At 53.3% G+C, this 122,253-nt stretch overlaps 7 protein-coding genes, 1 long non-coding RNA gene and 1 other non-coding gene across 25 annotated transcripts; 4 read left to right on the top strand and 5 right to left on the bottom strand.

The window, feature by feature from the left end:
- The first annotated feature begins 4,511 nt into the window (after positions 1-4,511).
- Positions 4,512-18,728, top strand: DBN1 (drebrin 1). Of its 2 annotated transcripts, XM_005209174.3 has the most exons (15): positions 4,518-4,732; positions 9,293-9,348; positions 9,937-10,049; positions 10,205-10,279; positions 10,361-10,507; positions 10,658-10,735; positions 10,970-11,121; positions 11,205-11,268; positions 14,583-14,642; positions 14,731-14,854; positions 15,591-15,728; positions 16,064-16,234; positions 16,589-17,271; positions 17,574-17,676; positions 17,846-18,728. In XM_005209174.3, exons 1-15 carry the CDS (start codon positions 4,647-4,649, stop codon positions 17,914-17,916), a joined length of 2,121 nt encoding a protein of 706 aa, XP_005209231.1. In that variant the 5' UTR covers positions 4,518-4,646; the 3' UTR covers positions 17,917-18,728.
- A 444-nt stretch (positions 18,729-19,172) lies between these two features.
- Positions 19,173-20,200, bottom strand: PRR7 (proline rich 7, synaptic). The gene is made up of 2 exons (NM_001192059.1): positions 19,789-20,200; positions 19,173-19,570 (listed from the first exon to the last, which is right to left on the bottom strand). The coding sequence occupies exons 1-2, from the start codon at positions 20,198-20,200 to the stop codon at positions 19,173-19,175; spliced, it is 810 nt and encodes a 269-aa protein (NP_001178988.1).
- Positions 20,201-29,855: 9,655 nt separating this feature from the next.
- LOC112447400 (uncharacterized) lies at positions 29,856-32,039 on the top strand. The gene is made up of 4 exons (XR_003035580.2): positions 29,856-30,044; positions 30,831-30,961; positions 31,171-31,249; positions 31,545-32,039. It is a non-coding gene; the product is annotated as an uncharacterized lncRNA (long non-coding RNA).
- Positions 32,040-32,136: 97 nt separating this feature from the next.
- On the bottom strand, positions 32,137-46,871 carry GRK6 (G protein-coupled receptor kinase 6). 5 transcript variants are annotated; one of them, XM_059888187.1, is made up of 17 exons: positions 46,673-46,871; positions 42,762-42,857; positions 41,699-41,811; positions 41,494-41,571; positions 41,081-41,181; positions 40,654-40,746; positions 40,485-40,548; positions 40,206-40,346; positions 39,729-39,919; positions 39,015-39,052; positions 38,835-38,924; positions 37,628-37,836; positions 37,399-37,536; positions 34,173-34,310; positions 33,946-34,080; positions 33,831-33,832; positions 33,165-33,273 (listed from the first exon to the last, which is right to left on the bottom strand). In XM_059888187.1, exons 1-17 carry the CDS (start codon positions 46,722-46,724, stop codon positions 33,165-33,167), a joined length of 1,788 nt encoding a protein of 595 aa, XP_059744170.1. In that variant the 5' UTR covers positions 46,725-46,871. The 5 variants fall into 5 exon arrangements, with proteins under 5 accessions (NP_001178459.1, NP_001192319.1, XP_024850019.1 ...); NM_001191530.1 differs by lacking the exon at positions 33,831-33,832 and having other exon boundaries at positions 32,137-33,275; positions 46,673-46,824; NM_001205390.1 differs by lacking the exon at positions 33,831-33,832 and having other exon boundaries at positions 32,137-33,273; positions 46,673-46,824.
- A 15,897-nt stretch (positions 46,872-62,768) lies between these two features.
- Positions 62,769-75,065, top strand: F12 (coagulation factor XII). 5 transcript variants are annotated; one of them, NM_001075119.2, is given in 14 exon segments: positions 62,769-62,848; positions 63,215-63,272; positions 66,533-66,632; positions 67,406-67,476; positions 67,761-67,871; positions 67,994-68,125; positions 68,275-68,379; positions 68,539-68,710; positions 68,785-68,996; positions 69,095-69,314; positions 69,565-69,701; positions 69,797-69,946; positions 70,503-70,648; positions 70,740-71,063. In NM_001075119.2, coding segments are annotated over 14 exon segments (1,839 nt in total). In that variant the 5' UTR covers positions 62,769-62,791; the 3' UTR covers positions 70,908-71,063.
- LOC112447651 (U6 spliceosomal RNA) lies at positions 65,938-66,044 on the bottom strand. The gene has a single exon (XR_003035831.1). It is a non-coding gene; the product is annotated as a U6 spliceosomal RNA (small nuclear RNA).
- PFN3 (profilin 3) lies at positions 74,531-75,078 on the top strand. The gene has a single exon (NM_001077945.2). It carries the CDS (start codon positions 74,613-74,615, stop codon positions 75,024-75,026), a length of 414 nt encoding a protein of 137 aa, NP_001071413.1. The 5' UTR covers positions 74,531-74,612; the 3' UTR covers positions 75,027-75,078.
- Positions 75,079-76,286: 1,208 nt separating this feature from the next.
- SLC34A1 (solute carrier family 34 member 1) lies at positions 76,287-89,720 on the bottom strand. Of its 6 annotated transcripts, NM_001103223.1 has the most exons (13): positions 89,623-89,677; positions 88,550-88,678; positions 88,252-88,401; positions 88,039-88,167; positions 87,824-87,967; positions 86,787-86,898; positions 86,470-86,665; positions 86,293-86,388; positions 79,928-79,997; positions 79,504-79,671; positions 78,196-78,312; positions 77,971-78,095; positions 76,287-77,271 (listed from the first exon to the last, which is right to left on the bottom strand). In NM_001103223.1, the coding sequence occupies exons 2-13, from the start codon at positions 88,656-88,658 to the stop codon at positions 76,768-76,770; spliced, it is 1,920 nt and encodes a 639-aa protein (NP_001096693.1). In that variant the 5' UTR covers positions 88,659-88,678; positions 89,623-89,677; the 3' UTR covers positions 76,287-76,767. The 6 variants fall into 6 exon arrangements, 1 of the variants encoding a protein (NP_001096693.1); XR_807778.4 differs by lacking the exon at positions 76,287-77,271 and having other exon boundaries at positions 78,007-78,095; positions 78,196-78,323; positions 89,623-89,720; XR_009495051.1 differs by lacking the exons at positions 76,287-77,271; positions 77,971-78,095; positions 78,196-78,312; positions 79,504-79,671; positions 79,928-79,997 and adding exons at positions 81,589-81,703; positions 83,117-83,505; positions 84,059-84,771 and having other exon boundaries at positions 89,623-89,720.
- Positions 89,721-100,070: 10,350 nt separating this feature from the next.
- RGS14 (regulator of G protein signaling 14) lies at positions 100,071-115,008 on the bottom strand. 3 transcript variants are annotated; one of them, XM_005209198.5, is made up of 15 exons: positions 114,814-114,959; positions 107,769-107,790; positions 107,400-107,578; positions 106,966-107,058; positions 106,737-106,880; positions 106,211-106,354; positions 105,992-106,094; positions 105,537-105,649; positions 104,879-105,082; positions 103,109-103,185; positions 102,728-102,854; positions 102,569-102,650; positions 102,416-102,462; positions 102,223-102,337; positions 100,071-101,942 (listed from the first exon to the last, which is right to left on the bottom strand). In XM_005209198.5, exons 1-15 carry the CDS (start codon positions 114,856-114,858, stop codon positions 101,740-101,742), a joined length of 1,698 nt encoding a protein of 565 aa, XP_005209255.1. In that variant the 5' UTR covers positions 114,859-114,959; the 3' UTR covers positions 100,071-101,739. The 3 variants fall into 3 exon arrangements, with proteins under 3 accessions (XP_005209255.1, XP_059744230.1, NP_001179660.1); NM_001192731.1 differs by having other exon boundaries at positions 101,234-101,942; positions 103,109-103,182; positions 114,814-115,008; XM_059888247.1 differs by lacking the exon at positions 107,400-107,578.
- Positions 115,009-122,253: the final 7,245 nt, after the last annotated feature.

Raw genomic sequence — 122,253 nt, 5'->3', positions numbered from 1 at the left:
GCTTAAAAGAGATGTCATTCAAGGCATGTTTCAGAGGAGGGACCTGAGGCTCAGAAAGGGAAAGTGACCTCTCCGGAGCTACCCAGCAGCCCAGGTCTAGTCCGAGCTTCCCAGATTAAAGGCGGAGCTGCTTCCCACTGCACCTCCCAGCTCCCCACCCCTCTCCAGCACAGAGCTGCAGGGATCACTGTGTTCTCAAGTTTCAGGTGCAAGGCTATACAGGTGGAGGCCAAGGGTACTGGGAAATGGCTTTGTACCAGTCACGGGAGGCCATTAGCGCCCTGGGAGTGTGCAGTCCCCCCAACCGAGGGGGCAGAGCCCTTGGCAGGGGGCTGAGTGGGCAACTGGAGAGACAGCAGGCCAGGGAGGGGCTTTTTCCAGTTCTGAGCGGCTTGCACTCATTTGAAATCAGCAGGGAGACAGGCGGTGGAGAATAGGGTATACAGGCAAGGACTGACGAGTCTCGATTCTGGTGCTGCTTCTCTGTGCTGGGCCCCACGTGGGCCTTGGAACACACACAAGGCACACAAGGTCCTGCTACAGGAAGGGAGCTGAGGGGAGGGACTAGGGGGCCTAGCCCCATGGAGCAGCCACGGAGGCTAGGATTCAGGCCTGAGTTGGCCTGAATCCAAAGCCAAACCTGAGACTGGGGGAAGAGTTCTTCCCCAGCTGGGAAAGTGGGGCAAGGTAGGGGGTTCCGGGGGCTTCTGGTGGGGCAAGAGGCAGCTTTCTGGGAACCTGCAGAGAACTCAGGAGGCTGGGACCAGCCCTGAATAGCCAAGGAAGGTCCCAGGACCAGGACCTGGGGGCACTAGAAGGTCAACTTTGTTTTCACCCTTGTCTCTTGCCACTGACAAAAATGACTATTACTTGGAGATGGGTCAACTAGGAAGGACTCTCAGCTGCAATTCAAACTAGTTTAAGAAAAAACAGGGATAATTTATCTCATTTAACTGAAAAGGTCAATGGCTTCAGACACAGCAGGATCCAGTACCCATGGACGTCAGGATGTTTTCAGGAGTCTGAGTCCCTGCCCTCCTCCTTTTCTCAGTTCTGGCTTTAGTCTCAAGCAGCTCATCCCATTATCAGCAAAAATGCCCCTCAGCCAGCGCTAGTCCCACATCCTGCCAGCTCAGCAGCCCACCAGAGACTCTTGATGGTTCCAGCAAAAAGTCCCAGGGCTGATACCCATTGGACTTAATGGGATCATGTGTCCACTTCTGAAGCAGCCACTGGTTCTGACCCACTGGCCTGAATCACATGCTGTTCTCTGGAGCCTGCATTGGAAAAATCAACTGGAAGGTAGGCAGGGATGGCTGACCATGGATGTCCACTGCGCTGGGCAGACATCTCGCTCTGCACACTCAGGATCCCTGCGCCCCAGACTCCTTCCCTTGGCCCCACAGCTGTAGCCTTAGGAACTACTTCTGACCAAATTCCAGGCCAGGCTAGCCCCTGGATGTATAAATAGGGGTGCTAGGAGGAGAAGCAGGGAGAGTGCGTGCTGTGCTGAAGGGATGCAGGACAGACAGGTTTCGGTAAGGACTTTGTCACTCTGTGCCTCACAGGGCGAGTCGCTGCCCCTCTTTGAGCCTTGGTTCTCCCATTTGTGAAATAGTAATGATAGCCAACATGTCAATAGCACCTACTATGTGCAGCTGCCGTTTTAAATGCTTTCAGATACTCTTTTCTTAAATCCTCAACAAACCCTATGATGTGGATACCATCATTATCATCCCCATTTTACAGCGAGACAAGAAAGGTCAAGCAGAACAGTCTAAACTCACACTGAAGCAAGGTCTGTGCAACTCAGGAGCAGAGCTAAGTGGTGAAAGTGGCTGGGCCCATGCCAGAGGCAAGATCTGAAAAGTGATGGGAGCATTGTAATGATTAGGGCAAAACTTCTGAAGGTATGCTTGGTAGGAATCTGCAGAGGCAGGGTGAGGGCAGAGAAGGCTCCAGATGCTGAAAAAGTCCTGAAACCTACATGTCAGTCTTGAAGCCTTATCTGAGAGGTGTGGGGGAGCACAGAGCAGGAAGATGGGCGTGGGAGGGTGGGGCTGCACGAAGGTGGGTGTGGGAGGGTAGGGCTGCAAGGAGGAAGGGGAAGGGGTTTTTGCTTTCTAAGCCTTCACTCTCACATTTTATCCTCACAACACGTTATCAAAGAGGAAATTTAGGGAAAGCATTTTACTCAAGGTCACACAGCAAATGACCAGCTTCGGGATGTGAATCCTCCTTCTTTCTTAGCTTTCCACTCTGGGGACTTGAGAAGCCATTGGACAAGCCTCCCAATGCTGGAGGGGGCAGCGGGAGCAGCTGGGAGAGGGGACAAGCTCAGGATCTTGGGGAGGGAGACTTGAAGGGTGATCAGTGCTGGGAGTGGCAGACATAAAAGCCTGGTGGGAGAGCTTCCAAGGAGGCACCCAGCACCCACCCACCATGGCTGAGCATGTGGGTTTCAGGGCTTTGCAGAGGAGGGAGTGATCATTAGTCACCCTGTTCCCACTGGTTGAGGAAACTGAGGACTACAACGGGGCCACTGAATTTGGCAATTTAGGGGTCCCTGGTGACCTCAGCCAGAGCAGTGCCAGAGACCATGCGGGAAGGAGGCAGAGTACAGGTAAATTATAGGATATGATGATGCGAAGGGGTGAAGGGTGGGCTCCAGGGAATATGAGCAGGGAACCTCGTTGCTCCTCTGAAAATAGAGAAAACTGGGCATGGGGCATATGGGGACTCTCTGTACTATCTTTGTAATTTTTCTGTGAATTTCAAGCTGTTCTAAAATTAAAAGTTTATTTAAAAATATAGATGGCAAAGAGGTAAGAGTGGGTGTGGCTAGAATTTGTAGGTGGCTGGGGGAGGCAGGAATTTGAGAAAGAGAGCCCGCAGGTGCAGGCAGGGCTTCTGTGTTTTGGATGTGAAACTGAGCAGGAGGCTGGCATGGGGGCTTTGGGATGGGGAAATGAAAGCTGGGAAAAGTCAAAGGAAGCAGGAAGGGGCTGAGGCCTGAGATCCCTCGACCTACCCTTCCCAGGCACCCTTCAGTCCCGCTGTGGAGTCTTCCTCTCTCCCTAGAATCCCACGGATTCTGCTGGGGACTTGCTCCAAGTAGGGGCCCTGGAGAAACTGACAGGACCAGGGGTCCAGGGGCATAGTGCTGAGAATTCCCTAGGCGGGGGCCTGTGGAATCTTTTGAGTTTTAAGGGGTTCTTCGTACTCTAAAGTGCTGGGATCCACTGCTGGAGATCAGTGTGCACACTTCTTTCCTCTTCTTGGTCCAGCTGGTTGGTTACCCAGCTCAGAATTTGGAGGCCCAGCCCCACCACCTCCCAGATTGGACCAGAAAAAGTCTGCTCAGGTTCTGCCACCGCCTCTGGGAAGACAGGGGTGGGAGGTTTTGCAGGTGGTGATCAAGGCTTCTGAGAGCTGCAGAGGGTTTCAGGAGCTCAGCTTAGACAGGAGCAGAGTTGCTCCAGGAGGCCCTGGCAGTGGTACCACTTCCCTGCAAGAGACTCCTCTGAGGCCCCAGTGTTTTCTGGGTTCAGAGCTTTGGGAACTAAAGGTGCCAGGGGACTGGCCCCAGAGCGTCCTTGGAGAAGTCCTGCCCTGGGAGTCTGGGGTTAGATGCTGCTTCCGGAACTCTACTTGGGATTCCTCTGGGAGACCTGAGGCTTGGGAGAGAAGGCAAAGGATTTCCTAGGCTGGCCTCACTTAAGAGGGCTCAGGGGGCAGCTGGTGGGGGAGGGGTGCTCAGTATACAGTGGGGCGGAGATGAGTTAGAGGTTGGGAATGTCGGAGTAGGAAGCCGAGAGTGATCTAGGAGGCAGGGGTGGAGGGGTGTGGTTGAAACAAAGATCAGAATAAGACCAGCACAGGCTGGAATAAGGAAGGTGCAGCTAGGGATGGGGTCTGACGAATGGCTAGGGGTTTGCGCCAAGCGTACGGTTGGGAGTGGGGCTGCTGCTGGGAGGAGAAAGAAATGAGGATGGAAAAAAAAAGAAATGAGGATGGGCTACAGATGGGCCAGGGGTTGGGGATGGAGGTTGGGATGGACCAGGGATGGGGGTGAGGCTGGGGTGGAGGGAGATCAATGAAGGACAGAGTGGGGCTGGGCCGGATTGGAATGGAATGGATTTTCGATTGGGACAGGGAGTTGGAAAGAAGAGGGCTGAAGTTGGGCCTGGATAGGGCTTGGTGAGGTGGGGATGGGGAGAGGGGGATCAAGGCGGGGGGCGGGAACGGAGGTCCTAAGGTTTGTGGCTGGGGACCCCACAGGGGAGAACTGGGACGTGGGAAGAACGGCCCCCGGGTGCCGAGTGGTAGACCCGCCTGGGCGCGGCGCGCAGGGGCTGGGGGCGAGGGCGTGAGGGCGCCCCGGGGCAGGCCGGGAAGGGGGGCGGGCCTCCCCCTGGGCCGGGCCGGGGCGGCGCTAGGACCGAGCGCGCGGAGGGAGCGAGCCGGGCGGAGCCAGCGCCCCCCGCCCCCCGCCGGCCGGCTCCCCTCCCCCGGCCGCTGGCTCGCTCGGCTCGCAACGCTGCAGAGGCTCCGAGGCGGCGGCGCGGCGACTCGGTCTTTCCCTCCCTCCTTCTCCGTCCGTCCGTCCGTGCGTCTGTCCGTTCGGCCTCGGTCCGGCCCGCAGCATGGCCGGCGTGAGCTTCAGTGGCCACCGCCTGGAGCTGCTGGCGGCGTACGAAGAAGTGATTCGGGAGGAGAGCGCGGCCGACTGGTGAGCCCCCCGCCCCCGCCTCTCAGCCCCTTTGTCCCCGCGCCGCCGCCGCCGCCGCCGCGCCTTTGTTTCCACCCGGCCCCGCCGCCCCGTAGCCGGGAGGGAGGAGGAGACCCCGAAATGCTGCAGCGGCCCGGGAGGGCCAGGGAGGAGCTGCCTTTGTGCGCGCCGGGGGAGGGGCCGGGCCGGGCCAGGCGGGGCACCCGCGGTCCCCGAGCACCCGGAGGCGGCCCCAGCCGCGCGGTGGGAACGCTGGTGGCTGGACGCAGGCTTGAGAGACGCAGGGTCCAGATGTGTGGCCTGGGGCTTCCTGGCCTTGCAGAACTGCTCCTCCACCCCCTCCTCTTCGCCTTGGGCCCCGCCGGGGGACAGGTGTGCACCGGGAGGCCAAGGGCACCTTCGACACCTTCGAGCGGGCGGGGACCGAACCGGCAGAGCCAGAGCTGTCTACCCGGCCCAGCCCAGCCGGCCACCGCACAAAGGAAAAGCTAGGGCGGGGGAGGAGCGGAGCGGAGCGGGCTGGGGGCCGGGGCGCCCCGCCCACCGGGGGGCCTCTTGGAGTTGGGGTGTGATGGAAAGACGTTCACTGCCACACGGCCACCGCCGCCAAGTGCCTCCTGTTCCCCTCGGGGGTCGAGGAGGCAGGGCTAAGTCTTCTCCCCAAGGCGAAGAGGGTTGCAGGGACTAGGCACCCAGGCTGGGACGTGCCAGAGGAACTGAACTGCCTGCCTAGAGTGCCAAGTGGGGTCCCTGGGAGGGATCCCCCAGGCGGACCATTGTGGAAAGAGTGGAGGGAGTTTTCTGAGAAGAATGAGGTGGGGGAGGAGATCCACGGAGCCCCTGGCCTGGTGGCCCAGTGGCAAGGGGCTCTCAGCTACTGCGGGGTTGGAGGAGCTGGGCTGCCCTCTCTCCCCTCCCCAGCTGTTGTCTCCCCCTAGGTGGTGGGTGGGGACAGACCACCTGCTCTGGGGCTGGAGTCCCCAGAGTGGCGGAAAAGCCAAGGGGTTCCACACTGCCCCATTCAGGAACCATCATCTCCCCGGAATACTCTTCTCCTGGGGCAAGTGCCCATTCTCTTCCCTAGGCCTTTTCTCCCCTTGGCAAGCAGGAAACACAAAGTGAAGGAAGATCTGAGGGACCACACTTGGGCTGGCCTCACCCTCATGCTGGGAAGACACTGACCTGGGGGCTGGAGGAGGGGACAAGATGGCCAGGCATCCATGCCACAGTACTGCAGCACTGGCGGGCGGCCAGGCCTGGAGGGATGGACGAGGGAGACAAGCAAGCTCTCGTGTCCTGCGGGTCAGTCACAGGCGAGGCCAAGATGGGCTAAGCAGGCAGGCAGCCCACCCTCTGTCCCAGCCCTGTCCCAGGGGGGCTGAGATCATGGGATGAGTTGAGGGCAAGTGGCTGGCTTGGCCTGGTGGAGGAGCTGGCCTTGGGATCTGGGCCGTGCCTGGAGAGAGGCACAACCCACCTCAGAATGCTCTTCAGTCTGGGGTTGCTGCCTATCACCACCCCATTTCCCCCCACCTTCCAAAAAGCAGAGCTCCCACAACCACTGCTGGCCCGCATCCTGCTCAGCGGAGGCCTGGGCTCCCACCACCCAGCAGCATCCATGTGGCTCAAGCGAGTTATTATTCATCACTGGCGTGCATCACCCCCCACCCCCCGCCCCGATCTGGGTTGTGTGTGGGACACTCACAGATGTACACACGCACCCTCGCACATACACACATTTGCTCACTCCCAAGGGCCCAGATAAACATTTGGTAGAAAGAATGTGAGAATCATCAAGGACATGAGGGCCCCTAGCACCCAGCACAGAGCCAGGGTACAGTGGGGTCTCCAGACTCAGGAGCAGACCCTGCACTGAGGCTGGAGGAGGGTGTCTTGGATAAAATCACCATCTGGGCAAAGGGGGCTTGGCACTGCCCTTCTCTGAGTAGGGAGTAAGGGTCGGGGAGGTCACACCCAGGTGACTTACTCTGGAATAGACTGCTGCCTGATGCTGGGAGCAGGGGACCATGGAAGTCAGATTGTGTAGTGAGAAGAACTGGTGTTACCCTGGACGTGACCTGACTCACTGTATCACCACACGAGTCCCTGCTCCTGTTGACAAGCAGGAGAGGGAGTTGGGCTCAACCATACCCCGATGCTCAAGGCCCTTCCAGTTCTAATATCCTGAGAGTGTAATTGTCCTGAGGAATCCACCTGCCCTGCAGCCCCCATCCTCAGCTCAACCCAGAATCTTCCTGGATCTGCTACATTCCATCTCCCACTCACCCCAGTCTACTTTCTCTGGCTGAGATGGTTGCTAGATGGCAAATACCAACTAGAGCTGCTCTGTGCTGTCTTGAAAGTCTGAGTTAAGTGTCCCATCTTCATGAAGCTTACGGTTTGGAACGGTGTCTATCTCCAGGGGTTGGAGGTGTAGAGTCCTGCCCCCCACCCCCTTTCGGTTTCATCAGCTCCAACCCCCCCAAAGTTCAGGTCACCTCAAATGAGTTTGAGAAGCACAGATCTAGTGAGATCCCAGGCAGCTTTAGGTGCCTCTTCCCATCCTTGCTGGGGTGTGGTAAGCATCCTGGGGAGGGAGGTGCAGTGCAGGGCAAGGCTTCCTGGGGAGCTGGCATTGGGTCCCTGAGGGATTTCAGTCAAGGGTGGGCATGGGATGGAGAAGCAGGTCTGGCCTTCCTGTGAAGGGAGACTCATGCAAAGGCTCCAGGGTGGGAAATGCCCAGAACTGTGCTGGACATCAGGGACCCATCGAGTGTGATCCAAGTGTATGGTATGGATATGGAGGTCTGGCTGGAAAGGCAGGTGGGGTGGAGCTCAGGGATGAAGGCCTGCTGAAATCTTTGAACTTAGCTATGGTTTTCACCAGGTAAGGGCCAGGGCTGCAGCACAGAAAGGTGACTGAAGGTGGGTAGACAAGGAGTAAAGAATGGAAGGGGTGTTCTTGGGAAGAGCCACAGAGAGCCTGGGAGAGTCTGACAAGTCAGGCCGGGGAAGTGTGACTTGATGGCTAGTGCAGTGTCTGGGAACGAGTCGTGGAGTCCTGCCTCAGTTTCCCAGCTGCGGGATGCAAAGGGGCAGATCCTCCTTCTCTGAGGGCCTTTTGTTCGCAGTGGCAGCTTAGGGCAGCCAGACAGGTGGTGGGACAGCTGTGTGGAGAAGGCAGCTGCCAGGGTTGGGGCCCAGGCAACAGTTGGATGGGGAGTTTCTGGCCCCACAGCCCACCTGTGTCCCTTTTAAGAGGGAAGAGATCCTGAGAAGCTGGGAGGGGCTGGGGCCCATTTGGCAGTGACTTGTGCTGACCTCATGGGGCTGGGCCTGGACCAGGCGCTCCTTCCGCCCTCCTCCACCTCCCACCTCCCTCCCCCTCTCTTCTCTCCTCCCTCTTTCCTTCCCACCCCTTTCCCTCCCCGCGCCTTCATTTTCTCTCCATCCCTTCACGTCCCTCCCTTCCCTTGTCTTCCGTTTTTGCCTGTCTCCTAGCTCTTCTCTTCTGCATCTTGCTGGTCTCCTCCCCCCCCTCCTCCTAGCACCCTGCCTTGGCAGTCAGGGAAAGGGAGCTTGAGGGAGGGGCTGAGCCTCCTTGCCCCTCCGGCCTTTCTTCTTGGCCCCAAGCCGGTCTTCCTCCAAGTGAGTCCTCGGAAGGAGACATTTCTCTCTTCCCTTGTGTAAAATGGATGTTGAGCCACTCCTACCTGTGGAGAAAAAGCTAGGGAGGAGGAAGGCTGCTGGGTCAGCTCTCTGCCGGAGCTGAGAGGGAAGGAAAGGCCAGCAGTCCCCGGAGACCAGAACCTCAGCTAGGGCAGAGGCAGCCTAGGGCTGGAAGGCCAAAAAAGCGCCGCCGCCCAAAGGCCAGAGTCCAGGCTAGAGTGGCCATGGTGACCTCATCCCCATTTCAGAGAGTCTGAGATTGAGGATGAGGGTGTGTCCCTGGGGTCCTTTGTGTTCCGGAGAATGCAGCTGGGTGGGCCAGTCGCGTGCCAATTGCTGGGTTGCCGTGGTTACCAGGGGGATGCCCAGAGCTGAACAGCACCAGGTTCTCTCTCCCCGCCCCTCCCCCCTTGCTGTGGGGGGAGGGGCAGTGGGTACCGAGGCACGCGCCAGGTAGGTTCCTGGCAACCACCAATGGGGGATGAGGAGCTGTAGCCAGGGAACGGTAACCAAGGAACCCAAGGAACCCGTCGCCTTGGAATCTCCATCTCACACCACTGGCTGGGTTGCAGGCTGCTAGGGCCAGGGCTCCGAGGACGCAACACACTGACTTACTGGAAGCTAGCCACTGGCCAGCAATTCCTTCCCCATTGCCTGCTTTCCACCTGATCCAAGCCTCCCTCCATCAAGTCCCAAACTGTCCCCCACTGAGTTCCAGCCTGAAATGGTGCTTAGCTCTGTTGTCATGGTGATAAGGCTTAAGTGCTAGGCTGGAATCCCCCCTCCTGTCCTGCCCCTTCTGTGTCCCTCCTACCCCCCCAGAGCCATCTCCACCCAAAATTGGCTGCCTGGGCCCTGACAGTTCTCCGAGCCACCCCTCCCTCTCCCCAGGGCTCTGTACACTTATGAGGATGGCTCAGATGACCTCAAGCTTGCAGCATCAGGAGGTAAGAATTCCAGCCATTCCTTTGTCTTCCTCCCGCCCCCTCCTCCGGTTGGGTTGTTTTCTTCCCCATCCGTCTGGCTCCAGGCCACTTCGATGCTTGCTTGCCTGCGTCCAGCAGACCATTATTTGTCTGGCAAGTGTCCTTCCTCCGATCATCCCTAAGATCCCTAGGGTGGGGAGGGAGGGAGACTGGTTTCCTGTTTGATTATGAAAAGACAAAGCCTCAGAGAAGGAGTGTGACTTCCCCAAAGTCACACAGCTAGGTGGGAAGGGGCCTGACAGGGATGGCCTGGATCACCCCACTTTATTCAGAGCCTAAAAAGGTTTTAATTTACCTCAGTGGGTGCTAGCACCGCGTGAGACTTGATGTGTGAAGAACACATCCTAAGCTCTCCAAGGTCCTGGGGAATTAAAAGGCAAAACTCGCACCTGCCTGCTGCCTCTTTCACACCAGCACAGAACTCTGGGGCTTGTAGATCTCTCGAGGTGTCTGCAGAGCCCACGAGAGGAGTGCTTGCTTTGGATTCCAGGCCCTTTGTGGGGGAGGGGTTCAGGAGACTGGGCCTGACAACCCTCCTGATTCCCCCAGATGGCGGCTTGCAGGAGCTCTCCGGCCACTTTGAGAACCAGAGGGTGATGTATGGCTTCTGCAGTGTCAAGGACTCCCAGGCTGCTCTGCCAAAATACGTGCTCATCAACTGGGTATGCACTGGTGGGCTGGGGAGGGGAGCTGAGGGCCCCAGAACGGTTCTACTTCATCCCACTCCACTAACTGATGCTGCGGGAAGAGAGCTCCAGGCCTCAGCCTGCCCCTAACTCTTGTCCTTTCCCTGTTCCCCTTTGCTGCGACTTTGCAGGTTGGTGAGGATGTACCTGATGCCCGCAAATGTGCTTGTGCCAGCCACGTGGCTAAGGTGGCCGAGTTCTTCCAGGTGTGTGTGGGGTCAGGGCTTGCGGGGATTGGCGACAGGCGCGGGGACTGGCTGCCTGAACCTGCCTTCTTCCTGCGGCAGGGCGTTGACGTGATCGTGAATGCCAGTAGCGTGGAAGACATCGACGCGGGCGCCATCGGGCAGCGGCTCTCTAATGGGCTGGCGCGGCTCTCCAGCCCTGTGCTGCACCGACTACGGCTCCGTGAGGACGAGAATGCCGAGCCGGTGGTCAGTGTGCGCCCCTGGTGGGCTGGCCCTGCCTGGTGCTCCACTGGCCAGTCCCCTCTCGGTCCTCACTGTTTTGTGGGGGTGCAGAGGGGTGCTCCCGAGCACTTGGCCTGTGGGCTGCACTCACACCGGGCCCCTTGAACTCTGCAGGGCACCACCTATCAGAAGACTGATGCGGCTGTGGAGATGAAGCGGATTAACCGCGAGCAGTTCTGGGAGCAGGCCAAGGTGCAGACCCCGACCCTGGCCTGCTGGCTGGGCGGCTCCTCCCTGTCTTGACCCCACGGGGCTGCTCTGGCTCCTCTCCTAAAGTCCCTCCCTTCAACAGCAGGGCCCGTCCCATGTGCTTCCCACACTGAAAGCCCCTGAATTCACAGAAGCCTGGGTCAGGGATGGGGGTGGAGTGGGGTGGGGTGGGCCACAAGCTCAGGGCCTGCACTGCCTTGGCACGAGGGGCTGTAGAAGGAGGAAGAACTGAGGAAAGAGGAGGAGCGGAAGAAGGCCCTGGATGAGAGACTCAGATTTGAGCAAGAGCGGATGGAGCAGGAGCGGCAGGAGCAGGAGGAGCGGGAGCGCCGATATCGGGAGCGCGAGCAGCAGATTGAGGAACACAGGTGTGCCCCCTGCTCCACCCCCACCTTGGGCCGCGGCCCTACGGCGGCCAGTCCTAAGGGTTCGCCTGCACCTTTCATTCCAGGAGGAAACAACAGACTTTAGAGGCTGAGGAGGCCAAGAGGCGGTTGAAGGAGCAATCTATCTTTGTAAGTTCTTAGCCCACGGTTTCTCTTTCCTGGTCTGGGAAGTGGGGATGGTCCCTGAATTACTGGGCCCCTTGGGGGATAGTCAGAGTCTTGGGGACAGTGCTGGGCATTCAGGGTACCCCTGCATCAGCATGGGATGTCCTGCCATGTCGGGCCTGACCCCTGATCATGTGGGGTTCTGTCCCCTGGCTGTGGGAAGAGACCTCTTTGGAGAAGTTTAGACTGAAAGAGAAAATCTACGTTGACCCAAACCCTCACTGACCAGGCTTCTCTTGCCCACTTCCAGCAGGACTTGAGGGGCTCAAGGTAGATTAGCCATGCTTCCTGTATTTAATGGGACTTGAGGCCTGGTCCCCATTGTAGTAATGCTGTAGAGCCACTGAAAGAATCTGGGCTGATGCTCTGAACATCTGTATACACGTATGTGTAGTGTCTCCTTTAGGGCAGGCACTTATTCCAGGGGTACTTGGCTGAACTTCCAAACATTGGGATGGCCCTAGGATCATCGTGGATTGACCCTTTCACAACCACAGTGGAGACAGATCTTCACGCTTTGAATTGAATTTTAACATTTGAGAAATAGCGAAGATCATTCAGTGCTGAGCGTGGTACAGTTTGGGACAGGAAGTAGGCAGTAGTTGTCTGGACTGAGACTGTGGTGGGTAGCTGTTGGGCCGTGGGGACTCAAGCAGACTCCAAGGTCACACCCACAGGAGGCTGGAGGGAGGTGGGAGGACAGTCCTGCAGCACTGGCATTAATGGCTGTCATAGATCATTCCACTCACATAGCCCCTAGAGGGTGGAAAGAATGTGTGGGTAGTAAGCTCCAAAGTCATTCATTCAACAAACCCTTGCCACCTGCCACGTGCTGGTGTTGGAAATATGGTGGAGAGCAAGATGAGCAAGGCCCTTTTACAATTAACTGATGAATTAACTGCAGCAAAAGGTACATAACATAAAAGGTACCATCTTTACCATTTTTAAATGTATCGTTCCAGGGCGTTAAGTGTATTTATTTTGTACAGCTGTCACCACTGTTTATCTGCAGAATTTTCTTCATCTTCCCATACTGAACCTCGTATCCATTAAACACTAACTGCCCATTGTCACCTTTCTCAGCCCCTGGCACCTGCTTTCTGTGTCTGTGATGTGACTACGTACCTCGTATGAGGGGACCATTTATGACTGGCTTATTTCACTTAGCATAGCATCTTCAGGCTTCATCTCTGTGTCAGAATGTCTTTCCTTTTGAAAACTATTAGTATTCCGTAGTGTATGTATACCAGATTTTGTTTATCCATTCAGAGCAAGGTCTTTTGGAAAAAAAAACTTCCGGAAAATTTCACATACACGTGCACACAAAAGTAGAAACAATAGTTTAGTGAGCCTTTGACTTGATCACTTATCTTCACCAATTACCAATGTTTCAGGCAAAGATTTACAGTGTTACACCATTATTTTATAGTCTCATCTGGCCCTTCAAGTATGGCTCATGTGACAATGACAGTTGGTATTTTAACAGGTCACTGTGGTGACCCTGCAGCTTCAGGTCCCCTGAGGAAGGTCTCACACAAGAAACTTTGGAATTTACAACCGTAAAATGCTTTCTTTTGACTTGAGGTACTCCGCTTTCTCCCTTCTGATAAGAATTGCCTTCCTTATGTGAGTTCCCTTTTTGCCTGGGATACTAAGAGTTCATTTATCTGAAGATGCTGAAGCACAGCAGCCCCGTTGACCTTTCCGGTTACTGTGTTGGTGTCTCTCTGACCCCCAGCTCTGCTTTGTTTCCGTGCTTCTCACATTGTTGGTAGTTAAGGTTTTTGTGGTAAGCTGCCTCTGGTCCTTTTTTTGAATGAGGCAGAGGAACCTCATCCTGTGGCACTAGGCAGGGGTGGCATAGCAGCAGAGGCTGGTGGGATGTATGTTTTGAGGGAAGGCAAAGAGCTTGACTGGAGTCCCTTGGAAATTTGGGAGGAGAGAGTGAGGTCAGAGGAGGAGTTTAGACTTCATTCTGGGAGACAAGAAGTGGTGGTTAGGGTGACAACCCTCTTGAGGCTTTTGGTGTGGTTAGGTCAACTGAGGAAACAAATACCACTGAACGTCAGGCTGACCACTCACACACATAAGTTCTCAGAGGGTGGGGAGATGATCCAGAAACAGGAAATTATGACACAGTGTAATCAGTATATGGCTGGAACACCTCATGGGGGCCCAGGGAAGGAAATGACCTGAATGGGCCAAGGGCCCCTTCCCCAGGAGGCTGTGCCAAAGCTGAGGCCGGAAGCAGGAAGAGCTGGACCCAGGGTGGGGGTCAGGCACGTGGGGAGAGAGATTCATTTCCTCTGCCAAGGCACAGAGTTGGGAAGTTGTACGCCTGTTACAGGACCTACAGCTCCATTGTGCTGAGGACTTGATGTCTGCATTTCACAGGGTGTGCGCGAGTCAGGGCAGGAGGGGAGTGTTGGGAGAGATGATGGGCTGGATCAGGCAGGGAGAGGGGAGGCCCAACCAAGGACCCCCACACCTATCTTTACTCCTGGGGCTGTAGCCCCAAAACAGCAAGTGAAGGGTAGCAGGGAGTGGTGGGGACTGTGGCAAACTGAGGCTGCTGCACTGCAATTCTAGTTGAAAGCTGCTTTGGGGCACACAGGCCTGTGTTGCCAGGGCTGCTGGCATTTTCAAAAGAAGCTGAACACCCTGATTTCAGTAAGAAACTTGGTTTTTGAGTGAGTGAGTGAGTAACAGTTACTCAGTCGTGTCCGACTGTTGGCTTCCCCGCGGACTGAAGCCGGCCAGGCTCCTTTGTTCGTGAAATTCTCCAGGCCAGACTCCTGGAGGGGGTTGCCATTTCCTTCTCCAGGGGATCTTCCCGACCTAGGGATTGAACAGAGGTCTCCTGCATTGCAGGCAGATTCATGATTTTTAAGTGATGGCAATTAATTAATGTTTTGGAAAGATCCTTTCAGAGTCTATAGAGAAAGAAATAGAGGGAAAGAGCAAGGAGGCAGGGGACTAGTGAAGCCTCAGTCATGATACCAAGATTCAGGCTGCATGGATGGGGCTGTGGTTGGCCAGACACTGGGTTAAGAGGTTCGAGAAAAGTTAGCTACAAAGCTGGGAGTGTTCCTGGATGGCCCTGGGTGCCCAGGGGCCTGACTGGACTGGAGATGAGGCAGCTGAGGACCTTGCAGATAGAAGGTGCTGTGGGACTGGGTCATGAAAGTGGTTTCTGGTAGTGAAAGAAGTGGGCTGTAAGAAAGCCCAGAGCTCCTGTGGGGGTGGGGTGCTCAGAACACCATCCCTTTGGTTTCCAGGGTGACCAGCGGGATGAGGAGGAAGAGACCCAGATGAAGAAGTCAGAATCAGAGGTAGAGGTGAGCACTGTGGGGGCACCAGGCATCTAAGTTTGGCCCGGCTGCCTCAATCAGGTCCCGCCTGGCCTGACTATCCGTGTGCCCCCAGGAGGCAGCAGCCATTATTGCCCAGCGACCTGATAATCCACGGGAGTTCTTTAAGCAGCAGGAAAGAGTCGCATCGGCCTCTGCAGGCAGCTGCGATGTGCCCTCACCCTTCAACCACCGACCAGGTAGTCCCAGCTCCCACACCCTTACCCAACCCCTATTCCTCAGGTTTTGGTCTTGAGCCTCTTTGGGACCTTCCTTGCCCAAGGACCCCCTGGAGAAGCCAAGGCCGAGCATCACATGTGCTTCCACCCACCGCCTCCAGGTGGCAGGGCTGAGAAGGGCTCCAGCAGGGCCTGGTCTGAGCAATGGGTGGTACTAGAGGCCATCTGGGGCTGAGGGATCCCCCTGGCTGCAGTGAGTGGCCCTGCTGGGATTGAACTTGTCTTATCTGAAGAACTGTAGGTGCATGGGGAGTGGGGCCTCATCCTGTCCTGAGATTGAGCAGCCTGGAGCTGTACTCCGGGTTCCCTGTCTGGGTTCTCCCTGTGTGGCTTCCACTACTCCTTGAAGCACCTTTCTGCTCCCTGTCTGCTGGCCTGCTTGCCCCTTCCGTGTGCTTGGCTCAAGTGCTAGGGCTCTAGGGGTGGGACAGGCTGTTCCTGGGCATGCGCTGCCCAGATGCTGGGAGGCTGGCCACATCATGATGTGTCAGGCTTTTTGCTATGTGTGGCTGGTGCTGGTGGCAGTGGTCTGATGGCTTGAGGCTCTGGTCCAGCTTGGCTGAATGTGCACCCTGGCTGAAGGCAGCTTGGACAACCAGGGCTGGCCTGTGGGTGGGTGAGGCCTCAGGATGGGGGTGGGGGAGACTGACCCTCTCTTGTCCTCTGTCTCTCTCTCTCTGTCTGTCTCTCTTGGCAGGTCGTCCGTACTGCCCTTTCATAAAGGCATCGGACAGTGGGCCTTCCTCCTCCTCCTCTTCCTCTTCCTCCCCTCCACGGACTCCCTTTCCCTATATCACCTGTCACCGCACCCCAAACCTCTCTTCCTCCCTCCCATGTAGGTAGCAGTCCCAGGCCTCTGCGGGAGGGGGTAAGGAGGGCCCCGCTTCCCAGCAGCCCCCTTGCCTCTCCCCCTGATCGCTGATCTCTGGTGTTTATCCCCAGAGCAGGTACTGCCTGCTTCTTTCCCCTGGCCCTGAAGGGGTACTGGCCCTCCGGGGGCCTGGCTTGCAGGGTCTGGAGCTGTGGTCTAGCCCCTGGGGGGCCTGGGGAGCTCCCAGCCCCCACCCAGCCTCGAGAAAGGAGGGGCTGGCCAGGCCCCAAGTTGGACAGTCCTATTTCTAGCTGGCTCCTTGGCCCTCACTGATCAGCCTGGGGTTTTCTGTCCTACAGGCAGCCACCTGGACAGCCACCGGAGGATGATACCTACCCCTCTCCCTGCCCGGAGCCCCTCTGACTCCAGCACGGCCTCCACCCCTGTTGCTGAGCAGATTGAGCGGGCCCTGGATGAGGTCACGTCCTCACAGCCTCCACCACTGCCGCCGCCACCCCCAGCAGCCCAAGGTATGTGAGGGGGCCCTAGCCCCTGGACTGGGAACTCCAAGTGGCTGCTCTATGGCCCTGAAAGTGGCTGGGGCAGGGACGAGCCCTGGTCAGACCTGCCTTCTCTGGACCTCAGGGTCTCCCTGGAGTGGGGACTGGGCCTTCCTCCCAGGGCTGCTGAGCAGTTTAAAGACTGCGGGTAAAGGGGCAGCAGGGGCCAGTGGGCGTTAGAAGGCACTCTTCATGGAAGTCTTAGTGGAGTTCTTCTTTCCTGAGCTCTTCAGTGGGTAAGCAGGGTACTCTCTTGTGGCTGCCCAGGGCCCGCATCCTTTCCTGGGAGCTGATCACACGTCTCCTCTGTCTTTGTTTCAACAGAGACCCAGGAGCCCAGCCTCAGCCTGGATAGTGAAGAGACCAGCAAGGAAGCCAGAGCAGCAGCCCCTCAGGCCAGGGCTGGCCCCCTGGAGGAGTCCCCTCAGGCCTCGGAGCCTCCCGAGGGCCAAGGCAGCCCCATGGAGGAGGACTTGATGTTCGTGGCATCTACAGAGCAGGCAGACCTGGCTGCCTCTCTAGAGCCTGCCATGGCTGGAGCCTCTGCAGCCGACAGCCCAGTAGCTGATGCCATTGAAACCGACACTGCCGTGGCTGACACTGCTGTAGCTAACACCGTCACCCCTGCCGCTGCCAGCCTCATTGACCTTTGGCCAGGCAATGGGGAAGGGGCCTCTGCACCCCAGGCTGAGCCTCGGGCCCCCACACCACCTTCAGGTGCCGAAGTCATGCTGGCGGAGGTGCCCCTGCTGGATGAGGTGGCTCAGGAGCCACTGCTGCCAGCAGGAGAAGGCAGTGCCAATCTTCTCAGTTTTGATGAGCTGCCTGAGCCGCCAGCCACCTTCTGTGACCCAGGGGAGGAAGTAGGAGGGGAGCCCCTGGCTGCCCCCCAGGCTCCAACTCTGCCCTCAGCTCTAGAAGAGCTAGATCAGAAGCTGGAGCCAGAGCTGGAACCAGAGCCCCACCTGCTGACCAATGGCGAGACCACCCAGAAGGAGGGGACCCAGGTGGGGCTGAGGCTACCTGATGGGAGGGAAAGTAGTCAGGGCTGGAGCAGAGGGCTGACCCTTGGTTCCTCAGGCTTGCAGCAGTACCCTGCCCCCTTTCTCTGTGACCCACATTGTTGGGGGGAAGCTATTTCATTTCCCCTCCATGGGCCAGCTCTGCTTTTATTCCCAGGGTAGGCATCTGTGTTTCCCTGGCAACCACTGATGGACTCACTGGTTGCTGGGGAAACGAGCTCAGGCCTGGTAGGTCAGCCCTAGTCCTGCTGGGTGGGGCCCAGTGACTTGGAGCTTTTCTCCTGCAGGCCAGTGAGGGGTACTTCAGCCAATCACAGGAGGAGGAGTTTGTCCAATCAGAAGAGCTATGTGCAAAGGCTCCGCCTCCTGTGTTCTACAACAAGCCTCCAGGTAGTGCTGGGATGGATGATGGAGAGGAATTTGGGTGGGGGTGCTGCGTTCAAGTGTGGCCAGGCAGCCCTTCCGCCATACACAGCTGGGACAGCTCGCTGGGTTTGGGATGGACACAGACATGGATCTGCTGAGCCATCCTAACTCCCTTCCCTTCCCCACATCATAGAAATCGACATCACCTGCTGGGATGCAGACCCAGTACCGGAAGAGGAGGAGGGCTTCGAGGGTGGTGACTAGCAGTGGTGCCTGCCCTTAGGCTGCCCTCGCCAGGGCCGCCCACCTGCCCCGTCTCTGGCCAGATGGTCCACAGTGCCTGCACTCGCAGCAGCTCCGCCTGGCACCTACTCTGGATTCTGGCCCTGGCTGGGGACTTGGCCGCATCCCTACCCACAGGGCCCTACTTTTACAGCTTTTCTCTCTTTTTTTTTTTAAAGTTGATAGGAGACTTGTACAGTTGACTGGTTTTCCTCCCGTTGGTAGTTGAGACGCTGTTGCAAATTCCACCCCCTTACCACCCGGTCCAGATTGTAGCTCTTAGTCCTCCCTGCTCACTCACCTGGCCGGGGTGGAGGCCTCACCTTGCTTGGGGCCTGGCGTGGGGGGGAAGTTTTGGTGGGAAAATGTTCCCCCCACCTCTTTTCCTAGTTTTCTGTTTCTTGGAAAAAATATCACTTTGTATTCTCTGTCCAGGGCTTCAGATATTTTGCACGAATTTTAAAACATGGCAATAAATGGCTCGTGGGCTCTGGCTCCCTGGGACACCCCTCCCTACCCTTCTCTTGACCCTTCCCCACCTGGCCCAAAGGAAGAGAAGCAGGCCTAGCTGGGGCCTCTCAGCTTCCCAGCCCTTTCCTGCCCCCTCCTGCTGGGCAGGTCCCAGGCTGGAGGCCCTAGGCGTGATTCAGGTCAGGGCTATGGGTGGCCCCTCTCCATCTCCTCCCTCTTTGCTTGGGTTCCTTTTTCACGTTCAGTAACTGTTTTTTGGAAAGCACAAACTTCTGTAACAGGTCGTGCTCATGTCTGTTAATAAAGAAATCCAGATCCCTTCAGGCCTGCTGCTCCGGGCCTCCAGGGGCTGATCCGTGGTGGGCCGCCTGCCCCGACCCCATTCCCAACTCTTGCTACCTTCAAAGCTGCGAGGGCGCCCTCACCAAGGCCCCAAGGAAAGTGGGGTATGAGGCTCTTGGGGGAACCAACCAAAGGTTTGGAGCAGGCTGACCTCAGCTTTAGCTCTACAGCTTGTTAGTTTTGGGCCGATGAGGCCGGCCACACCTGGCCACCAGAACCTTGGCCGCAAGCAGTGGGTGCCCCCTCCGCTTGTACTAAACCAGATCACACACCTTTATTATCCTCAAAATGTAACAAACGGGGTAAGAAATCCCTCCCTCTCCACCCCACCCCCCCCCCCCCCCCCGCAGTCCAAGGGAAGCATTTAAAAAGCCCCGCAATCAGGCCAGGAGTCCGCGGGTGGGGCTCGGGACGCCGGGCGCCCTCTATACGGCTGTAGTCCTCCCGAACAAGGGGATGGAGACCGGCAGGCGCCAAGCTCCGTGCTCCAGTGGCTCTCGGCTGCTGAGCTCTGAGTCGGTCCAGCTGGGGAAGACCCTGCGGCCGCGGTCCGACTGCAGACAGAGCGCAGGGCAGGGCGGCGCAGGCCGTGGGGCACTGGGCAGGTGCAGAGCCGACGTGTAACCCCGGTCCAAGAAGAGCGGCTTGTAGCTGGGTGGCGGCTGCTCCTGTTTCTCCGCGCTGTCGCGGCGGCTCAGAAAGGGCGTAACGATCTTGCGGTAGAGGCCGCGTGTGTCCGTGAGCACCTCGCTGTAGGGCGGCGGCGGCTCGGCCATCATCACCGCCTCTTCGTAGCACGGAGGCTTGGACATGTCCGATTCCGCTGTGGAGTAGGAAATAATCCACGGGTGTGAGGCCAACTCAGCCTCCTGCAGAAACCTCGGCCAGCCGCCAACCCCAGACCCAGCCCGCTCCCTCTTCCTAGGTTCGCTGGAGAGGCTGTCCCGTGGAAGCCCCGCGGGACGGCAGCGAGCCCTCCCCCTGCCGAGGCCTCGACCACCCTAGTGAGCCCGGCCGCCCCCTGGCGCACGCGGTACTCACCTTGGCGGGGGTAGCTCCAAGGCCGGGGCGGCACGGATAGGTGCGGCGGCGGCGGGTGCGGCAGCGCGTGGTGGTGTGCGTGCGGGTGCGCGTGTGGCTGCGCGGGCCCGTGGTGCAGCAGCGGGTGCACGTGCACGTGCTGGTGGGCGTGCGCCGGCGCCTCAAGACGGCCGCGGTGAGGGGGTGGCGGGGGCGCCAGGCCCGGGGGGCTCCCTGCCAGGCTGCCCTCAAGCTCAAGGGGCTCCAGCTCAAGGGCGCGCAGGTTCTGCTCACGCAGCCGCTCCTCCTGGCGCCGTTTGAGGCGGCGGCGCAGGAAGCTGCAAAAGCAGCAGAGTAGGACGATCAGACCCCAGATGAGCCAGAAACCGGCAAAGCACGTGAGGAACGTGTAGGTGCCCTGGGACATAACCATGGCGGCGGCGCGGGCGGCGGGTCCTCGGCTGCTTCACTGGACAATGGGTTCCTCGACGTGGCCCCGGGCCCGCGCCAAGCTCCCAGACGCCGCCAGCGTCACTCGAGGACCCGCGGCCGGGGGCTGCCCGCAGCTGGGCTCAAGTCGTGCGCGCGCAGGCGGGGAGCAGCAGCAGCAGCGGCGCCCGTTCCTTCCCATGGCGCCGGCAGGCGCGCTGGCAGGCCTCACCCGGGACCGCGTGGAACCTGTAGGACAGACACGGGACGCGGTGAAGGCGCGCTGCAGCCCCCGACGACTTCCCTGCCCGCGCGGGTGCCCTGCGCAATCCCGGGGAAGCCTCTGCGGAACCCCCGCACTCCGCGGGGGCCCGGTGATGTCACCAGGGATGACGTCACGCCCGAGGTTTCCCCGGTAGGGCTTTCCCGTATCTGAGACCCGGCTGCCACCGCCGCAGCCTCCCATCCGAGGTGATTCCAGGCCGGCCAGCAGGAGGCGCGCGAAGGCCAGGTTCGGCTTCAGTGTTCCTGAGAGATTCGCCATCCGCATCTCGCGGGTGCAGGGTACCCCAGCCCCGAAAGGGCTTCAGTCTAACCATAGGCAGACACCCAGGCCGCTGAAGGGGAGCCACTGCGCGGTTGCTTTGCGGCGGGGAAAAGGTGGTTCACCTCCTAGGCCCCACAAGCAACCCGCCGGGGCCCAGCTTCAGCCTGTGCATACGCACCTGGCAACGTCTGGCGTCCTAGACCTTGTTCGTGCTCCCAAACCTGGCTGCCCAGAGCTTGGAACATTCCGGCCCGCACCGCGGCCTCCTGGTTGTCTCAGCTGTTGTAGGGGGGATCAGGCGGACGGTTCTTAGTGGCTACTGCGTGCTACCAGCTTGTCTTTGTCTGAGCCGAACATGCCGCCGAGCGTGGGCCGTTCCCTCTTTTCCTTTCCTTTAAGCGCCTCCGCTCGCTGAATCCCATCTCGGTCTCCGCTTCCCGAGCCTCCTACCCATGCGCAGCCCGACTTGGCCCTGCCCTTCTAGCTCCAGGCCGCCATGTCCCTTCCCCCAATTCCTTTCCCTCTCTGCAGAGGGTAGGAAAACTAGCTCAAGTAATCGGTACCGCCTGGGCCCACATCACTCCAGATGGGCACTTCCAGGTCCACCTCCTCTCCACAGCCAGGGTTGAGAGGGGAACCTTGCATTGTAAGAGGTATGTAGGAGGGGAGCCCTGACTTTGGAGGGACAGTGGCAGGCAACTGTTCACCACCCCCTCAGAACAGGAATGAGCTCTTCTTGAATGCCTCACATCCAAGGCGTTTCACATACAGTAACCTTTTGGGGTAATGAATTATTCCTGTTTCACAGATTTTACACAGTTAGCAGCTGTGTGGATGGCAGGTGACGTTTCCATAATTTGAATCCAACCCTGGCCACAAAACCCTAGCCTGGGGTGTTAAGAGTGCTGCCTCCTGAGCTATTTTGTGGGTCTCTTTGGACTCCCCGCCCCCCATCCTCAGCATGCCCAGCCAAGGCACACATGTATTCAGCTCTGGGTGTCACAGTGAGCCTGAGCCCAAGCTGAGGACCCCACATTAAACTTAGACTGGTCTGAGAGCAAGTGGTGGGGGGTGGGGGGGAGCCAGGCCGCCCAGTATATCCCACCCTTCTCCCCAGATGGCTCCTGTCTGACTCCCTGGCTGCTTTGTGCCATGTGCCCCTTAGTGCCCGTGCCAGTCCCTTTCTCCTGGGCCTCCATTTCAGAACAGATAACGGCAGGAACAATAGCTTCACCCGCCCCCTTCACAACCCCACCATGAGGCTGCCATGGCGACGCAGCCCAGATAAAAACACGATGCTGCCAGTCATTGGGGTTAATTAAATCTGTTCTCCTTTTCCTGAGCCCACAGGAATTTTCAGGAGTGCTCTGATGAAGCTGGCACTAACTAGGTACCTCCTTGGCTTGCAGGGCAGGAACAGCTCTGGGTCACAGAAGCACTTCTGGGGCTGGAGGTGATGGAGTTTAGCTGAATTAGAAATACATGCCAAGGACTGTCTGCTGTGTGAAGCCTCGTTTTAGACTCCTTCCATGCAGAATAATCTTATGTAATCAATACCACCTTCCTACTGTGGGGGTCATGCCCATCTGATGGATGAGACAGGCTTAGAAAAGGAAATGACTTGCCCGAGGTCACACAGCTAATAAGGGGAAGAGCTAGGATTTAGCCTGACTCTGAATCCAAAGTCTGTGTTGAAAACTCTCTCCTAAATGATGAGTGAGACGTAAATAAGTATGTGTGAACACTCAGTACAGGAGATTTGGTACCTGTGGGGGGACACTGGCCACACTGGCCAGCCTATAGTCAAAATGCACCTTTCTGTACCTTCTCACCAAAACTTGGTAGTTCTGCTGACCAGCCCTCTGTTCAAGAGTGGGAAAAGGCTACAGGGTGAAAGAGAGGTGGAATGGCAGCTCTAGGGTTAATAAGGAACAAAGGACAGGGACTGCCCTGAGGGGTCTAGTTCAGCTCGTTGGCATTAGAGGCACAGACAGGCCAAACCCAAGATCCGCTAGGTGCCACTGTCGCCTCTCTAGTCTATCAAATGGATATGACCCCCAGCGAGAAGTGGTGCTGAAGATCATGTAAGACGTGATCATCACATATGATCATGTAAGATCATAGAAGAGGCATAGAACAAGCCCTGACATGCAGTAGACAGGCCTTGGAGGGTAGTTTTACTTCTATTTAGCTAAATACCAGCCAAGTGACAGAACTATCGCTGAATTTTACAGACTTGGCCACCGTGGTTCTGAGAGAGAAAGTCTGCATACAGTCTCAGCCGAGTTGGCCCTCTGACCTCACACTGACTCCAGTGCCCAGTGTGGAGGGGAGCAATGACAAATGCTTCTGGGGCTGCTGCTTCATCCTGGTGGTCCAGCAGGCCCAGACGGCAGGAATCCTGCCTGAGCTTCCCTCCTGGTCTAGAGGGAGTTGCTCAGTAACATCTCATCTAATTCACAGTAGGTGCCCACTATATAAATGTCAAAGGATTCATTCAGACTTTTCCAAGGGCTTTTCCTAAGCCAAGTTTCTCAAAGCCTTTCCAAAGGGTTATTCCTTTATCCCTTCACGCCTCATGCATACTCCTGGTGGGTCTCGGAAGCCCTTCAGATGCAGACCCTCTGCCTGCTGCTCACAGCAGCTCACCTTCTCCATCCCCTGCAGACACATGCCTGGTCCTTAGTAAATACCAACTCCGACTGTGTGCTGGGAGCAGAGCCTTCAGCCAGGCTCATCCTTCAGTCTGCTGTTTTATGATTTGCTTTCAGTTTGTTTCCTCCTCATTCTCTTTACTTACCTTCTTGTGGGTTATTTAGACATTTTTCAGGATTCCATCTTGATTTCTTTGTGGAGTTTCTGAGTATATTGCATTGTAGGGTTTTCTTAGGCCATACTCTCACTGGGAGCACAGCGGGGGGATGGGAGTGAGCCTGGGGGGCGGGGGAGTGCCACGTTGTGTCAGTTTCCTCATCAGTGGAGAAGAGTGGGCTAATCCAGGCAAAGGGCTTAGAGACACCCCAAAACATGAGCACTGCTGCCCACAGCTTCAGAGCTGAGGGTACAGAGGTGTGCGCCCCAGGGCTGGATGCTGCAGAGTTTTCTCTCAGTTACCTTATAAACTAGGGGAGCATTCTGCCCATTTGACAGATGAGAACACTTTGCTCAGACAGATTAATGGTCTCTGGGGCCTGGTACACTGCTGTGCATACCTCCCACACTGTTCCTCTGCATAAAGAATTCCAGCACCCTAACCTTAGACCCCAAAGATCTGCTGCTGGCTCTTTTATCTCCACAAAGAGCCCTCCATTTACACCATCTGCCAAATCCTGTTGTTTTTAACCCTCACTGTTGTGTGTCTTCATCTGTCCACCTCCTTTTGTCCCCCTGTCACTGCTGGCTTGGCCAAGCCACTGTTCTCTCTCACCTGGGCTTCCATTACCATCGCCACCAGTTTCTCTGCACACGGTGCTCCTGCTTGGCCTGCCGTTCTCCACACTGCCTGTTTCCCCCAGGCCTTCTATGAACCCAGCTGCAACACGGCCGCACTGCTCTCGCCCCAGCTCTTGCTCCTCAGCCTCTTGGTCTCACCTGTCACCACCCTGGACGTGTCAGCGTCCAGCTCCCTCACGCCCCAGGGATGGCTGAGAAGCCCAGCGATACTGATCACAATGTTCTGTAGTCGCCTGCGTGCATCACAAGGGCTACATCTGTCTTCATCATCTGGCATATGGTAGCTCAAAAACCACTTGTTGAAGGAGTAACTGGAGGTGTTCAGTTACCTGTTTGGTCTTTTACCTGTCTGACAAGGAACATCTCAAGAGCTAGGTCTGCATCCAGTTCATTCCTGGGACATGCTGCCCATTCACCAAAACATCACTGATAACCAAGCTATCACCAGCTCTCAGCCCTCACAGGGAGGTTTATAAACAAGCTGAGGATACATACATCTACATGAATAAATGGAAAAGTCTATGTGGAGATTAAGATGTGTACCAAGGGCTCTGAGGTAGAAAGAGGCAAGGGGCTCTGGGTCACAAGGGGAAGCCCTGGACATGAGGCCAGAGCTGCTAGTCCTGTGAAGGAATAGGAATTCAGGCCAGGGGACAGAGGAGAGAGGGAGGAGAGTGTGGTGCATAGAATGAGGGTGGGGTAGGAAAGGTGACCACTCACCTGTCCTGCATGCCCTCCCTGCATATGCCAAGTCCCCTGCTAACCTCTTTATATTCATTGCCTCAGGCAGGAGGGTGCTCACTCATTCGTGTCTGACTCTTTCCAACTCCATGGACTGCAGCCTCTGTCCATTGAACTTTCCTCTGTCCATAGAATTTTCCTGGCAAGAATACTAAAGTGGGTTGCCATTTCCCACTCCAGGGGATCTTTCCTGGCCCAGGGATCAAATCCGAGTCTCCTGCATTGGCAGGCAGATTCTTTACCACTGTACCACCTTGGGAAGTAAAGGTAGCATGTGTGCATGCTAAGTCGCTTCAGTCCTGTCTGACTCTGTGTGACCGACCCCATGGACTGTAGCCCGCCAGGCTCCTCTGTCCATGGGATTTTCCAGGCAAGAATACTGGAGTCGGTTGCCATTTCCTTCTCCAAGGCAGGAGGGAGTTGCTGTCATCCCCACTCTACAGGCAGGAAGCTGGGGCCACTTCAGGCCCACGTAGCCTATGGGCTTATGAAATCCAGGGAACTGTAGAACCTGGCAGGAAGGTCATTTTAGGGAAGCACTGGTGACATTTTTACACTCCTTTCACACCAAGACAAATGAACTGAAACCAGAAAGAAGTGACAGGAACTGTCCCAGCTGCCACCATTGGCCAGGCATGGAGCTGGCCAGAACCTTATTCCCAGCGAGGCCAAGGTACTGGCTTGACACCTTCACCTGCAGGCAGCGTCTCTGTGATCCAACCTCGGCACCAGGCCAGGAACCCGGGGCTTGGGAAACTGCAAATGGGACAAGAGATGGGAGCCCTAGTGGGTTGGTGTCTTCTCAGATCTGCCCCTCCAAGGGACGTGGCTACAGCTCGGAGTAGGGGAGTAGAGGGAAAGCAGAGGGGATTATACCCTCCTTTGAGGGGCTACCTGGTGAACACACAGAGCACTGAGCAGGGAGCCCTGGGTTCAAATCCTCCTTCTACCCAGCTGTGTAAACCCATCCCAGCTATTCCCATGCCTGAACTGAATTTTCTTCACCTATAAGACAGAAATGATGAGACCAGCCTGGCAGTGCCAAGGGAGGAGCAGAATTGATGTGGGATGTGAAAATACTTCAAGACCAGCATACACAGCTACACTTGATAAACGAAACTGCCAGCACCTTGCAGCCTTAAGAGGTTCAAATGTGTTAACTGGCCATGGTGCCACATGTACACAAGCCTGGAGGTAGTCCAGCAAAAACTGCCATCACCTTCCCATGCGTCAGAGGTCTCAGCCTTGTGACTTAGGCTGGACACTGTTCATGGACATGGTTTGTTGACCCATAATCATTTTTTTGAAAAATATTATGATTAGTTATCAACATTTAAAAACCAGGAGACTTTTACATAAATGTCTGGATTTCTGGTTCACCTTGAAAATTGGACAACTTGGTCATACCAAATCCACATTCTCACATGGTGACGTAGACTGCAGCTGATTAGTGCCCTAGTCCACCTGGGCCCTGGAGCCATTTGGGTTTCCAACTCCTGAGCTAGACTGAGCACCCACAGGGGCCAGCAGTGCATGGGCCTGTTATTGCTAAATTCCTTCTGCTACCACCAAGGTTTTACAAGCTGACCAGGCCGCAGAGCCCACAAACCAAGGAATGGAGCCTCAGGGATTTCCAGGGGACTGAGGTAGCCCTCACTGCTCAACTTCTAATAGAGAGAGGGAGGGAAGGAGGCAGCCCGGCAGTAGCTGGTCCTATAGAGCATCTGGAGGAGCCTGGCAGTTATTGGCTGCTATTGCCAGAAAAAGGAAAGGGGTACCAAGACCTAAAACATAGGGAATATCCTCATTGGAGGAATGTGAAAGAAGGTTAAGAAAGCCCTTCTAGAAGGCTCTACAGTTCTTTTCTGCCTGGGTCACAAGAGATGTATGAAGCAATACCACAGCAGAGAGGGGCCATACCAGCAAAGAAACGAACACTGGAAAACTAGCTCCACCACTTACTGGTTGCTCAGCCTTGGACAAGTCACTTCACTTCCCTGAGCCTTGGAGTCATCATCTTTAAAGTGGGGATCATAAACTTACCTTGCACAATGTTGTAAGGACTAAGGAGATCATGGATGCAGAGCGCTCAACACAGGTCTCCGACAAAGCAGGAACAGAATGAAAGGAGCCTGTGAGTAATTCCAAAGGCACTTCTGCCTGTGGGAGATTCAGGCCTGACTTAGGACACCACCCATCTAAGGGCATCTTTGCCTCAAATGCCTAGCTAATGGTCACCTGTGATACCCAGGACACCTCCCGGGATGGGAAAGGAGACCCCAGGGTGGTTGTGATCACTGGGATATTGGGTCCAAGGCCTGCGGTCGGGGCTGGCATCTGCTGAGTCAGGCCTGGGAGAGCTGGTAGGAGGGCCCTTTCTCTCCCCCAGCAAGCTGCCCACTGAGGGGAGATTGGGAGGGGAGCCAGAGGTCATTTCCTCTGACTCAGCAGCCATTCTGCCCTCAGAGGAGCTCCCCTGGAGGACAGGGCATCTCCATGTGGTGCTGGCCTGCCTGCTGGCCAACCTGCATGCCACCCAGCACAGTCTGGGCTTTGTGCTCAGACAAGAAAGGGACACTTGTGATCCAGACAATGGGCTGGGTGCTCCCATTTGGCCTGGGCTTCAGCTTCCCTGGATCAGCTGTGTCCTTTGCTCCTGCCCACGCTGCTCCTACCCCTCCCTGGAGAATGTGGCTTGAGAAGAGGAGCAGAGAGACCCACCGTGAGCCCAAGCTACCGTTTGGCACATGCTCTGGCCATGAGGAGGAGGGAGGTGAGCATCTTTCCTCTACCCTGGTAGGGACTTTCGCCTTTGAAGCACCCAACTCGTGGCAGGCCATTTCGCTGGCTGTGGGTGCGGTAGGGTGGGGGGGGGGGATCGGGGAGGGGATGGGGGGTTGGTGTGGCGGGGGTACGGACCCCGGACCCTTGCCTCCTCCTCCCATGGCAGGCCCAGTGGCTGGGCCGCCCCCACGTTTGCTGCCACCCCAGGAGCCCTGCTGCAACGACTGTAGCCACGTGGGAGCCAGCTCGTGCCCACGGGGCCGATCGCCCCCCACCCCCACCCTCGACGGCTGTGGAGGCAGGCACATCCTGACAAGGCCAGAGGGGCGAAGTTCCCCCCGCCACCGCGAGAGGGAGAGTCCTCCTCTCCCTGCGCCCCTGGGATGCGGCCCCTCGTGAGGTGGGGGAGGGGGCGTCGCCGCCCTGCAGCCTCGTTGCCGGGGAGAGCAACCCCGTTGCTGTGGCAACCGTTTCCAAGCGAACCGGCGGCGGCTCGCGCCCCACTCCTCGGCTCACTGGCGCCCTCCCTCTCCCCTCCCTCCCTCCCTCCCTCCGCTTTGGGCTGGGGGAGGGGCTGGCCGAGGCGGGGGTCCGAGGCGGCGACCCTGGGCCAGGGAGCGGAGCAGCCCGCAAGGAGGGGCTCAGCCCCGGGACCATCTTTTGCCCGCGCTCCAAACCCGATCGGCCCGCCGCCGCGGTACTCACGGGCCCAGGCATCCTCCTTGAGCTCGTCCTCCTGGCTCAGGGCGAGCGGCGCGGGCCCCGCGGATAGAGCCCCAGACCCGGGGGAGGCGGCGGCCCCAGGGAGCTGACTGTAGCAGCGAAGGCGGCTCCGAGCGCTGGGCTGGAGCCGCGGGGCGCGCGCACGGGCGCGTACACGGCGCGTACCGAGTCCGGCGTGCGCGCGCGCGGCAGCCAGCAGAGTGCCCCCACCCCCAGTCACTAGCTGCCGAGGAGGCTGTCCCGGGAGCGAAAGGCGGAGGACCTGAAACCCACCTGCCGCATCCGAAACTCAGCAGGAAGGGCACCAGGCTCACCCTGCGCAGGGAATGCTGACACCACGCCACACAACTGGCAACAGGCTGTCCGGACCTGGCACACGCTGGCAGACTTCGTGCAGGCCGTCGTCCGCCGAACACACAGTATGCTGAGACAAGCAGCTGAGATGGAAAACCTTGACACACACACAGCCACACACACACGGCTGAGATGGAGAACCCTCACACACACACACACACACACACAGCTCAACCCGGAGAGCACACACATGTCCTGGCCCCGGTCACATCCTGACAGGCACCGCACGCACCACACGCATTGGGCAGGAGTTGGAGCAGGCAGGCACCCCACTGAACCTCTAACTTACAAATATATGGTCCACTCCCAACTCACATCAGTCCTTCCAGTGAATCAAGCCTGAATATTCATTGGAAGGATTGATGCTGAAGCTGAAGCTCCAATACTTTGGCCACCTGATGTGAAGAGCTGACTCATTGGAAAAGACCCTGATGCTGGGAAAGATTGAAGGCAGGGCAAGGGGACAACAGAGGACGAGAGCTTGATGGCATCACTGACTCAATGGACATGAGTTTCAGCAAACTCAGGGAGATGATGAAGGACAAGGAAGCCTGGCGTGCTGCAGTCCACGGGGTCGCAGAGTCAGACACGACTGAGCGACTGAACAACAACCCAGCTCAGGGCCCTGCGCACTGTGTTCCCAGCACACACTACCACATGTCTAGTAAGAAGTAGCACATGGAGTACCTAGTGCTAGATCTGTATACCTGGCCTCCAGGGACTCTGTTCATCTTCAGGGAGCTCTAGTCAGGGCCTCCACTGCCTAGGCTGTCTGATCCTGACTGGCCCCCAGCCTCTTAATTGGGTTCTTTGTTTGCAGTCCAAATTCTCCTCCACACTTAGGGTGGTCTTCCAAAAAACATCCTCTACTCATGTTGGCCAGAACATTTTGGGTTGCAAGTGACAAAACCTCAAAACAAATAGCCTCAAGACCTATTTGTGTAATGTAACTTTCCCTGTAACTGGAATGTCCAGGGGATTTTAAGCTATGGTCCCAATTGGTTCCGGGTGTTCTAGCAATGCAATGAGGCATTTATCTGTTCTCTCCACTCAGCTTTCTTCTGCTTGCATCATTTTCAGGTAAATCTGCCTCCATGTGGTGGTGAGGTTGACCCCACAGCTCTAGACACAAGCCATCCATCCCTAGAGGAACTGAGAACACCGGCTGTCCGTCAGTAGTTCAGGCAATCCCCCAGGCTCCTTTTGGATATGTTTTGGCCAAGTGTACAGAGGTGAACCAATCCAGGTACGGGCGAAGGGATATGTGTTCGGTCACCCAGTATCCATTCCCTTTTCTTTGGGCACCCTTATTTCACTGTGGGACTCACCACACCCCCATCAGGTGCCCGTGATGTACAGTGGGCAGATTCCCAGCCTGGCCATTTGGACTCCTTGAAGCTCAGTAGTGCAGACATAAACATGGCTGTAACATCTTGCTTCTGGGGGTTGTGCTACCTGATGAGCTGCCTAAGTCCTGGTTCTCTCAGCTCCTGCATATCATTTTAACACATTCTAAGTTAGCTATAGGACAGCTGTCACTTGCAACCAAAGATCCCTGACAGTGCCCCCTGGGTCACATGCTCTAAGTGTATGTGTATACAGCAAGTGCCAGCCCAGTCCCATCTGAACCATGAAGACTAAGGAGTTTGCCCAAAGGAAACATGGGGTGCTTTTATACATGTTAGGCAGACACTCTAACACCACCACCTAAAATCCTTCAGGACCTCCCCCACCTTCCAGATGAGACCCCACATCCTAGCACAGCTTTCAAAACCCAGCATGGCAGTCTCCTTGAACTTGGCTCCAGCCGTTGCCCCACTAGAGGCTCCAGATCACCCATCTGACTCCTTTTCCGGGAACATGATTCTGTATCCTGGAGGGTCCTAACTGGACAACTCTGTGACAAGGGGCCTCCTCCCTTGCTTTGTGTTGGCCCTCAGTCTCAGCCCTAGCCCCAGCAGTTCTAGAATCATCTCTGCTACAGTGCTGATCACACTGAGTCCCACTGTTCCCCCATCTGCTTGCCTACCAGACTGAGTTCCAAGCTAGCAGGGGGCCTCATCTCCATCTGGGTTTCCAACAGAGCTGGATGGGGACATGAACTTGGGGAAGACTTGTTAGTAAGTGAATTCTGGAACTTTCCTCTGCCAAGGATCCACTGTGGTAAGAACTTTAAAGTGGGTTGAACCCTTGCCAAGAAGTTCCCTGGGTGCCTACCTAGCCTAAGGGGAGTCTGGTGGGAGGTTTGCATGCATGCATGCTCAGACGTGTCTGACTCTCTGCAACCCCTTGGACCATAGCGCTCCAGGCTCCTCTGTCCATGGGATTTCCCAGGCAAGAATACTGGAGTGGGTTGCCATTCTCTTCTCCAGGGGATCTTCCTGACCCAGGAATCAAACCAGCATCTCCCGCATTGGCAGGCAGATTCCTTACCACTAGCACCATCAGGAGGTATGGACCTACCCATCTACCTGGCATTCACTCACCCTCACACACCTGCCCAGAGCTGGGCTGAGGCCTCTGTACACTAATACCTATCTACCCTGTGCAGGCCTTGAACCCAGAGCTGTCCAACTGCAAAGCTCATGTGGCCTCTGTGGCACTGGGTACCTGGCCCAAAGGCCAGGAACAAACCTTTATAGGTGGTTATAGCAGGGGCTGGAGTTATTGGGAGGTTACAGGAACAGGTTTGTGTAGTCTGGGACAGACTTGTGGTCAATAGGGTGTCACTCTTGTCTCTGTGCAGGTCTCCTTCTAGGCCCAGCTCAACTGCTACCTTCAGAGAATTCTGATGCCCACATGGCTGGTCTGCATCTGCCTCTGCCATGACCTAACTTGCAGCATCACCAGTGTGCGTTTCTGCCCAGCCACATTTCCTGGTTCAGAAGCAGAGCAGAGAAATGGCTCTAATACATGTGTACGGCCCTGGGCAAATCATGGAGGTGTCCAGACAAGACTGAGCAGGTGTTCCCAACAGGAGCTCCCACCCTACTCCACAGGCGGCTCCAAACCCACAACTGGTGGCCAGGCTGCCTTGGTCTTGGAGGATACTGCCAGCTGAGCCTGCCTCTTCAGCACAGGCAGTCAGACCCATACCCTAGTGGAGACCCAAGGCTTCTTCCCCTCAGGCCTCATCCCATTGAGGAAACTCGTGGGGCCCAAAGGCCACCAGAGTTTGGAGAGGTTACCCCAAGATCAGTCCTGAGGCCCTTAGGCCTTGGTGGAAGGGCAGCCTCCACCAGCCCCACTTCCAACCCCTTCCCACTTCCAGCAGGGCCAGGGAAACAAGGAGATCCCTGGACCACCAGGGCCAAGAAAGAGGCAGGCAGGGGCAGCTAGCCAGGTTTGTGCTCGGACTGTATTCACAGAGACATGTGGCAGCTTACATTGGACAAAATGAGTAATAAAAATCGGCCTTAAATATGGAAAAACTGGGGCCCTGTATCCCACACTACCATTAACACTGGGACCAAGAGGGCCATCAGTCTGGGAAGGGCTGGGGTTGGGATGCAGGCACACAGCCTCAGCCTGCCCCGTTCTCTCTCTCTCTCTCATTCATACACACACACACACACACACACACACACACACACACACAGAGGGAGGGGCGGATTATTGCTGGGCACGTGTCTGTTTCGAGGGGAGTCTGGAATGTTTGAGGGTTGGTCAGTGACACCCCCACCCCTTCCCTTCCTATGACCTGGGCTGGGGTGTTCTGCAAGAGGTGACTCCAGGACAGGACACAGCACAGGGGACAAGGTGTCCCGGGAGCCGGAAGGCAGAGGCAGACCCGTCTGGGACAGCCTGGGCAGTGGAATGAGGGGTCCCAGGGGCAGCCCAGTCTCTGGTCACACTTTGGCACAGGCCTAGGGGACCCAGTGGTCCCAGATCCACCTCTGACAGGCGCTGAGAATGGACAGTATTGGGCCCCAGAGGCGGCGGCCTAAACCCAGGGCAGCAGCGGCAGGCACGAGTCTCACTCAGAGGTCGGCGGTGGCAAGCACAGTGCTGAGGGCCCAGGGGCCTGGCCTGGCCCAGCTTTGCCTATCCAAGCTGGGCCTGAGGTGTCTGGAGTGTGTGGCAGCAGCCCCTCTGCTGGCTCCAGGGTGAGTCTTAAGAATGTTCTGGTTGCTATATACATTCATACAAAGACATAAATACAGAAAGCCCCGAGCTCCACAGACAAGAGCTGAAGGGACGCACCTTTGTCCCAGGGGACGGCCCAGGCCTTGACCACTCAGCCAGACCAGGGGCTCCGGGGCAGAGGGCACTGGGGACAGCTCCGGCTGTGTCTCCCAGGCCACAACTTGAGTGGACAATGGGGAAGACCACTGTGCAAAACTGTAAACAGCGTTCGCAGTAGCTGCTACCGCCAACCGCCCGGGGGGGCCCCAGGCTGGGGGCTAGAGGCGGGTGGGGAGCTCGAGGCGGGCGGGAAGCTCTTCCTCACTGTCGCTGCAGTTTCCACAGCAGTCCTGCAGGGCAGGGGAGACATGGAGGGAGAGAGGCAGAGCACGCGCAGTTAGCCACCAGGGCCTTTGCCTGGCCCGGCCCTGCCAGGGCCGACCAGGAGCTGATCAGGGCTGTGCTCCAAGGAGGGGGTTCCCCACGAGGGGCCCAGAGCAGCAGCTCAGGCCAGACACGTGTGGACACCAGTGCAGAGGCTGCTGGCAACAGGCTGAAGTTAAGAGGGACCAGGTGAATCCCAGGCTCTGCCAGGGCCCTCTATTCTGGGGCTGGTGGATGCAGGGCACGGGGAGACAAGACGGCTAAGCAAGGCTCGCAGCTTGCAGGTGCCAGGTGCAGGGCACGGCAGGGGAGGGGAAGGAAGGACGGGTAGGGAGCGGGCACCAGACTTCTTTCGCCCACATCTTGCCTCTGCCATGGAAGGGCTGCCTGTGGCTCCCCGGGGCTGGGCAGCAAGGCCAACCCACGGGAAGCCCACACTGCTCACCTCTGGAAAGAGAAAAGAGGCCATGAGCCCAGCCAGGGGTGGGGGACAGGCGGGAATGAGGCCAGAGACCCTGGGCACCGCTGACACAACTGGAGGATGCCCACTCCCCCGCATACGGGCACCAGCTCTGCCTCCCACCCGCTGTCCCCAGGAGCTGGGCTGGGGGCCGAGGTAGGACACTGCTGGGGATTACCTGGCGACTGAAGAGTCTCTGCAGCAGTCCCTTTTTGGGGGGTGCTGGTGGCTGGCCCTTCCAGTCTAGGTCTGGGGGAACTGAGCCATCCAGCCCGAAGACGTTCAGCTCCTGGAAGCACTCGGTCTCCACCATCTGCCACAGAACAGGCAGCTGTGAGCGCTGCCCCTGAGGTCACCCCCAACCCTGAGACCCCCCCACCAGCCACCGGCCGGGCAGGTCCCCACCTCGTTCTGCCAAGGGATGGGCACACTGCCTGTGGCAAATTTCTGGTAGAAGTCCTGGTCAGTGGGCTCTAGCTCCACACCCTTAACTGTTGAGAACTGTTCAATGTCCAGAACATCTTTGCAGTAAATGGCCTGGGGCTGGGGGAACATAGACAGTGGTCAGACAGGAAGACCCCACAGGAGACCAACTACAGATCATCATACTAAGTGAAGTAAGTCATACAAACACAAATATAGTGACATCACATGTGGAATCTAGAAAAATAGATTCAAATGAACTTAATTTACAAAACAGAAACAGACTCACAGACATTTAAGGGGAGAGGATAAATAAGGAGTTTGGGATTAGCAGATACATATGACTATATATTACACAAATAAACAACACAGTCATACTATATAGTGTGAGGAGCTATGTTCAATACCTTGTAATAAACTACAATGGAAAGAATCTGAAAAAAGTATGTATACACATGTACATAAACACATACATATATCTTATCTGAATCACCTTGCTGTACAGCAGAAACTAACACACAACACTATAAATCAACTTTACTTCGAATACAAAAGTGCCCCATGCACTTCCTGAGCGTGACAATCCCTTCTGAGGCCCAAGTTTCCCTCTAAACTGGGGATCACCCCTCACTGCTCATGGACTGTTGAGGCTGCATAGCTGACCCATGACAGTCCATCAGTCTCCACAGTGCCATATGGAATCAATAATAGGCAGCCCCCACCCCTGCCTGTACACAGCTGTCTGGGGGCAACTGGTAAAGGGAGAGCAGGCTGAATCTCAGCCCCTTCAGCTGGATACCCCATGCAGGGCTTGGAGCTGATGGGTCCCTCTGTCCTGGGATGGCCAATGGCACACTCCATCTCCTTCTGCTTCACAGCCAACAGTCCCTGTGCCCCCAGCCCCCTGCCAGGAGCCCACCTCACTCCAGAAGGCCACTTCTTTTTTCATCTTTGCATTGTTTTCTAAATCATACTGTTAAGGATGTCAAAACATCATCATGTAAAATCATACAGCTGCTTTTCAGGAAAGTCAGCAGTTCTCCCAAAGGTTAAACATGTTACCATATGAGCCAGTGTTCAATTCCTAGGTATATGTCCCAGAGAAATGAAAACATATGTTCCCACAAGAACTTCTATGTTAACGTTCAAATAGCATTATTCATCACAGCCCCATAACAAAAACAACCCTAATGCCCATTGATGGATGAATAAATACACAGAAGGTGCAATATTCATAGAATGGAATATTATTCAGCCATACAAAAGGAATGCAGGACCAGTAAGAACTACAACATGGGTGATCTGGAAAACATGCAAACTGCAAGAAGCCAGTCACAAAGCACCACATATTATACAATCCCGTTAACATGAAATGTCCAGAACAGGCAAATATAGAGAGACATACAGCAGATTAGTGGCTGCCAAGGGGAAGGGGAATGAGGAATGACTGCTAATGAGTAGGGGGTGTTTGGAGGGGAGGGGTGATGAAAATGTTCTAAAATTGATTTTGGTGATGGTTGCATCTTTATGCTAAAAGTCACTTAATTATATGCTTAAAAGAAGTGAGTTGCATGGTATGTGAATTCAATAAAGCGGCTAAAAACTGTATCCCCATCAAGCACACTTTTCATCTGCTTCTAAAAAAGTTAAACTCCAGGGCACTGATTTTCAAGAGTAACTGAGATGATGTGCAGGGAAGCTGGAGTAAAGCTGAGTGGGACAGCCAGCTCTAAGGCAGGCTGCAGAAGTCAGGCTTGCAGTTCAACTGCTGATGGCAAGGCCCACACCTCTGGGCGCTGGTGAGCCCCACCTACAAGATGCAGTCCTACGGAGGCAGGGGCCTCCCACTCCCACTTCCCAGCTCTATGGCCCCACCACCTGTCTCCACCCCTCAACACTCCTGCTCCACATTCCCTCTTTCCCTGCCCACACTGGCCTCCACTGCTGCTCCACCTCTCAAGGTTGGTCCCTGGACTAGGACCTTGATGCCTGGCTGCTCCTCCTCCCTGGAACGCTAATGGCCCAAATCCTGGCACAACTCTCTCCTTCACATATTTTAGGTTTCTACTGATACATATCCAACAGCTACTCAGAGGCCATCCTGTCCAAAAATACCCCCACCCCTCCACCACGCCTTTTTCACTTACTGGCTTATTTTTCTATGTCTTCCCACTAGACCATGAAGGTAGGACTAGGTCCTACTGACTCTGTGACTTCTGAGATCTGGCACATACTGGCATTCAGATACTTTGTTGAATGTGTAAACAATCACATGCATGGTTGACAGCCACCAATCTGGCCTGCCCATCATCACCTTCCTTCTTCCCCTGTGTTCCTGGTGAACTGTCAATCACAGGACTCAGTCCTCTTACATGTGAGGTGAGGGCAAGCACATGACCTAATCTTGGCCAATCAGAAGCTTCCTTGACTTTATACTGAGAAGCTTGAGTGGGAGAACAGTCAACAGGTGACAAGCAGTGACAAGAGGTGGAGTCCTGGCCACACAGTGTGAACCACTGACGCTGGTCCTACTCTGGGACTTTCTGGCTAAATGAACCAAAAAGCCCCACGTTGGGCCTAAGTTTGAGTTGGACTTCTCCCACTGAGAATCTGATGACTCCAGGATGTTTCTGATAGCAGATGCCTGACCCACTGAGAAGCTCAGTCAATGAGTGAGATTCTGCAGAGGGGAGTGTTCTGCTCACAGATGGGAGGTCAGCGTTGCCAGGTGCAGGGGGCAGTGGATGTCTGGCCAGTCCAATGGCCCTTCCCCCTGCTGGCAAGGAATCTTGGTTTCCCTTTGGAAGACCAATCTTCCCCACTTGCGTGGCACGGGTGGGCACGTGGTCCTGATGTGGCTGCTGAGGGGCATCCGAGTAATTAGGCAATGAGCAAAGAGGCACTCTCTGTCTACCAGGGTGGCTGAGTCATTAGAATGAAGGCCTGATACCCTGGGGACAGCTGCCCAAGAGGGAAGCCGGTAGTGGGGAGGAGGAGGAAGACAGAACTCCTACAGCACTGCTGGAGCCCCGGATCCAGTGTGCCAAAAGCCAGGCCTTTCATTTTTAGGAGCCTGGTGAATTGTTTGGTTGGTTAACCCACTTGGGTTTTCTAATGCTTGCACTGAGCAGGTCCCAATCAATGTTCCAAGAGCCCCCAGCTCCGCTTGGGCTTGGCCCTGCCTTCAGCAGGAGTGGGTGGCACTCACATCAGGCTTGAAGGGTGGTTCCAGCATGCCAGCTCCCAGCCGCTTGAAGTTCAGCTTCTTGAAGAGGGGGTGCTCCTTCACTTCTTGCGCGCCGCCCCCACCACACCCCAGGCGTTCGGAGGGGTCCTTGCAGAGGAGCTGCATCAGGGCAGTGGCGGTTAGGGTACCCTTGGGAGAGGTAACCCCAGCCCCAGCCCCGGCTGGTTGCGCCTCCTGCTGGCGGCCGTACCTGGGTGCAGAGTGAGCGGGCCTGTGGGGAGAAGTGCTCGGAGTACTCCTCAGGCACCTCCTTCACCAGCCGCTCCACTTCCTCCCGCTTGATCTTCTTTTTCCTCTGCTGGAAGGGTGACTGGCCTGCGATCATCTCATACAGGAGGCAGCCGAGTGCCCACCAGTCCGGGCTAAAGGTGTACCGTTCGTTTTTTACCACCTCTGGGGCTGGGAGGGACAGCAGGAATTAAGATTGGGCGGGAGGCAGAATTGAGCCCTGGGAATGCCCAGCTCGCATGTCAAGGCCAGGGATCAGTTCAAACACCCAGTGCAGCAGCCAGTGCCAGGCAGGCACCATCAGCAGCCTGGTGGGGACCACGGGGAGTAGAGGAGCTCACAGCCCACCAGGAGGAGCTGGTATGGCCCTGCAGGGTGGGCTGGGGGTCGGGGGTCAGGTCTTCTGATCTTTCAAGAGAAGTCAGAAATCATATTTTTAACGTGAAGCTGTCTGGGTTATCAAATGCTGGTGACTACTTCAAACTGTTTGAAAAACGATTTGATTTAAACACAGATGGAGGCCAAATTAGACCCAGCGTGGCTACCAGTTTGCAACCTCTAGCTTCAATGTCAAAGAGAGGAAAGAAGATGGCAACCCATTTGCTGGGTGTCGACTGCCTGCTAAAGCGGGCAGGTGGGGGGTTTTGCCTCTACCGCCTCCTTTCAGCTTCAAGGCAGCCCTGGGAGCAGGCTGCAGGCAGGGACAGTGAGGCTGAGAGAAGGAGAATGTCTGGCCCTTGGACACATAATAAGGAGACGGTGGAGCACACAGCTGGAGCTCTGTCTACTGTGTCACGTGCTCTCCAGGGGAATTTGGGGCCTCATCATGGCCCCTACCATAGATGGGCACTCCCACTCCTAGCATGGGCAGGTTGGGGCAGTGGAGGAACCAGGGCTATGGAAAACAGGTGTGAGGCCCTTGTCTTTCACTGGTAGCCACCTTCAGGCCCAGTTGGTAGGAGGGCCTCAATGACTATGCAAGTGAGTGAACGCTGCGGATTCAGTGTGTGGAGCCCTGGCTGAGTCTTGGTCTCCTCATCTATAAAAGAGGAACATCAGCTCTTTCTGTTCCGTGAGGTACAGGAGATTTCCCAACAGAAGTGGTGGGACTGGACACACGACAGCAAGAGGACCCAGGAGGCTGGTGGGTCGGGGGAAGGCAGACTCACCCATGTAGCCCACGGTGCCCACACGGCCTTTGATCGTCTGGCCTTCGGGTACGTGCACAGCCAGCCCCAGGTCAGAGATGCGGATGTGACCTGAATGTGGGTGGAGAAGCAGGGAGGCCCATTAGGCAGATGGGCACACCTCTCCCATCCTTCCCCTGCCCCTAGGGGCCCCTCACCCACCATGGTCATCTAGTAGGATGTTCTCTGGCTTTAGGTCCCTGTAAGGAAAGAATGGCAGGGTCAGATGCTGCTCAGCTGGCCATACAGCCAACGGGGCCACCCCCTCCTGGTGTGCTTAGTCGCTCAGTCATTTTTGACTCTTTGTGACCCCATGGACTGTAGCCCGCCAGGCTCCTCTGTCCATGGGATTCTCCAGGCAAGAATACTGGAGTGGGTTGCCATGCCCTCCTCCAGGGGATCTTCCCAACCCAGGGATTGAACCCAGGTCTCCCACATTGCAGGTGGATTCTTTACCAGATGAGCTACCAGGGAAGCCCAAAAGCATTACTAATAATAATAAGCAGAGCTCCCCACTGCCGTGTTCTGTGTACTTTCCAGCATTATCTCGTTCATTCTCTACAACAAGCTGCGAGGCAGGAATTAAAATCTTTGCTTCCCAGGGAAAAAAAATGGTGTTGTGAGCAGGGAGTTAACTGGCCAAGGCCACATAGGGATGACAGGGCCAGGATTCACACATGGGTTAACCAGACCCCAGAGCCTGGGTTCTGAGCCACGCTGAGCCTAGCAGCCTAGTGAACATGGGTGAGCGTGGAGCCCGAGCCAAGGTCCGACAGACTTGTGCCCGCCACAACAGTGCCAGCACACCAACATGCCTCTGCAGCCTTCACCCCAGCCTAGCCGCAGCCCCTGGCCGGGAGGGCCACGCCCCTGCACCTGTACACGATACGCTCCCGGTGCAGGTCCTCCAGGCCACAGCAGATCTCTGCTGCGTAGAAGACAGCCCGAGCCTCAGGGAAGCCAGCCTGGCCCATGTGGTAGATGTGGAACTTGAGGTCGCCTCCGTTCATCAGCGTCAGCACCAGGCACAGTGCATCCTTGGTCTCATAGGCGTAGGCCAAGCTCACCTGTGACCAAGGGGACATGAGCCCTGAAGCAGAGGCCGTGGGATGCCCGGTGGCGGGGCTAGCGCCAGCCACCCAAAAACTATTCTTAGTGCCACTCCCTGGGGCCATCCTGCTTCCCAGGCCAGGTGTCAATATCCCAAACCCGCCCCTCCCAGGCATCTCTGAGGGCAGGAGAAGTAGCGGTGCCTGGAGGGGGCGGATCAGGGAGGGAAGAGGTCTTAGTCCAGTGAGTGGGGAGGGCCGGTGTGGCCGTGGGGGAAAGGAGGGGTCTCCTGTCTGTACTTACTACAAACCTACTGTTCACTTTCTCCAGAATCTGCTTCTCGTTGAGTGCCATGGCTTCCCCTTTCCGCTTCTTGATCCGCTTCTTCTCCAGCTTCTTGCAGGCGTACATCTTGCCTGTGGCCCGCACCTGGCAGGCGCATACCTGGAGCCAGGATAGAGGGGGCAAGTGGGGACCAGCTGCGGCCTTCCTGAGGGTTATAGGCTCAGAGAGGCTAAGGGGATGGTCAGGTCCCCTGTACCCCACCTCTGCACTCTGCTGGGCTCTGGCCTGGCCACTCACCTCCCCAAAGCCGCCTTTGCCCAGGACTCGGTACTGCCTGAAGGTGTTTTTGGTCACTGGCTGCCTGTGGACAAGGGGTTGGGAAGCAAACACTAGCTGAGCAGGGGCCTGAGACCCATGAGAACGCCTTCAACCCGGCCCATCTGGGGCCAGCCTTCAAGGAGCTCACCTTTCCAGCCACTTCCACTGCAGAAAACGGTTGAAGTAGATGCTGTCGAGGTAGTCGGCAAAAGGGGCCATGCTCAGGTACTCATGGGTCAACCTGTCGAGAAGGCCCAGCCTCTGGTCAGCACCTGACACCCCCCATTCTCCCCTCGATGGGCCAGGCCCCCTGTTATGTGTATGCTCAGCCTGAAAGGCAGAATCCTTGGCCAACCCTCCTGCTAGCCCACCTGCGGGGGAGACGGATATCCGATGCTAAAGCCCAGGATGCTACCTGAGGGGAGGCAACCTGATCAGGGTCACAGAGCAGGGGCAAGGCTGGGGTGAGAGACTGAGTTTGCTCACCACCTGCTGCACTGTTCATAGCCCTCTGGGTCTGCAGAAGCCCCCTCCTCAGGACACAGTTCTCAGCCTGAGGGCAGGGAGAGGTTTACCGAGTAAGCTCCTGGAAGAGGTCTTTGCAGGGTCCTTCCTCCAGCCGCTGGGCACAGTTCGTCACCAGTTGCCGGGGGACCTCGGGGATGAGGTCAGGACCCTGGGGACAGGCCACAGACAGGTCAGGGCAAGACCTGCCCACCCCCAGGGCAGAGATCTCGGGCTTGTGCTGGGTGGCCAGGGGTACACAGCCTGCTTAGTGGCTGAATTTTCTGCAGCTCTCCTTGAGGCATGGTGAAGCAGAGCTGCTGGGCTCAGTGTCCTGGCCCACCCACCTGGACTCCTTGCCCATGGTGCCACCTGGTGAGCCTGGAGTAGCTCCAGGGGCACACTCTGCACAGGCAGTGGTCATTCTTCTCACCATCACTGAGCTCTGTCCACTACCCTAGTCCCTGCACCAGTGCTAACTCACCGTGTGGCTCAGAAAATTCTGCATGAGCCGCAGCCCACATGCCTTCCGCTTCTCATCAGGGGTCACTTCATACTCGGCCTGCGGGGGTGGGGGTGGAGGCAGAGAAGGCTTGGGGTTTGGATGGAGTAACAGGTGTGAGGAGACGGGACACACATGTGGCCCGGGACCTCTGCCCACCCTTGGTGTGGGGCTGGGCCGCACTCACCACCCCGTCCAGGAAGGCAATGCAGCGAGTCAGCTCAGGCCTCGTGGCGCAGAACTCTCGGAACAGCAGGCGCCCAATGGGCTGCCGCTCACACAGGCTGTGGTAGTCACGCTCTGCAGGCAGAGGTGGGAGCTGCTGGATTCCTGGATTTGGAGCCTGCCGGCAAGGCACTCCTGTCCACACCGCTAGGCCCGGAGCCCCCGCCAACAGCTTCCAGCCCTGCAGTATGGCAGCCACTGTCTCCTTTAGAACCCTTGCCACAGCACTGAGGCGACACCACTGTTACTGCCATCGTAGCCCTGGGACTCCAGGGCCCAGGGAGGCTGAGTGATTAGCCCCAAGATCACACAAGCAGGAGTGTGGCTCCAGAGCCGGGTCCTCACTTCCGGCTGCTGACTTCCAGTTCGCACTACTTGTACATACGTCATGGTTGGGGCTGGGTGTGGTCTGTGTGGTTCCGGCCCAGCTCTGGCCCAGCCCACACCTGCTGCCTGCCTGGCGAAAGTGTGGGAGGAAGCTGTGGCTTCCGGTGAGTTCGAGGCTAAGCCTCCTTCCCAGCGGTGGAAGCAGCCATGGTGTACTCCTGGCCCACGTGCAGGCCGTCAGAGGGGGTTTGGGCCCTGCTGGTCAAGGCTTTGTTGGGCACCCCCAGGGCCAGGCTGGGTAGGGCTGCGCACAGGCCTGGGTTCCACCACCCCAGACAGTCAGTGTGTGAGCTGACTCCAGCCCCCCCTGCACATTCTGCTCTGTCCTCCGAGCCCTGCTCACCCGAGGCCTGGTCCTCCCTTCTGCAGCTTCCCTCAGACTGCCCCCAAATCTGACGCGGGGCTCCTCCCCATGCCTACCCCCACCGCCCGCTGCTGTCCTGTGCTGTCTGCCCTCCACCCCGCCTGGACCCAGGAACTGAAACTCAGCTGGGTGGTGCAGCCTCCATCTCTCTGCTCCCCGAAACCCCCACAACCCTCTGGCCCAAGGCAAGGTCTCAGGGGAGGCTCCCCTGGCACACCAGGACTCTCTCGCCTCTGCACCCCACCCCACCCCGCGGTCTCAACCAAGGCCTCACCGAGGCTGAGCCGTAGCTCTTCACACTGGCTGATATGGGGGAACTGTAGCATCTGCCGCCATTTCTTGCTTTTGCCTTTACGATTCCCGCCACCACCTGTGGAAGCAAACAGGCGCTATTTCTTGATTCCTGCCATTGTCATCCTCCTTGCTACCCTCAGTGTGGTCCAGAGGCCTTCAGGGTCCAGCCTAGGCCCAGTCCACTCTGAGAGGCCCCTTGGGCCTTCCTTCTGCATGCAACATGCTCTTGCTGGGTTTCAGGACACACATGGACCCCAGGCCCTGCTGCTAGGGGCTCCTAGGCTGGAAGAGCCAAGAAGGGATGGAAGAACCAAGAAGGGCATGAGGCCAGGCCATGGGCGGGTGGGGGTGGGAGGTGGGGTTTCCAGTTAGCTTCAGCAAGGCTCAGCTGCTTCCAACCAGGTAGGAGTTTCTCTCCCAAGTGAAGATAAGGACACGATAGTGGGGGAAACTGTGTTAAGTCCAGGCCCAGAAGGGAGACATCCTGGGACGTGTGGGACATGCCTGAGAGATGGCAGAGGGCAGCTGAGTCACCAGGGAGGCTCCAGGCCCCTATGACGGGACACTGCATCAGATGCAAAAGAAGTGGTGGCAGGAGGCCTGGTACCTCATTTTACCTAGCTGATCCCTCATCTGTAGCCGCTGGGCAGCAGCTCAAATGCCTACAGAATCAGACAGGTGCGGTAAATATGGACCAGATGGGAGACAACAGGGAGCGGTGGGGAGTGTGGGAACCGGACCCCTCAAACGGAGACAGCTGCAGCACAACCGCAGCTGACTGCTTGACTCTGACTAGGCAGGAATGCCAGCTCGGTGTGGCCAACTCTTCAGACTTTTCAAAGTCAGCCGGGAATCTGGACCGTTACACGAAATACCAGTTCCTATATTATATAAAAAAAAAAAAAAAAAAACCACTGCAGCCAAAACATAAAACATGTTAGAGAGCTAGACAGGTGTGGCCTGTGGGTCATGAGGTTGAACATGGTAGAAGGGGCCTGAGTCTTGGCATCTTACAGATTTGGGTTTGAATCACCCCTTTACACTTCAGACTGTAACTTGCTCTCTTGTGTGTTAGTCGCTCAGTCGTGTCCGACTCTTTGTGACCCCATGGTCTGTCCATGGATTTCTCTAGGCAAGAACACTGGAGTGGGTTGTTATTCCCTTCTCCAGGAGATCTTCCCAACCCAGGAATCAAACCTAGGTCTCCTGCATTGCAGGCAAATTCTTTACTATCTGAGCTACCAGAGAAGCCCCTAACTTGCTCTCTAGGAACCTCAGTTTCTCCATGTGTACTTCAGGTCCTCCAGAAGTACTGTGAAGATGACTAACAGAGTCTGTGTCCAGTACTCAGTAGAGCTGTGGCAACGGGTGGGGCCCAGCTCCAACAAGTCAGTGGCAACCTCTGGCCACCACTTTCCCTTGCCTGGCCTCAGTTTCCCCTATGGTTTATGCAGCTTTGTTTCTATCTAGCCTGGTTGAAGGCAGGCGGTGTAGGAGGGGCCGCCTTCCAGGGAAGGAGCAAGGCTAGGTTCTTCAGTGGGCTCCCTGATCTAAGCTGCCTAGAGGAGGAAGTGTTGCACGGTACCCCATTGGGAAACCTGGTAGCAGCCCTCCCGCAGCCTGAACCCAGCACATCCCATAGTCATTGCTCCACTGTGAGTGAGCAACAGACCCCCACCCTCAACCCACGGCAAGGCCTCCCCAGAAGGGGAACTCCTCCCCCACCCCCGCAAGTCCCTCACCCAACCCTCCATCCGCCTGCTACCCCCACCAGTTACTTCCTCCTCCCCCTCCTCTCAGCCACATCAAGGCAGCAGCGAAGAGTCACATGCAAATATCCTGTCCTGGAACTGCCACCAGAGTCAGTGGGGCTCCTCCCCACTCCACCCCAGCCTGGACCCTTCCCATGTCTCTGGGGGTCTGGGAAAGGAAGGAGGATTAAGTGAGGGTTCACAATCCCCAGTGCTGTCCCACTTCACCCTCACAGCAATTCTGACAGACCTGGCTCAATTTTATGAGAAAGCTGAGGCCCTGAAATGGGGAATCAATTTGTCCAAGATTACAAAGCCTGGAGGTCCCAGAGGGAGGATTCGAACCCAGCTCCCTAGGACCCCAGGCCAAGCTCTTTTCCAAACCCAAATATGCCCAGCATCTATCAGGTGTCAACTGAATACATGCAGTCCAAATCACTCAGGGCCTCAGATCACTTGGGAAACGGGCAAAAGCCTAGGCCCAAGCTGTCAATCAGCTCATGAAGGGATTCCAACGCACTCAGTCTATAGACCATGGTTCAGACCTCAGTGACAACTGGGATTTCCTTTAGTTTTCAATGTCCCATCCTCAACAATGCCATAGAAAGAGTTACTGAAGTTCAGAGAGAGGAGACTTGTTTAGAGTCACCCAGGTGAGAGGGACAGGGCCAGGTTGGAGTAAGGATTCTCCAAAGAAGGAACTGGTCCTAGTCTGGTCATAACCTCCTATGCCTCGCCCATGGCCTAAGGAAGCCTGTCAGAAGGTGCCTACATTCTCTGGCCAGGCAAGGCAGTGTTCTCAGCAGGCTTGAAGCCTGAACTGGCTACAGCCCTAGGGAGGGAGGCCTGGCCAGGCTCTCCCCTCCCCTCCTCCCTGGCTAGCTGGATGACGAGGCAGAACAGAATCGGCAGATGCCCCCAGAGGCTGGGAGGAAGGCCTAGCCCCAGGACTTGATAAGGGACAGGAGATAAAGAAAGCTCTGGGCACTGAGGACCCAGCCTACCATGCCCATTTCCAGGCAGCACCTCCCCAGGTCAACATGCATAGGGCAGGCAGGGGGCACCAGATGCTGTGCCAGAAAGCATCTGTTTCCTACAGGCTGCACCAGGGACATGCTGTGTCCTAGGCCTGAGTCAACCCGTCTTGCTGGGTCCTGGGGGCTAGTTCCTGATCTGAGCCTCAGTTTCCCACTTGTAAAAGAGGTCAGAGAGGCAATGCAGATAGCTCTACCTGCCTGAAAGCCCAGCAGAGTCCTGATCTCCCTGCCCTAGAAATGTCTTCTTTACTGGTCCCCAGCACCCTGGACAGGACAGGGTACAGAGTAGGTGTTCGGTGATTATGTTACTGAGGTGAACAATGGCAGGTGAGGGGCAGACCGGGTCTGGTCCTTATGCACCCCAGGATCCTCATAGAGCAGGTGTCTGGTAACATGAGGCACTCAGTAACACCAGGTTCACTAGACAGGCTCCCTCTGCCAGGCCTTGCACTTAACAGTCCTACCAGCCTGGCATGCTCCCTTCCTTCAAAACTCAGGTTCCAGTTATTTCTATGCCCATCTGCCCCACTAGTCCTGAGGGCAAAAACTGTTACCCATTCCCCTCTGTCCCCAGTGGCAGTCATGCGGGTAGCATAAATGACCAGCAGTTTCCCCACCTCGGGTGGGCTCTGCTACGGCAGAGCCTCGGTTAATTCCTCCAAACCTTTTACCCTGCACCAACTTTGCGCCGACCCAGGCTGGGAGCAACCCAGGTTGAATCTGGGCCCGGGCACGTGGGGTAGGCTGGCTGCCCCTTCCCCTTCCTGAGGCATCTTCTTAACCTCTCACCTGGGAGAGGCCTCAGAGAGGCTCTGCCGGGGCTGAGGTCCCACCCTTCCCTCTTCCTTCCTGTCTCCTTCTCATACCCCCTTCACCACCACCACCACCCTACTCGCCGCGAGGGCGGCGGCCTGACTCCCGCCCCTTCCTGGGCTCTGGCTCCCGGAGGGCAGGTGCGGAGGAAAAGGACCACAGGCCGGAAGGGCTCGTGTCCGCGAGAGGTGCGGGGCGTGGAGCTAGCTGCCCTAGGGGATCGGGAGGCTGAGACGCCCCGCCGAGCTCGGAGGCCGCGCGCCCGCTTTCTCTGCACCCGACAGCCTCACCTTCCCGGGCCTTGAGTAGCACCGTGTTCGCTACGATGTTCTCGAGCTCCATGGGCTACGGCGCCGCCGGGCCCGCCGGGCCGCGCCGCCGGCTAGGACTGCGCGAGGGGGCCGGGGCCGGATGGCGATCGGCGAGGCTCGGATCGGCTCGCAGTGACCGCACCGCGGCCTCCGGGGCCTCCCGGGCCGCCGCCGCCGCCCGCCGCTCACTCTCCGCCCCCTCCCGGGGGCCACCCGGGCTCCGGCACGCCCCGCCCCGGCCCGCCTTCTGTTTACTTTACTTGGCCAATAACTGGGCGAGCGCTCCCCGCGCCGTCTTCCCATTAGACAAGCCCTTAATCATCCCCCGCCCCCGGAGCTAGGGATTCGTTCAAAGGAACAGGGCGGGCAGGACCTAAAACGTCACCTCTTCCTGGTTGGTTTGCGGTGGGGTTCAGCCCCTACGTTCGAATTTCTGCACCTTCGTAGGATACCGAACTGCCAATTAGGGTCGAGCCCTCCTCGGGGACAACGGAGGTGGGATCTCTGGATCACGCCCCGGACATCGGGTATTTCATTGGATGAACGAAGGTCAGTCATTCTCAGCACTGCACTCTGATTGGACCACTAGGTGTGGGTGTGGTCCCTTTGGTTCACCCTGGTTTCTCCAGGGTTTAAAGGGGATGCGTCGGGCATCCTAGGCCTTCTGCAGGCCGTCCTCAAGCAAGTTTGTATATCCGTCTGTATGCTTTTGGGTCGGCCCATCCTGGAGGGCGCACATCGGAGGCAGGGAGAGGCCTAGAGAAGGCTGGCGGCCTCCCTAGTTGCGACCTGGCCTCCGGCCTGCCCACTGCGGGCGCCCCCGCCCTGCCCCCACAGCCGGATGTTGTGATTTCTCTCCACCCACACGGCTTCGCCCGCCCTCGGCCTCTGCTGCCTTATAAGGCAGCGCTACCACCCCAAGCCGCAGGAATGAGCTCACACCCATTATACAGGTGGGGAGCTGGGGTCCAGTGGCTGGCTTTAGGCCTAAGACTAGGAAGAAAACAAGGTTGAAATTTTACAGCTAATCAACAACTTCTAGTTCAACATCCTACTCCCTCCACCCTCACTTCACACACCAGGAAACGGAGGCTTGCCCAAACTTGCAAGTAAAGCAAAGACAGATTGAACTAGGCTTCTCTGGTTCCTATCCATTCATTCATCCCAAAATGCAGAGCACATACTTCGTGCCAGGCACTGAGCCAGGAGCTGGGGAATACAGTGGTGCCAGCAAGATAGTCAGTCTCTCTGCCTACCTGCAAGAAGGAGGATCAAGATGGTAATCCTATGAGTAAACAAATAATTGGGGTGGTCTGAGAGAATGATAAATGCTATTAGGAAAGAAAGACAAAATAGTGAAGGGAATTGGTCTCAGGGGGTGACATTTGAGCAGATCCAACCACACAAAGATCTAGAGGAACAGAGTTTCAAGCAGAGGCAATAGCAAGTGCAAAGCTCTGAGCCTAGAGTAAGTTTGCTATGTTCAGGGAACAGGAAGCAGGCCTGTGTAGCTTCTGAGCCCAAAAGTCTGATGTGAAATGAAAGAGCAGGGATTTAAGTAGATCCGGGAAGGCTTTGCAAACCATGGAGAAGAGTTTGTTTTTCTTAAATGAAATGTGAAGCCTTTGAAAGATTTCAAAGCCTTTGACCGCCTTTTAAAAGATTACTCTAGCTAATAGACTTTAAAGGGGCCAAGAATGGATGCAGAACGAGCAGTGGGGAGGCTATAGAATTCCAGGAGACAGGGGGTGATGACTTGGACTGAGAAGGTGGCAGTGGAGATGCGGGGAAATGCATGGATCTAGGATATTTTGGGGAATGAAGATAAGTACCTTGAAAGAAGGAAAACCAGTGGTCAGTAGGACAAAGGACAGGTACCTCACCCACTGAAGGCTGTCATGTCCAAGTGAGACCTGAGAGTTAAGTTAGAATGTGCAGTTTTCAGAGGTAACTGATGTGGGAAGGAAAGAGCTCTGGCAAGAGGCAGCACATGTTCAGAGTTCTATTGAGGAAGGTGGTGAGGGCTTACACATTTGGCACCTGAGGGCAGAGCACTGAACTAGAGTTTCAGGTGCACATTGGGGTATGCTTGGTGAGGGGTGGGGGCAAGAAATGACGCTCAGGCCTTCAAAAGAGGCCTGAATTAGGGAGCTCCTTGGAAGCTAGGCAAGGAGTTTAGACTTCATTTTGAGGGTAGTGAGGAGCTGTCCAGGGTGTGTTAAACCAGGAAGTAGTTTGATCATATTTGCTTACTGTGTGCCATACTAGGGGTGGGGTGAAGGGTCAGAAGAGAGAGGCTTAAGCTGTCTTGTAAACACCTATTATTTTGGTGTCCAGCATCTGAATACCCCTCCACTTTAGGAGGAAACTTATAAAATGCAGAGGCAGGCCCTGCTTTCCACTAGGGAAATTAGAGAGAAGGCAAAATTTCCTCTCCAAGGTCCCTAGTATCTGGAGCATGTTTCCAATGTTTGCAAATAGGTCTTTGAAATTCAAAGCAAGTGATTCACATCAGACATTAGAGGACCATTGAGGGTTTGTTATGGTGACAGTAGAAGAAGAGGGGGAGGAGATTTAGCCTGGCCTTAAGGAGAGTAGGTGGCTTTAACAAGCACCCAGTCAGTTCCTTGTCTGCCTAAGTTACCCAGAATTGGTTTCATTGTTGAGAACCATGTATCACGAGTAAGGGCTTCCCTCATAGCTCAGTCGGTAAAGAATCTGCCTGCAATACAGGATCTTCCTGGGTTAGGAAGATCCCCTGGAGAAGGAAATGGCAATCCACTCCAGTATTCTTGCCTGGAAAACCCCATGGACAGAGGAGCCTGGTGGGCTGCAGTCCATGGGGTTGCAAGAGTCGGACATGACTTAGTGACTAAACCACCACCACCATCCTGAGTAAGACAGGCAGGAGGTCCTTTTAAGAGGAACCATTAGAAAGAGGAATGATACCCTGTGCTGGGGAGGTGGCCAGGGGGTGCAGAGAAGTGACCAGATTGAGAGCTATCATGGAGATGGGACGAATAAGACTTGGCGACTGATATGGGATAAGAATGGGAAGGTATCTCACACAATTCCCAGAATCTGACTCTTCAACCCATTCTCTACCTATGGCCCAAATGATCTTTTTATTTATTTATTTTTTCAAAATGATCTTTTTAAAAAGGGAGATCAGGGGACTTCCCTAGTGATCCAGTGGTTAAGAATTTGCCTTGCAGTGTAAGGGAGTCAGGTTCAATCCCTGGTCAGGGAACTAAGATCCCACATGCCACGAAGCAACTAAGCCCTAAACACAACTATTGAGCCCGAGTGCCACAACCACTGAAGCCTGTTTGCCTAGAGCCGTGCTCCATGACAAGAGAAGCCACTGCAATGATAAGCACACACACTGCTACAAAGAGTAGCCTTGCTTGTGGCAACTAGAGAAAGCCTGCATGTAACAACAAAGACCCAACACAGCCCCCAAAAGAAAAAAACAAAAGCAGTAAAAGTGACGAAAGGTAACGAAATGTCACCCTCAAGTAAGCTGACCTATGGCAAGGCCTACATGGTTGGGAACTGAGGTCTCTGGCCAACCATCAAGAAGAATGAAGTCAATAGCCTTATGAATGAACTTGGAAGTGGATCCTCCCCCATTTGCACTATCTTTGAAGTGCCATAAAGTGAAGTATGCCTGTAAAGGTTTGTAATGTAAGTTGCTAAATTCGGGAGCAATTTGTCATCTCTTATTAGCTGCAGTAGATAACTAATTCACTTCCCATTACACTTATAAATAAAACCCAAACTGTTCTGCATGGCCTGTTAGGGCCCAATTTGATCTAGGCCCATGTAGCTCTCCAACAATATTTCATAGACCTCTCCCTCTTGTCACACTGTGGAGCTGTGCTGTCCAATACAGTAGCCACTGGCCACATGTGCTATTTAAATTTATATTAACTAAAAAATTGAAAATCCAGTTCCTCAGTCACACTAGCCAGTTTTCAAGTGCTCAATAGCCACACATGACTAATGGCTAGAGAATATTTCCATCATCACAGAAGTTCTGACAGGCCTCACTCATCTGGAGGAAGGAGGGGCTTCCATTTGCATAAAGGTTCCACGGTGACAGCCTAAACACTTGGGAGAAAAATGACGCCACTAAGTAAGGAGGAATGAAGGATGGTGGGCTGGGTACCTTCTGACCTCCTAAACTTGACTTTGAATAGGCACTTCTGCCATTTCTTGAAATCTTCCTTCCAAGTCCCTGCTATGAAGAAGCGCTGTCTGTGTGTGTCTGTGTGGATCCAAGCACTTGTGAGCAGGAACTTGATAGTTTCTCCCTTCTGATCCCGTAGATGCTCCAGCTGTGGGAAGACAGAAACCTGAGTACCTTTCTGCTCTGATCCAAAGGGACCCAGATGTTCAGGAGGAACTGGCATGTGTGTAGAAACTGCTAAAGTAGGGGTAGAGGTGTCCACATGGGAAAGTTCCTTTTTTTTTTTTCCTTTAAATTTTTTTTCTTTTTTTTCCTCTTGTTTATTTTTTATAGTCTTTCTAGGGAAAGTTTCTTTGTAAACTCCTACAGACTGAGTCCCAATCAGATGCCAGGCTTGGCCCTTTCACATGAATCCCCATTCAAGCATCTCAACAAGCCATGATTGTCTGAGTGCCAGTCCCTCCCTAAAGAGTTGTGGCAATCAAGGTTCAGAAAAGCTGAGCACCTGACTCAGTGATCACACTGGGGGTCAGTGGCCAAGATGGGATTTGAAGTTTTCCTGATTCAAGTTCATTGCTGTTTTTTCCCTCCACTCCCTACTTCCAAGGTCATTGTTCTTCTGTTCTTTAGGGTACTGACTTACAGAGCTGATCACTAGGGGTTTTGTTTTCTTTTGTTTTAGGAACTTGATGGTAACAACGTATGAATTAATTCCTGTTTGCATCAGTTAGGAGTTTTTGATTGCAACTAAAACTGGCTAAGGTAAAAAAAAAAAAAAAAGAAATGTATTGATTTAAGTAATTTAAAAGTACAAGTCTTGGTTCTGATTACAAGTGTCAATGCATCTCAGGTCTCAAATTGCGTCACTCAAAATTTGTTTTTCCCATATTCTGACTCAGCTTTTATTTATTTATTTATTTTTAAAATTTATTTATTTATTTTGGGCTGTACTGGGTCTTCGCTGCTGTGTGGGCTTTTCTCTAATTGTGGTGAGCAGGGACTACTCTCTAGTCATGTGCAGGCTTCGTGTTGCAGAGCACAGGCTCTAGGCGTGTGGGCTTCTGTAGCTTCGGCTCCTGGGCTCTGGAGCACAGGTTTAGTAGCTGTGGGGTACCGGCTTCGCTGTTCTGCGGCATGTGGGATCTTCCTGGATCAGGGATCGAACCTGAGTTTCCGGCACTGGCAGGTGGATTCTTTACCACTGAGCCAACAAGGAAGCCCCCCTGAGATGGGGGGCTTTATCTCAGCCCGTTCCTGAGATGTTAATGGCTGCCAGCAGCTTCAAGCTCACTTCCTGCCAACAGGGCCACTTTTATAGAAAGAGAAAGACTCTAACTTCATCCTAGCAAAAAATCCTGGGGTTGCCTCTCATTGGTTTGATTTGGGTCAGTTTGATTGGTTTGATTTGTTCCTTTTGAACCAATCACTGAGGACAGAAAGAGGCAGTGTTCTTTTTTTTAATTGTGAAAAAGTCTTTATTTTAAGAAAAAAATTAAGTTAACAAAAAATTTAATGTTTCATTTTACAAAATACATATGAAAGGAAACTTCAGTACAAAGAGAATTTTAAATCAAGGTCTCGCCAATTCTTACAGTATTAGTAATGTGTCTCAATTACTAAAAGTAACTTCTAAAGAGCTTAAATTTAACCAAAAAAGATTTTAAATGAAAATAAACTAGAATGAATAAACATGAGAAACATTCCTCCTTGAATTAAGGATCTAAGCATCCTGAGTTTTCCAAAAGAGGCAGTGTTCTAATTGGCCAGGCCTGTATCACATGTCCACTCCACCTCCAGCTGAGGGAAAGGGTAAGCTTTCTTCTGTCCACTTGATGGAAGGGGGAATGGGCCCCTTTCCAAAGGAACATTGAGGGCTTTTGCTAGATAAAGGGAGAATGGATGCTAAAGAAGGGAAATGACAGATGTCCACCAGCGGTTCTCAAATTATGTTTCAGTAGAGTTGATACCTTGATTTTTCTGGAAGTCAAAGAAAGAGGCAATAGGAATGGAGAGAAGTGGAGAGTTTTGAGAAATATGTGGGCAGTGTAATGAACAGAACTTGAAGGCTGGTTAGATTTGAGGGATAAGGGAGAGTGAAAGTTCCTGGCTAGAAGCATTGGACTATGACTCTAGCTACTTATACAAAAGGGAATTTACATCATGGGAATGCCCTCAACAGTTCATAGCATCAGCTAGAAGGAATACACTTGGAAATAAGTAGGAATAAAGGACCACTAGAGGACCAGAATGTAGGAATTACAACTGTGGTTGTCTCAGTTCAGTTCAGTCCAGTCGCTCAGTCGTGTCCGACTCTTCACGACCCCATGAATCCCAGCACGCCAGGCCTCCCTGTCCATCACCCACTCCCGGAGTTCACTCAGACTCACGTCCATCGAGTCAGTGATGCCATCCAGCCATCTCATCCTCTGTCGTCCCCTTCTCCTCCTGCCCCCAATCCCTCCCAGCATCAGAGTCTTTTCCAGTGAGTCAACTCTTCGCATGAAGTGGCCAAAGTACTGGAGTTTCAGCTTCAGCATCATTCCCTCCAAAGAAATCCCAGGGCTGATCTCCTTCAGAATGGACTGGTTGGATATCCTTGCAGTCCAAGGGACTCTCAAGAGTCTTCTCCAACACCACAGTTCAAAAGCATCAATTCTTCAGCACTCAGCCTTCTTCACAGTCCAACTCTCACATTCATACATGACCACAGGAAAAACCATAGCCTTGACTAGATGGACCTTTGTTGGCAAAGTAATGTCTCTGCTTTTGAATATGCTGTCTAGGTTGGACATAACTTTCCTTCCAAGGAGTAAGCGTCTTTTAATTTCATGGCTGCAGTCTCCATCTGCAGTGATTTTGGAGCCCCCCAAAATAAAGTCTGACACTGTTTCCACTGTTTTCCCATCTATTTCCTGTGAAGTGATGGGACCGGATGCCATGATCTTCGTTTTCTGAATGCTGAGCTTTAAGCCAACTTTTTCACTCTCCACTTTCACTTTCATCAAGAGGCTTTTGAGTTCCTCTTCGCTTTCTGCCATAAGGGTGGTGTCATCTGCATATCTGAGGTGATTGATATTTCTCCCGGCAATCTTGATTCCAGCTTGTGTTTCTTCTAGTCCAGCATTTCTCATGATGTACTCTGCATATAAGTTAAATAAGCAGGGTGACAATATACAGCCCCGACGTACTCCTTCTCCTATTTGGAACCAGTCTGTTGTTCCATGTCCAGTCCTAATTGTTGCTTCCTGACGTGCATACAGATTTCTCAAGAGGCAGGTCAGGTGGTCTGGTATTCCCATCTCTTTCAGAATTTTCCACAGTTTATTGTGATCCACACAGTCAAAGGCTTTGGCATAGTCAATAAAGCAGAAATAGATGCTTTTCTGGAACTCTCTTGCTTTTTCCATGATCCAGCGGATGTTGGTAATTTGATCTCTGGTTCCTCTGCCTTTTCTAAAACCAGCTTGAACATCAGGAAGTTCATGGTTCATGTACTGCTGAAGCCTGGCTTGGAGAATTTTGAGCATTACTTTACTAGCATGTGAGATGAGTGCAACTGTGCAGTAGTTTGAGCATTCTTTGGCATTGCCTTTCTTTGGGATTGGAATGAAAACTGACCTTTTCCAGTCCTGTGGCCACTGCTGAGTTTTCCAAATTTGCTGGCATATTGAGTGCGGCACTTTCACAGCATCATCTTTCAGGATTTGAAATAGCTCAACTGGGATTCCATCACCTCCACTAGCTTTGTTTGTAGTGATGCTTTCTAAGGCCCACTTGACTCCACATTCCAGGATGTCTGGCTCTAGGTCAGTGATCACACCATCGTGATTATCTGGGTCGTGAAGATCTTTTTTGTACAGTTCTTCTGTATATTTTTGCAACCTCTTCTTAATATCTTCTGCTTCTGTTAGGTCCATCCCATTTCTGTCCTTTATCGAGCCCATCTTTGCATGAAATGTTCCCTTGGTATCTCTAATTTTCTTGAAGAGATCTCTAGTCTTTCCCATTCTGTTGTTTTCCTCTATTTCTTTGCATTGATTGTTGAGGAAGGCTTTCTTATCTCTTCTTGCTATTCTTTGGAACTCTGCATTCAGATGCTTATATCTTTCCTTTTCTCCTTTGCTTTTCACTTCTCTTCTTTTCACAGCTATTTGTAAGGCCTCCCCAGACAGCCATTTTGCTTTTTGCATTTCTTTTCCATGGGGATGGTCTTGATCCCTGTCTCCTGTACAGTGTCACGAACCTCATTCCATAGTTCATCAGGCACTCTATCTATCAGATCTAGGCCCTTAAATCTATTTCTCACTTCCACTGTATAATCATAAGGGATTTGATTTAGGTCATACCTGAATGGTTTAGTGGTTTTCCCTACTTTCTTCAATTTAAGTCTGACTTTGGTAATAATGAGTTCATGATCTGAGCCACAGTCAGCTCCTGGTCTTGTTTTTGTTGACTGTATAGAGCTTCTCCATCTTTGGCTGCCAAGAATATAATCAATCTGATTTCGGTGTTGACCATCTGGTGATGTCCATGTGCAGAGTCTTCTCCTGTGTTGTTGGAAGAGGGTGTTTGTTATGACCAGTGCATTTTCTTGGCAAAACCCTATTAGTCTTTGCCCTGCTTCATTCCATATTCCAAGGCCAAATTCGCCTGTTACTCCAGGTGTTTCTTGACTTCCTACTTTTGCATTCCAGTCCCCTATAATGAAAAGGACATCTTTTTTGGGTGTTAGCTCTAGAAGGTCTTGTAGGTCTTCATAGAACCGTTCAGCTTCTTCAGCGTGGTTGTCTACCTAATATCTATTTCTTACTCTTTTGCAGAGTCCCAATTTTGTTCCTGAGGCCACTTGACCTACATGCCCCTGACTTGGCTCCAGGGTTGATTGGCCTAAGCCAGTCATAGAGAACCCCTTACCCTTGCTAGAGATTGGTTAGGAGTAGCAGATAACCCAATTGTGGCCATTGAGCCACGAGAGGAGGTCTGCTTGGGAATTTTGGGGAGGAAACTTTCCTCATTTCTAAGAATGATCTAATGGAAGGAAAGGTCCTTCTTCACTGGAGTTTAGACATGATTCTTGGAGCTGTGGTAGCCATTTGGTGGCCATGAAGGAATCAGCTTGAAGGTATGCACGCTGAAGACCGTAGTAAACAAAAGAAAAAAGAACTTGGGTTCTTTTTTTTTTTTTTGAGTATAATTGCTTTACAACGTTGGGTTAGTTTCTGCTGCACAACAGTGTGAATCAGCCAAGAACATGGATTCTTGATGACATTGTTAAACTACTGAAAGCACTGTTCCTGGACCCCTCCACTCTAGATCTTTTACAATATGAAATGATAAATTTAAATTGCCTTGCTACTTAAGCTTGGGTTTTGGAAAGCATCCTGACTTATACCATGGAGCAGGGACAATCTGGCCAGGGTACAGTTGGTGAAATGGCAGATTCCAACCCCAGCACTTTTCACCATCCTTGCTTGTGTGGCCTGTTCAGGATTCAGAATCCTGGGAGTGAGAGCCCATTGCCCAGTTTAGGTCTCTCTGATTACCTTAACGTAGGGAGAGGGTGATGTAGTCCGTTAGGCTTCCATAGTAGGAAGTGGTCACTGGAAATTACCCTTCCCCCACACAATAGGGAAGTTGTTGTTATTCAGTCGCTAAGTTGTGAAGAACAACTCCCTTATTGTGTAAGGGAAGGGTAATTTCCAGTGACCACCTCCCACTATGGAAGCCTAATGGACTAGATCACGCTCTCCCTACACTAACGACCTAAACTCAATCAATGGGTGCTCTCTCCCAGGATTCTGACTCTTTGCAACTCTATGGGCTCCTCTTTCCTCCACTGTCTCCTGGAGTTTGCTGAAACTAATGTCCATTGAGTTGGTGGTGCTATCTAGCCATCCCATCCTCGGCCGCCCTCATCTCCTTTTGCCTTCAATCTTACCTAGAAGCAGGGTCCTTTCCAATGAGTTGGCTCCTTGCAGGTGGCCAAAGTGTTAGAGCTTCAGCAACAGTTCTTCCAATGAATATTCAGGGTTGATTTCCTTTAGGATTGACTGGTTTGATCTTGCAATCCAAGTGACTCTCAAGAGTCTTCTCCAACACCACAATTTGGAAATATCCATTCTTTAGCAATCAGCTTTCTTTATGGTTCAGTTCACACATTCATACATGACTACAAGAAAAAACATAGCTCTCACTATATGGACCTTTGTTGGCAAAATGATTTCTTTGCTTTTTAATATGCTGTCTAGGTTTGTTATTGCTTTCCTTTCAAGGAACAAGCACCTTTTAATTTCATGGCTGCAGTTACCATCTGCAGTGATTTTGGAGCCCAAGAAAATAAAATCTGTCACTGTTTCCACTGTTTCCCCATCTATTTGCCATGAAGTGATGGGACCAGATGTCATGATCTTAGGTTTTTGAATGCTGAGTTAAAGACAGCCAGCCTTTTTGCTCTCTTCTCTCACCTTCATCAAGAGGCTGTTTAGTTCCTCTTCATCTTCTGCCATTAGAGTGATATCATCTGCGTATCTAAGGTTGTTGATATTTCTTCCAGCAATCTTGATTCCAGTTTGTGATTCACCCAGCCTGGCATTTCCCATGATGTCCTATGCATAGAAGTGAATTAAACAGAGTGACAATATACAGCCTTGTTGTACTCCTTTCCCAATTTTGAAGCAGTCCGTTGTTCCATGTCCTGTTCTAACTATTGCTTCTTGATCCAAGTATAGGTTTCTCGGGAGACAGGTAAGGTAGTCGATACTCTCATCTCTAAGAATTTTCCATTGTTTGTTGTCATCCACACAGTCAAAGGCTTTAGCATGGTCAATGAAACAGAGTTTTTCTAGAACTCCCGTGTTTTCTCTGTGATTCAATGAATGTTGGCAATTTGATCTCTGGTTCCTCTGCCTCTTCAAAACCCAGCTTGTACATCTGGAAGTTCTTGGTTCATGTACTAGGCTAAAGCCTAGCTTGAAGGATTTTGAGCATAATGTTGCTAGCATGTAAAATGAGCACAATTGTACAGTAGTTTGAATGTTCTTTGGCATTGCCCTTCTTTGGGACTGGAATGAAAACTGACCTTTTCAGTCCTGTCACCACTGCTGGGTTTTCCAAATTTGCTGGTATATTAAGTGCAGCACTTTAACAGCATCATCTTTTATAACTTGAAATAGCGCAGCTGGAATCCCATCACCTTCACTAGCTTTGTTTGTGGTAATGCTTCCTAAGGCTCAGTTGACTTCACACTCCAGGATATCTGGCTTTAGGTGAGTAACCACACCCTTGTGGTTATCCGGGTCACTAAGACCTTTCTTGTATAGTTCTTCTGTGTATTCTTGCCACCCCATCTTAATCTCTACTGCTTCTGTTAGGTCCTTGTGGTTTCTGTCCTTTACTGTGCCCATCCTTGCATGAAATGTTCCCTTGATATATCCCATTTTGTTGAAGAGATCTGTCTTTCCCATTCTATTGTTTTCCTCTATTTCTTTGCATTGTTCATTTAAGAAGGCCTTCTTATCTCTTCTTGCTCTTCTCTGGAACTCTGCATTCAGATGGGTATATCTTTCCCTTTCTCCCTTGCCTTTTGCTTCTCTTCTTTCCTCAGCTATTTGTAAAGCCTTCTCAGACAACCACTTAGCCTTCTTGCCTTTCTATTTCTTTGGGATGGTTTTGGTCACTGCCTCTTGTACAGCACTATGAACTTCCATCCATAGTTCTTCAGGCACTCTGTCTAGCAGATCTAATCCCTTGAATCTATTCATCACCTCCACTGTATAATCATAAGAGATTTGATTTAGGTCCTACCTGAATGGCCTAGTGGTTTTCCCCATTTTCTTTAATGTAAACCTTAATTTTGCAATAAGGAGCTCATGATCTAATTCACAGTCAGCTCCAGGTCTTGTTTTTCATGACTGTATAGTGCTTCTCCATCTTTGGCTGCAAAGAGCATAATGAATCTGATTTCAGTGATTCTCTGGTGATGTCCATGTCCATGTGTAGCGTCATCTCTTGCGTTGTTGGAAGAGGGTGTTTGCTATGACCAGTGTGCACTGTTTCATTTTGTACTCCAAGGCCAAACTTGCCTTTTTTTCTAGGTATCTCTTGACTTCCTACTTTTGCATTCCAATCCTCTATGATGAAAAGAATATATATATATATATATATATTGGTTTTTAGTGTGTGTTAGATCCACAAGGTATCGTAGGTCTACATAGAACCAGTCAACTTCAGCTTCTTCAGCATCAGTAGTTGGGACATAGACTTGGATTTCTGTGATGTTTAATGGTTTGCCTTGGAAAGGAGCTGAGATTATTCTGTCGTTTTTGAGATTGCACCCAAGTATGGCACTTCAGACTCTTTTGTTGACCATGATGGCTATTCCATTTCTTCTAAGGGACTCGTGTCCACAGTAGTAGATATAATGATCATCTGAATTAAATTTGACCATTCCTGTCAATTTTAGTTCACTGATTCCTAAGATGTCAACATTCAGTCTTGCCATCTGCCTGACTACATCCAATCTGCCTCTATTCATGGACCTAACATTCCAGGTCCATATGCAATATTGTTCTTTACAGAATCAGACTGTACTTTTCACACATCCACAACTGAGCATCGTCTCTACTTTAGCCCAGCTGCTTCATTCTTGCTAGAGCTATTATTAATTGCCCTCTGCTCTTCCCCAGTAGCATATTGGATCACAGGCTTGTCATGGCAAAGGGGCTCATGTAACTCAATGAAGCTATGAGCCATGCTGTGCAGGGCCACCCAAGATGGATGTATCATAGTGAAGAGTTCTGAAAAAATGTGGTCTACTGGAGGAGGGAATGACAAACCACTCCAGTATTCTTGCCTGGGTAATCCCGTGGACAGTATGAAAAGGCAAAAAAGACATGATGCTTGAAAATAAACCTCCCAGGTTGGAATGTGTCCTATATATACTGGGGAAGAGTAGATGGCAATAGGGGTGGGGTGACCCCAAATATGAGCTTCCCAGATGACACTAGTGGTAAAGAACCTGCCTGCCAGTGCAGAAAATTTAAGAGATGTGGGTTCAGTCCTTGGGTTGGGAAGATTCCCTGGAGGAGGGCATGGCAACCCACTCCGGTATTCTTGTCTGGAGAATCCCATGGACAGAGGAGTCTGGTGAGCTACAGTCCATGGGGTCACAAAGAGTCAGACACACCTGAAGCAACTTAGTATATGCACACACAACCCCAAGTAGAAACTGGCAGACTAGAGGAAGAGGAGGGGGGAACAGATGCTGAACATCCAAATACTCATGGATATCCATCTCTGGTCCCAGCAGACTGGTTGTCTCATCTCATACTCCATATAAAGCAGCCTGCGCTTACCACATTCTTCGCCTGACGTGCCACCTCCAGGCTTCTGTGAAGTTGTCATACTTGCTCTGCCTGGAAGCCCTTCTCTCCTTTCCCACCTGCAACTCCCTATTCTTTGTGACGATGTATTTAAAAGGCCCCTTCCATTTGGAGGGAGAGCTGGTTTCTCATCAGATGGAAGGAGCCAGTAGGGGACCAGTTCTGGGTCACAGACTGTATTCAGGAACTGAAATCAAGACCTGATGAAGGTGATTTCGCTTTAATGAGCTTGTCTATACCTCTCATGACTCACTTTCATCATGGTCTTATTAGCCATTACTTCCACTTTTGAAAACAATTGTTGAAGTGGTGCCTCTATTCCTGCCCTCCTGTTGCTGTTTCTGTCCCAAGAAGTCTTCCATGACCTGCCTCTCTTTCATCAGAATCAAGAATTTGCTACATTCTGTCTTCACTTCATTTCCCAGAAATTACTTTGGATCAGTCAGGACTTCGTTGATTGAAAACGATGGAAGTCCACTCAAATTGGTTTTAATTGGTACCTGTAACTGAGAATTCTTGAGGCTATCTCTAGTTTTAGGATCCAGATTCTCAAATAAAATAATCAATAATTACTCTACCTGTTTTAGTTATCAAATGCTGGGTAGCAAATAATCCAAAAATTTATGGCTTAAAACAACAAAAATCAATTCGGATTTTCACAACTTTAGAGGTTCAAGAATTTAGGAGCTGCTTAGCTGGATGGTCTGGCTTGAGGTTTCTAATAGGGTTGCAGGTCAGATGCTGGTTGGGGCTGCAATATCCATGTCAAAAGTGTTCATTCACATGGCTACATGGCTGTCCAATTGGTGCTGATTGTTGGCTGAAGACTTTACTTTCTTCCCTCATGGGCCTCTCTGAAGGGCTGCTTGAGTGTCCTCACAGCATGGCAGCTGGCCTCCCCCAGAGTGAGTGATCCATGAGACCAAGACTGAAACTGTGATCCCTTTATGACCTGGGCTCAGAAGTCAAACATATGCTTCATTCTCAGGCAGGACCTCCTCAGGCAGTGACAGAGATGGCCATCAACATCTCCAGGATTGCATTCTTAGGGACTCCAAGAGGAAGAAAGGACCTTTATCCTAAAAGTTCTGGTGAAAAGTCCCAGGGCTGACTCCGATAGGCCAAGCTTGTGTATGGCTTATCCCTGAACCAATCCCTGTGGCCTAGAAATACCATACTCTGATTGGCCAGACCTAGGCCATATCCCCAGCCCTAGAACTGAGGGTAGAGTGGGCAGCTCTAGAGAGTCATGGAGGGGATGAAGGAGGAATAGTTTTCAAAGGAAAAATCAGGGTATCCTTACTGAACCAAAATAAATGGCTGTTAGGAAGGAAAAATAATACATGCCCAACATACCTCCCTTCCTTGCGCTCCAATTGCATATTTTAGCACTTCTTGGTTTAGCATTTTTGGTATTTTTTTCCATGGGGTCATTTACTTACTTTGTAGGTGGAACTCTAAGATGGCCCCCAAGATCCCGTTGTAAACATACCTTCTCCCAGTTATTTAATCAAATGCTAATCTAGAGGCTTCTGTAGAAGAATGCTATGACTATAAGTAAGGTCCTAAATCAGTTGACCTTAAGAGAGGGAGATTTTCCTTAGTGGGTCTGACCTAATCAGATGAATCCTTAAAAGGGACAGGGTTCTTCCTAACAGAGGAAATTCAAAGGGTAAGAAAGAGTCAACATGGCAGAGATTCTTTGTTGTTGGCTTGGGAAATTGAAGGGACTCTATGGCAAAAAATGCAGGAAGCTTCTAGCAGTTGAGGGCAGCCCCTAGCTGATGGCTTGCAAGGAAACAGGGACCTCACTTTCTACAAATGCAAAGAACTGAATTCTGCCAATGACCTGAATGACCTTGGAAGGGAATTTTTCCCAGAGCCTCCAGAGAACTCAGCCTTGAACTCAGTTTTGTGAAACTGAGCAGAAAACTGAGTCACGCAGTGTAGGACTTTAGACCCAGAGATTTGTGAACTAACTATGGGTATTATTTTAATCTGCAAAGTTTGTGGTTAATTTTAGATAGCAATAGAAAATGAATACACTTCCCCATTGGAGAAGGAAATGGCAACCCACTCCAGTATTCTTGCCTGGGGTATCCCATGGACAGGGGAGCCTGGTGGGCTACAGTCCATGGGGTTGCAAAAGAGTCGAACATGACTTAGCAACTAAACAACAAGATACTTCCCCATGGACTCTCAGATTCCCAAAGTAGGGAGTTTCTCTTGGATTTCCTTACCCTCTTCATCCCCAGTAGGACCGGAAATGAGGCAACCCCTCTTCCTGCTTCCAGTTCTACTATCTGGGAAAGATGGGGGGAGTCCCACTCCTTATTATTCTACTCCTGCACACCAGCTCCCAGCTTTCCCATCCTTAGGGGTTCATCAAGGAAACTCTGCTTGATTTTCCATAAACAGCCTAAAAGGGCAGCTCAACCAACCTCTGCTCCCCAGGCCTCAGGGACCTTTGACCAGTTCTATTGATCTGGACTCCTGGTCAAGTGGTTGGACCAACAGACAGACGCCATGAGGGCTCTGCTGCTCCTGGGGGCCCTGCTGGTGAGCCTGGAGTCAACGGTTTCGGTGAGGACTGTGGGAACCAAGAGGGTTATACTGGGATGGCCCTAGTGGGTCCCTATCACAGCTTTGGCCTCTGACCATGACCTTTTGGCACAGGAGATTGGAAGTCCTGTTTGGAAAGATGAGGCAAGCCCATAAGGCCCAAGTAGAGGAGAGAGAGAATAGACAGACTGGTGGCTATGAGGACGTGGCCTGCATTTCTGGGGGAGAGGGAAACTGAGGAGACAACAGGAGGAGTAAAGATGAGGCCAGGCCTTTGGAGGAAATCTCTGCATTTCAGGGCTGTGAGAGGAAGCTGGGGACTAGCATGGGACAGGAGCAGGCAATGACTTTCTGGAAAAATTCCCTGTCTTCTTCTCTCCCCCATAGACTCCACCTTGGAAGGGCCCCAAGAAGCATAAGCTCACAGAGAGTGAGCACACAGTGGGTAAGTAGCCTGGGACCACCTCCAGAGAGAGCCTCGGACAGGGATGAGTCATGGGGGGGTGTGCAGATTGTTAGTCTCTGGCCCTTGGAGTAGGAGGGAAGATCCTGGGCAGTCTTCACTCTTACCCCCTGAGTTTTCTGGCTGGCATTCAGACCTGGTGCCTGCTATGTGTCGGGTCTTGTGCAAGTGGGTGCTGCAGACCCAGAGTGATAGTGAGCTGTGTGCTCCCTGAGGGCAGGTTGGGGCTGTATCTGAGTGCCTGGCCCAGCACCTGCTCTTCTTCCTCAGCTTCCCAGGCCTGTCTCATCCTTTCCTCTTCTTGATGTATCTCACAGGCATCAGGCATGCCACACAAAGGCCAGGGCCCTTGACGGACAAAAAAGGATTGAGAGCAGGGCTTTAGAGCCCAAATGCTTCTGAATCTCAGCCTCATCACTCATGGGCTGGGTGGCTCTGGGTCAGTGACTTGACTTCTCCAAGCTTAAATTTCCCCACCTGTAAAACGAGGCTGGTAATGGTAAAACTCCTAAGGTTGCTGAGAAGGAGAAATGAGTCATTTATCCTGGTGAGACATTCAGCCCACATTTTGGTGCATGGTAAATGCTTAAAATATATTGACTTTTATTATCAAGTTTCCTTTTAGATGAGGGATATCTGCCATCTCCCTCTAGCTCCCTATTGTCTTTATTCTTCTAGACACTAAATATTTACCTAGAGTTGCAAACTAGAGCTTGCTCTAGTAAGCCTGGCCTGGTGGGATGGGACAGTCCCTCAGCATGGCCCTGAGGCCCAGCCCAGCCAACTCTGACTACCTCATCTCCTCTCTTCAGCACTTCACACCCAGCCAAATAGCTCTCCTTCCTCTGGCCTGACCCAACCTAGCTGCTCTGTCCTTGCCTAATCACAAACTTAAGGTCCTCCATTCCATTTGGGCTTCTCTTGTGGCTCATCTGGTAAAGAATCTACCTGCAATGTGGGAGATCTGGGTTCAATCCCTGAGTTGGGAAGATCCCCTGGAGAAGGGAAAGCCTACCCACTCCAGTATTCTGGCATGGAGAATTCCATAGAGTATACAGTCGAAAAGGGTTGGACACAACTGAGCAATTTTCACTTACTTTTTTTCCCATTCCATTTGCATCTTAAAGGTCTATCTCAGATGCTTCTCCCTCTTTCTTTACTATCCTGTCCGTGATTTGGCCCTCAGCACAAGAGCCACTGTGCCTTTAACAACAAAATATGAGCTAATGTATATCAAACACAGACTGTGCCAGACTCTCAGTGTTTTACAGACACAATCTCATTTAAGTTTCATAACACTCCTTTGAAGTATATACAGTCAGTTCTCATTATTCCTAGCAGTCGTATTCTATAAAGTCACCATGAACACTGAATTAACAAAAACAGCGCCATTACTCCTAGAGGAAATATAGGGTTAGGTTCCTGTGAGTTCTGGTTACATTTTCATCACCATCAATATATAACCTTGCCTTATGTGTGATTTTGTTTAAAGACACTTTCCTTAATAGATGTTGTTGATTCATTGATACTGAACTCATGGCCAGTGACAGTATTAGCTCACACCTGGATGAAGCTTACCTAGTCTGAAAATGTCCTCTATAATATACATCACAGCCCTCTTGTGCATAGGACCACACTGGACCACACTCCAGCACTCTACTTGGCAGCCATTTTCAAGCAAAATCATTTACCAAAAGCACAAAATTTGAAAATATGGCACTAAATAGAGTGTGAAAAGGACACTTGTTTACAGTAGGAGCTGAACAAGAAGCAGAGCATCACTTCGTTTGACCTTAGCTGGGAATGTGCACTTCGGGTGACTCAAATTTTTCACCACTCTGTGCATGTCGACAAATGATCATGAAAGCACCTTGAGTATTGGTTTGAGGTTACAGATAAATTTTAGCGAGACATGCAGATAAGCAAACACGGAATCTGAATAATGAAGCTCAATTGTACTATTTTTAAAAAATTATGATAGCAATATTTTTACTGTAAAAACTACAGAAGTTACAGAAATAGATGAGAAGGAAAAGTTACCCACAATCCACTATCTTCCAAAAACCACTTTTAGAAATTTTGGAGATATCCTTCTAGATTTATTTTTTTATGCATATGTAAAAATACTTGTAAAAAAATAGGACATGCTGTTTTTTACTTACTTTATATGAATATCTTTCTGTGCAAATAGACCTGTATCATTATTATTTTTTTTGTATTGTGGTAAAATACACATAACATAAAATGCTCTACCTCAACCATTTATTTACTTATCTGGCTGCACTGGGTCTTTGTTGAGGCACGCTGGGGCCTCCCTAGTTGCAGAACTTATGATCTAGAGCACAGGTTCAGTAGTTGCAGCACTCAGGACTTAATTGCTCCACAGCTTGTGGGATCTTGATCTTAGTTCCCTGATTGGGGATCAAACCCATATCCCCTGCATTGGAAGGTGGACTCCTAACTACTAGATCATTAGGGAAGTCCCTACCTCAACCATTTTTAAGTCCATTTCAGTGGTATTAAGTATGATGATACTGTTGTGCAGTCCTTACCACTATCCATCTACAATTCTTTTAATCTTGCAAAACCTAAACCCTTCATCTTTACTATGTATTATTTTTGCCATTTTATTTATTTATTTATTTTTTAAAATATGGAACGCTTCACGAATTTGCGTGTCATCCTTGCGCAGGGGCCATGCTAATCTTCTCTGTATCGTTCCAATTTTAGTATATGTGCTGCCAAAGCGAGCACTATTTTTGCCATTTTAGAGATGAGGCAAGTAAGGCTCAGAATGGTCAAGTAACTTCAACATTCAGCAAGTATTTATTAAGTGCCTGTTTTATGGCAAGCAGTCTTCTAGGCCTGGGGTCGGCAGACTTGTCCAAAGTCACCCAGTTAGTAATTGGTGGAGTCAGGAGTCCACTCCAGCTGTCAGACTCCAGAACCCAACTCTTAAGCAGGGTATGGTCTTGAAGGTAGGGCTTCCCAGGTGGCACTAGTGGTAAAGAACCCGCTTGCCAGTACAGGAGACATAAGAGACACAGGCTCAATCCCTGGATCCTCTGGAGAAGGGCATGGCATCCCATTCCAGTATTCCTGCCTGGATAATCCCCATAGCATGCACGCATGGTCTTGAAGGTCTTTTCAAAGGTCTATCCTTTTTCCATCCAGACTGTGAGGGTGGTTCCTGGTCAGTGGGGGCACGGGGAAAGGCATTAAAGAGTGTGTTATCCCTGCAGTTCTCACTGTCACCGGGGAACCCTGCCACTTCCCCTTCCAGTACCACCGGCAGCTGCATCATAAATGCACCCACAGAGGCCGGCCAGGCCCCCGACCTTGGTAAGACTACCCAGGAAGGGTTGGAGCAGGGGTCTTCTGTGGACTCTGCCCACCCTTCTGTCCAGGGAACCCTGCTTGAAGAGAGGGGATTGTGATAGGGGAGGTGAGAGTAGCCCCTTGGGCAAAGTGATTCAGATATATATATATATATATACATACATACATACATACATACATGGGCTGCCCAAGTGGCTTAGCTGGTAAAGAATCTGCCTGCAATGCAGGAGCCTGGGTTCGATCCTTGGGTTGGGAAGATCCCCTGGAGAAGGGAAAGGCTACCCACTCCAGTATTCCAGTATTCTGGCCTGGAGAATACATATGTGTGTGTGTGTGTGTGTATATGTTATTGTAAGACATTGAAAACAATTACTTGTGTTATACAGTAAATCCTTGTCGCTTATTTATTTCATGTATAGTCGTTTCTCTCCATTAATCTCATATTCCTAATTTAGCCCCTCCCTTTCCACTTTGGTAACTGTAAGTTTGTTTTCTATGTCTGTGAGTCTGTTTCTATTTTGTATATGGATTCACTTGTATTATTGTTTAGATTCCACATATAAGTGATATCATATAATATTTATCTTTATCTGGCTTACTTCACTTAGTATACTAATTCCCTAGGTTCATCCATGTTGCTGCAAATGGCAATATTTTATTCTTTTGTTATGGCTGAGTAATATTCCATTGTGTATGTACCACCTCTTCTTCAACCACTCATCTGTTGATGGGCACTTGGGTCACTTCCACATCTTAAGCTTTCTCTCTTTCTACAGGTGTGCTACTACCCCCAACTTTGAGAAGGACCAACGATGGGCATACTGCCTGGAGCCCAAGAAAGTGAAAGGTGCCATACGACTTTTGGAGTGACCCAGGGCCCTCTCCCCACCCCTACCTCCTCTCCTGGGTATCATCAGACCCAAAATACATGGGATTCTGGGCCCACCTATCTCCCTCTCCCCCAGAGGGAGAAGTTCTAAGAGTGGGTAGCCTCATTTTGCAGGTGGGTAAACTAAGGCTTGGAAACTTGGAGGGCCAAAGTCAAAAGACAAGCACGTTTGGGTAGGGACTTGGCCCCTATCTGTCTGACTCAGGCTCCCTGCTCTTTCTCCCTCTGTGTCCATCTCTCAGACCACTGCAGCAAACACAATCCCTGCCAGAAGGGAGGGACCTGTGTGAACATGCCGGATGGCCCACGCTGCATCTGTGCAGATCACTTCACTGGGAAGCACTGCCAGAAAGGTGAGGAGATGCTGAGGCCAGGGATGGGGACACTGGGAAACAGGGGCAGCCTCAGACCCACTGAAGAAGTCCTGTGGATTCCCGGAGACTTGGCATGGTCCCTCTTCTCCTTTTGTCCCCAGAGAAGTGCTTTGAGCCCCAGTTTTTCCGGTTCTTCCATGAGAATGAAATATGGCATAGGCTTGAGCCAGCAGGTGTGGTCAAGTGCCAGTGCAAGGGTCCAAATGCCCAATGCAAGCCACTGGCCAGCCAGGGTGAGTAGACTGGTGGGGAGCTGGGCAGGGACCAGAGTGGAAGGTGAGGAAGAAAGGCTGGCCGGAGGCCAGGTGCTGTGCCAGTGTAAGAGGGAGCTCTCTGGGCCGTCTTTGGGCCTAGGGGTGACTCAGAGTGCTCCTCCTCCCAGTCTGCCGCACCAACCCGTGTCTCAACGGGGGCAGCTGCCTGCAGGCGGAGGGCCATCGCCTGTGCCGTTGTGCCCCTAGCTTCGCGGGACGTTTGTGCGATGTAGGTGAGTTAAGGTCTCTAGGAAGCAGAAGCCCTACCCCGACGTGGGAAGGACTTGCAGAGAGGGAGGAGGGGGAGTGGCGCCGTGGGTGAGAGGGCGGCTGGGGGCGGGGGGCAGGGACCAAATCATCACCTAGCGGCGGGGAGCCTCCTCTCTCTGCAGACCTCAAGGCGAGTTGCTACGACGACCGCGACCGCGGTCTCAGCTACCGCGGCATGGCGGGGACTACGCTGTCCGGCGCACCCTGTCAGTCGTGGGCCTCCGAGGCCACCTACTGGAATGTGACCGCAGAGCAAGTGCTGAACTGGGGACTGGGCGACCACGCCTTCTGCCGGTGCGCGCGTGGGACGCGGCTGGAAGTCCCCTTCCGCTCCAGGGCCCTTCTAGGGCTTCTCACGTTCAAAATAGCGCCTCCACCCCACCTCGTGGTTACAGGAACCCCGACAACGACACCCGCCCTTGGTGCTTCATTTGGAAAGGCGACCGACTGAGCTGGAATTACTGCCGCCTGGCACCGTGCCAGGCCGCAGCTGGGCACGAGCACTTCCCCTTGCCCTCGCCATCGGCTTTGCAGAAACCTGAGTCCACGACCCAGACCCCGCTTCCATCCCTGACTTCAGGTAGTTGGGAAGGGGCGAGCGTAGAGGGCGTAGGACGAGCTATATTCCAACCGATCGACAGTGGGTCTCCAGGTCCTCAGCCTGGGCTCCTCCCACAGGCTGGTGCTCGCCGACTCCTCTGGCCAGCGGAGGCCCCGGGGGCTGTGGCCAGCGGCTCCGCAAATGGCTGTCCTCGCTGAACCGCGTCGTCGGAGGACTGGTGGCGCTCCCCGGGGCGCACCCCTACATCGCCGCGCTGTACTGGGACCAACATTTCTGCGCCGGCAGCCTCATCGCTCCCTGTTGGGTGCTGACTGCGGCTCACTGTCTGCAGAACCGGCGAGTGTCCTCGAGCTCAGCTCCCAGCCCGGGACCTCCCTAGCGCCTCTCTCCTCTGCGCTCAGCTTCCGCGCAACACCCGAACTCGTGACCTACCTCTCTGCGGCCCCGCCCACCTTTGCCCCCTTCTCCCTTTCAGAGCTTCCCAGGAGGAAGCCGAAACCTATTTGGGGGTTCGGAAGAAGTGGGCTCCCGCAGGATGCCAGTAGCCCGCTCTGAGCGCTCTTCCTTTTCCCGATCCTGTCCCCAGACCCGCGCCGAAGGAGCTGACCGTGGTGCTCGGCCAGGACCGCCACAACCAGAGCTGTGAGCAGTGCCAGACGCTGGCAGTGCGGGACTACCGCCTGCACGAGGCCTTCTCGCCCATCACCTACCAGCACGACCTGGGTGCGTGGAGGAGCCCCCGCGGGGATCTGGGGGAAGGGTGGGCAGGGCTCGAAGTCCGGGCGTCGGGGTCTTACGCTTCTCCCCGCCCGGGTTAGCTCTGGTGCGCCTGCAGGAGAGCGCGGACGGCTGCTGCGCGCACCCGTCGCCTTTCGTTCAGCCAGTGTGCCTGCCGAGTACCGCCGCCCGCCCCGCCGAATCCGAAGCCGCAGTCTGCGAGGTGGCCGGCTGGGGTCACCAGTTCGAGGGTAGGCAGAACGGCTGGAAGCGGGAAGGAGGCTTCTGGCCACCGGGGTAGGCAAGAGAAGCCTGTAGGTGGGCAGGTGGGGCCGATCTGGTGGGTTGTGGGGACACGCAGAGCCCCTGCCTCTGCAGTCTGCTTCTCCAACGGCTTGAAATTCACTGTCGGGGGAGTGGGGAAGTCCCCAGAACTCCTATGGCGAAGCAGGAGAGCCTCATGTTCTCTGGGTTCCCTCTGGGCACTGGGCTGCAAGGGCTATTAGAACGCTGGCCCGCGATGGAGCCGCAGGTGGGTTGGATGGGGAGCAAGGTTTTGAGCCACTGGATGGGAAGTGGGGGTGAGGTTCAGAAGCAGTCCTGTTTCTCCTGGTTCATTCACATCACAGCTCCTCTCTGCCTTCCTGACTATGAGATAGGTGTTAAAGGCAACTCATTCCCTCCTGGGCTTGCTGCGAGGGAGACAGGAGATTATAGCGGGTTTGAAAGAGCCTAGTAAAGCCAGGTCCATGTCCTGGGCATCAAGCGGACCCTGGAGGGTGTGAGGAAGGTGCTCTCGGTTCGCAGGTGGGGAATATTCCAGCTTCCTGCAGGAGGCTCAGGTGCCACTCATCGACCCGCAGCGCTGCTCCGCCCCCGACGTGCACGGAGCAGCCTTCACCCAGGGCATGCTCTGCGCTGGCTTCCTCGAGGGCGGCACCGACGCATGCCAGGTGAGCCTGGGGCCCCGCTTGGCGCCCTTCCCCAACCCAGTCAAGGGCGGACTCCCAGCCAAGGACCCTGAGCCACGTGTCCCCAATCCAGGGTGACTCCGGAGGCCCTCTAGTGTGTGAGGATGAGACCCCTGAGCGCCAGCTCATCCTGCGAGGCATAGTCAGCTGGGGCTCAGGTTGCGGCAACCGCCTCAAGCCAGGTGTGTACACAGACGTGGCCAACTACCTAGCCTGGATTCGGGAGCACACCGCTTCCTGACAGCCCGGCGACTGCTTTCCCTTCTGAGCAGTTCTGGAATGGAAGCGTGGCTGACGGGGAATTATGGATAGCAAGGATTGTTTTCCATTCCCCCCAGCGCTGCCAGCCCGGGGCCAGGCATGGCATAGGCACTCAATAAAGTGCTTTTGAAGCTGCTTGAAAGGTTCAGCTCTTCAAGGTCCTGTTGGGAAATGCCAAGACAGTATGTGCTGTGTGCTTAGTCGCTCAATTGTGTCCGACTCTTTTGCAACCCCATGGACTGTAGCCTGTCAGGCTCCTCTGTCCTTGGAGATTCTCCAGGCAAGAATACTGGAGTGGGTTGCCATACCCTCCTCCAGGATATTTTCCCAACCCAGGGATCGAACCCAGGGCTCCCGCATTGCAGGCAAATTCTTTACCCAAAATAGTATACTGGTACTCAACTTCTTCAGACCCAGGGAACAGAATCTATTGAGATCTGATGCAATATTTAAATTCATGTCCAGCTGATATTTACTAAGCCACACTGTGTACCAAACCAGTGCGAAGTGATTCCATGAATATGAAACTAATATTTTAAGTTTACAGAACAGGAGTTCTCAACCTCGACTGTACATCAAATCACCTTGAGGAGCTTTTTGAACCTATGCCCAATATCTACCTCAGGTCAACTAAGTCAATATTTCTAGGGATGAAGGTGGGTGGCAGGATGTTTTTAAAACTCCCCAGGTGATTATATCAGCAGTGGAGGTTGAGAACCATTGTTAGAGGTACTTAACATTAGGGACTTCCCTAGCAGTCCTGTGGCTGAGACTCCATGCTTCCAATACAGGGGGTGCATTCCCTGGTGGGGGAACTAAGATCCTACATGCCGCTACCAAAAGATTAAAAACAAAAAAAAGTACTCAACATTAAAACCGTGGTGTAGGCTCTTAAGGCTGCTGGCTTGGAAGCCTTTTGCTGCTGCTGCTGCTGCTGCTAAGTCGCTTCTGTCGTGTCCGATTCTGTGTGACCCCATAGACGGAAACCCACCAGGCTCCCCCATCCCTGGGATTCTCCAGGCAAGAACACTGGAGTGGGTTACCATTTCCTTCTCCAGTGCTTGAAAGTGAAAAGTGAAAGTGAAGTCGCTCAGTCATGTCCGACTCTTAGCGACCCCATGGACTGCAGCCTACGAGGCTCTGCCATCCATGGGGTTTTCCAGGCAAGAGTACTGGAGTGGGGTGCCATCGCCTTCTCCGTGGAAGCCCCTTACCCCTGCCCTAATTCTCACTAGGGCAGTGGATCTCGAAGTGTGGTTCCTGGACTGTCAGCAGGGAACTTGTTAGACACGCATTTTCTCTGGCTACATCCCACAGTACAGGATGGGAGAAACTCTGAGTTGGGACCCAGCAATCTATTTAACAGCTTTCCAGGAGATTCTGATACTCCTCATGTCTGAGAACCACATTCTGAGGGTTGAATAGTTATCAGGCCTGAGGTGTCTGGCTGTCCAGACAGGGCACCTTTCTTTTGTTTTTAAACTCATGTATGCTGTCTGGGGAGGCCTTACAAATAGCTGTGAAAAGAAGAGAAGTGAAAAGCAAAGGAGAAAAGGAAAGATATAAGCATCTGAATGCAGAGTTCCAAAGAATAGCAAGAAGAGATAAGAAAGCCTTCCTCAGCGATCAATGCAAAGAAATAGAGGAAAACAACAGAATGGGAAAGACTAGAGATCTCTTCAAGAAAATTAGAGATACCAAGGGAACATTTCATGCAAAGATGGGCTCGATAAAGGACAGAAATGGTATGGACCTAACAGAAGCAGAAGATATTAAGAAGAGGTGGCAAGAATACACAGGAGAACTGTACAAAAAAGATCTTCATGACCCAGATAATCACGATGGTGTGATCACTGACCTAGAGCCAGACATCCTGGAATGTGAAGTCAAGTGGGCCTTAGAAAGCATCACTATGAACAAAGCTAGTGGAGGTGATGGAATTCCAGTTGAGCTATTTCAAATCCTGAAAGATGATGCTGTGAAAGTGCTGCACTCAATATGCCAGCAAATTTGGAGAACTCAGCAGTGGCCACAGGACTGGAAAAGGTCAGTTTTCATTCTAATCCCAAAGAAAGGCAATGCCAAAGAATGCTCAAACTACCGCACAGTTGGGCTCATCTCACACGCTAGTAAAGTAATGCTCAAAATTCTCCAAGCCAGGCTTCAGCAATACATGAACCGTGAACTTCCTGATGTTCAAGCTGGTTTTCGAAAAGGCAGAGGAGCCAGAGATCAAATTACCAACATCCACTGGATCATGGAAAAAGCAAGAGAGTTCCAGAAAAGCATCTATTTCTGCTTTATTGACTATGCCGAAGCCTTTGACTGTGTGGATCACAATAAACTGTGGAAAATTCTGAAAGAAATGGGAATACAGACCACCTGACCTGCCTCTTGAGAAATCTGTACGCAGGTCAGGAAGCAACAGTTAGAACTGGACATGGAACAACAGACTGGTTCCAAATAGCAAAAGGAGTACGTCGGGACTGTATATTGTCACCCTGCTTATTTAACTTATATGCAGAGTACATCATGAGAAATGCTGGACTAGAAGAAACACAAGCTGGAATCAAGATTGCCGGGAGAAATATCAATCACCTCAGATATGCAGATGACACCACCCTTATGGCAGAAAGCGAAGAGGAACTCAAAAGCCTCTTGATGAAAGTGAAAGTGGAGAGTGAAAAAGTTGGCTTAAAGCTCAACATTCAGAAAACGAAGATCATGGCATCCGGTCCCACCACTTCATGGGAAATAGATGGGGAAACAGTGGAAACAGTGTCAGACTTTATTTTTTGGGGCTCCAAAATCACTGCAGATGGTGACTGCAGCCATGAAATTAAAAGACGCTTACTCCTTGGAAGGAAAGTTATGACCAACCTAGATAGCATATTCAAAAGCAGAGACATTACTTTGCCAACAAAGGTCCATCTAGTCAAGGCTATGGTTTTTCCTGTGGTCATGTATGGATGTGAGAGTTGGACTGTGAAGAAGGCTGAGTGCCGAAGAATTGATGCTTTTGAACTGTGGTGTTGGAGAACTTTTAAGAGTCCCTTGGACTGCAAGGATATCCAACCAGTCCATTCTGAAGGAGATCAGCCCTGGGATTTCTTTGGAAGGAATGATGCTAAAGCTGAAACTCCAGTACTTTGGCCACTTCATGCGAAGAGTTGACTCACTGGAAAAGACTCTGATGCTGGGAGGGATTGGGGGCAGGAAGAGAATGGGACGACAAGGATGAAATGGCTGGATGGCATCACCGACTCGATGGACGTGAGTCTGAGTGAACTCCGGGAGTTGGTGATGGACAGGGAGGCCTGGCGTGCTGCAATTCATTGGGTCACAAAGAGTCGGACACGACTAAGCGACTGAACTGAACTGATGCTGTGCCTGACGGACCATTTAAGTAAGAGCTTTGTTTTCGTTGTTGTTGTTTTAGAGTTAGTTTGACTGCTGTGCAATTCCCTCCTTCAGGCCAACTTTAAAACCGCCTCAGGCGATAGGTACAACCGCGGCCTCACCCCCACCCTATTCTCCAGCGTAGGCAACCCCTATGTGACGTCACGGTTACCTCAACTTCATAACCACGCCCCTGAATACGTCATAGTGTCCTGGGCATCGTGGGCACATGGCGCAGCTGGACAACCCTGGAAAGTGCGAAGCGAGGGGCGCACTCTGAGCCGAAATGGGCGACTGGAAAGGTTACATCAGTGCAGTGCTTCGGGACCAGCGCATCGACGACGTGGCCATTGTGGGCCACTCGGACAATCGCTGCGTGTGGGCCTCGAGGCCTGGGGGCCTGCTGGCGGCCATCTCACCGCAGGAGGTGGGTGTGCTCACCGGGCCAGACCGGAGCACCTTCCTGCAGGCCGGGCTGTGCGTGGCGGGCCGCCGTTGCTGCGTCATCCGAGACCACCTGCTGGCGGAGGGTGACGGAGTGCTGGATGCACGCACCAAGGGTCTGGACGGGCGCGCCATCTGCGTGGGCCACACGCCTCGGGCGCTTCTCGTGCTCATGGGCCGGCGGGGTGTGCATGGGGGCATTCTCAACAAGACGATGCACGAGCTGATCCATGGGCTGCGCTCACAGGGCACCTAGCAGGACAGCCAGCCAATCCAGAATAAAGTCTGACCTGGGCGTGGCGGACTCACACTTGAGTTGTGAGGGCGAGTGGGGGAATTGCTGATGAGGAAGGTACTTTACTAGATCCTTGCAGAAGGGTGCCTGGTGAGGTTGGTATGAGTCCAGAGGCTTCCCAGTCTCCTAGGCTCTATCTCAGGACCTCCCATGGGTGCCCTGCCTCTGGACTAACTCCCTAGGCCAGAGTCCGAGGGCCTTGGTGCCTCCCCAGGGTCCCTAGGGACATCCAAGCTGAGGAGGCATAGCCTCCTCAAACCCTCCAACTCAGACCTGAGTATCTTTTCCCACAAAACTTCCACAAGTCTGTGTGGGACAAACTCTAAAGGAAGTCCCCTCCCCACCCTCCTGCACCACTCCCTAAGCTGGGGCCAGTGTACTTCTCACCTCCAACTAGCAAGAAGAAGCACTAGCAAGGGCTGTGGGTGGGTAACATGATGGGGTTGGTAGCTTGGAGAACAGCTCTGGGGCTTCCAGGCCCTTGCATCCCCCCACAACACTTCAAAGGGGGTGGATGTGGAGGTGGGGAGGCAAGTGTTGTAGACCATCACAACTAGATGCGGGGCCCTACAGTCTTCCTGCCACTTTGGGATCCAAAGGCCCCAGAGATGTCCCTGGACTAGAGGGAGGAGCTTTGGCATTGCCCACACTTTGCCTCTCCTTCTGCAGACCTCTGTTCAGGGGGCCCTATGGGGGAGGAGGAATTGAAAAACTTGTGTGGGCTTAAATGAAGCCTGGTTTACTGCCCAAAGGCAGAGTATAAAGGTGGGAGGGAAAGTGGCTGGTCTCTGCCCGCTGCACACTGGGGCCCAGGGCATGGCTTCTCTTGCCCATCTCCACCCTCCCTCTCCTTCCTCCAGTAGCCCTGACGGGCCCCCACCTGTCACTTGGTTTCTGGAGAACTGATTTTATCCCAGAGAAGGGTAGGGAGACAGGTAGAGAGCAGAGGTCAGCCTGCTGGGGTTGGGAGATAGAGGTGCACAGAGCCCTCCTTTCATTTGCCTTAAGGTAGCCCTCAAGGTGGCTTCCAGGGAGTTTGAATTGTGGATTGGACTCGTTAGGCAGAGTCAGGAGGATTGTTGGGGAGAGCTTGTTGGCTGGCTTTCCCAGGGCACAGCAGGCTCTCTTTCGGAGGGGAGACAGTACTGCTGAGCCCCAAACCATGATCTGTTCCTCCTCTCCAGATGGAGAGCAAGCAGATTTCCAAGTGCACAATAAGAGTTTCATTTCTTTCTTTTCTTTTTAATCAGGCAGTGTTAGGAAGGGGCTTGTAGTGGAGATGCAGAAACCCTGGGCGAGGATGAGGAGAATGGTATCATGGAGGAAGGAAGGTGGCAGGGAGGGGGTGAGAATTCAAGCAGTGACTCAGGCACCCACATCTGTGCCCTAGCAAACAGCTGTAGGTCACGTACACGGACTCACCCTCATTCCCACCCAGCCTAGTCAGAGTTGTGTGTACACAGGGACACAAGTGCAGGCTTTCAAAAACATATGCAAAGGACTCACAATCATACCCAGATACCTTGCAGTTGGCATGCAGCCCCCCCCACACGCACACATACACTGACTCTCAGCCGCACAAGCCGAGACCCAGGACCTGTACAAGCACCAGCACATGCCCAGTCGCACCCCTCTGCCCTTCCACCCTGGGCATCTCAGACACAGGCCCCTTCTGGCTCCAGGCAGCCATCTGGGCTGGAGTCTAGAGACGGGTGGCGTTGTGGTGATGGGTCATGGCAAGGTGGGGGGAGGGTGTGGCAGGGGGCAGTTCCTCCAGGAAGACCCTGGCGGGCAGTGGGGGTGAGCGGGGCTCGGCCCTGGCACAGCACAGGGTGGCACGGGTGATGAGGCGGTCCAGGGGCTTCAGGGAGTGCATCCATAGGGGCAGGAAGTCCCATGTCTGCAGCCACTTTGGCAGGCACCCGGGGCTGCGACTCTGCAGCACGCTGACAAGTACCACGAAGGCCAGCAGGGCCCCGAAGGGTGCACCCACACCTACCATAGCCCGCCAGCCTGCCATGGAGAGCCCAAACACCATCGAGGGCAGCAGCAGGAAGCACAGGAGGAGGTAGAGGACAGCGAACCAGCGATACTTGGCTGTGCGTTTGCCCAATGCCTTGGCCATGCGGATAGGCAGGCGCGTGCAGGGCATGGGGTACCACAGCAGGATGCCGGAGATGTTGAAGAAGAAGTGGCAGAGGGCAATCTGCAGGGGAGAGGGCAGAGGGGCGGAGGCGGGCATGGGCCCTAGCTCCTGAGTCAGGATTAGATGACGGGAACACCGGCTCTGGGCAGCAGGAAAGTCAGCACTGAGGGCTAGCACGCCCCCAGTGAAACACTGGTACACTTCCGGACCAGTGGGTACATAACTGCTGCCCTAAACGCTCCACATTTCTTCCCACTAAGCCCTCTCTCAGGAGTTCCCCAGCAGATCCCATCCAGATCCAGGAGCTGAAAGATTCATACTGATTTCTGGTTCAGAAGCTCTGGCCTCCTGAGTGGGCAACATCCTGGCTTACCAGTTACTCCTTTGCTCCTAGAGCAGCAACCCCTTTGCTGTCTGCCCCCCAGTCCTTGATCCCCCAGATGGAGCCAGGCCCCCTCCTAACAGCACCCCTTCCCTAGAGTGTGAATCCCACCGACTCTTGTTCATTGATTGGCATGTGTGCGCGCTCAGTCGTGTCTGACTCTGGGTTCTCAGCAATGTCTCCCTTGTTAGACTCTAAGGTCTTGATGGTGGCGCCAGATATACTTTGCCCATATGATTTCCATAGAGTCTGGCATAGCAGGTGCCCCCTACTAGGCAGTCAAAAACTGTTTGGTACACACTGTCTACATGGGTCAGGCTTCAGGTGCCAGTCTTAGCCCTGCCCTCCCTCTGGCAGGGCTCCTCTCCCAAGCTCACCTGGAAAGCACTGGACAGCTTCTCCCGGGGGCTGGCCAGGGCAGCCAGTATAGCCGTGGTGGTGGTACCAATGTTAGAGCCTAGTGTGAGCGGGTAGGCGCGCTCAATGCTGATCACACCGAGGCCTGGGGGCAGAGGAGAGGGCATGGGCTCCCCAGCTCCCTCCTTCAGTCCTTTCCCTGCCGGCCCCTCCCCACCCGAACCTGCCTCCGTGTGAGGACTCACCGATGAGTGGGGTGATGGCTGAGGTGAACACAGAACTGCTCTGGACGACAAAGGTCATGCTGGCCCCTACCACCATGGCAAAGTAGCCTGTGGCCCAGGTGAAAGGGGTGGGAAAGTCTGCGAGGAAACTGTCAGTTGGATCAGTGGGAGGGGATTGAGAGGGGCAGGGACGTTTCTTGGGGAGGAGGTCTCCAATGCCAGCTTCCAAGTGGCACCTTGTCAGTCTCCTACTCAACAGCGGCAGCTTCTCCTGGTCCTCCTTGATCTTGGATTTAAAGACCCTTCTTAGCCTGCTTCCATCATACTTTTGCTCCCTTGTTCCTTCTGCCTGGGATAGCTTCCTCACTCCTAAATATTCATGCTCAGGACTCAGCGTGGATATCTCTGCCGCTGGAGAGCCCTCCCTGACCCCAGTCCCCAGGCAGACTTTGCTTCTCCTTCCTCTGAACTCTCACAGATCCACAAATGCCCCTTATTCCAGCATTTGTCATATGGCCTCTGCCCATGCCAGGTGGGGTCCCCAAAGCTCAACGTGAGGCTTAAATGGTGTCACTGCCCCAACCCCCCAAGTGCCCCCATCGCCCTGGATAAAGTCCAGGCTCTAAGTGCAACCTGCAGGGCCCTGTTACCTTGCTGACCTCTCCCTGGCTTTGTCCACCTCACTCACCGAGCTCCCACCACAGGGCTGGCCACCTTTCTGTGCCACAAGCCTGCCTCAGAGCCTCTGCATGTACTGTTCCCTCCACTCAAAAAGCTCTTCGGCCACGTCTGACTGCTTCACATGTAGGTCCCTGCTCAAATGTCACCTCTGCACAGAAGCCACTGACCACCTATCAAAAGCAACTCTTCCATACTCTATTTGCTGTTTTTGCTTTCTGTTTGGCAGTTACTGTTCTCTTTTATCTAAATTCATCCCCCCTCGATCATTTTTTTTTACTGTCTTCCCATATGTGCTATGAGCCCCCTGAGGGCAAGAGCCATCTCTGTGAGGCTCACCTCTGTATCCCTCACACCACTCTGTGCTTGGTACACAGAGGGAACTTAATGACTGTTAATTGAATCAAACAATGGCCTCTGGGAATCCCTTTGGAGCCACCTGCTGGAACGGAAGCAGCCACAGATTCCCAGCTTGTCAGCATCTCAGGGACCTCATATATCACCCAGTCCAACCTGTTCTTTGTTCACATGGGGAAACTGAGGCTCAAAGATGGTAGGGCTTTACCCAGATCACACAGTAAGGCAGTAGAAGTATTAACAAGATCCAGAAGGCCCGTCCTGGGGCCTGCCCACCCACCACTTGGGGCTCACCAGTGTTGATAACCTTCTGAATGACCTTGGCCACCTGGCCCTTGAGCAGAGAGTTGAGCATCTTGACAAGGAGGATGAGACAGGTGCACAGGAGTGCCAGGGAGCCAGCCAGCAGGATGAGCCCCACAGCTAGGTCAGGCAGCCCCGTGTCCACAAAGATGTGGTTGCCTGTGGGGTTGGGGAGTGGTATCAAGTTGCTGCCCCCTCAATCCGGCTCCCAGCCCCCAACCTTTGCCACCCTCTTGGACTCAGAGCCTCGTGTTCCTTTAACCTCTACATGAGAGCCTGACCCCAGCCCAGGAGCTAGGCTGGCCAATAGATGTCCTCCTGGGCTGGAAGCAGCAGTGGCCAGGTGGAAGATAGCCCTGCCTCTGCCAGGCTCTTCCCTGCTGGGCTGGACATCTCCCATACTGTGGGCACTCACATTTCTCCAGGGTGGCATTCCTGAGCATCCGGCTGGTGTTGGCCTCTGCCCTGGGCATAGGAGTGGGAACCTAGATTAAGAGGAGAGGTCAGTTCAGTTCAGTTGCTCAGTCATGTCTGACTCTTTGCAACCCCTCGGACTGCAGCACACCAGGCTTCCCTGTCCACCACTGACTCCCAGAGCTTGCTCAAACTCATGTCCATCAAGTCGATGATGCCATCCAACCATCTCATTCTGTCATCCACTTCTCCTCTTGCCTTCAATCTTTCCCAGCATCAGAGTATTTTCTAATGAATCAGTTCTTCAAATCAGGTGGCCAAAGTATTGGAGCTTCAGCTTCTGCATCAGTCCTTCCAATGAATATTCAGGACTGATTTCCTTTAGGATTGACTAATTTGATCTCCTTGCAGTCCAAGGGACTCTCAAAAGTCTTCTCCAACACCACTGTTCAAAAGCATCAATTCTTCAGCGCTCAGCTTTCTTTATGGCCCAACTCTCACATCCATACATGACCACTGGAAAAACCATAACTTTGACTAAGTGAACCTTTGTTGGCAAACTAATGTCTCTGCTTTTTAATATGCTGTCTAGATTGGTCATAGCTTTCCTTCCAAGGAGCAAGCGTCTTAATTTCATGGCTGAGATTCACATAGCAAATTTAGGAAAATGCATTCTGAGACTGGGGCTAAAATGCGGGTTAGGGAGAGATGGGGATGGAGAGGATACAGGTGGTCCTTGTGACTGCATGCCCCTGGGTGCTTTGCTTGCCCTCTGTTTCCTCTAGTGATGAAATGGGGGTGAAAACATCTGCCACAGGAGAATCTGGCTGAAGTTGGCCCTCAGAATACTCTACTGCATCAACTCACTGATCTGGCTCTCACCGGGGCCTGCAGGGGCCTCCTGATCAGATAGCGTCTTGTCCATGTTTCTCCCACCTCTCTTTGGCCCTGGATGCTGCTGAGCATGGCCCACTTCTGGAAACTCTCCCTTTCCCATCTTTTATTATCAATCCCTGCCTCAGTGCCCCCCTCTTCCCTGGTACCCTTGCCCCATCCTCTCCCCTCGGGCATCTAGCCCAAGTTCTGGAGTTTTCCTCAATTCCTTGTCCAGAGAGGATGGAGCCGAGGGCCCAGGCCCTATATTTCTTCCCTCCCCCTCTAATGTCAGTGAAGAGGAGAGGGTTCCCGAGGAGGTCCTTTAACTCAGAGGGCCCAGGGCCAGGCAGATTGCCTAGATGAGGGGCTCAGGCTGTGTGTGGAGGTGTTGGGAAGCAGATGGGTCTAAAGGGGCAGCAGCTGCTGAGCTCCAGGCCACTGTCACCATCCAGAGGTGCAGCCCAGCTCAGCCAAAGGGCCTGCTTTTACAAGAGAAACCAAAACTCTGAACATTTAGATAAAATCTCCCAATCTGTAAATGTTGGCAACTGCTTCAAGATGTACTTTATAATTCTGTGAAGGCCAGTCTGACCTGGGGACAACTCCTTTGTAGCCTTCTTGAGTTAGGGATTTTTTTTTTTCCTGGCACAGCTTGTAGGATCTTAGTTCCCTGACCAGGGATTGAACCCAGGCCCTTGGCAGTGAAACTGTGGAGTCCTAACCCCTGGACTGCCAGGGAATTCCCTAAGGAGTTCTTTTTAAAAAATGCAAGCTGAGGCTCCTTACCTTTCCCCCAGCATCCTGTCAGTGAAAGGAGAAAGTGGGCCAGGCTTGGCTGCAGAAAACCCATGTCACGAAGGACAACTTGGGTCCTGGAAAGGGGTAGTGACTCCTTGGGTCCCTAGCAAAATGCAAGAACCACAGTGTCTGTCACCACATTCTGCCACCTGTGGGAGCTGATATAGACCCTGGTCCCATTCTCCCAAAGGGGTCAGCAGCTCACACCCCTCTGACCTCCCTGGGTGCTGGGGGGAGGGGCTCAAGTGGGGTATGGCACTTGGATTTACAGCTCCTTTATGTTTTATTCTAAATTGTGTCATTTAAAAAAAATGTATGTTAGAGATGGGCTTCCCTGCTGGCTCAGATGATAAAGAATCTGCCTGCAATGTGGGAGACCAGGGTTCGATCCCTGGGTTGGAAAAGATCCCCTAGAGAAGGAATTGGCAACCCACTCCAGTATTCTTGTCTGGAGAATTCCATGAACAGAAGAACCTGGTGGGCTAGAGTCCATGTGGTTTACAAAGAGTCAGACAAAACTGAGTGACTAACACACACTTGTTAGAGATAAGAACTACTTATGGCACATGACTTTAAATCGGGGCTTATTTTAGTGGCATGTAGTCCCGTGAGTGGGGCAGCGCACTCATCTGTGCACCCATATTAGAGCCCTGCAGCACCTTCAAGCCTTGGCCATAATCACAGGCTGAGAAGTCAGAGAAAATGGTCTCTGATGGGCTTGATTGCAAAAGCTGGCTGGGAAAGCGATGGTAACTGGGAGGGAGCCAGGTTTTTGCTATCAGGCAGATCTGAGTTCAGTCCTGCTTTTTATCCCAACTATCTTGCGCAGGTCATGCCACCTCACTGAGCCTGTTTTCTCTAAAGCAGGATAAGAAAAGACCTGTGCTCAAACCCCAGCTGAGCACTCCCTGCTGTGTGACACTGGACCAAACACGAAACCTCTCTGAGCCTCCGTTTCCTTGTCTGCAGCGTGCGGTCCATAATGCAGCCCACTTCTCCCCAGGGGCTAGTTGTGAGAAATCTGGAAAAAGAAAGTGTGGAATTTATGTGCCTGAAGAGACAACCCAAACTAAGGAGACCTCTGGCAACTGAAAATGTGAAAGTGTTAGCTGCTCAGTCATGTCTGACTCTTTGTGAGCTCATGGACTGTGGCCCGCCAGGCTCCTCTGTCCATGGGATTCTCCAGGCAAGAATACTGGAGTGGGTTGCCATTTCCTTCTCCAGAGGATCTTCCCAGCCCAGGGATTGAACTCAGGTCTCCTGCATTCCAGGCAGCCTTTTCACCATCAGAGCCACCAGATTAAGCTCACAGAGGGATGTGAGCTCCAAGAATTCTCCCCACCACCCCGGCGGGAGGTGGGTGGGGAAATAGCAGCAGTGTTTGGGCCTGTACTGTAGCCGCTCCTCCAGGAGAAGGGGTGTTCTAGGGTCTTTGTTTTCCTGGAAGCAGAGCGTGAGTGCCGTGCTAGTGGCACCCTCTGGTGGCGAAGAGAAGAATTCATTTTTACAACCCTACCTATCACCCCTGGAAGGTCTCCAAGTGGCTGTGGTCACCTGCTGGCATTTATGCCGGATAGTCAGAGTGGGCAATGGACACATATGGTGGGATATACATCTGGAAGAGAAGTCGAAATGGAGAGTCAGGAGTGTGGGGTGTAGTTTACGCCAGGACTTTGGTCCCCCCTCAGTTGCATAGCCTTGGACAAACCTGTCTGAGCCTGTTTAAAATGGGGTTGTGAGGGGCTTCCCTGGTCCAGTGGTTAGGAATCTACCTGCCAAGGTAAGGGACACAGGTTGGGTCCCTGGTCCTGGAACTAAGATCCCACGTGCTGCAGAGCAACTAAGCTTCTGTATCACAACTACTGAGCCCTCGAGCTACAACTGCTGAAGCCTGGAGCCCGTGCCCTGCAACAAGAGAAGCCACCACAGTGAGAAGCCCACACACCACAATTAGGGAGTAGCCCCCACTCACCGCAACTAGAGAGAGCCCATGTGCAGCAACAAAGACCCACCGCAGCCAAAAAATAAATAAATTTTTAAAAATGGGGTGTGATAATCCCTGCCTCCCAGGTTGCAAGTCTGTGGAAGAAGCTTCTTTCATCCATGCATGTAGGGTTGACAATCCACAGGGTGACCAAACAGGAAGGTAATTCCCAGGACAGTGTCAGGATCCCCTGAGCATCAAGAGTTGTTGGAATACTAATACCAACTCTGGCTTTTTCTTTCACCATCTGGAAAATCCCAGACTGCCAATCACATAGGTGCCCTGGAGGCTGGCTCAGGCAATGTTGGGCCTGGCTTGGTGCAAGCTGGAGGCAGTGAGAACAGGTCAGAAGGGGCCACAGGGAGACCCAGTGGCCAAAGGAAAAATGTGTAGGAGGAGCTGCCAGGGCACCTGATTGTGAACCACTTTCCTGAGGGGACTGTCCCAGAGAAAGGGCCAGGACCGGGAGCTTACCTCACACCCTCTGCCACTCTCCAGGCCAAGGAAATTCTATCTGGACCCTGCTGTCAAGGAAAGGTTTCCCCAGGAGGGCTGGGTTGAGAAACCAGTGCACGGGCGAGTGGTAGCAGGAGCCATGGAGGAACATGTGAAGACAGGGAACTGGGCAGTTTGCTTCTGGTCACTGGACCTCAAGTTCCAGGTGGACCATGTCCGCCTCACCAGCATCACTAAGAGTTCCATCAGGTGAGGGCCCCGTTTGCATCCTGCAAAGGGAGACTGGCCGAATGCAGCTGCAGGCAGGTGGCGGGGATTTCAGTAAGCAAGGATCACCACGGGCCGAGGAACTCCCTTCCACAGCTCGCTTTTTGATCAAAGTGTGTGACTCACTTTGCAGTGAAGCAGAGGGGATTTTAGTGATTCAGAGAGCTTGGAGAGTGCCCAGCGTGCTTGTGAGGAGAGATGTGTTAGTGGGGTCATAAAGCCACTGCAAAAGCTGTCTGCATGGGTTTTTTGATATCGAACTGCCTTGAATACTCAGCACTGAGCTGGAGCTGTGTGCCACTCAGATGCAAAGGAAGCTTGCAGGGCTGGTTGAAAGAATGTTCTCTGTTCACGCTGGGATAAAGTCCAGGAACATCAAGTAGGGAGTGAAGAAGCTGTGCTGTTTCCTCATCTTTCTTTCTTGATGGCGTTACTTGTATGTCATAATCAAGGGGAAGTAGATACTGTGGATTGGAGAAGGCAATGGCACCCCACTCAAGTACTCTTGCCTGGAAAATCCCATGGATGGAGGAGCCTGGTAGGCTGCAGTCCATGGGGTCTCGAAGAGTCGGACACGACTGAGCGACTTCACTTTCACTTCTCACTTTCAAGCATTGGAGAAGGAAATGGCAACCCACTCCAGTGTTCTTGCCTGGAGAATCCCAGGGATGGGGGAGCCTGGTGGGCTGCTGTCTGTGGGGTCGCACAGAGTCGGACATGACTGAAGCAACTTAGCAGCAGCAGCAGCAGATACTGTGGATTATGGTTTTGATGAAGCGTTTTCCTTATTTGATGGCTAAATGAGAAAGTGTGGTAATTGCCTGCTTCTTTGTTAGCCTGGTGTGATGGCTGGTCAATGAGTGTCCAACTGATCCAAACAGAGCCTCATTCCAGGCGTGAGAAGCCAGGAAACAGCAGGAGAACACACAGGACAAGGGGACACAAGCCTGCAGCAGTCTCCAGCAGAAGGAGTACGAGTATCAGTACAAGTGGCTGTGTGTCTCCCGTGAGGTCTCCATGGCCTTCTTGTCCTGCTTCTGGGCTGGTTCCCTGTTGGTCCTGGTTTTCCCAGGCATCCTTGTAGCGCTCTCTCCCTGCCTTCCTCTGCCCACATTACCTGGGCAGAGCTGTCACTAAGCAAGTCCCTAGATCCCGATGGGGAGAGACAGCCCTAGAATGCAAGACCTATGCTCGGGGCCCTGAAGCGGTAGAACAAGCTTTAAAGGGTTTCTTAGCCTCTTGGAGCCTATTTCTTTACCTGTGAAACCACAGGGTTGAGCCAGATCAGTGGTTCTTCAACTAGTGGGCTTGTTGAAATGCAGACAGCTGGGCTCCATCAGATTTCTTTTTTCTAATTTAGTGGGTCTAGGAAAGGGCCAGATGCTTTGCGTCTCTAGTGGGTTCCCAGGTGGCAGGTGTGCCGTTGGCCCACACTTTGAGAACTGATCTTTGGGCTAATTCAATAACATGCCAACTCTAATTGATTAGCAATGGCTGCCTGAAGCTGGTGTGAGCCTGGGAGAGTGTACCAATATCCGCCACAGGTGCAGTATCATAGCAGAAGTGCCCCCTACTTGTCCTCCCAAGCTAAAGGATTGCCAAGGTCTCTGGTGCTGCTGCTGCTAAGTCACTTCAGTCGTGTCTGACTCTGTGCGTGCGACCCCATAGACGGCAGCCCACCAGGCTCCCCCATCCCTGGGATTCTCCAGGCAAAAACACTGGAGTGGGTTGCCATTTCCTTCTCCAATGCATAAAAGCGAAAAGTGAAAGTGAAGTTGCTCAGTCGTGTCCGACTCTTCACGACCCCATGGACTGCAGCCTACCAGGCTCCTCCGTCCATGAGATTTTCCAGGCAAGAGTACTGGAGTGGGTTGCCATTGCCTTCTCCGGCCAAGGTCTCTGCAGAGATTTTAAACAGACCATGACGCTAGCAGTCAGCTGTCTGAAGAGGGAGTCTTCTCACCAAGGCTGGACCCGGTACTCACCTCTGTGGGGTCTGGGTAACACCAGACCCGGATGAGGCTGTGATTTCTCAGGGACTCGTCCCCCGAGGCAAGGCTGGTAATCACAGACTTGTCCAGCTGTGGGCAGTGTGGGCGGTGGGTGTGAGGGTGAGGTCCTACAATCCCCTGGGCCCCACCCCACACCCGCCTTGCCTCTACCTGGATGATGAGCTTAGTGAAGGGCTCCGTGATGATCTTGAGCAGGTCAGGGGCATCGCGGCCGCCGTGGATGTTGAAGGAGGCCACCACAAGTCGAGTGATGCAGTGCAGGTACCCTGTGGCAGCCTCCAGGGGCAGCAGCACCAGAACTGACAACCAGTTAAAGCAGTCGTGTACAGTAGCCCCCGCGAAGGCCCTGGGCAGGGAGGCCACATTGCAGAGCAGGCTGGAGCCGGGAGATGCTCAGACTAGGGGCTCCTAGCACGAGGGACCACCCTCCCCCAATAAGGACAGGCCCCTCCCCACTCCCCCCTCACCGCCGGAAGTCAGTTCTGTCCCCCGCCTGCATCAGGGCCACAATGGTGTTGGTGACGGAGGTGCCGATGTTGGAGCCCATGATGATGGGGATGGCAGAGCTCACCTCCAGCACTGGTAGAAGGAGGCAGGAGCTGGGTGGGGCGGCCATCCAACTCTTGCCCCCACAGTTCCTCCTGTAAGACCCGTTGCCCACATCCCTGCTTCAGCTGGCATTCTTGCCATGCTGCTGACTCTGCTAAGCCTTGACATCACAGGTACGAGGGGCATGTGCTGTGTGCGTGCGTGTAAACTGACGTTCACATATGCGTACTGCCCCTGCGAATATGTGACTGTGTGTGTGGGTCCGTGTCCATCAGGACATGGGTCCTATATGCAATTGTGCCTCTGTGCTTGTGTGTGCACATACGTACACGAGTGTGATGTCAGTTTCATGTGTCAGCTTGGCTAGTACCCAGTTACTCAATGCAACTCTGATCTAGATGTTGCTGTGATTTCCCTCAACAATCAGTTGACCTTAAGGAAACAAGATTAATCTCAGTAATCTGGGTGGGCCTCATCCAGTGAGATGAAAGGCCCCAAGAGCAAAACTGAGGCTTCCCTGGGGAGGAAATTCCACCTGTGCCCTGTGGTATCGGCTTCTGCCTCTGAGTTCTGGCCTGCCCTTCCCCATGGCCTGCCCAGCCTGCCTTGCAATCACGACAGTCAGTTCGTTGTGATAAATCGTAGATGTCTCTATACCTCCTGCAGGTTCTGTTTCTCTGATTCCTCTGGTTCTGTTCCCCCGACTGATGGAATGAGTGAGTGTGTGGCAACATGGAAGTGAGCCTTCCTGGGCCTGTACTCCCCACTTGCCACCCTTCCTGGCTCCTGGGCACCCCTCCTGGCTGAGACTCAAGGCCACGCTTTGGAGAATAGAGTGGGAGATGCCAGAGCAGCCCATTGTCCTCTGCCCCTGTCTCCTGCTCTTCCCACCCAGAGCCCCAGGTCCAGCATCGAAGCCCCCTCTACTCTCCCTGACCCTGGTGGGCCAACTCACAGCCAGAAGAGACCATGCTGACCACAATGGATGTGGAGGTGCTTGAGCTCTGTACCAGCACAGTCACCAGGATCCCCACCACCAGGCCCGCTACCGGATTGGACAGGATGGCGTTGTCCTTGAAGATGTCGCCAGCCACCTTCCCTGGGGAACATAAGCCAGCATTGTCCGAGACGCTTCGGGCCACTTCCCTGGCTCCCTCCCCTCTGTCCTACCTCCAGCCAGCTGGAAGGCCGAGCTGAGCACGTCCAGGGAGCAGACGAAGAGGTAGAGGAAGGAAAGCATCAGTGGCACCTTGAGGAGAGTCACGCCAGCCCGGTGCAGCTTCTGGACCAGTCCGGGTTCTGGAGACAGGTGGTTGTGAGTGCAGGGGGTAGAGGGTTCTGCCAATGACTGCCAACACCCCTGCTACCCCAACCCAGGCCCACCTGGCTTCCGCTCATCCTCCAGGGCCAGCTTGGCAGGCAGTGGGTCATGGTGCTCCACAACCTCCCCATAGGGGCAGCCATGCTCTGGGAGGGCCACGGGGCCCACGCTGGGGAAGCCATAGGCCGAGGTCCCTGGAATCCTGTGCAAGACTGGGGAACAAGGCTGATCAGGATTTGCCTGAGGCCTCATGTCCCAGGGAGGGTTGGAAGGGTTGGGCGGAGGGCTAGAGGCCTCCCTCCGGGGTGGGGCCATATGCAACAGAGGGCAAACAGGGTCCGGGGTGGGAGTAGCACTCACCCTGTGGGCTGGGCACATAGGCAAAGGCCGCTCCATGCATCATGTGCCCACCACGGACTGGGAGTGGGGAGACAGCCCGGCCTCCCACCTTCTCTCCATAAGACATCATCTCAAGTGCACACTGTGGGCCTGCGTGTCAGATGCATAGCAAAACTGAGTGATAACTGCTGTGCCCCGGAAACTGACACACACTCACACACTCATCCCCCTACATCCACACCCATACACTCACTTGCACAAACGCCCATGGTGTGTGATCCCGAACACACCCCCAGTGAAGCACACCCTCCACAACCACACATACCCAAAGAGGCACACAGATGCTCAGCACAGATTTGGGGATTCATTCATTCATTCAGCAAGTATTTATTGAGCATCTACTCTTTCTAAGGTACTGAGCTCGATGCTGGAGTACAGCTAGCTAAATACAGATACAGCTTCTGCCCCCAGGAAGCTCAAAGTCTAGCAGAGAAACAGATGTCAATGAAATAATCCCTCAGATCGATGGAACGTGGCAACAGGAACAAGCATTCTGATGACAGAGGAAGGTGCCACCAGAGGTGTCCCAGAGGTACAGGGGTTCACCCTTACAAGTGAACTTCTTTCCCTATCCATCCCTACCCTTCCCCGCTCTGCCCCAGCAATACAAACACTGATGGGACTTTCTGCCGTGTATGAGGCTCAAACCAGGACTGGTTTAGTTAAGGAGGGTCCCCACCCTGACCCCAAGTCTGGGAAGTCTCCAATTTGCTTTAGGACCCCCTGAACTGCCCCAGGAGTTCTCAGTGGCTGTTGGGGTGGGAGTACCCCCATCTACTTCAGCACCCCTAACCTCCACCCCTCAACCTTATTCTAAGGGTCCTGACTGTTGGGGTTGGGGACCATGCAGAGCTGAATTCCAAGCCCTGGAAGAGCATGAGTCCATTCTGCAGACTCTGAGGCAGTGAGCCAGGCTGGGCTGGGACTGAGATGTTACAGGGGACGGGAAATGGGAGCACAGTAAGGACAGGGGCAAGGGGCCCATTTTCTGCTAAGATGGAGATGGGATTGGGATGTGGGGACTCTAGACTCACCTTGGTGTTCTGTGTTTCAGCTCCTGCCAAGCAGCTCAGGGAAGCCCTAGGAGCCTGAGGAAAAGCTAGGACCTTCTCTTTATACCTTTGGGTCAAGGGCAAAGTCCCTAGAATCTAGCTTCCCTCCCTCTGTTCCCCAATTAACTTCATCCCAGAGATTCCTCCTGGTTAATTGCTAATCGTCAGCTCTGCAGGGGGAGTCTGTGGATAGGCTCTTTCCTCTCCCACACAGATACCCAGCCTGAACTGTGACTCAGAACCGGCAAGGATGGCACAGATGATCCCATGTCCCTAGGCAGAGACCCTGATGTCACTCAGGCACCTCATTCCCAGAGTCCCCAGAGACGCCATGGCTCTGGCCTCTTTCCCTCATTCTTGGCCAGACATACTTCCCCAAGAGGTAACCCAAACACACTTTATACTTGCTTTGCCTCTGAGTGTCCTTAAGGACATTTGAAGGAGAGAGAGTGTGTGATGGAGGAAACAGCAGAAGACAATCTCAAAGGGGCTGTGTAGTGCTCAACCGTGGAAGGTCCACAACCCTAGATCTGAGATATGACCCAAGAGAATGTGAAGCCCCTACTTGGATGGGGAAGGGCCTGGTCTACATTTTAGAATGGTTCGGGGTGTGGGAGGGTTGGCATGAGTCAAGGGGAGTGAGTCTGGAAGCAGAGAGACCAGGTAAGAGGGTGATGAGATGGTCCAGGTTATAGAGGATGAGGTCTGAATCTAAGTGGGAAGAAAAGAAACGGAGAGGAGAATGTGCGCTCCCGGGATGCTTTTTATTGAAATTTGAAATTGTTAGGCCCTAGTTGTATTCTTTGCGACCCCATGGAATATACAGCCCATGGAATTCTCCAGACAAGAATACTTAAGTGGGTAGCCATTCCATTCTCCAGGAGATCTTCCCAACCCAGGGATCGAACTCAGGTCTCCCGCATTGCAGGCGGAATCTTTATTGTCTGCCCAAGTAGTTGTTGTGCTTGGGCAGAACAACTGGTGTTGGGGGTGGTGGAGGGAGAGGAGGTGTATCACAGCTGGGTTTCTGGATCAACAAGCTGATGATGACCTGAGGTCTGTTGAGGAGTCCCTGAAATGCAGGGAGTCTTTGAAAGTTTCTTTCCCTTTTATAGGACCTTGAAGCCTGAGTTGGGAGCCCTAACCTCATAGAGACATGTCATTCCTTTCTCAGGGATTTAGAAAATGGCAATGAGTATGGATTTATATGGGAGCTGTAGGACTCAATGAACTAAACGACCCATCTCAGTGCCTTGAACAAAGGACCTCAGCTTGTTTGTTCTCTTCATGCTGTCATGCCCCTTTCACTGTTTCTAGGATGGTTGAAGTGTCCCTGCCAAAGAAATGACCCCAACTTCTCCAGATTCTAAGCCCTGTTTCAGGTCAACAGCTCTTGGCTCAACAGCCCTCTCATTGCTCAACATCTTACACATCTTAGGGTGACACAGACCCAGTGTTTTCCTTCAAGGAGGATGGACATTTTTGTCCACTTCCCTCTTTAATATTAGTGCTTAATTTGCACAGCACTGTGGGATTATCCACTGCGTAGAGTTCACAATAGACTGTTGAAGTGACTAAGAGCAAGGAAACAGGCCAACCTGCATTTGGATCCCAGCAGCCCCACACTGCGGCCATGGTAGTCCAGGCCACAAAACCCACGAGGGTGAGGGGGATGGAGGCGTGCCTGGGATTGGTTTTGAGTAGAGTGATCATGAGTCCCAGTTTGCCTGGCCACATCTGGGTTATGACTGTTGGCCCAGAGTCCCTTTCATTTTGCAAAGTGCCCTGGTTTGGAGGATAAGCCGTATGGCTTGTTCTGGAAGATTCTGAAGAACTAAGGCAGGGAATCAGCCACCGGGTGCTTACTAGAAGGGTCTCCATTCAGAGCAAAAGGAAAATAAAAGCAATCCTGCTACCCAGAAACATCACTGTGGTGTCTAAGACACTACCTTTCGTCTTTTTCCCTGTGCCTGCCATCTATGGAGTCGCACAGGGTCGGACACGACTGAAGCGACTTAGCAGCAGCAGCAGCAGCAGAAGACTGCATCTTGCTTTCTTTCATCTAACATTCTAACACGAGCCTTTTCCTCTGTCTTTACACCCAGCACACATATTGTTTTTAGTGATTGCATCACATTCAGTTATGAACCCTAATTTACATGTTGAACCTATGGGTGTTCTAGAACCTCTCTTACTTGGAGGAAGTGATTTGGGTAAGATTGGGGTTCATTCACGGGTGGTAGGGGTGTTGCTTATCCAGGGAAATGCAGTTATTACTGTATTCTTCTGTTGGAATCATCCTGAAGCTCAGAGGCCCTGATGGGTTTGGAGGTTGTCTGGGTACAAACATCCCCACCCATAGTGGTTCCAGGGACCCCCACCCACAGGCGTGGTCCTCTCTCCTGCCTGCTCCAGTCAGGCTCCAGGCAGGAGCAGTGGTATCCAAGGTGCTCCTTATGAACTGGAGGCACGTCTCCTTTTTAAGGTTTGGACCTTTGACAGTTTTGAAGCCTACCTCCCCTGACCTCAGCTCAGGGTTTAGCAGGGGGAGACAGTTATTAATGAAATGCCTCACAGGAGATACAGTTACAAAATGCTGTGGACATGCACCAATTCCAAAAATATTTGGGGGGGAGTGGGGCTCCTTGGGTCTTCCCCAGTGGCTCAGTGCTAAAGAATCTGCCTGCCAGTGCAGGAGATGCAAGAGACGTGGGTTCGATCCCTGGTTCGGGAAGATCTTCTAGACGATGGTATGGCGACCCACTCCAGGATTCTTGCCTGGAAAATCCCATGGACAGAGGAGCCTGGTGGGCTACAGTCCATGGGCTCACAAAGAGTCAGACACAACTGAAGTGACTGAGCACTCATGCATGGGGCTACCACAGCCCTAGCAAAAGCATAGAGGTGATCAGAACTGCCTTTGGGACTCTTGAGAGCAGTGGAGAAGGTGGCCACACCCCAACCCCCAAGCATTTCAGCCCCTCTGCTCATCTCAGCTTCTGCTCACAGCCTGCCTCCTCCCCTCCTCTGTGACAGACTCTGTGTGTCCCCTGAATGGTGGGTCCCCCCCTGTCTGCTCACCTCTACTCCAGCCATGGCCTCCCCCAGACCTCTGGACCTAGAGCCTGGGTGGTTGGCGGTGCCTCACACTGAGAAAAGGCACGCAGGAGGAGCAGTTTTGGAGGGAAGATGCCAAGATCTGTCTGTTCTGAACTGTACTGCTGTGTCTGAGATGTCTCTGGTGCAGGCAGTTGGAGCTGTGGGTCTGATGCACACGGCATGCTCCTACCCCCACGTGGGGCCTCCAGCACATTCTGACCTCAGTGAGCAGCACATGGGCCAGACCCAGACCCAGACCTGGAGCAGGCATCTTTGACACGTGTTTGCCTCCACCTCCTGGTCTCAGATCCATCCCCCTATTTTCCCAATTTTTCTTTTCCGGGAGCTTCCTAATCCTTCTGCCACCTCCTGTCCTGGCCACCATTTCTCAGCTGGCTTAGTGCAATAGCCTTTCTGTCCGATGGCTCCCTGCAATCCCATCTCCAGAAAAACTGCCAGCCACCTTTCAAAAGGCAAATCTCACCATGGCACCCCTGTTGCTTTTAAATCCTGTCCCTGCTAGCCTTTAGACCAGCATCTGGTCACAGCTAGGGGCCCAGTGTGTCTTGACTTACTGCCTGCATGGCCTCAGGTGAAGGTGCCCGCAGGGAGAGTGGGCACAGTGAGGAGAGACCCAGCCAAGCACCCACATTTGAGGGAGGACACAGGAAGAGGTACAGTAGGAACCCGGAGAAGAGCAGAAAAGCAGGTGCCCCAAAAGCCAGGATCATCCCCGTTTTGAAAGAGACACCCTGGTCAGCATGATCAAATACTGCTGAGATGTCAGGAAATGTGAGAACAGAGCAGACTGAGTGACCTGGGAGAGCTGAACCAGGGCAGTGCTAGGCAGAGGAAGGAGTGGGAGGTAGGAGCAGAGACAGTGCAGCTAACATGAATGGGGCAGGTGACAGACTTGGAATTTCATCACAAGGATGACAAGGGTCTCTCTAGGAGTTGCATAATTGCTGAATGGAGTGGAGAATGGTACCAAGAGCCAGTATGTGGATCAGAAAGTGTGCGAGCCTTGGGATCCGGCACAACCAGCTCTGTTTCTGCAGTTCTCTGTTGAGATTCATTTTCTCCTTAAATATACACCGTTTGCTTCACGTGAGTTTTCTGTGGGACCTAAAGTTTGACAACAAGCAAAGGAGGAACAACTAACATTCCAGTCCATGGGGTCACGAAGAGTCGGACACGACTGAGGACTAAGCACCGCACCACCCTGGGTCTTCATTGCGGCTCAGGCTTTTCTCTAGTTGCAGCAAGCGGGGGTTACTCGCTCATTGCTGTGGACTGGCTTCTCGCTGTAGTGGCTTCTCTTGCTGTGGAGCATGGGATTTGGGGCACACGGGCTTCAGTAGTTTCGGCTCCCAGGCTCAAGAGCACAGGCTCAGTAATTGTGGCACACTGGCTTAGTTGCTCCAAGGCATGTGGGATCTTCCCAGATCAGGGATTGAACCGTGTCTCCTGCATTGGCAGGAGGATTCTTTACCACTGAGCCACCGGGGAAGCCCTGAACTGGACTTTTTGAGGGGATCTCAATGACCACAACAGGGTTTCCCATCAGCACGGTTGGGGAACTTGTGCCTCTTCTTGTCCACATTTATTCATTCAACCAACATATAAGCCCCACGGAGGCAGCACAGAGCTGTACACTGGGAATATGGGCGTCAACATTCCCACCCAGCGTGTGGCCAGCCAGACTGCACACCCAGCATGAGTGTGCGTTGCACACGTGGAGGTCTCATTTCTGTATCTGTGGTCAAGGCAGCCACTCTAACCAGCAGGCTGTCACCTGTCACCTCCTTCTGGGAACAGAGTGTTCCCTCCCTCCCCAGCCCTCTTGACTGGCCTCTCATAGAGAGCTGGATTTTGATCTGAGCTGCCTGGCACAGAGCAGGCAGAGCCCGGAGATGTTGTTTCATCTGAGCCCCACTTTCCAGAGTGGGGCCAAGACTGCATTAGATCCTTTGTGTCCAGGGCAGGGGTGGCTGGCCTGAGGATGCCGTGTCCTTGTATAGGGGATTTGTGCCCCATATAATGATTAATCCTGATGGCCCAGTCACCAGTCACTCATTGACTGACAAGGCCAAAGTCTGTGGCCAAAAGAGCTGAGGCCGCTTTGGGCTTTTCTCAGAAATCACTTCTTCCCCTGCAGCTCTGTTCGTTATGTGCCCCAGCCCAATGCCCTTCCTGCTGGCCTCAGGAACAGGCCTGAATGGGAGGCTGTGAACTCACAGCTGGTGGTCCCAGCCTCTAGCTTCTGGGTTCCAGACCTGAAGCTCAGAGATTGGCTTCAGACTTAGGGTCCTGGCCTCCACGGTCTGGACATGGAACTTGTCTCCAGTTTCTGGGGCCCCCACTCTGGTTCTGGCCTCCAAATGGGCTCCGGGATCTGAGTTCTGGTCTCCGGCTCCAGTTTTAAGCATCAGATGTCAAGCTCTGGGCTCTGGTTCTTGGCACTGGACTTCAGGTTCTGAGTCCTCATTTCCAATTTCAGATCCAGATGCCAGGTTCAGCTTTCCACTCTTGGCTCCCTGTTCTGGGTCGGAGCTTCAGTTCCCAGATCCAGGCTTTGTGCTCCAGATCCCAAGTTCTAGTTCCACCTTCCAAGCTTCAGGTTTGGGGTCTAGGTTCTGTGTTCCTCAGCGCCTCGGCAACGAGGCAGGAAGATGGTGGCCTCCTCCTCGGCTTGTGGGGTTACCTTGACCCATCCACCTTGGTTGGCTGCTTCCTTCTGTCAGCTGGCACTTCAGGCCAGCCTGGAGGTCGGATGCTCAGTGGGGCTTCTCCTTGGCTTTCTGTCCCTCTACACACAAGCCAGTTCTCTGGAGACAGGAGCTGAGACGGTCACAGAGCACTCCTCACTTAGTCCCTGCAGGAGTCACTGGACACGTACACATGTCCGTGTCCCTTCTTCTTGGACCCTCAGGACCATGGTGGACATGAACGGCACCCCCTGCAGTTGTGCAGGGGTAGGGGCCTGTGCCCAGATCTGGCTGCATTTGATTCAGTGTAACCAACCATGTGTGTTCTTCCCTATCCGGGTCTTCGTTTCCTTGTGGAAGCTGAACTCCAGCCTTTAATCCCCCAGAAGCCCGAGTCACCTGACCACCAGGCCAGGCCCCCTGCTGGGTGTACCCTGCACTGCCCTTGCGGGTGGGGCGGCTATCCCCGGAGCACTAGCCCGCGGCCACGTCAGCACTTGCAGCCCAGCTCCAGGTGAGCAGCCAGCGCCTCTACCCTGCCCCCACCCTGGCTCAGAACCAAGGTCCCTGTGTCCATCCCATACTCCCAGGCTGTTAAGGCGAGTAGGGGGACAAGAGGCAGATTCTCTCTTAGAGGCTCAGAGCCCATGGCCTAGGGCCCCTGCGTATCCCTGAGGAAGTCATATCTGCCCTCTCTGTGAAGGTTGTAGGATGGGGGTGGTGGCGGCTGCAGAGTGGTCCTGCATGTACTCTCCCCCTTCCTTCACCCTGGGCACTGGGTGAACAGGTCGACTGCCCCCAGAGCTGCCCTGCTGGTAGCATGCGGACAAGCAGCTCTGCTGCATTACCCACCCAGGAGTCTGTGCAGTGGTTTTGAAACGCGGTCCCAGGGGTTGACCAGTGGGTGCTCCTTGCCCCCATCTCTGTAGATGGGGCTTGGCCAGGCTGAGATGGACGATGAGGGCTCAGGGCTGCCTCTAGGGGTGTGATGGGGAGGAGAGCATGAGGGGACTGTGGCAGAGGGACATACCCAGCTGGTCAAAATCGGCTGAGGGGGCAGAAGACCCCTGGGCTGAAGACCCTAAAGGAAGAGTTTGGTACCACTTTTTGAGAAAGAGATGGCAGGCCAGCAGTGATAAAGAAGTGGTCTAGAGGAGTGCTTCGTGATAGTATAATTATTTTTAATTGTGTTCTTAAAAAACAAATTAAAAGCGAAAGTCTCCTTTGACTACTATTCCATCCTGGTCTTCTTCCCATCTCTTTGTGAGTTTGATATGCATCCTTCCAGGACATTCCTCTCCTTTCTGTACACTTGTAAGTGCCTAGTGTGTTTGTGGTTTATATGAAGGTATTATGCCATGTTCATTGCTCTGCTTTTTCTTTTTTTTTAACCAAACAATAACATGTCTTGGAGAACTTTCCGTAGCAGGACAGGCTGTACCCAATTCTTTATCTGCTGTGTGGTATTGGAATGCACGTGTTGTGTAACCCCAACCCCACCCCATCCACTTTTCCCAATTTTCAGGCAATATACCATCCTGCAGGGATGGGCTCCTTTGTGTCCATAAGTGAAGGATCCTCTAGGGGCGTTGCTAGAGTCACACACTGTGTGTTTTTAAGTTTTAACAGAAATTCTTGAAATGACCCCCAAAGTAGCCATATCCTCTCCTGAGAGGGCCCAGGCTCCCCAACAGGGGTCCTACGGTATCCAGGCCTTCCTTGGTGTCTGTCCCTGAATCAGACAGAGTGCTGGTGACACCCCAGCAACAATTCCCTGTGTGATCCTTGGACTAGTCACTTGGCCTCCTGCAGCCCTGATGTCATCCACACCAGTCTGTTTTGTTGTGAGGACAAAATGAGATAAAGGATGGAGCAGTTCTAACTTGGGGACCTTGGTAGATGTGAAGTCTTCCTCCTGCAGGGACTGACCTTTACGGAGGCTTTCCTGCCTGGTCCATGATCCCCTTTCTAATGGGATAATCTTGTTGGTCCCTAAGAGTAAGAGGCATCATCTCTGGGAGTGGGGATGGAAGTCTGTAGGAGAGTGGGCTTGGCTTGCAGGGTATTCCAACTTTGGGAAGATACCTGCCTCTCACCTGGTGTCCCCACCTCTCTATCCCAGGGCATGTGGAAGAATGCCGCAAGGGAGACGCTCCAGTCCCTGGGAAGTAGGAGCAAGGTTCTGCAGCTGATCAGGGACGGGACAAAGCTTGCCTCCCTGCCTCCATGTCTGGCCACAGACTGTGACCCTGGTGCTATGTGGTCCCCTGCCCAGCACCCCCACTGCCCTGCTGCCCTGAATTCCTCAATGGGGCTAGATCTGTGGGCTATGGCACTATCTGTCAGCCCACTAGGCCAAGCAGACACAGCAGTGACTAAGACGGACAAAGTTCCTGCTGACATATATCATTCTGTCAGCAAAGTAGAAATAAGTAAACAGGGTCATTACAGAGTGGGCTGAGTGCTGTGAGGGAAGAAAAATGGATAAAATGGTAGAGAACAAAGTTGGGAAGCACGTGGAACTTCTCTGGGGGTCCGGTGGATAAGACTCTGTGCTCCCAATGCATGGGGCCCGGGTTCAACCCCTGATCAGGGAACTAGATCCCACATGCCACAACTAAGACCTGGTGCAGCCAAAAAGACACACACACACACACACACACACACACACACACACAGAGTTGGGAAGCACTTCATATAGACTATCATAGTCTGTTCGGGTGGCTCTAACAAAAAAACCCAGCAACTGGGGGGCTTGTAAACCACAAAAATTTATTTCTCACAGTTCTAGAGGTTGGAAGTCCAAGATCAGGGTGCAAGTGTGGTGGCATTCTGGCAAGGACCTCTTCCAGGTCATAGACAGCCAATTTCTGTGTCCTCGTATGGTGGAAGGGGTCAGGAAGCTCTCTGGGGTCACTGTAAGGGTACTAGGCACTAATCTCACTCATGAGGACTCCATTCTCATGACCTAATCACCTCCCCAAACCCCACCTCCACATACCATCACCTTGGGGATTGGGATTTCAACACATGAATTCAGGGAGACATAAATGTTTAGACCATAGTACAATATGGTCAGGGAGCCTCTTCTGAGGTGTGTAAGCTAAGACCTTCAGTGAAGAGGGACGTCTATGGTTGTAAGTCTTAGAAACTCACTCAGAGTCACGAGCACACACACGAACATCGGCTTGCCTAATGAGGAAGTCTAGGAGTAGATGGGTGAATTTAGGAGTTTAGATCCTTTTCATCAAGAATCGCCATCCATCAGACCTGCTTTCTTGTGCTGGTTTCATTTGCACGCATGTTCTCTCCCTGAATGCCTTTTCTGCAAATCCCTCAAAGGACAGTAGAAAATGACCAGGATTAGGATTCTGATTGGGGTCAGAGGATCATTCCTGAACCACACTCAGTAGCCAAGCCTGGCTCATGAGACGACCCCAACAGCCAAACAAAATGGGCTGAGGGGGCAGAGGGCTAAAGGCCCCAAGAGGAAGCCATGTACTCAACTTCTAGAGTTGTTGTTCAGTCACTCAGTCATATCCAACTCATGCACTGCAGCACGCCAGGCTTCCCTGTCCTTCACCATCTCCCAGAGTTTGCTCAAACTCATGTCCATTGAGTCTTTATGCCATCCAACCATCTTGTCCTCTGTCCTCTTCTCCTCCTGCCCTCAATCTTTCCCAGCATCAGGGTCTTTTCCAGTGAGTCAGCCCTTCACATCAGGTGGCCAAAGTATTGGAGCTTCAGCTTCAGCATCACTCCTTCCAATGAATACTCAGGGTTGATTTCCTTTAGGATTGACTGGTTTGATCTCCTTGCATCCAAGGGACTCTCAAGAGTCTTATCCAACAGTTCAAAAGCATGAATTCTTCAGCACTCAGACTTCTTTATGGTCCAACTTTCACATCCATATATGACTACTGGAAAGTGAAGAGGAACTGAAGAGCCTCTTGATGAAGGTGAAAGAGGAGAGTGAAAATACTGTTTTAAAACTCAACATTCAAAAAACTAAGATCATGGCATCCAACTTCTAGAGAAAGGCCAGCAAACCCCACTCATCTCTCCCAGGAATTTTCAAGGGTAAAAAGTCAGTTACAAGATAGGGGGCAGGTATGGGGACCCCCTGGCAGAGGGTGAAGAACTGGAGTGGGGAAGAGAGCTCAGCCTGTCAAAGGTAGTCACGAGCACGCCTCGCTCCTCCCGGTGCCTTTTCAAGGCTCCTGTGCCCCCTTGTTTCTCTATCACAGACACTGGGATTGAGTCTGGCTTCTGTGCCTGAAGGCTGGGGTTCTCCTTCCTGGGTTCTCCCTGATTCCAGATTATAGGAGGCTAAACAGACATGATGATTAAATGTGATACTTGGCCCTAGACTGAATCCTATATTAGAGGGGGGAAAATGTTATAAGAGACTTTATAAATTGGAATATAGATTGTAGATTAGATAAAAGTATCTGTCAATTTCATGTTGATAACTACTGTGGTAAGTAAGAGAATATCCTTATTCTTCAGAAATACACACTAGAGTTTTGGACATAACTTACCCTCAAAAGTGCTAAAAAAAAAAACCAAGCACTCACACACACATGGATACACACTCAGAGCAAATGCTAGAACAAACAGGTATATGGATGATCCTTGTACTATTTTTATTTTTGTAACTTTTTACAAATTTGAAACTGCTTTAATAAAAAGTCAAATTAAAGTATGCCAGTGGAAAAAGAGACATGATTCCCTTTATTTGCAGATGATATTGAATATCTATAAAACCCTAAGAGGATCTAGTTAAAAACAAAAACAAATAAAAACAACCCCACCCAGAATTAATAAGAGAACTTGGCTGTATACAAGATAAATATATAACAATCAATCTAACAATCAATCTCAGATTATTCTCCATTATATATTATTATAAGATTTGAATATAGTTCCCTGTGTTATACAGTAAATCTTTGTTGCTTATCTATCTTAAGTAGCTTGTACCTGTTAATCCCATTCTCATAATTTATCTCATAATCTGAAAAAAAAACCAAAAAAAGGAATCACTCTTGGTTTGTGTTCTCTTCATGATAATTCAAGTTATATAGTCATGACTTCCATATGTTTGCTATACCTCCATTAAACTTAAAACAGAATCACCTTCCTGTACACCTGAAACAAATATAATATCAATCAACCATACTTCAATTAAAAAAGAGTGTGTTTCTCCCCAAAAGAATCACAGAATGTTAAAAGGGATCATTGCTTCTCCTCCTGGGTGGGCTCTGGGCTTCCCTGGCTGCCTGGAGACAGGGAAGACCAAACAGCCAAAACAGGTAGGGCCAGAACCTACCCTTGCCACAACAGCCAGTGTCCTCCTTGAGGCCTTCAAGGAATCCAAAGGAGCCCACTGCCATGTCTACAGAGACATATTTAGTCTCCACTAGCAAAGGAGTTGAGTGACCAGACACTGTACTCAGATTCAGAGACCTAGGAACAGCACAAGGATGCCAGCAGAGGCACAGCTCCCCAGAGGGGTCTGCCCCCACTTCCCTTTCCTCTCTTCTCCCCTTCCTCCCTCCCCCACTTCCTCTGTCCCTCCCTCCCTCTCTCTGGCTGTCTCTGTCTCTTACACTTACACCCTATACTCCCGTGCAATCAGGAAGAGAGGCTCTGACAACAGGAAGTCAGGGGGTACATCCTGAGGCCCCCAAGAACTTCCTGGCACTGACCTTAGTGACAAAGGCAATGCAATTTTTGGGTGGGGGCGGCGCACAGTGTAGACTGGCACACAAGGAAGACACCTTATGGCAGAATAATAATAATAATTATAATAACAATACCATACATCCAGGACAAACCCAGCTGCCCCAAGCCAACTGCACAGTCCAAGTCTCTGGGTAGAGGGAGGGGCTGCCTGTCTGCACCCCCAGGCCTTACTCAGACCAACTACTGGAAGAAGGGCCGGCCCCTCTTCCTGCTCCCTGCTGAGGCCTGGCATGAGGTGGGGAGGCTGGCACTGCCAATGCCGCCCCTCTGCACTGGGCACATCTGCACTGGGGGCTAGGTCCACCTCCCCCTGGTGGCCTGGCAGCGAGGGATGGATGAGCAAACCCGTTAAGGGACCAAGTGGTGGCAGCTGTGGGGGGTCACTCCCCTGAGTCTCCTCTCTACTCCTCCCACCTCTTCCTGCGGGCCTGCCCGTGGCAGGAAGGGGCCAGGGACACTCATGGCACAGACAGGGCATGCAGAGCGGGCCCATGGCATGCTTGGCCCGCCAGGTGCCATGCAGCCAGCCTGGACTGTTGGGTAGCTGTCAGAGGGCAGAGTGGACAGTGGAGTCCGAGGCGCTCCCCTTGGGCTGGGCTGCTGATTCCACTTGTGGTGGAGGCTGCTGGGAGTTGGGTCCTTGGGCAGGCAGCTGCAGAAATTCTGGAAGCACTAGGTCCTCTTTGCGCAGAAGGCCCCTCTGGTCATGGGCTCCACAGCTCTGCACTCGGTTCAGCAGCTCCACCAGGCCTGGGGGTGGTGGCAGAGTCGAGGGGCCCATGGGTGCAGACCTACTTATGCTGGTCCATCACAGACCCACTGTCCTTCCTATGGCCACAGCCTCCCTAAACCCAGCACTAATGCTCCCTTCCTGCCCCCATCCTGGCCCTTCTGGTCCCTCAATCCCAGGGGACCCTGTTCCAACCCAGTGACATCCAGGCCCCTGCCTCAGCTCAAGGCTCTCTGAGGCCACCCTCCCTCAATGGTCCTCAACCATTCTGGTCCCTAGCCGCCACCATTCCCAACATACCTTCAATGTCACAGGTCTGCCGCTTTCCAGTGATACTACTGGGCACTTGGGCCAGCGAGTTCAGGGATGGTGGAGGGAGGTTGGTGGCCTTGTCCTGGATTCTAGGCGGTCCACCCTGTGAGAACGTGGGGTTGGAGCCATAACTAGGAGGGGAGACTGATGGGCAAAAGAGGGCACCCAGCCCCTGGCTCACCTGACTGTGGCAGGGAGGTATGTCATCAGCCTGAGGAATCGTCACACCTGCAGCAGAGGGCACCACAATTCCTGTTTGCCTCTTGCCTGGACCCCCTTCCTATTGGGGCAGAGGTATTCTGGGGGACCAAGCCATGGGGCCAACATCCCTTACCTGGGAGAGTGTCCAAAACCAATCTCTGGGAGGCCACCGAACTCACTAGTTTCTCCAGATCCAGCGGCTGCTTCTCGCCTGGCTGAAGCCACAGGTCAGTAGCCCGCGAGACAGGCAGCCCTCCCCGCTGTGCCCCGGTCCCTCGGCCCCGCGGCTTACCAGGCGTAACACCACCTGCTGCGGGCTCAGGCCGTGCTTTGTGAGGATGGGCTGCAGCGCCTCCTGCAGCCGCTTGGTGGGCTTGGCCGAGATCCGCACCAGGCGCTCCAGCGCCAACACCTCGAGCCTGCGCGGGACCCTAGCGCTGCGGAAGGATGGAGAGGCCGCCGCGCCTCTCCCTCAACCCACCAGGGACTGGCCCGAGAAGGGGTGGAGCCTGAACTGGGCGGTGGGACCGATGGGAGGTGGGGCCTTAGCCTAGGGGGCGGTGTTAGTACAGGGGCCGAACTTGGAAGGACAACAGCAGCCCGAACTGGGACCCCAGTGAGTGCTGGGACCCTCGGCTGAGGTGTGATTACTCGAGGGTGATTCACCACTTACTCGAGGGTGATTCTGTTCTCCAGCCGCACTTCCTGGTCTGCCAGCACGGTGCAGTCCTGATCCAGGACTAGGGCCTTCTGCAGACGCAGAAGGGCAGAGTTTCAGAATTCCTTCTCCTTCCTCCTCCCCCCATCCCAGGTCATTCTCACGTCCTTCCATGACCTAGACTATGGAGGCTCCCTAAGGGTCAGAGGGAAGGGCTGATGGTCGGGTGAGCCATAGAGATTCGGACAGAGTAAGAGACCAGGCTGGATCAGAGCCTAGAGTGGCCCAGACTAGGGAGAAGGGTGGCAAGAATGCTGGAAAGACTTGGAAAAGGCGCAGAGTTATGGGAAACATGGAGGTGAGGTAAGCAGGAAATAGTAATGGGGCTACTTGGTTAAAAGGGCCAGCTTAAGGGCTGGAAGAAACTACCTCTTCCTGAGCCAAGTGGGGATCTGCCCCCTGGACAGCTGCCCTTTGTCCCTCAGGCATGTGAAACTTAACCCGGCCAGCTGGACGAATTTCCTCCCTCACCACCCACCTTTGGTCAGCCACCCAGGCCTTGTCCTTATTTTTTTACACTTGTCCACTTCTCTCTATTCCCACCTACTAAGGACACTTCTTGTTCCCTCACTGCAAAAAAAAGAGCTCTTCCCTCCAAGACACCTGTGAGGCCAGAAGGATGTGAAGTATCTTACACAGTGCCTGACATAGTCGGTACATAAAAGCAGTGATAGTGATCACCCGGCGACCTGCACCAGCCGAGGGCTGGGAGGCAGCCTGTCCCAGGGAACAGGCCTGTGCTGTCTGCAGGGACAGGTGGAGTGTGGGTGTGAAGTTATATTTAGCAGACATGAGAACCCATCTGGGTTGTGGAGGCTGCCTGGGAGGCCAAGAGAATGGGCAGAGTTTCTCCCACTGTGGCCCTCACACTCCTGTGCTCCAGGCCTCTGAATGTGCCCAGCACTTCTTAGATCCCCCTGTGCCCGAATGTCCTCCCCCCACAGCTCTGCCAGGCAAACTCATCCTCATCAACCACCACCTGTTCCCTGAAGCCTCCTGGGACCACCCAGAAATGCCTATCTTGCCCCAGAAACTCTCTGGAGAGTCAACTCCTCCTCCGTGATCACATTCTGCTTGGCTCACCTCCCGCCTTTGGACCTGGAGGACCCTGGGTCCCTCTGCTCACTCACCTGGCAGGGCCTTAGGAATGTCTACTGGGTGAATGATATTCTGACAGTTCTCCCTGGGATATAGCATCCTTCCTTTAGCTTCCCCCTTATTGGATGGTTTAGTTTAAGTTCAAAGCTATGCTAGTTTGTACCTAAAGGAAAATTTTTCATAGGCTGGATGAAGTTGGGCTTTCCTGGAGGGAGTGAAGGGTCTCCAAATGGCCATTTCAGGAATGGGCAGTCTGAAGTCTGGGGGTGACAGGGAAAAACCCAGCTCCAGCAGTGGAGTCTCTTCATATCATATTCATATCACAGTCTCCGGATATGAATGAAGATGGAAACCAAGATGGGAATGGGATGGGGACAGGATTTTTGTGGGGTAAGAATAGATATCTGAATTTGAGTGAGGAATTGGTGCTGGATTGATTTGAAGTTGGGCGTGGGGCTGAAGGTTGTAGTGAGGGCTGGAGTCAGGAAGTGGGTAGGAATGGGGGATGGGTTAAAGTTAGAGATGGAATTGGTGTTGGGGTCACAGCTGAGCAGAGACAGGAATGGGGGGGGCCGTGGTTCAGGATCAGGAAGGGATTTAGAGTTGGAGACCAGGCCGGGTTCACACCTGCTCATTGCCCACCAGGTAGACCTTGATGTCAGGTAGAGAGAGGCCTCGTTTTTCACAGATGCCTGCCAGCATGTCACGGATGGTGAGGCCGGGTCGGGCCAGGGCCAAGGAGGCTGTGCCATCAGGCAGGTATACGCAGCAGTACTTCCCTGGTCGGCTTTCATTCTCACCTTCTGAGCTCCCAAGGCTCTTCCGGTGGCTCTGATCCAGAGCAGATGTCAAGGGAAGTGATGTGTACACATGCAAGGACACAAAGACAGGTACACAGGTAAGCTCACTGGGGCACACACAGGCACACACATGCCCAAGGGCACACTTGCAGGCAGGCAGGATACATCTTCCTATGGGAATACATGTATACTCACCCAAGCCTATGGGCACCCGAGGGGCTGGTCTACCCACCGACTGCTACACACACGCTCTATACACCTGGTCACCCACACATGCACACACAGGCTGAAGAGTTCACCCATAATATGCATGGGGCCCAAAGCAGTGAGGACAGGAAGAAAGTAAGGAGGCTGAGTTGTTGGCCCTATGGATCAAGTAGGGGATGAAGTGGGGCTAGTGACAGAGAATGATCACGGTGGCCACTCAAAGGGGTAAGAGTCAGTGAACTGGGCCCACACCTCATCTCCCCTAGCAGTTGGCTTACCTCAGATTTGCTGCTGGCAAAGGCAAGGTAGCCCAGGTCCAGACTGGCGGAGGAGTTGAGCGATCCCTGGGACTCACGGCGCAAGGCTGTGTTGGCCGCCCCGCCGGCTAGTTCTAGAGGAGAGGAAGACTGAGCAGGACAGGGTCCCTCTCCTCACCCCTCTGCTGAGGCCTCTCCGCACCCGAGTGGACTCTGCTGGAGCCCTTTTTCAGGGGTCTAACTGTGTTTGGGTTCCGGGAGGCTTCGCTACTGATGCGGGCTTCCCAAATTTCTGGGCTCTAGCGTGGGAACCGAACCACCAGGGGAACGTGGCGGGGTGGGGGTGGGGGTCCACAGGGCCCTGCATTTCGATTTTCACTGACTTAGACTGCAGGACCAGTAGGAGGAAGGGGGTGTTCTCCAGACTTGCCCAGTTTCCTGCCCTCTCTATCTCTGCGGCCCGCTTCTGCCCTCACCCCTGCGGAAGGACTTGCGGAGCGGGCGGCCCTCAGCAGGTGGCAGCTGCCCCAGCTCCTCCACGCCCAGCGGCAGCGACTTCCCGGGCTTCAGCTTCGGCTTCTGCAAGACACACGGAAGGCAATGGCACTGGGCGGGGTGCCAGCCCTCAGGCCGACCGTGAGCGACCCCCGCAGATCTGCACCGGGACACTGCCCCCCACAACAGCGCGTGCGCACCTTTCTCGTGGTGTCGGGGCTGCCGGGGCGCCAGGAGCCAGGTTCCCGCAGGGGGCGACCCTCGGCCTCCGCCAGGAGGCACTCGCGGTACAGAGGGGATTTGACAAAGCGCGCATAGCTGTCGAACTTCATCAAGTTGAAGATCTGCGGAGGCGGCGCCGGGCGGTGAGCTGCAGAGAGCGCTCAGCTAGCCGCCGAGAGCGCTCAGCGAGCCGCCAAGGTTCCAGACCCGGCCCTGGGGCTTGGGTGCATCCCCAACTTTGGAGGCGAGCCCCGAGCCCCTCCTTGCCCCACGCGCCGCCCCCCAGCCCCTCCTTCACAGTAGACTCTCGTCTTCTCTCTGACCCGCGCCCTGCCCCTACCTTTAACCGAGTCCCAGCATCCAGATTTGCTCTCTTCCCCACCCCACCCCCACCATCTCTGCCGCTCAGGCTCCGCCCCTGGATCTGGCCCCGCCTCTGCTCCGCCCAGCTCCCTTCAGAGGCGACGCCCTTTATCCCAGGCCCCGCCCCCTGGGACAGCTCACCTGAAGCTGCTGGGCCCGGAACATGTCCGGTCGCGGTTCTGCCAGCACTTCCTCGCCGAGCCAGGCCTGCCTGTCGATGTTCACGGGGCTCAGCGCCTGGCTGGACAGGAACTCCTGGTAGATGTTACGGGCCTCCTGAGCTAACTGGGGCAGGGACGGACAGGAGGTCAGGGGCATGGCTCAGGGCTTGGTCCCATCTCTCGCAGCCTCAGCTCCCCCTTCACCCCACCTGCTGGGTGTCGCTGGCCGGGATCTGCTGGAAGCGCTCGCAGGCCTTCCAGAAAGTCACATTCTCAGCACTGAACTCCTTCTTCAGGAACTCCTGGGGATGGGGAGAAGGAGGAGGCAGGTGGAGACCCAGAGACCTAGTCAGGGGATGTGGTCAAAGAGATTGGGATAGAAAGAGGGCCCAGAGGCTAAACCAAACAGACAGGTGGGATCAGATCCAGAGGCACATAGAGGGAAAAAAGAGGCAGAGAGAAGGAAACTTCCCAGTTCGGAGAAGAGCAATGAGTGCCAAAGAAATGCTGGATGAAGAAGCCGACAGAGGAGTCCAAATCTGGCCAGCCTGAAACTCCAGCCATGCCCTCTCCCATGCCCCCCCGCCCTTCCCCCCATGGTGGCCACTGCCATCCACCCTCCCTATCCCACCCCAGGGCTTACAGTGAAGTAAGCCAGGCCCAGTGGGTCCTGTAGCAGCCGTTCGAAGGACAGGCCCCAGCTGGCCACAGGCTGCTCCTCCGTGGGGAAGGGGCTGCTGGGGCCACTGGGGAGGCTGTGGATGCTGAGGGAGCTGCCTCGGCCCTCGCCCTGGCCCTGGGGCCCAGTCGTGCTGCTCAGCTCTGCAGGGGGATGGACAAGTGCAGGTGAGCCTTTGCGGCCTTCCCCAGCCCCTGGCCCAATCCCATCTCAGGTACTTTCCCTGGAAAGAAAGCAAATGGCAGGGGTATCCCCACCCTTTCTCCACATACACCCCCCTCAACCCCCACCCCCAAATCCAGCCAGGCTTTCTCTATACACTTTGACACTTACCTCCATCGGAGACAGCCAGAACCTACAAGAAACCCAAGGCAGAAAGTCAGAGTAGAGCCCCGGGGGGATTCTCAAGGGACAGTTTGAGGCCCAGCCCCTGGGACCAGAGCTGTGTTCTCATCTGCCTGGAGGGCCACGCTGGGCATCCTCAGCCGGGTCACTGCTTGCTCATGGTTTTGTTCAGGCTGCCCTGGGCTCCCCTTCCATCATGTGCCAACCACCTTGTGTGCTAGGACTTATGCCAGGTACCCTCCAGTCACTCCTGGTAGACTCCCTAGCTCCCATTGGGTGAGCCCGGATGTTGAGCATGGTGGGTAGGAGCATAAAGTTTGAATCTTGTTTCTGTTACTAGCTGTGTGACTTTGGGCAAGTTACTTGTTTGTCTCCATCTGTAAGTGAAGGGGGAGTGATAATAATAGTGACTTACTTCCTGTGCCTGCTGTGAGGGTCAAATCAACTTAATATATTTCCAGCATCTACAACAGGGGCCAGCATGTGGCAAGTGATATATCTATGTTGGCTGTTTTCTTTGAGAAAGGAGAGATTACCTGTGTAATTGATGATCTCCTTATTGTAACTGTTTCTTCTTGGAAACACCCTACCTTGGGCAGGGCATGGGGTTCTATTTTATAGTAGAGAGCAGTGGTTCTCAAATTTTCGTGTGCATTAGAATGATGCAGGGGCACCTCTGGAGCTTCAGGTTCTCCCAGGCAGTGTTGGTGTGGCTGGTTACGAACCTCACCGGGAGTAGCTACAGAGGTCAATCCCGCCCTCTGTGCCCCCTCCCTCACTCCCCACCTTGGGTGCACAATTCTGACTTCTCTGGGAATCCCAACCATTAGTGAAACAGAAAAACCCTCCTTTCAAAATGACTCTTGCAGTGGTTTCCCTTGGTCTTCCTACCTTCCTAGCAGCTCCTCCAGCTTCCTCATTATCTATACATGCAAGGCGACCTTTACCCTTCTCTGACTCTGTTCTGGGCCCTTTCTCCCTCCCACATCTCCCCAGCTTCAAACACATATAGCCAACTTCCTGCTGTGACATCTCCACCCAAATGCCCCATAAGCCCTTCCAGCTCAGCCAGTCCCAAATGGAAGCCACTTCCTGCAGCCACCAGCACATGGCTGGGAACCAGCTTCTCTGCGTCTGGTTTTCTTCTCATCACCGGGGTTTGACTGATCCCCGGTTCCTTCCTGCCTTGACCCTGCTGCATTTTCACCAGGTCCTGTCCCAGGAGCTTCCACCACCTGTCCCTTCACTCCATCCCTACTGGAAACACGTGTGCAGATGTCTCCTCCCCAGGAAGCCTCCCCCTGCCCTCCTGGCTGGAATATTCCTCTCTGTCCCCCACTTCTACCTGGGAGCACCAGGGTCACACATCTGTGGGCCAAAGCTGGCCTGCAAACAGGTAGGATGTTATTAATATCAGAATGTTTTTTTTTTACCTTAAAAGGGGTTACCCACATTTAAGAGTCAGGCATTTTACATGACACCCGGTTTCTGCCCCATCTACCCTGAGCTTCTTCCCAACACGGCAACCCTGGCTGTTCCTGAGCAACAACTGGTTCCTCTAGAAGGAGTTCACACTCTCCTCAGAGGACTCTGGGGCCAGTTTGATGCATTTCTGTTACTTACGGAAGAAGGTCCCAGGCAACCTGAGTTCAAATTTGTGCTCTGTGACCTTGGGCAGGATACTTCATCCCTCTGTGCCTGGCATTCTCTGTACATGCTAAGTTGCTTTAGTCGTGTCCAACTCTGTGTGGCCCCATGGACTGTAGCCCGCCAGGCTCCTCTGTCCATGGGAGTCTCCAGGCAAGAATGCTGGAGTGGGTTGTCATGCCCTCCTCCAGGGGATCTTCCCAACCCGGGGATTGAACCCTCATGTCTTGTATCTCCTGTGGGGCAGGCGGGCTCTTTACCACTAGTGCCACCAGACGCGGCAAATAATGGTCCTGACTTCAAAGGCTTGCTGTAATTAAAGAAATTAAATATACTTAGAGAGAACTCAGAGCACCACCTGGCACGTGGTAAATATTCAAGGAACATAACTATTATTGTTGTTGCACTAGTGTTGGTGTCTGACCCTGCTTCAGCTTTCAGCTTTGTCAAGCCCTGCTGTAGAGGGAAATGCACAGGTACTGGGTCCGCTGGACCTGGATTCAAATCCTAGCCCTGTCCTTTTCTAGTTTTACCACCTTGGCCCCTCCCTGAGCCTGTCTCCAAGCTGGAGTGTGGGGATAAGACGTTGATGAGGAGGAAGGAAAGCTTGTGCACAGGGAAGCTGGGCGTGGAACCAAGCCGTGCGCCCTCGCCTGGGCGCCCCAGCCCTCGCCCAGCCGCCCCAGCCCTCACCCAGCTGCCTCTGGGCTCTCCCATCTGACAGCTTCATCAGAATTCTCCCCTGGGGCTGCGGGACAAACTCCTGGGGGGTGTGAAGGGGACAAGCTGAAACTCAAGATTCCTTCCAGCTGTTCTTTCCCTTTCCTGGCAGCTGCCCTCATGGGCGGGGCTTCCCAGGTGGCACTAGTGGTAAAGAAATCGCCTACTAGTGCAGGAGACCTAAGAGACACGGGTTCGATCCCTGGGTGGGGAAGATCCCCTGGAGGAGGGCATGGCAACCCACTCCAGTATTCTTGCCTGGAGAATCCCATAGAGGAGCCTGGCACGCTACAGTCCATAGAATAGCAAAGAGTCAGACCCAACTGAAATGACTTAGCACAGACTTGCGCCCTCGTGGACATCTGCCTGCCCTGAGTTCTTCCTCCCCAGGCTGCTCTGTGTCTGTTTCCAGCCTTGGTCACCAGGTCAGGTCTCCAGGAACCAGCCTGACTTTCCCCTCCTCATCCACAGTGGCCATCTGGCCCTTCCTCCTCCCACACCCAACACCCACCACCGTCTCTCTGGCCCGCCCTCCAACCTGGACTCAGCCTCTCCCTGGCTCAGCGCTCTTCACTGCACTCTCCCCTGGTTGGAGGGGTGGGGCAGCGGAGTAGCAGGATGCTCATGGGCAAGCCAGGACCCCAGAGAAGGCAGAGGGACCTGGGCTGGCTTACACTTGTGTTTTGTTTTGTTCTTTACATCTTGTTGGATGGATTGTGTCTTTAGATGGGGCTGGCTCCCTGGTCCTCTTCTGGTCCCACTCCATCTGGGAGGCAGAGCAGTTGCTGGGTTACAGCTGAAGCTCTGCTGGGACCTGACTAATGAACCTCTTCAGCCTCCCCCATGGCCTCCCCCTCACCTCCACCCTCTGCTTTATCAGACTTTTATTTTCTCCACACCCCTTCACACTCCTGCTTCCTGCTTTGCTGTTTCCTCTGCCTGGTATCTGCTCCTGCTCCCGCCTGCAGTCTCTGCCTGATGACATCGGTTATCCCTAAACACCAGCTGCCCCGATCCCCTGTCCAGAGCACGCTGCCTGTTTATGTCTGGACCTCTCCCCTTCCATCCTGTAGCTCCTGGAAGGCAGGCCTGTACTACATGAGAGAATTGGCCTGAACTCCCTCCATAAGAAGCACTAGCCCAAGTGCTCCTGAGCAGCCATGGGGGCCCACACAGCCCTCCTCTGCCCTTGCAGGAGGCACTGGCACCCCTCCATCAGGGATGCTGTGGCTCCGGACCCCCAATCTCTGTGGCCTACAGTTCTTCCTGGCCCTCTCTTGCCCCACTAGATGTTAACCCATAGAGCTGGGGCTGAGACAGGAGGTGGCAGGGAGTGGGGATGGAGTCCAATTCTAGATCCACCATTCCAGAACAAGTCACTTCCCTTCTCTGGGCCTCAGTTGCCCCCTTGGTAGTCTGGCCTCAGCACTCGCATCCTCCAGGGTTGCCAGGAAGGGATGTGGTGGGTGTGCAGCCAGGAGAGTGGCTGCTGCTGCTACTCAGGGCTCTGACCTGTCCAGGCTCCTGGGCCTGGGGAAGTTGTGCTGCGCCAGGCTGGCCTTGCCCCACCCTGGCCTGTCTGAGGAGAAGTGGTGAGTGAATGGGAGAAAAGGGGAAGAAGGGATGAGGAAGGGTGTGGTGGTAGTGGCGCCCCTGGCCCATGGTGTGGCCCCAGTTTGCCATAGTTCTTTCCTTGGAAATGGGCACTGGGGGAGTCGCTGGTGTCTGAAAATACCCAGGTAAGAGTGGCCCAGGGTTTCCTGTGCTCTCTCCGACAGCAATGGCACACAGCCACGTTCTCCCTCCATCCTCACCTGGGGTGGTAGGTATTATGGCTTCTGTTTTACAAATGAAACCCAAAGAAACTACACAGCTAGGGAGCACCCGAGTTGAAATTAGGGCCCCAATGGGCCTGCCTCGGGAGCTTGAGGTCTCTCCTTCACAGAGTTTCCTCCCTGCATGCACAGGAGACATACCAGAGAGATGAGAGGCCCAGGGCCTCTCAGCCCCTGGGGCATAGATGGGCAAGGTTGATTGGGGTACAGAGCTCAGGGGCTCCTGGATGAACTCTGCCCTCTGGAGGGGGTCAGACTTCAAAAGGAAGGCTGATTTACTGAGCAACTTCTGAACCAGGCCCTCTATACCATCATCTCATTTCATCCTGGCTTGGGGTGACTAGGCCCCAAGATCCTATCTGGGAAGACCCACGGCTGCCCGGCTCTGCAGCCTGAGTCAGCCCTTGGAGCTGACCCCTAGCCCTGAGCTGGATTCCAAGGTGAAGTGGGTTCTGCCTTGCAGGTCTTCCCCAGCAGGAAGACTGGGTGCCCTAAGAGTGACAAGACTCAGTAACTCCAGGCTTTAGGCTCGCCAGCCCTCAGGCCTTGTTCCTGTTTCCCCGAGTCTAGGCGTTTCCCCAAGCTACTCCCTGCTCTGGCTGCACATCCTTTCAGGACACCTTCCGCACCAACAATGCATGAAGCGACTGGAAAAGTTGGTTCTCCTTCCCAGGTCTACCTCAAGCTTTCTGTCTTCCGGACCCACGCTCTTAGCCAAGCCTGCATTTTATCCCGGCATTTGTGCTTGTGCCTTCTGTGCTTTGCCAGACCAGGAGCTGTTTGAAGGCAGGGGCTAGGGCAATGGGCCTGGGTCCTGATGCCTGGGACAGGGCCAGCACTGAGCAGGCCCTAAGGAGGGGTTGTTGAATGAATGTGTGAGTGAACAAATGAAGCAGCAGCTGGGACCGTGTGAAGGCCTCTCTGGAAGGGGGCTGGGAGCCATCTCTAAGTGACAGGTTGCATTGCAACCGCCTGACAAGCTGAGTGGCAGAAAGACGAGGCTGACAATTGAAGCTGCCTCAGCAGGGAATGACAGGTGGGGGTGGCGGCAAGGGGAGATAGGGGCGGACCGAGCCAGGCAATTCCGGGAGGCGGAGGAGTCCTGGCATCGAGTCAGATCGGCCAGGTTCACAGGCAGGTCCCTCTACCTGCCAGCTGCTTTTAGCACGTCATGTCCTCCTCTGAACCTCCCTCAGGAAGTAACTTATGGAAGGAGGCTGACAGCTGGACCACATCTGTGGATATCTGAATCTGATGCCTGCCTGTCCCTCTCCATTTCAGCTGAGCATGGCTGCAGAAGCCTGCCTAAGGGCCAGTGAGTGGCTGATCTGTGACCCTTGGGATGCCAAGAGGTAGCACAGAGTCAGGATGGAGTTGGGGAAGGGCAAAGATAAACCTGAGTGTGGAAGTTTCTGAGAGGACCTGGGGTGTCCATGGACTTAAAGAAGCTATGGGTTGACATGCGATGGGCAGAAGCTGGGTGTCTCAGCCCCCTGGCTGCCCTGTAATTCTGGGCACTGCTCAGAAGCATCAAGTCAGCTACCTCTGGGGTGGGTATGGGAGTGGGCATGTTCCTCCTTGGCATGGATGGCCTGGGAGGCGTGAGCCAAGCCCCATGCCTCCAGGGAGTGCGAGGCCACTGTGTGCTCAAACTTTCAAAGTTAGGTTGATGGTAGATAGTGAGGTGGGGGACTGGACCTGGAGGGGTTTGCCTCTCTCCTGCCCAACAAAGAGATGCTGGAGGAAGAGGTGTGGAGACAGGTCTTAGGAATTAATAGGAGGAGTAGGGGTGGGAGGTTGCTCAGCTTCTTGGTGAGGCAGGAGATCCTTGAAGAGGCGCTGAGAATGAGGAGGGGCATTGGGCTGACATTTAATGGAGACTCCCCAGTGGGTCAAGGACCTCAGATTCATTATTCCACTTGATCATCTCAAGTGGAGGAAGGTCTGTCTCTGAGGGTCTGTTCCTAGTCAAGGACAACAGAGCTGAGATGAGATGAGAACCCAGGTCTCTGTAGACAGTTCTAGGCTGGGTCTGGGTCAGAGACTAGGACACTGTCTGGACTTTCTGGAGTTTTTAGGAAGAGCTGGGTCTCTGCCAAGTGGGCTGGTGTCCAGGGGAAGAGACGAGAAGCCCAGCACAGCCTGTCCCATCTGCTGAATGAATAAAGAAGCTGCCTCTCCAAGGGCATCTCTACCTGGACGCCAAGCCACCAGAGGATTTAAGAGGTGGGGCGGTGGCAATAGCCAGGGCCATCCCAGGGCTCAGCTCCCCCCACCCTTCCTAGAAGCCCAGGAATAGAACAGACAGGAGCTGCAGACCCCTAGCCTGATCCTGCTGACCCACGCCAGGCTGTTGAAGGACTGCTAGCTGTGGCAGGAAGCCTCTGGAGCAGGTCTCCGTGGAGGGTGGTGACCCCATAGGAGCTGCCCCTCATCATGGCATCAGGATACCAGGTGAGGGAGGGGACTGAGGCTAAGTGAGGCATGGGGGTTCAGGGCCTCATGGGGGTATACAGGGGGCAAAGGGCATGCCAAGTCTTCCTGTGCCTGTAGGAAGCCGGCAGCCCCAGATGGTGCCTAAGTAGCAGGTGAGAGAGCAGTGGGGACTGGGCCAGAAGCCTATGGCTACTCTCCTGTGGTCTCATCCCCAAGGTGGCCCCAGGTCCCCATCAGAGCCATCTGGAAGGTCCTGGGATGAGGGCACTAGGTTCTACCACCTGCTGCTGTCTGTCCACAACTTCTCTAGCCCAGCCCTGCCGGGTGTGCCTGTTGGGCTCCACCCTGGGTGTGCCTACCCCCCCCCTTGGGCCTGGCCCAGAGCCCACACTCACCATGCGTCCGTTGGGGACACCCAGGTGCTTGGGCTTCCCTGGCATGCCGCTGCTCTTCACGGGTCCCCGCCGCGTGGGGCGCCCACCATGGGGACTGCGGGCAGCTCCGGCCAGAGCTTGCACGATGACGGGCAGATGACAGAGAGAACCCAGGTCTGCTCCTGCAGGCCCTCACATCCTGAAACACCAGCTCACTACCTCTTTTCTCTGCCACAGGAAGTGTCTCTATAGAAACCGAACCACAGAAAGAAGCAAGGTCTAAGAGAGCGAATGTTTCTTCCTACACACACACACACACACACACACACACATGCAGGCGCGCGCACACATTCACGCGCACACACGCATGCCGCCAACGCACCCTTGGCAATGCCCCACGCAGGCACCAGCATACAGTAGAGGCCTCTGTGTGCCCAGAGAGGAGCTCAGCCCAGTCTGGCCCATCTGGGGAGTTCCAAGAGCACGTCTGGGCACGCAGAAGTACATGTTCACACACTTGGGTACCCTTGTACAAGCTGCAGGGGCTCCCGTGTACACCAGGACATATGTACTGTGATCTGAGTGTCCATGTGCGTTCTTCACTTAGCACACACCTATCCCACCTGCTATGTCCTGGACGTGTGCACATTCAGCGCCTTTCCCCCTGGCAGTTGTATATGTACAGTTGCCACCTCTGTCCTGAGACATCTCCAGGCTGTCCTTCCCGGGCCTGTTCCTGTGTGTGCAGAGAAACGGCTGCATTGCAGGCATGGTCACGCACACACAGACCCTTCAGGTGTGTGGCGCAGAAACTCACAGGTTCTCCTTCATCAGGAATATCTGGGCGTTCGGTCATGTGAATGCACAGTCCCTTGTGCACAGTCACACATGTGCACAGGCACCTGTGAATTCAGGCACCCCAGTGACAGACACATACAATCAGGTATGCACACACTCACCCGCCTGGGCAGGGAACAGGTCAGGTTCCCAAAGATGCCTGTGCATTCAAGTCACGTGAGAGTCCCACCTTCACGTAGTATTGTCGACTGAAGAAGGGCACCCTGCCTCCACAGCCTGGCCCAGTCCCAGATGAACTCAGGCCCTTCAGAGTCTTCAGTTGGCCTCTTTTTTATATGTGCATGTATCCAGCATGGGACTTGTATTTTACCTCAGTGTGGGCTTACTTAAGACTTCCCTGGTGGCTCATCAGTAAAGAATCTGCCTGCAATGCAGGACACCGCCTGCAATACAGGAGATGCAGCTACAATCCCTGGGTCAGAAAGGCCCCCTGGGGAAGGAAATGGTAACCCACTCCAGTATACTTTCCTAGGAAATCCCATGGACAGAGGAGTCTGGTAGGTTGCAGTCCATGGGGTTGCAAGAGTTGGACATAACTTAGTGACAAAACCACCACCATGGGTTTACCTGGGGCTTCTGTGGTGGCTCATTGGTAAAGAATCTGCCTGCAATGCAGGAGATGCAGGTTCTAGCCTTGGCTTGGGAAGATCCCCTGGAGGAGGGCATGGCAACTCACTCCAGTATTTTTGCCTGGAGAATCCCATTGACAGAGGAGCCTGGCGGGCTACAGTCCATGGAGTTGTAAAGAGTCAGACACGACTGAGCAACTGAGCACGTACACACACATGGGCTTATTTAGAGCTCTCAAGTCACTTGCCACTCCAGTTTGGTCCCCTCTTTCTACAAGGATAAGGTGACACCCCATCTTTCATATTATACCCTCTACTCCATTGCACCCTTCTAGGGCCATGGCCTGAAAACTTCAAAGGCAGAAACCAAGTGACTCTTCACGACAAATTTATGTCCTCTTCTTTGGCACACAGCTACACTTGAGTTTCCCAGGCTCCCTCACAGTCAGGTGTGGCCATGCGCTAACTAGTTCCCATCAACTGAGTGTGAATGGAGTGGAGTGTGCCAAGGCTTTTAAGTCCTATGTGTCTTCCACATTCTTTCCTTTCTCTTTAGCTGACTGTACACAGAAGATGATGAAGCCCTAGGGGCTTGTGGAACCACAGGAAGGCAGGGGCCTTGGTCTACACATTGGTGTAAGAAAGCAAGCCACCAGTCAACCAGGAACACCAGCTTTGGACTGTTCAGAGAGAGAGAGAGACCAACTTCCTCGAGCTGTTATACACATGGGGTGTATTTGCTATAGTAGCTAGCATTATCCTAGTTAATACACCTCTTTGCCCAGTTCTAACTCACTTCTTTCTAGACGGCTTGCTCTAGAAAGGCCACCAGATTGTTGTTGCTCAGTCACTAAGTTGTGTCCAACTCTTTGCAACCCCATTGGACTGCAGCACGCCAGGCTTCCCTGTCCTTCACTATCTCCTGGAGTTTGTTCAATGCTCAATCTCATGTCTATTGAGTCGATGATGCTATCCAACCATCTCATCCTCTGTTGCCCCCATCTCCTCCTGCCTTCAGTAAGTCATACTTGGTGTGTGTGTTGGAAGTTGCATTTGGAGCATTGTCAACGGTAATCTTAAGGTCTGTGACAGTGTCAATATATCTGTGACAGGGGGTGGTAAGGTGTGTGATGTAAGTGGCAGCCACCTGCCTGTCTGCTGTGCAATGGATCTGGGCCTAGCTTCATAAGGCTTTAAAATTTACAAAGTCCACCAAAGAAAAATACCAATACAGTATACTAACGCATATATATGGAATTTAGAAAGATGGTAACAATAACCCTGTATACGAGACAGCAAAAGAGACACTGGCATATAGAACAGTCTTTTGGACTCTGTGGGAGAGGGAGAGGGTGGGATGATTTGGGAGAATGGCATTGAAACATGTAAAATATCATATATGAAATGAGTCACCAGTCCAGGTTTGATGCACGATACTGGATGCTTGGGGCTGGTGCACTGGGACGACCCAGAGGGATGCTATGGGGAAGGAGGAGGGAGGAGGGTTCAGGATGGGGAACACATGTATACCTGTGGCGGATTCATGTTGATATATGGCAAAACCAATACAATATTGTAAAGTTAAAAAATAAAATAAAATTGAATTAAAAAAATGTACAAAGTCTTCCCCCAACATGACCTCCTTCGATCCTCACAAACTTCTTGTGAATGATGCTCATTGAATAATTTTACAGTCAGGAAACTAAGATTCAGAAGTGAGTTTCTGGGCTTCTCTGGTGGTCTAGTGATTAAGAATCCACCTGCCAATGCAGGGGATGTGGGTTTGATCCCTGGTCCAGGAAGACCCCACATGTTAAGCAACTAAGCCCATGCACCACAATTACTGAGCCCACATACAGCAACTGCTGAAGCCCGAGTGCCCTAGAGCCTGAGTAACAAGGGAAGCCACTGAAATGAGAAGCCAATGGTTTGCAACAAAGAGTAGCGCCTGCTCAACACAACTAGAGAAAGCCTGCATGCAGCAAGGTTACACATCAGGTTAGAGCTCTGCTGAGCTGTGGATATGTGCGCTTGAGGCGCTAGGAGCTGGCCCTGGGCCACCACTGGTCCAGATTCCAACAGCTCATCTTCTTCCCTGCAAAGACGTAAGCATCCAGGTTCTGCCTGGAACCCCCACCTCCCCTTAAGCACATCTCCCCCTTGCTGCTGCAGAGATGTGTCTTCCTACCACTCCACAATGGATGCCAGTTTTGCCCCAGGAACCTCCAGCCAACCCTGGGACTTCCCATCTCTCAGCCCCTGTTTAGTTTTCTCCCCTCCATAATTGTGGTGATACTTCGATGTCACAAAACACAGTTCTCAACTTTTCTTTCCCTGTCTTCCCACAGGGGATTTGTTACTGATGTCTAGTTTACCTGCAGACTTCTGCTCCCCCTTCCCTGTGGAAACCTCCCTGGCTCAGGCTCCCCATCTCTTATCTGGTCATAACACCTTACCTCACCTGTAACCTCCCTCCAGTATCTCTCGCTGTAGCCAAGGAAACCCCATGATTGGTCACCCCCATGCTTAAAACCATCCCATTGCCTTCTACTCCATAGCTGGAATTAAAGGCTCTTTGAGTTCTGGCCTCAGCCATACTCTTCCCCTACCACTCCTCAGCCATTCCAAACTGTTTGTAATTCCTTTTGCTTTCAGGGATCTTTCCTGGTCTTTGCATTTCCTGTTCTCTTTGCTAAGGATGCCTTTCTGGTAAACTCTGACTCATTCGTCAGGGTCTCTTTCCAGATTCTAGACCAAATATCCATTCTTTTACCAATTACTTATTAATCACCTTCTGTGTACCAAGCACTTTTCTAGATGCTAAGGATTCAGTAGTGACAACAGCTGATAAAAACCCCAACCCTCATCGAAGTCTAAGTGTGTGCATATGTCCTTGTTTGCATGTGTGTGCTGTGCTTAGTCGCTTGGTAACGTCTGACTGTTTAAATAGATATGGATATTTCTTCAGGAGCGCATACTTCTCAGAAGAGGACTTTTGTTGTATATTCGTCTGATGTCGTTGTTGTTTAGTTGCTAAGTCATGTCTGACTTTTGTGCCACCACATGGACTGTTGCCCCCCAGGCTCCTCTGTCCATGGGATTTCCCAGTCGAGAATACTGGAGTTGGTTGACATTTCCTTCTCCAAAGGATCTTTCTCACCCAGGGATTGAACCCGCATCTCCTGCATTGGCAGGCGGATTCTTTACCACTGAGCCACCAGAGAAACCCCATATAATTTTAAAAAGATGTCTTACTACTTAATCCCGAAGAAGTTCATTCATTCAAAAAGGCAACTTTTGGGGACTTCCCTGGTGGTCCTGATCTCGGTGAGGCAGCAGTGAGTGGTGGCATGAAGTGAGATCTAAATTCCCTACCCAGTAATTGAACCTGGGTATCCTGGATGAGAACCAGAAATCTTAACTGCCAGACCAGCAAGGGCTAGAAGCTATTTTTCCCTGGATCTTTGCCCCCAGTGAAAAATGCACTTATCACAAAGGCAGAAACTGTAAATGCAAGTACAGAGTTTATTACTGGAGACATAGCACAACAAGAAGTGGGAGAGCAAACAGAGAAATGCTTTGTTAAGATAGAAGCAAGGCAGAGATACAGACTGGAGAGAAAGGGTGTGGGCATCCCCATTAGTGAAGAGGAACACAACAAACAGGTGGATAAGTCATTTATATAGGGCAGTTCTTCCAGGTCTTTGTCTTCCTTCCAGCCAATTATCTGGTTTCTTTTTTCACACCTAGCCTCCCCTGGGATACTCCCCTGGGTGTTGCTGCTGCTAAGTCGCTTCAGTCGTATCTGACTCTGTGCGACCCCAGAGACGGCAGCCCACTAGGCTCCCCCGTCCCTGGGATTCCCCAGGCAAGAACACTGGAGTGGGTTGCCATTTCCTTCTCCAATGCATGAAAATGAAAAGTGAAAGTGAAGTCACTCAGTCATGTCCGACTCTTTGCGACCCCATGGACTGAAGCCTACCAGGCTCCTCCGCCCATGGGATTTTCCAGGCAAGATAAGAGTACTGGAGTGGGGTGCCATTGCACCCTTCAGCCAAGATGGATCTCTAAGTGAAGACTTCTGAGAGGAGCAAGACTCACTATGGCCTGGCATTATCCCCTGATTTTTGACCACAAGGAGCCTTTCTGCGCAGGTGTAACATCTCCCTTGTCCCAAAAGAGGAGGGAATGGAGATCCCTTAATCCTTTACTCTAACAGGATTTTGTTCCTCTTTGTCCTTGCCATGACTGTTACCTTAGGTGTTTACAAGAGGAAAGCACTGGTTATTTACCCTGTTTCTGCTGTTACTTCCATTTTGGAGGGCAAACAGGAGGCTGGTTATAAATGCCTTAACTGGAGTCCACCTATCTCTTGTCTCAAGAAGTGCTAACAATTGTTAGTACCCAGCCTGAAGCCCACTTCTTCATGCCCTATGAAATACAAACAGGAAATCAGTTGTAAATGTCTAACCTGGAGCCCATCTATCTCCTACATTGGTCCAGTGGCTAAGACTCTGTCCTCTTAATGTAGGGGGCCAGGGTTCCATCCCTGGTCAGGGAACTAGATCCTACCAGCTAATAGTTCACAGTTCAGTTCAGTCACTCAATCATGTCCGACTCTGCGACCCCATGAACCCCAGCACGCCAGGCCTCTCTGTCCATCACCAGCTCCCAGAGTCCACCCAAACCCATGTCCATTGAGTCGGTGATGCCATCCAACCATCTCATCCTCTGTCGTCCCCTTGTTCTCCTGCCCTCAATCTTTCCCAGCATCAGGGTCTTTTCAAATGAGTCAGCTGTTAGCATAAGGTGGCCAAAGTATTGGAGTTTCAGCTTTAGCATCCATCCTTCCAATGAATATTCAGGACTGATTTCCTTTAGGATGGACTGGTTGGATCTCCTTGCAGTCCAAGGGATTCTCTAGAGTCTTCTCCAACTTCACAGTTCAAAAGCATCAATTCTTTGGTGCTCAGCTTTCCTTATAGTCCAACTCTCACATGCATACATGACCACTGGAAAAACCATAGCCTTGACTAGATGGACCTTTGTTGACAAAGTAATGTCTCTGCTTTTCAATATGCTGTCTAGGTTGGTCATAACTTTCCTTCCAAGGAGTAAGCGTCTTTTAATTTCATGGCTGCAATCACCATCTGCAGTGATTTTGGAGCCCAGAAAAATAAAGTCAGGTACTGTCAGCTACCTCACCTATTTGCCATGAAGTGATGGGACCGGATGCCACATGCTGCAACTAAAAAAAATTCCCACATGCTACCACTAAAGATCGAAGATCCTGTGTGCTGCAACTAAGACCTGGAGAAAGCAAACCGTTTTTTTTTTTTTTTTTTTTTTTAAGATGTGTTGTTGAAGCAAAGAACAGCATTTAAAAGAGAGCAGAGCCAACTTCTTAAAGGAGCAAGCAACCAACTATTCCATCCTGTGATCTATAACAGGGTTATTAATTCAAGTGTCGAGGGGGCCAGGCAGGTGCTGTAAATTAGTGGCCAGAGTGGAGATGAGCCTTGAAAAATAAGGCATTTTTAGCAGGGCAGCCCCATGACCCAAGTGTGGTTGGGTCTTCCAATTTTTCCTGAGAAGCTGGAAATTTGGATTTTTAATATGCATTTGTCTCATGATTTAAAATATTGGTTTAGTGTTAGTGTTAGCCACTCAGTCGTGCCCGACTCTTTGTGACCCCATGGACTGCAGTCCACCAGTCTCCTCTGTCCATGAGATTTTCCAGGCAAGGATACTGGAGTGGGTTGCCATTTCCTTCTCCAGGGCATCTTACCAACCCAGGGATTGAACGCAGGTCTCCTGCACTGCAAGCAGATTCTTTACCGACTGAGCTATAGTTAAGCCATTTATTGAAATAGCATCAGTAAGAGCTCTGTTTAGCTGTGGGCCACTTGTTTCCCATATTTGATCCAGTCGGCTTCCCTGGACGTTTCACGGAGGGGACCCACTACAATCATTTGGATATTAATGGGCCCTAGCCATCACAGGGACGGGGATTCGGGACGCCTCCTTCTGCTGA

This window comes from Bos taurus, chromosome 7, assembly GCF_002263795.3.
Source record: "Bos taurus isolate L1 Dominette 01449 registration number 42190680 breed Hereford chromosome 7, ARS-UCD2.0, whole genome shotgun sequence".
Classification (NCBI taxonomy): Eukaryota; Metazoa; Chordata; class Mammalia; order Artiodactyla; family Bovidae; genus Bos; species Bos taurus.
Note: the sequence above shows the minus strand (reverse complement) of the source record. Positions and strands in the feature narration are given on the sequence as shown.

Excerpts from the sequence above, each read along its gene's own strand:
- DBN1 (XM_005209174.3), top strand. The coding sequence starts at position 4,647 with ATGGCCGGCGTGAGCTTCAGTGGCCACCGCCTGGAGCTGCTGGCGGCG. Across the intron at positions 11,122-11,204 it reads CAGCAGATTGAGGAACACAG|GAGGAAACAACAGACTTTAG; the intron begins GTGTGCCCCCTG and ends CTTTCATTCCAG. Across the intron at positions 14,643-14,730 it reads AGTCAGAATCAGAGGTAGAG|GAGGCAGCAGCCATTATTGC; the intron begins GTGAGCACTGTG and ends GTGTGCCCCCAG.
- PRR7 (NM_001192059.1), bottom strand. The coding sequence starts at position 20,200 with ATGGTTATGTCCCAGGGCACCTACACGTTCCTCACGTGCTTTGCCGGT. Across the intron at positions 19,571-19,788 it reads TTGGAGCTACCCCCGCCAAG|CGGAATCGGACATGTCCAAG; the intron begins GTGAGTACCGCG and ends CCTACTCCACAG.
- GRK6 (XM_059888187.1), bottom strand. The coding sequence starts at position 46,724 with ATGGAGCTCGAGAACATCGTAGCGAACACGGTGCTACTCAAGGCCCGG. Across the intron at positions 39,920-40,205 it reads AAGTGAACAGTAGGTTTGTA|GTGAGCTTGGCCTACGCCTA; the intron begins GTAAGTACAGAC and ends CCTTGGTCACAG. Across the intron at positions 37,837-38,834 it reads GGGCACCGTGGGCTACATGG|CCCCAGAGGTGGTAAAAAAC; the intron begins GTGAGTCTGCCT and ends TGTCCCTCCCAG.
- F12 (XM_024993816.2), top strand. The coding sequence starts at position 62,792 with ATGAGGGCTCTGCTGCTCCTGGGGGCCCTGCTGGTGAGCCTGGAGTCA. Across the intron at positions 67,872-67,993 it reads TGGGAAGCACTGCCAGAAAG|AGAAGTGCTTTGAGCCCCAG; the intron begins GTGAGGAGATGC and ends TTTTGTCCCCAG. Across the intron at positions 68,997-69,094 it reads GCTTCCATCCCTGACTTCAG|GCTGGTGCTCGCCGACTCCT; the intron begins GTAGTTGGGAAG and ends CTCCTCCCACAG.
- PFN3 (NM_001077945.2), top strand. The coding sequence starts at position 74,613 with ATGGGCGACTGGAAAGGTTACATCAGTGCAGTGCTTCGGGACCAGCGC.
- SLC34A1 (NM_001103223.1), bottom strand. The coding sequence starts at position 88,658 with ATGATGTCTTATGGAGAGAAGGTGGGAGGCCGGGCTGTCTCCCCACTC. Across the intron at positions 87,968-88,038 it reads GGCCTTCCAGCTGGCTGGAG|GGAAGGTGGCTGGCGACATC; the intron begins GTAGGACAGAGG and ends TATGTTCCCCAG. Across the intron at positions 86,899-87,823 it reads CAGCATGGTCTCTTCTGGCT|TGCTGGAGGTGAGCTCTGCC; the intron begins GTGAGTTGGCCC and ends TCCTTCTACCAG.
- RGS14 (XM_005209198.5), bottom strand. The coding sequence starts at position 114,858 with ATGCCAGGGAAGCCCAAGCACCTGGGTGTCCCCAACGGACGCATG. Across the intron at positions 107,059-107,399 it reads TGGGCCTGGCTTACTTCACT|GAGTTCCTGAAGAAGGAGTT; the intron begins GTAAGCCCTGGG and ends CCCCATCCCCAG. Across the intron at positions 106,095-106,210 it reads GCCCCGACACCACGAGAAAG|AAGCCGAAGCTGAAGCCCGG; the intron begins GTGCGCACGCGC and ends TGTGTCTTGCAG.